Genomic DNA, 141,979 nt, shown 5'->3' with positions numbered 1-141,979 from the left:
TCATATCTTAGTCAGGAAACGTGTCACCCGTAAATGCATGTGTCCGCTGATATTGCTTTCAAGATCATTCCAAAGTATAATTTGAGAATTGATTGTATTTATCAATGTTATTAATTGCTTCACTCTGCAATTTTCATATCTATTTTTGTTATCCAATTTGTCTGCAGAACAACATACATGTTATACAGCATTCCTTGAGGTGTATGCATGCTTGTGTCTTAAGGGATCAGTAGAGAAGGATTATTTAGTATCACTGTGTAGAGAATTTGAGTATTTAGAGAAATGGTGTAGCAGTTATTAGAAAGGAGTTTTTCCATGTTTCGTGATGATATACATGGAAATGTGGTATTAGAAATCTGAAATTATGTATTAGTTACAGCAACCCTAGGTATTAGTTACAGCAACCCTAGGTATTAGTTACAGCAACCCTAGGTATTAGTTACAGCAACCCTAGGTATTAGTTACAGCAACCCTAGGTATTAGTTACAGCAACCCTAGGTATTAGTTACAGCAACCCTAGGTATTAGTTACAGCAACCCTAGGTATTAGTTACAGCAACCCTAGGTATTAGTTACAGCAACCCTAGGTATTAGTTACAGCAACCCTAGGTATTAGTTACAGCAACCCTAGGTATTAGTTACAGCAACCCTAGGTATTAGTTACAGCAACCCTAGGTATTAGTTACAGCATTTGGCTTATCTCACGGTCATATACTAGAAACCCTGAAACCGGGTTACACAACCCTTCTGGTATTAGTTTGCTGGAATATTGCTAAAAGCGGTAAAACCAAACTCAGTCAGTCAGTCAGTTCAGGGATGGCAGCTACAGCTAATGAGAAAAACTGAAATTCTGTGACCCCACCCCCAAAACACCCCCAGCCTCCCCTTTCGATGACACAATAGTAAGTTTTAAGTCAGTTGAAAATAGATTTTTCTGTTGCCATCCCTGTACTTAGCACATACATACACATGCTTCAAGTTGAAGTGGTGTACAGTAACTACGATTATAACAATCTTGAAGGCACCACTAATTCTGTTATGTTAGAACTGTAGTTTGTGATACAGATACTGACTAAAATATGCAGCGAGTGGCTTGGACCAAAACAGCAGTTCAATATGTCTGTCAGTTCGTCATGCGGTCGTTAGTTATGTACCGTATATCAACACAGATAAGCCGATCTCTGTCACATTGTGGTCTACAACATGACCAAGCTTGGAATTTCTCTTTGACATCATTTTACATTTTAGAATACTAGTAGATTGTCTTTAGTTGAGCCAAAATATATTTTATTTGACAATGGCTTTGAACTAGGATGGTATGCCCTGCTGATTATGTAGCTGTGCGTTGAAAGTAAGAAACATTTAACTGACTGTTTATGAACTATTGAAGGCTTGGTCAGCCGAGTGTTTTGGCGTTGGATGGAATGCCGTCATGAGTTAAAATCCAGCAAGACCTTGGCTGATTTCAGAAGAGTATTATAACAACTAGATCCAAATTGTCTCAAGTTTTTCGCTCGTCTCGGTCGTTTAACAGCGGTGTCCTAATGCCTAGAATTTAGGTAGGGGAATTGATATTACTCATTTCCTTATCCCAGGTGGTAAAAACGTGAGACAATAAGTGTTGATGTCTCCTTATGTGTAAGTGTAAGGACATTTATGTTTTCAAATTACAGATTTGTCTCAGTTGTGGTTCATACTGTTGATAAATGCTTTCACTAAAAAAGTATGTTTACAATCTCCCACATAAAATGTCACTCTCTGTGATAAATGGTAGGACTTGTCCAGGACGCTATCCCACCTGCAGGATAGGGAGAAGCTGTGTGTAGGATGCTTTGTGGTTGTGTCATCTTATTGTGCTGGGGGACAGTGGGGTAGCCTAGTGGTTAAAGCATTTGTTTGTCACACCGAATACCTGAGTTCGATTCCTCACATGGGTACAATGTGTGAAGCCCATTTCTGGTGTCCACCTAAGTGATATTGCTGGAATATTACTAAAAGTGGCGTAAAACCAAACTCACTCACTCACTCACTCATTGTGCTGGCTGCTGTGCTTTGTTCTGCTGTCAGTCCCAAGACCTCCCTAACATTCCTGCATCAGGGATTTCGGTCAATGCTGGATCTGGAATTCCGTGGATGCTCCACAAGTTTGGTCATATCTAGGGGGAGTGTGGAAATTGTTAAGTTTTGATAGCCCAGCTGTTGTAATGAAACACTTTTAAAGGTATTATCCTACCTGTATGAATGATATCTTGCCACGTGTTGTGTTGTCTGAAATATGAAATTCCACTGTCATTTTATTATATTCGTTAAGGAGCTATTGCCAATTATTACCTTTTCTTGTTGTTGAATGTTTCAGAGTCATTTTGATTTGTTTTAATAATATGAACACTTCATTAATTTTGTCATAAATTTTGTGTGTTCGTGTGTTGAATTTCCTCTGTCCTAGAGGGTGATGGTAGCTTAGTGGTTAGTGTTGGCTCATCACGCCGAAGGCCTGGGTTCGATTCCCAACATGGGTACTATGTGTGAAGCCCATTTCAAGTGTACCCTGCCATGATATTGCTGGAATATTGCTAAAAGCGGTATAAAATCATACTCACTCGTTTACATGCATTTTGGGTTCAGTTGTACTAGTGAGTGAGTGAGTGTCACAGGAAACACCAGAAATGGACTTCACATATTGTACCCACATGGGGAATCAAACCCAAGTCTTTGTTGTGATGGCTACCCACCGCCTCTTCTATGTACTGACCCATGAAGATCCGTGTTAGAATTGGTCTTCAGCAACCTGTGACTCTAGAAATCTGGGAATTTAGGTTGAGACTGCCAAATAATTCTGTTTGTTTTCACAGGAGGTCCAGCATGTCCAGCAAAATTGTATTTTGGGTGAGAGTATGTTTAGGACAAAATATTTTCCACAATATCTTGTTCTTGTAAAGCATAGACCCTGTTGATATCAAATGATCTGTCTCTTAAGATGATATATCTCATATGTAAGACATTTTGGTATCCAAGTGAATCAACAAGACCCAATAAGATGTTAAATATGTCAACTCTTGTTATAACCGGAACAGGTTCATTTTTAAAACTGGCTTCAGGCCCTTAGGGGGGGGTACTAGGAATAATTGAGGCACTAAGGGGCAGCCTAGTGGTTAAAGGGGATGCTCACAACACCGAAAACCCGGGTTCGATTCCCCACATGGGTACAATTGTGAAGCCCATTTCTGGTGTCCCCTCCATGGTATTGCTGGAATAGGGCTAAAAGTGTCGTTAAACCTTACCCACTCACTGACCAGAAAACAATACCGCAGCATCACACCTTTGTGTGTTTCACCAGCATGGTGAAGACAGGCATCACTTCAGATGTTCTCTCTCATCAAGCCGACGCAGGGTCATGGAAATGAAATATTGTTCACAGCTGTCTAGGACCAACCACTGTTATGGAGGAGTTTGTTTTTGAACAGTATCACTCCTCTGTACAAACATGTTTTTGTAATCAGCTAAATTGCGAAATGCTTTCTGACATCAGAACTTCAGTTTATATTTTGATCATCATGCTGAGAATCCAGTACTTTTGTTTTTGCCTGAATGGAGAAGAGTTCAGATTTAGATTACTTTAAAATGAAATATTTTTCAGAACTGTCATTGCTTTTACAATTGACATATATAAGTGTAAACTATATATGATAATATGTCACTAAATGAATGAAGTGGTTTCTGTTTTATTGCCAAGTAGAGTGATATCGTTACTGTTTTATTGCTATCTATTTCTTATATTTGTATATTTTCACTTAAGTTATTTTATGTTCTTATTGTTAATAGTTTCCAGTTGGAACACAATTTTGTAAACATTGCTTAGAATTGAATGCAGTGAAACATGACTGAATAAAATAAAATCGAAGCACATGTCTGTCTTTACTTGTATGCATCAACCTTAATCCTGAAGAGATGTTCCATGCAACCTTAAATTGGTGTTAATGGACACATGCTGTGGATCTGGAGCGGTCAATTGATCTGCAGTTGTCCATGGATCTGCAGTTGTCCACTGATCTGCAACATTCCACTGATCTGCAGGGGTAGACTGGTCTGCAATGTTCTCTGGTTCTGCAGAATTCTGTGAATTTTTGGCAGCGTTCTCATAAAGTATCCTCAAGAATCGCATATCTGCATTTTTTTTTGTGGTCTTGGGTCATTCTATTGGTCAGCAGTATTCTTGCCATGGTTCTGCAAACTTTTGCAGATCGAAATTTCGTTGATCTTCATCCTCAGTGTTTCATTAGCATCCTTAAGAACTAAAGGGCTCCACTGATTGGCACCATTTTGTGTATGTGTAACAGTTAATGGATCTGCAGATCACACATATCTTTATCCGTTTTCCTCCTTGGTCAGGCTTGATCTTTTAACTGGCACAATGGTCTACCAGAGTTGTAAAGAGGCAACTGTTGAATTCACTCACCTCTGTTGCTAAAGACCTATGCTCGTCATTTTAGGTAACTAAATGGATCTCGTAATTCGATGTGCTGCTAGATTGCTTGTATCAAAGTTGTGTGCTCATGATGTCAATCACTGGATTCTGTGAACAGTATTCATCCACATCCACAACAGTATTCATCCACATCCGCAACAATATTCATCCACATCCACAACAGTTTCATCCACATCCACAACAGTTTCATCCACATCAATAACAGTATTCATCCATATCCGCAACAATATTCATCCACATCCACAACAGTATTCATCCACATCCACAACAGTATTCATCCACATCCACAACAGTATTCATCCACATCCACAACAGTATTCATCCACACCATAACAGTATTCATCCACATCCATAACAGTATTCATCCACATCCACAACAGTATTCATCCACATCCACAAAAGTATTCATCCACACGATAACATTATTCACCCACATCCATAACAGTATTCATCCACATCCACAACAGTATTCATCCACACCATAACAGTATTCATCCACATCCACAACAGTATTCATCTACACCATAACAGTATTCATCCACATCCACAACAGTATTCATCCACATCCACAACAGTATTCATCCACATCCACAACAGTATTCATCCACATCCACAACAGTATTCATCCACACCATAACAGTATTCATCCACATCCACAACAGTATTCATCCACACCATAACAGTATTCATCCACATCCACAACAGTATTCATCCACATGCACAAAAGTATTCATCCACATCCACACCATAACAGTATTCATCCACATCCGCAGGTGACATATAAGTCTGTAACAAACCAGTTGTTGAAAGCATGAGCAATGCCGCCATGTCATCAGAAAGTGAGAATAGACACTAATGCTGCCTTCTTTTCCGTGGTCTAGTGGGTAACTAAGGTGTATGGGAAGCGGAGGTGGGTGATTCATAGAAGAAGACGTTGAAAGAAGGTATTTGATATTACCCTGCCTGGGAATCGGCATTAAAGGTATACAACAACGACTGGAAAGCTTGGAGTCTTTCTGTGTTGTGTGTCTGAGGTAGGGAATCCAAGATGAACTGCGGCATTGTATGTTTAACTTTACGGTCTTGGACCCGTGAAGATCCGGGATAGAATTGGTCTTCAGCAAACCATACTTGCCGTACGAGGCGACGAACGGGATCGAGTGGTCAGGCTCGCTGACTTGGTTGACACATTGCGTAGATTGATGCTCATGCTGTTGATCACTGGATTGTCGGGCCCAGACTTGATTATATACAGACCCCCGCCATATAGCTGGAATCATAATCAATGAATGATGGGATACGCTTTGAAAGCGGCACTTGTCAGGACTAATAAATGCACGCACACGCACCTACACGTGGCTCTACATGTGCAATAATCTTCAAAGGGATGTTGTTCTTCATGTTTGTGTGACAAGCATGTTTCTGAGAACCTATTCCGCACAAGACCTTACTGAGGATTCCAATTCATTCTCAGTGGCACTGTTCTGTTGCAAAAACGCTACCAGGAGCGACCATAAATAAGATAACCTCTATGTGAAATGGTATTGAAGATAGTAAACAAAAAGGTGCAATCTTGAGCTGGAGCTTTCATATATTTCTATGTTGTAGATACATTACAAACAAGTGTCAGACATTATAATTACTTCATATTGAACAGTCACAACATCAAGTAGGATGTCCGTTGTTTCCCGTGTTTCCCATCTCCCGCTCTCCTTGCCTTATCAGTCCGAAAGGATATAATAAAGTAATATAATAAACAGCGAGTGAGTGAGTGAGTATGGTTTTACGCCGCTTTTAGCAATATTCTAGCAATATCACGGCGAGGGACACCAGAAATGGGCTTCACACATTGTACCCATGTGGGGAATCGGGTCTTCAGTGTGACGAGCGGACGCTTTAACCATTAGGCTACCCCACCGCGCCCATCGTTATGGAATTGTATGATGTGATACAAAATATTCTTACCCTTGCACACTTATTAATAAGATCCAAGGCAGATTGGTCTTTCTTCATCTACAACTCAGAGCAACTCGATGTACAGCATGAATTACGTTCATCGCTGTTACTATCTAAATTTTATAATTTCATAAAATAAATTACATAAATTGTGATTTTTTTTTGTATATTTGTAAAAATATTTTGATGAGAAACACCTAAATACGGATTACCTTTGATCGAGTTGCCAAGTGACCACTCCCCTCTTGAAAGCTTACTGCTGTAAGAGCTAACCCATGGCGAAGGTCTCCTTCTAAATGTATACTATCACAAAAAAAGTATCGCATAGGCGTTTTGTGTTTGAAAAAATCTATTAATTACTAATTGTGTTCAAACAGTCGTCATAATATGTAACAAAAGTGTCGATAACATGATTTTACACTATTGCACAAGTGACAAATCGACTTTACCTGAAAATGTTGATTTTGATAAGATTTCTTACAAGAATTAAAAAGGCATCACCACAACGCAACAGAAATCACCTTCTAGTTAAAATTGTGCAGCAAAGAGCATGCACTTTCTGGCTATAAAAATCCAGATTACTTTCGGAAATCGGCATCAGTTTTGAAGGAGTTTCAAGGTCACTACGCCACGTCTTGACGCCGCGACACGGAACATCGCTTTGGAAGAATCCACACTGGAGATTACTAATTTTCTGTTGCCAATTCAATTCAATTCAAACAAACCATCATCGGTGGTACAGGAACAGTACAAATAATGTAATGACATAAATGATGAGTTGTTATGATCACTTGGTAACAGTGAATATATCAGTGTTTATCTTTTTATAGTGTTATTGATAGTTCTTATAAATCTTGAAATATTATTAACAAGTGAATAATCATCTGTTAAATAATAGTTTAAATTTTACAAGATTCGGCCATTTACTATAATAAGTCGGGATATTCAGGCGTCTGAATGTTAGTCTGAGCACGATATCTCGGCATGCAGCTCGTTACAACCAAACAGGTATAACAAATGACCGTCCCCGTACAGGCAGACCTCGAGTCACCACTGCAGCCCAAGATCGGTACATCCGGGTACTACATTTGCGTAATCGTACTGTCACTGGTGAGAGCTAGCAGCCAGGGTGCCTGGACTTCGGAGGATATCCGGTCAAACTGCACGGAACAGGTTTAGAGAGATTGGACTGAGAGCCAGGAGACCCAACGTTGGGACAATGCTACGTGGTCACCATCGCGCTTAATGACTCCGTTATCTAAAATTATCCACTTGGTTGTATAGACATTTCCTTTTTCTAAACTGATGTAAACATTCATGTGCTAAGGTCTATTTGTGGACGAGTTAAACCTGTTTGAAAACACAACATTTTCGCAACAGATTACTGGGTTATGCGTTTCTTTTTTGGAATAGTATATTACATGTCTTTACACATTGCAATAAGCACTGACGTCTGAAAAAAGAGGCGGTGTATATATGAACACTCTTGGAATACTTTTCGTCAGGGTTCACTATGATATATGTCCATATAAGGTGTGAATGAGTATAGTGTTACGCCGCAATATCAGCACTATCGCGACGCTTTAACCACTTGGCTACCCAACCCCCTACTATATATAGAACCATATTCAACTGTCTACCAATTGTTTGTAGAATGACACATTACAAAGCAACTTTCTCATATATATATATTGTAGAAAATGATAATGTCATGACATGTTGTTGCAGTAGCATTTACAGTAGCTGTTTGACTTAACTGTCAAACATTGCGTTTTTCATTTTTAGCGTCAAACGATATAACCTCCCAAGAATGGAACACATATCTGTCTGTCCGTGAACACAGCGATCATATTTTCCGGCATGTGATCCAAAAGCATTCAGGCATATCGGGGAAGTACACATATGTAAAGGAACTTTCACTACCATGAAATAGCTCCAGCATTCCACACAAGCATTGACATGCCAGCCCACAGACAAACAGCCCACAGACGCAGCGGACCGTGAGGAAGACCCAGCTTTAATTAAGCTTCAGGTGTCGTCCATGTCGCCGGGTAATTGTGTCTGAGAATGCCAATCCTACTTCTAAAGCCTGCAGCTCACGGCGGGATTTTGAAGAATAATTCGATCTGTCGCAGATAGGTTTTGATTCGATGGTGGGTAACCTCGTCCATTGATCCAGTGATTAACACAATGAATGCCACAGAGGGAGGACTCCTATGTAGTGTTTGTTGAAGAGGTTCCTTGTCACCTTAGAAGTACTGTGTTATTTTCTTATCCTTGACGACTGCGGACAGATGTGCCCATTAATATAATACACATACTCAGCTTGTAAACCGTAAATCAACAATTACAAGTAACATATTCAAAATGCAACACCCAACTGTTGCGCGTGTATATCTTGGGCCGCCTCTCCAATTGTGTACATCTTCACGAACACGGAAAAAATGTTTTTAAATTCGCTTTTAGTAATCGTATGAATTTGATGGCAAAAGAACACTTTCCACATGTTTGCCACTCTGCGTGTACACTAAACTGTATAGAGCCATTCGCTATCCTTCAAAAGCACGTTTTAGTAATCGCATGAGTCAATTTGTTGACAAAACAGCAAAGTCCTTAATGTGGATACTTTCCACATGTTTGCCACTTTGCTTGTATGAATGCACCCAGTTGACCTACCAAACTGTATAGAGGCATTCTCTGCACTGTGATGCGTGACTGTGTTGGTCATGTGTTTGGTATTGTTACTACACTTGGGTGCTCACTACATTCTCATCTGAGCACATGACTGACTCAATATCCCGGGGCTACCACAATACTCCCTTCAGTGTGCAGTGACAAAGCACATGGAAACCCGTAAATGTTGGTTAGGTGAGAAAGGCAGTTCCGTATATAGGTCAGGTACACTCTGGCCATCCCTTAGCACGTCGACATCTTCAGAATTATAGTAAGCTATGTAAACATCGCCATTATGGACGAGTAGGTCTGATGGTTCTTTGCCTGTTATGTGGGCAACTCGGAAGGGCTTCTGGCGTCGCTTCGTAACATCCTTCGCCATAAGTGACGTGAAGTTATTGAAGTATAAAATCTTTGTATTTGGGTTCACGCCAAGACCGTGGATAAAACTTCTTTCAATTTCAACCAGACTTCTAGTTTTTCCGTTGTCGTAATTAATCTGGACGATCTTTGTGTAGCTAACAACAACGTATATCTTCTTGGAGGGAAAATCTAAGGCAAGTCTCATTGGATTACCCCCGTTGATCTTTGTAATCCTTTTGATTGAGCGAGACGAGTCTCTACCAGTATCTGTATCGATTGTGAAAACTTCACGTGACCAGTAATTTGAGCAGACGACAACTCGTCTTGCTGCATCCACTTCTAGCCCATATGATAACGTGTTTGACTTGAGAAGTACGGGTTCCAGTTTCTTTGTACTGTAGAAATATATGGCGTCTATTCTCCAATCTGACCAGTAAATTGTCTTTCCGACTGGGTCATATGAAACATCGCCCACGTACTTTCCCAAAGAAAGGCTGAAGGTGCTGAAAGAACCAGACGCCAAGTCCACATTCATCGCATTACTGTGGTTTTGCTTGACAACCAACAGACTATCTTTTCCTGAAAGATTAGGTCTTGATCTTATCTTTGGGAATGGTCTGAGTCTAGTTGAGATCGGAGTCTTTTCGTCAACACCAGGGTCTTGCTCTACATTGCCCAAAATATTTAAGCTGGGTATAAAAGTTGGAATCGGTCTTTCAAATTTCACGTCATAAGTACCTTCTGAACGGGGATTAGTAGGAAAACTGTTTGTTTTATCCTGAGTTGCCTTCTGATTCATTTTCATTTGTTTCTGGAGACCATTGAGTTTCCTTTCTAGCTGACGAACCTTTCTTGTTAGCGTTTGATAGCTTTTTCTATGTGATTCAAAATCCTTCTTCAACATGTCTGAATCTTCCTGAACCTTATCAGTCATCATGGTCACATATTCTCTCATTTCTCTATCGTTTCTTGTTGTGTCTGGACTTTTCGAAGTCTTCCCCCAATTCTTCAATTCCATTTCAGTCAGCCTCATCTTTTGATTTAATATTTCTATATCGTTCTCTACTTCTTGTAACATCTCAACGTTCTGTATATCTCCCTTTCTTTGAAATTTAGTCATCTCTTGTTTGACATCTTTCATTATTTCATCTCTGATACCATCATGCATACCATCTTTCTGGTGAACTTTCTCCACTTCATTCCTCACTTCCCTCATCATGTCCTCTTTATGCACAGGTGATATACCTGTCCGATTAGATTTACCAAGTTCACGTTTTACTTCTTTGATTACTTCCTGTTTTAGAATCCTTCTCCGATAGGGAGTTAGTTTCGTCTGTACCTTAATCACTCCTGATTGCACTTTTTTCATAACTTCCTTTGATAACGAATCCTGCAAATAACCAACCATTCTTGACTGCATTTCATTTTTAATCTCTTGTCTCAGTTCTTTGGACAACTCCTCCTTCAAAGACCCTCTGAGGAAACTAGCCAAACCTTTATTAATTTCATTCTGGATTTGGTCCTGGACTGTTACCAGCAGGTCTTTCTGAATTGAGTTTTTCAACGAACCATCAGCCAATTTCCTGACTTCTCGCTGTATTTCTTGCTTAATGTCTCTCTTAAACTCAGCTCTTATTGGCTGACTACTTTGTGACTGAAGAGCAGTCTGGATTTGTTTCTGAACTTCTAGCATAATGTCCTCACGAATGTTGTTCCTCATTGGGCCGTCCAGCCTTTGCTGAACTTCTCTCTGTATTTCTTGCCTTATATTTCTGTTTACATCAACTGCTACCGGTTGTCTCGGTCGAGACAGAAGACTTTTCTGTAATTGTTCTCTGACTTCTAACAATATGTCCTCACGAAGTTTGTTCCTTAAGGAACCATCCACTCTATTCTGGACCTCTCGTTGTATCTCTTGTTTTACTTCTCTGTTGATATCAACCGTGATTGGTTGTCTAGGCCGAGATTGATACGTGTTCTGAATTTGAGTTCTCATTTCTCCCAGCAGATCTTGACGAAGGTCGTTCCTAAAAGAACCATCCATTCTCTTCTGGACTTCTCGTTGTATTTCTTGCTTTACTTCTCTATTGATGTCAACCCTGATTGGTTGTCTTGGCCGAGATTGATACGTGTTCTGAATTTGAGTTCTCATTTCTCCCAGCAGATCTTGACGAAGGTCGTTCCTAAAAGAATCATCCATTCTTTTCTGGACTTCTCGTTGTATTTCTTGCTTTACTTCGCTATTGATGTCAACCCTGATTGGTTGTCTAGGCCGAGATTGATAAGTATTCTGGATTTGAGTTCTCATTTCTCCCAGCAGATCTTGACGAAGGTCGTTCCTAAAAGAATCATCCATTCTTTTCTGGACTTCTCGTTGTATTTCTTGTCTTACTTCTCTATTGATGTCAACCGATATTGGTTGTCTAGGCCGAGATTGATACGTGTTCTGGATTTGAGTTCTCATTTCTCCCAACAGATCTTGACGAAGGTCGTTCCTAAAAGAACTATCCATTCTTTTCTGGACTTCTCGTTGTATTTCTTGTCTTACTTCTCTATTGATGTCAACCGATATTGGTTGTCTAGGCCGAGATTGATACGTGTTCTGGATTTGAGCTCTTACTTCCCCCAGCAGGTCTTGACGAAGGTCGTTTCTCAAAGAACCATCCATTCTTTTCTGGACCTCCCGCTCTATTGCCTGTTGTACATCTCTGAAGTCAACTGCTGATGGTTGTCTGGGTCTAGACAGAAGAGTATTCTGTATTTCCCGTCTTACGTCTGTCAGTAGTTCCTGTTTTAAAGAGATCTGTGCGTTAGGGAGAAGCCTAGATTGTACCTCGGCAAGGATGTCACCCCTGAGAGTCTCCTGCTCTTTCTGAAGGTTATCCACAGATGTAGTCAGAATACTTCTCAGAAGCTGGAACTGCTTGGAATGAGGATACACTGAGGGTAGAATGAACATCGCCACCAACAGTACTCGCCAGGCGGAATTCATTGTTCTGGAATGACAATAGAAATTATAGTAATAATAGAGATCTTAGACAATAGAGAGCATTTATTCATAATAAACACTTAGTCATAGATCTTCAGTGCAACCCGTGAAGGTCCGGGTTAGAATTGATCTTCAGTAACCCATGCTTGTCGTGAGAGGCGACTAACGGGATCGGGAAGTCAGGCTCGCTGACTTGGTTCATACATGTCATCGGTTCCCAATTGTACAGATCGATGCTCATGTTGTTGATCACTGGATTGTCTGGTCCAGACTCGATTATTTACAGACCGCCTCCATATAGCTGGAATATTGCTGAGTGCGGCGTTAAGCTAAACTCACTCACTCTTCAGTGCAATTTACGAAAAGGTTATGTTCTGGTTCAGTATGAATAAGCACAGTATGTGTTCCAGGCAATATGTTTCGGTAAATTAGATGAAAAACCATTTTCAGAATCCCTTGTCCACTGCACTGCTCCGATAATGTCATGACTTACTGTCAAATAGTGATGACGGTGTTTGCGATTTTTGCCCCACGGGTGTTTTGCAAGGGTAAGTCAATTATTTACCATGTTATGGTGATAATGTTCCGTCAAATAGACCAGCATATAAGAAACTGATTGTTCAGCCTATGTATGATGTGAGAATTAATGATTGTAACGAGAGGTTGCCTTGATATTCGGTTATGAAGGAAGAGTGAGTGAGTAAAAGAGTGAGTGAGTGAGTAAGTAAAAGAGTGAATGGGTGAGTGAGGGTTTACGCCACGTTGAACAATATTCGAGCAATATCACAGAGGGTAACCTCACAAATGGGCGTCACACATGTATCCACGTGGGGAATCGAACCCGGGTCTTCAGCGTGACGAGCGAACGCTTTAACCACTAGGCTACCCAACCGCCCCTCAGACCCGAGTTCACGGTAAGATAACCTTTACTGGGAATAACACTGCACCCCTTATGGAGTCAGAAGTGAGACCTCCGGACGCACTATCTCACCCACTTTATACCGGAGACAGTGATAGGTCGGGACTGCGTGATATCCGTGCCGACATATTATCTGACGTTAAAATATTCCAACAATCCAGCGTCAAATAAACAGAGGACACCGCCTGTACCTTCCAGCATTGTGTGAGCGCTTTACGACCCTGACAGGTTCAATGTAGACTAACGCTTAGTCTCTGACTATATGTAATTTTGATAGTAACAAATATACCCATTTAATTGAAAAGGAGCTGCCGCGAGACGGGAAATTCAGAACCTGAGGGAATCTTGACCTGCTTTATGTAGGGCTTTAGGATTGCATGGAGGGCTAGGCAGTAGGGAAAATAATGTGGTTCAGGGACTGTGAGACAGCGTAGGTTCAAGGCTGAGTGTAATTATGCACGCTGGGGATAGCTATAGAGGGATGGTGGCCCTGTCCTTCTGTGGGGTATCTCACCAGACTTATGAATACAATACGTATTATATTTCCCGTCACCCTGGTCATCGAGTGAAACAGAGCACGTTCCAGCTGGCGTCCTTGGCGTATTAGAAGCTATCATTGAATACGGCTGGAGAGTGAGTAGGTGGGGTTTTGACACGTTACCCAAGTTTATTGATCCACCTGGGCTTCACATGATTACTGTACTGACTGTTGGGAATCGAGACCAGGTATTCAGCAGGAGTATTGACGATTAGCCACCCGTCCACTCTGAATGAGTAAGTGAATGAGTTTAGTTTTACGCCGCCTTTAGCAATATTCCAGCAATTCGAGTCCTTGACGTGACGAGCGAACGCTTTAAGTACTAGGCTATACCCCCCTCCACCCCACCCCGCCCTCCTCCATTCATACAATGTGAATGCAATACTTCATAATAGTACAAGATAGTTCAAAACAATATGAGTCTGTTTGGAGTTTGGGGACATATTACAACATAACCAGGGCGGATGGGTACGGCTGTTCAAACACTGAACACAATTTTAACATCGACACGAGTTAAGAGCCACAGTTACTCAACCAGGAAAGCCGTGTACAGCGTCCTCACCGAAAACTATCGTGTAAAGAGCCTTAACAATGAAACATAGTTAGATTTTGAATTTTTTATTTTATTTTTAGAACCAGAGACTCATCCACTTGTTGTTGGAATACTTTACATCGAAATACAGTTATCTGAACCTCACTAAAACAACCTCTAATTCTTACATTTCAGGAAACGGCAATACCGATGAACAAAATGTCTTTTGTTTTATGCATTGATGGAATGTTTAGTAAGGTGACAGATGCGTCAACGACCTGTCAAGAGTAATGCAACAAGTAAAACCTGTGTGTAGGAACATCTACTATATACTATTCACACTTTGCTAAGGATGAACTCATTGCTTCAACAGAAAACTATGATGTGGGGTCACATTTGGTTTAAATATCTAAGCCTAGTGTAAGCATGGATCCAAATTTTCAGTATGTCACTGCATCTTGTGGATCCCGTACCTGCTAATATGCTATTGACAGGTGTTGTGTACTTGTCAATGACCAGTGCCATGATTTGCAAAATGGTTGATTGGTGCCATGAAAACCATTTTTATGGTTACACATTATCAAGTGCATACGCTTAGCTTAAAGTGGCTTTTTTCCTAAAGACGTGTAACCATATCATCATTTATCCAGTTTTAAATGGATACAATTTCAAATTATAAATCTACGTTTAAGAAAAGTTGCTAATTTTTGTGATCCTTAGCAAAGTGTGAATGGTATATTAATACCATGCGATATGTTAACATTAAAAACACACGGTAATATTCATTATCTGAACACCATTTACATAAAAACATGAGGCAAATTAGTTCCCGTTCCTTCATGAAAAATATACAAAAACGATCGTATGACAGAGTATTGAAATAGCGTAGTGTATGACATTACAATCAGTCGCTGTATACACTTAATATACGCTGATGTTGATACCCAATAGCATAGTATCACAATATGCCTTACCTTAAACGAACAGATGGTTCACACCGATATGACACTGTACAGAACCTTGGCTGAAGCTGGTGCAAGGACAGTTAAACCTAGTTCATATTAAACGCAATGCTTCGGATCCCTCGAGCGTTCAGATTCTACCTGAGTTTCAAACTTTATGCAGCAACACGCGACTATCTTCAGATCCAATCTTCACCAGTTGCACTGAATTGGTAGATAAAATCTACATCACCAGCCTACATCCTTTGAAGAGTGATTTGTGACCTGAATCCAATACAGGGGGACGGACATACGTTAGAATTCATCCGCACAGCTGCCTTTAAGGAATGCTCAGGGAACCGAACTGAACTTAAAGAGGCGATAAAACACTCCACCTACGTAATGAAACAACGTACAGGAGAAACGCTCTGCCTTACCCCACAAAGACGCTACCCCCAGAATAAAAGAACCACTATCCTTATACCAAATGTATATTTATGCCCTAGTGGGACGTCATAATCATATACCCCGGGCCTCTTTGAGGCGTCTCTCTATTCAAGTGGCAATAAGAAGGCTCGCCCTGGGCCCGGGGTATTATCTATGGCGGACCAGCCGTGGACGATAGTGTGTAGGCTGGTTATTCAGTATGTGGCGTTGTTGTCGAGGCATGACCTGCTTGTGACCTGAAGAAATTAGCTTGGATATGATAGAGTACACGGACAACGGGTGATTTAAAGTGACAGCTTGTCAACAAACACGGCATAACGCTTACGGTTATCGTGTGGGGGGTTGTTTATGTGGGTTTAAAGTGGATTTTGTGATAATTTTGTGTTATGTGTATGTGTCAACAGTTATGTGTAATGATGTTTTATGTTTGAGAAACTTCATCCCAACCACTACCAGTACGACCATAATGATAATCATCATCATCATCATCATCATCACCATCATCATCACTACCTCCACCACCAGCACTTTTATCGTCATCTCCATTTTCGTCGTCGTCGTCTTCATCATCATCATCATCATCACTACCTCCACCACCAGCACTTTTATCGTCATCTCCATTTTCGTCGTCGTCTTCTTCTGTCATCATCATCATCATCATCATCATCATCATCATCATCATCATCATCATCATCGCCGTCGTCGTCGGCCACGTCTCATCGTATTTTTTCCTTTTTGTTCACCCAAACGATAACACAAACTGCTACAGAGTCAATGTTTTTCCACACAGTACATTAATGAAACGTCTATCCCTGTAGGGGCGGTGGGGTAGCCTAGTGGTTAATGCGTTTGCTCGTCACGCCGATGACCCGGGTTCGATTCCCCATATGGGTACAATGTGTGAAGCCCATTTCTGGTGTTACCCGTCGTGATATTGCTGGTATATTGCTAAAAGCGGTGTAAAACTAAACTCACTCACTCATTCACTATCCCTGGACTGGCCATGAGCACCTGAACGTAGGCTTAATGTAGTCTTAGCGTTAGGGTTGTTTTGTTAAACGGGACACGGGCTACGGTATTCGCAATCCTATGATAAACTATAGAGTTACGACAGGTCGTAGCGTTACGAACGCTTTGTGGATCGGACCCAGGTCGGACAGGTGTGATATCGGTCATTATACCTGGCAACATCCGGTAGCTTGTTCATTTTAATTAAATGAATGGGAGCAAAACCAGTTTTCCCAATTACCCAGTCGCAATCCTATGATAAACTATAGAGTTACGACAGGTCGTAGCGTTACGAACGCTTTGTGGATCGGACCCAGGTCGGACAGGTGTGATATCGGTCATTATACCTGGCAACATCCGGTAGCTTGTTCATTTTAATTAAATGAATGGGAGCAAAACCAGTTTTCCCAATTACCCAGTCGCAATCCTATGATAAACTATAGAGTTACGACAGGTCGTAGCGTTACGAACGCTTTGTGGATCGGACCCAGGTCGGACAGGTGTGATATCAATCATTATACCTGGCAACATCCGGTAGCTTGTTCATTTTAATTAAATGAATGGGAGCAAAACCAGTTTTCCCAATTACCCAGCCGCTTATTACACAAATATATATGAAGAGGGCTATTAAATTGAAGAATATTTTGCCTCTTGAACCTTAATACTGTAGGTTTGGTGTGATTTAGTCCTGTATCATTGATCGTCGTATTTCAAGCAAGAGCTTAGAGGTTTCGTTATGATATGTAAACGGAAGAACTTTCAGACTTTTTAAATACATTAACAGAAATTACACACTTACTATATGTTTTAGGTCGCTGTAATGTTATATACTTTCAAAATAACCACATATGATTTAAATTTCCCAATTTTTAGAATCTAGTTAATTGGGATGGGTGGTGGTGACGTCCGCTTATCTAGACTTGACTCTTTATAGGACAGAACTACTATACATCCATGGGTTAAGCATTCAGTACAGCTTTGGAACAAGGCTAGGAGGTGGATGCAATAATGTTTATGTACCTTTTTACATGCAATTGTGATATGGCTTATTACCACAATACATCTTAATACCAAGCGAAATTAGTTAAATAGTGTGTGGCAAGATATTGTTTAAATATATTCTAATGTGAGCCTTACATGAATACATGTAACACCGATTCTTTTGAACATTCACAGAATGAACATTCACTAATTTCAACAACATGCATTTTTAATCATTCCTTTTTGGTAGACACGGTTCTTTGTAGATATCTATTCTGGACAGGTTCATCATCATCATCACCATCATCACAATCATCATCATCATCACCACCATCATCACCATCATCATCATCATCATCACCACCATCATCACCATCATCATCATCATCACCACCATCATCACCATCATCATCATCATCATCACCACCATCATCATCATCATCATCATCATCATCACCATCATCATCATGACCACCATCATCACCATCATCACCATCATCATCATCATCATCACCACCACCATCATCACCATCATCATCATCATCATCATCATCATCTTTATTTCAGTGTATTTCCTGTGTACAAATATCATTTGTAGATCTGAGACGTCACGTAGTGCCAACGCGCCGTAGTTGATGTATCTGGACGGGTGGTCGAACATGAGTGGCAGATACATTTCAGCAAAACAGATGCTCTGTTCACACAAGCTATTTACCATGTTCCCGTGATACCGTCTTTTGTCATCTGCTCCTATACCTCATACGGAGGGGAACATTGTCCGTTCGTCCACAGCTCAACATGCCTGACTGACCACGAATGGACACAACTCTGTTGACTCAGGTGTCCAGGCGGACCGGCGTATGAGGAAAACAAGAACTATTAAAGTCAATATTTTGTATGCTCACGTTGGTAATGCTATATGCTTCTACTTGACGTGGGAGGCAACAAGTCGCCGGTGTTAGCCGAGATGAATGGATGAGGCTATGGTTCTTTGACTGACTATATCTATAGAGAGTGAGGATAACTGACCGACTGTTTTGAAAGTGAAAGGGTTTTGTTTAACGCTGCTTTGCGCGAGTTTTAATTTTACACCTCTTTTGGCAATATTCCACCAATATCAGAGCCGGGGATACGAGAAATGGGCTTCAAACATTACCCATGTGGGATATATAACCCGTGTCTTCGGCGTGACGAGCGAACAGTATACCATAATATGCCGAAGGTTCTTACAGTATGGGTCTGAGACTCCCAATTCTCGCCATTCCGATTGTTCTCTCTCGCTCTTTCAATGATAACGTGGTATTTCACGTGCTTTTTGTGACAAATGGTTCTCTGGAAATATTTATTTCAACGGTTTCCACGTGCTTTTATGTTGGATCCGAAAAACATGTTGTACCATATTAGGAAGTGATATGAATGCATGGCAGTACAGCGTTGTAGTATTTGGGCGAGTGTTTTTAGACTGGAGGCATTTTAAAAACTCATTAGAACCAATTAATATATTTAAAGTGGGAAATGTATTTTGTTGAAGGTACAAGCAACTGGATAAGATACTGAGCTCCTCAACTGGTGTGAAAGTGAGTAGCTGGATATTGGCCGAATATTCTTCCCTTGACACGTACAGTGGCATGTTTCTTGTCCAATGTCCTCTGAGCAGTTTTCCAGTCATATCACGACTGTCTGTAATATCAAATTTGGACCAGACAATCCACTGATTTATGTCATGTAGCATCTGTCTATCAATGGGATACGATGGCTTCCTTCAACCAAACCAGCGAGCCTGGGCCTAGATTTTCGAAGTTCTCTTAGCGCTAAGATAGTCTTAAGGTAAGTGATATCTTAGCGCTAAGAGAGCTTCGAAAATCCAGGCCCTGATCACCCCGATTCCGTCAGTATCATCTTACGACCAGCATGGGTTGCTGAACACCAGTTTTAACCCGGATAGGGCAGTGGGGTAGAGCCTAGTGGTTAAAGTGTTCTCCCGGGTTCGATTTCCCACATGGGTACAATGTGTGACACATGGGTACATTTTTGGAGTCCCCCGCCGTGATGTTGCTGGATTTTTGCTAAAAGTGGCCTAAAATCACACGCACTCAGTCACTCTAACCCGGATCTTCAGTGCTGACACAAGCTACCTGAAGGTTACAATGGACACATCAGATAGCTTAATTCGAATGAGGATACACACTGAAATCGATATCGTGCTGCTAGTGGTTGTTTCTCTTGTGTATCGGTTAATGGTTTGATCTATCTTCAGGAATGCTAAGGACAAAATTATGGCCATTGAGAAACTTGGAATAGGGTGATGTCATTTTCAGTTATAGATGAACCTATAATGGTATCATAGTTGAGGTATGTAGATCTGCTCTCTATTGGAACTATCCGGAGCTGATGCTACTGCACTCAAGTTCTACTTGATAGATTAACGATTACTGGATATATGAGTGAGTGAGTGAGTGAGTGAGTGAGCGAGCGAGGTAGGTTTCACGCCACTTCCAGCAAAATTCCAGCAATATCACTGCGGGGGATACCGGGGCTTTACACTTTGTACCCTTGTGGGTAATTGAACCTGGGTCTTCAGCATGACGAGCGAACGCTTTAACCACTAGTGTACTACACCGCCCTTATTTTCTGTAGAAAACGCTGAATTCAATGTTTGATGTTTCATGGGAGAATCCACGCTCTCCAACTCATCACACATGTTGAAAAGGTATTGGTCTCACAAAAGACAATGAAATCAATGGCTTTTGTAGAATTAGAGGTGAGGTGAGGTGAAATTGGGTTTAACGCCGTGCTTGAGAATATCTCGCTCATATGACAACGTGCATGCGTGTGTATGTGTATGTGCGGCTGCTTGTACTAGCCCAGACTGAAGCTGGTTTTATAGTGCTAGCTCACTGAGATACCATGCCGCAGTAAAGCATGAATACCTCACTCAGACACAGTATACTGACTCCGAGCCGACCAGTCCTTTTTGTACCCATTAATGCCGAGCGCCAGGCAGGGACCAACAAGTTCCATATTTTAACGTCTTTTGGTATGACGCGGTCGGGGATTGAACCCGCGACCTTCCGCTCTCCGGGCGGACGCTCTAACCTCTACACCACGGAGGCGGTCTGTAGAATTAGAAGTAACCATTTACTGTACAATACGAATCAATATAAACAGATTTCTAAAATGTGATTGTCGAAAAATAAACACTCACATCGTAATTCAGCGAGCATAGTAGGTACGCCAAAAGTCATGTTTGCAAAATTAATTTAATTCCCGAGTTTATAAGAGCCGGAGTTGATTGATTGAAGTCCACAATTTTGTATTTGTTTCATTTTGTCGATGTGTGGTACATGTGAATGCATTATGTTAGAATAGTGTAATATGACCAGGCAGATTGGAAACAAACGTGACGTCTCATAAACTGGGGTCAACATGAAAACTGACGATTTCTCCACGGGAAGACATGATGATTGCAGCGGAAGACTATTTATGACATATATTTTGTGCTTTAAAAAAACACTTTTGGAAACCATGACCTTTACACGTATGGGAGTTAAGCCATTGTTAAGCCAAACAAGATTAATTTCAAACTAAACTACCACAGTCACTGTCTGGCCAATCAGGGGCGGTGGGGTAGCCTAGTGGTTAAAGCGTTGGCTCGTCACGTCGAGGACCCGGGTTCGATCCCCACATGGGTACAATGTGTGAAGCCCATTTCTGGTGTCCCCCACCGTGATGTTGCTGGAATATTGCTAAAAGCGGCGTAAAACCAAACTCAGTCAGACAGTCTGTCTTGCCAATCAAGCTTGTGACGTCATACAGCATGGCGCGCATTTCAGGAGAAGGGTCAATGTTTGAGATTTTACATCCGCTTTTTCGTCCCTCTTCCCGATAACAGCCTCAGCGATGTTTGTGGTGTCACCCCGCAATATTCCTGTTATTTAATCATTGTGTGATTTATATGACTAGATCCTAAGTACCAGGGCAGTAACAAAGGGATTTATCATCTTGGACATATACATAGACATAATAATGAAAATCGGGTTGTGGTGATGGTGGTGTGTGGTCTCTGTATGTAGAGCTCAGGGTCCCGTTTCACAAAACTCTCGTAGCGCTACCACTATCGTAAGTCAATGTTACAGTTTAGGAGGTAGGAATGTTACGAGGAAAGTTACGAGATCTTAGCCTTACGAGAGCTTTGTGAAACGGGGCCCAGGTCTCAAATCAGTTGAAGTTAAGCAACGTCGGGCGTGGAGAGTCTTTGGATGGGTGACGGCGTTTGGCAGCCTGACTCTCTGAGTTTCTGTCCTGATCTACAACGAAGTACACCTGAAACATGTGGTCTCCCCTCGAGCAAGTCAGTTTGTTCATGAATTCCTCTGTTAACCCAGCAGTGAATGGGTACCCGGTGGAATAAGTCATATGACTGTTAACCTTCTAGCGCCTCAGCTTGGGTTATCAGGGGAAATAATGTGTTAACGCCTTGAGCATGCACAAGTGCGTGGAAACAGGCGCTTTATAAATAACCATTATTACTTTTTTATGTTGCTTACTAATATTGTCGAAGTGAACATCTAACGTATGATATTATTAATGCTGATCAATGAGATCACCTGGATTTTGTTTCTTTCGTAATAAATTAACGAGATAAGTTTAGAACCGACAACATCCAAACATAACACCACCTCATTCCACTCCACCTCCCCGCCTTTTGATCATTTAAATTTATTGATTACAGATCAATATAATTGTGATGATATCAATGTTTACATTTACTGAAATTCTACCTACGTATACAAGCCACTTGTGTACTGACATGAGAGTATTTTTTCTTCATTCTTTGTCCAGTCAGGCCTTACAGTAACTTTCCATTTCTGTGTCAACATATTCAGTCTGAAATATAATTTAGAACTGTTTTCTTGACATATTCAAATAATAAAACGCTCAGGACCAGTCACTTCCCACTCGTAATCGCCTAAATGTGATTCTTAAAGAAAATATCAATATGAAATGTGGACCATATAATGAATTTACAGAGACTGTCCAACATCTTGTCAGTGGATGCCCTTCCTTGGCACAAACAGTATATCTTAAACGACATGATGGCATGGCTCATTGCTTTTACTACCGTCTCCGCAATGTCTGTGGCTTTGACTCCGAGGTCCATCCATGGTACGACCCTGAACATGTCCAGGGCGTCATGGAAAACGATGATTTCAAACTTCTGTGGAATAGGCCCATATACAGCCTGAGAAGAATTCCAGGCAACAAACCTGATCTTGTCCTTTTTGATAAAGCCAATGAATTTATATATATCATTGAATTTTCTGTCCCTTTTGACACCAATGTGATTGGCAAGATTCAGGAAAAGCATACTAAGTATGCGGATCTCGCCTTTGAAATGTCTCGCTTGCATCCCAAGTACACTGTCGTCAGGCTCCCCATTGTTCTCGGTGCCCTTGGTTTGGTACCTCCTGAACTCTTGGCGCAGATCAGGAGAGTGCCCGGGTTCTCCACTGGGAGCGCAGCCCTTCTGACACTCTAGGTAATTCAGAAGGCTGCAGTGTTGGGGAGTCTACATATTCTCCGGAAAGTTCTTGGTGGGTTCGACTAGGCAGTATTTCCTGGGGGAAGTCCACTTCGCTGTCTGGGCTGCGTGTAGAGGGGGCGAGGGCCCTGAGCTGATGATGATCCTTACCAGCCTGACTGTGCCAGGACCACCCGAACCCTCTCTGCTGCATACTATCTTTAATCTGTAAAACATAACAATAATAATGAAAAAAACTTGCAAGAAGGCTTGACATCATTTATCCATTGAGATTCCTTCTATTGCAAACGTTGACGCACGTGTTTTAGAACACATACAATATGATGAAAGGAAACACTTCAGTATGTCTGTTGGTTGCTTGGACGGTGGGGTAGCCTTGTCGTTAAAGCGTTCGCTCGTCACACCGAAGAACCAGGTTCGATTCCATACATGGGTAGAATAGGTGGTGAAGCCTGGTGTCTCCTGCTGTGATATTGCTGGAATATTGTTTTAGAGGCGTAAAACTAATTCATTCACACATTTGTTGCCGAACTCTGTATTCCTCAGTATCTTAAAGACGTGCATATGACGGCGGTCTGTAAATAATGGTTTCTGGACCAGACAACCCAGTGACAGATATCATGAACATCGATACACACTATTGGGGTACGGGGACTTGCAGTCAACATGTCATTGGGCCTAACCACCCAATTCATTAAGTCTCCCCTTACAATGAATATTCGGGACCCAGAAATGTCTATATAAATTAGACGGCGTCTTTACAGTGTCACTGATTTGATATAATAATTATAATCTATCTCATATCAAGTACTTATAATTACAATTTAACACATCTCAAACAACTGTCGGTCAGTTTTCACCCCGCACGAAATCGACACACATGTATCAATTTCAAACATGAAACGACATTGCCTAATATGTTGAAATAGATTGTGACCACGAAACAACCCGACAGTCAGAGTTACAAATGAATCCCGCCCTAATCGGGTGTATCTGTTAAATTAAAGGTCGCTATATATTAGGTGTCGTCGACAGATAGGATGCAATGGACAAGTGTCACATTTTACAAGCCCAACATCAAGACTGGGGGGTGGTCACACGGGTGTAGCGGTTTAAGATAACGGTACAGCAAGGCGGAACCTCCTGCCAGGTCACCAATCAATATTCGCTGTTGACAACATCCTTCTTTTCTTATCACATATCAACAGGATAGAAAATTTTATCTGTTAATACGACACAAGCTATTCTCCTGGATACTTTGCGAATAGGAATTTGAAGAAATCGTTCCAACCAAGGGCAAGGTGAGTATGGATTTTCTTAATCATTTTATTAACTCAGTAAATTACGATTATAACGAATTTAAGGACACCACTAATTTTAGTTCGTTATAACTGTAGTTTTGTTGAACGCATTTTGAATAACATAGACAGCAACTGGCCGGGCAAAGAGTATCATTTCGATATATCCGTCGTTAAAGTGTTCTTTAATAACGTAGTATAGAAGTATATTATTTCGTTTTTGTAGTTTTCTTTTAATGTTCAGGCAAATAACTCGCCATTCAACCAAGATCGATTTAGTAAGTTGGTGTTTTATTTATGGCTATAAATGGCGTCGTATTATACCGTATGCGTCCATGAGAGAGTTTGCAATTTGGCCAAAAACTCTACAAACGTTACCCAATTATTACTAGGCAGAAACATACGCTCTACAAACCGTTCAGGGACGGTTGGGCAGCCTAGTGGTTAAAGCGTTAGCTCGTCACGAAGAAAACCCGGATTCGATTCCGCACATAGTTACAATTTGTGAAGCTCATTTCTGAAGCTCCCCCGCCGTGAAATATTCTGGAATAGTCCTCGAAACGGCTTAAAACCAAACTCACTCATAAACAGCACTAACACCCGCACCAAAACGTCACAACGGAGTAATCAAATGGTGGCTGATTCATTTTCAAACATGAATGTATACTTCCTTTTGATATAAAGTGTATGGACGATATGTAAGAACGTCATAGCAGTCAAGCATTCCCGTATGGTAAATCTAAAGGTGTACTGCACTTCTTGCCATGTATATCATCAGCCTTTGAGGTGAGGTGAGGTGAAATTGGGTTTAACGTCGTGCTTGAGAATATTTCGCTCATATGACGACGTGCATGCGTGTGTATGTGTATGTGGGGCTGCTTGTACTAGCCCAGACTGAAGCTGGTTTTATAGTGCTAGCCCACTGAGATACCATGACGCAGTGAAGCACGAATACCCCACTCAGACACATTATACTGACTCCGAGCCGACCATTCCTTGATGTACCCATTAATGCCGAGCGCCAGGCAGGGACCAACAAGTACCATATTTTAACGTCTTTTGCTATGACGTTAATCGAACCCACGACCTTCCGCTCTCCGGGCGGACGCTCTAACCAGTACACCACGGAGGCGGCCCCAGCCTTTAAGAATAATATATTTTCATTTATTCAGCCACGATTCAATAAAGCTGGATTAGTTCTGCATATGATGTCAAGGTTGTCTTGATATACCCGTACCTAGGCCCAGCGTCTTGATATACCCGTACCTAGGCCCAGCATCATATTCCTTAAGATATCCGTTTCGTAGACAGTGAGCGAGTTTGGTTTTACACCGCACTCAGTAATATTCCAACTATATGGCGGCGGTCTGTATATAATCGAGTCTGGACCAGGCAACCCAGTGATGAACACCATGAACATCGATCTACGCAGTTGGGAACCGATGACATGTGTGAACCAAGTCAGCGAGCCTGACCACCCGATCCCGTTAGTCGCCTCTTACGACAAGCATGGGTAGCTGAAGACCAATTCTAACCTGGATCTTTACGGGTTACAGAAATATTATATACGTTTTGAGATCTTACAGAATCAGTATATCTTGTGTCATAAGATATCAAAACTTACATCGTATGATTATCCTCGACATTATCTTAACATCATGTGGCTGACAAAATGACGCGGTTTTTTTTCTAAGGGGGAGTCGGGGTAGCCTAGTGGTTAAAGCGTTCGCTCGTCACGCCCACCCGGGTTCGATTCCCCACATGGTACAATGTGTGAAGTGCATTTTTAGTGTCGCCCGCCGTGATATTGCTGGAATAAGCGGCGTAAAACTTAACCCACTCACTCACTCATTCTTCTCTAAGGTACGTTGATAGTGATGGTGTAAGGTAACACGTTATCATCGATAGTTTTAGCCAACAGGACACTCCTACCCGTATATGAATTCCTAACACCACGTGAATAACAGTATTATATTACCGATATGTTGTTCACTTAAGTCAAGTCTCTGTCCGTGAGGGAACGCCTCTGACTCCGCTATTTGACAGTCCGTGCATTTCGTGACAAAGCCTCGCCCAGATTAAAAGGCTATTTGATATGGTATTAAGACATCCTATGCATGGGCATGACTTTACGACATATTGTAATGTGCGATAACGGCAGAGTGAACGGAAGTACGCTACTTCGTTACACAGAGTTCCACGAGAAGGTAATTGTGTTAAAACACGTGTGTACTTCATAGCTTTCCTGTCTGGATGTTGGTCGGTCGTTTGTTTCTAGCTTTGTCTGTATGTTGGTTTGTATGTCTGTTTGCTGTCCAAGTCTTTGTTTGTATCGTTGTCTGTGTGTATGTCCGTAAGACTGTTTGTGTTGTCTGTTTGTTGATCGTTCGTTTCTATCCTTGTGTCTGTTTGTTGATCGTTCGTTTCTATCCTTGTTTGTCTGTTTGTTGATCGTTCGTTTCTATCCTTGTTTGTCTGTTTGTTGATCGTTCGTTTCTATCCTTGTGTCTGTTTGTTGATCGTTCGTTTCTATCCTTGTTTGTCTGTTTGTTGATCGTTCGTTTCTATCCTTGTTTGTCTGTTTGTTGATCGTTCGTTTCTATCCTTGTGTCTGTTGATCGTTCGTTTCTATCCTTGTTTGTCTGTTTGTTGATCGTTCGTTTCTATCCTTGTGTCTGTTTGTTGATCGTTCGTTTCTATCCTTGTTTGTCTGTTTGTTGATCGTTCGCTTCTATCCTTGTGTCTGTTTGTTGATCGTTCGTTTCTATCCCTGTTTGTCTGTTTGTTGATCGTTCGTTTCTATCTTTGTTTGTTGATCGTTCGTTTCTATCTTTGTTTGTTGATCGTTCGTTTCTATCTTTGTTTGTTGATCGTTTGTTTCCATCTTTGTTGATCGTTCGTTTCTATCCTTGTTTGTATGTTGGTGAGTGTTCGTCTGTCTGTGTGAGCGTTCGTCGACTAACTGTATCGGTTTCTGCTTGTCTACCCCCTATTTGTGTTATTGAATGTCTGTATATCATTGTCTGTCTGTTTGACGCCTATTCCTTTGTATCTTTGTATGCCTACTGGTCAATGGTCCCATTCAATCCATGCCTGCACGTATGTCTGTCGACTTTTCGTTTCAGTCCACGTGTGCATGTCTGTTAACCGGTAATTAGTCTGTATCTTGTCTGAATGTATGTAAGTCTGCTGGGTAACCTGCTGGCTAGCCTGGTGGTTAAAGCGTTCGCTCGTCGCGTCAAAGACGAGGGTTCGATTCATCACACGGGCACAATGTGTAAGAACTTATGAGGCCCACGAGTGAGTGAGTGAGTATGGATTTACGCCGCTTTTAGCAATATTCCAGCAATATCACGGCGGGGGACACCAGAAATGGGCTTAACACATTGTGCCCATGTTAGGATTCGAACCCGGGTCTTCGGCGTGACGAGCCAACGCTTTAACCACTAGGTTACCTCACCGCCCCCTGAGGCCCACGATATTGCCGAGACATTGCTTAAAGCGGCATAAAATCACACTCCCTCACTCGCTAAGAAAGACTCAATACATTACACAATCACTACAGGTCCACAGTTTGCCCGCTTTCGTATGATTCATGCGTGTAATGTGATCATATCAAATGTCGATAAACTGTCTTGTCAGACCCATCTGGAAATATGTAAAGATACGTAAAGAGTGTTATTGATCTGTTAACTTAATCATACAGTGATTGTATGAAATATATCTACCTATTTAACTAGGCCAGCCCACATGCCCACACACCATACTTAAAGCAGTGTAAAACTTCTTCACTCACTCACTCACTGGCCTGGAGGAGATCGATTATATGCTACCTTCATATATGTACGTCGTTTATATACATGACGAAAATTCTCGATATACTCATACATATAGTGATGGATACTATTTTGGTCTGAGCGTTTGATGCAATCGTTATATGATGACTGGAATGACTGAGTTTTTAACTCTATCGATTTTCAGGTTATTTGGACAAATGGATATATTTCGTATTTGTGTGGTTGCTATGACAGTGTGGCTCAGTGGAGTGGTTCTTTCTCAGGACACCACGGGTAAGTATTTACAGATGTTTTAATCTCCTTCAGTCTTATGTTTGCATCATCATCATCATGATCATCATCATCATCATCATCATCATCATATCATTTTCAGCACCATCAGTAGCGGAACCAAACACTATACGGCCCGTGAAGATCCGAGTTAGAATGGGTCCTCAGTAACCCATGCTTGTCGTAAGAGTTGACCAACGGGATCGGGTGGTCAGGCTCGCTGACTTGGTTCACATGGGTTGACATTGGGTGGCTTAAGACCAATTTTACCACGAATCATGAATCTAAGATGTAATGATAACGCGTCTGTCCAAGAGCCCTAACATTATTCGTTCTCTTGAGCTGAGTAAAATGTTTGAAGTCCTCACAGTCAAAACCTGGGATCGATTCCATTTGTAAATGTGTGAAGCCAATTCATAGTCATATTTCTGAACTATGCCATTCACAACCAAACCCCGTCGAAAAAAGCCAGTAGAAACTACGAACTGGATGAGGAAAATGGATGCAAAATATTTTAAGAAATATAATTAATTAAATTGGGTTCAAATACATACAGCTGACTTTTCAAACCATTTCAGTGACGCTTTTCCGCCCGTTCCTCAACGCGATCGTAACGCTAAGGTGATTGAATTATAATACACAAACGTACGACTCTTATAGCGCTACGATTGAGGGGAACAAGACCCAGATATGCCCAAACTACGACTGTTATAGCGCTACGATTGAGGGGAACAAGACCCAGATATGCCCAAACTACGACTGTTGTAGCGCTACGATTGAGGGGAACAAGGCCCAGATATGCCCAAACTACGACTGTTATAGCGCTACGATTGAGGGGAACAAGACCCAGATATGCCCAAACTACGACTGTTATAGCGCTACGATTGAGGGAACAAGGCCCAGATATGCCCAAACTACGACTGTTATAGCGCTACGATTGAGGGAACAAGACCCAGATATGCCCAAACTACGACTGTTATAGCGCTACGATTGAGGGAACAAGACCCAGATATGCCCAAACTACGACTGTTATAGCGCTACCATTGAGGGGAACAAGACCCAGATATGCCCAAACTACGACTGTTATAGCGCTACCATTGAGGGGAACAAGACCCAGATATGCCCAAACTACGACTGTTATAGCGCTACGATTGAGGGGAACAAGACCCAGATATGCCCAAACTACGACTGTTATAGCGCTACGATTGAGGGGAACAAGGCCCAGATATGCCCAAACTACGACTGTTATAGCGCTACGATTGAGGGAACAAGACCCAGATATGCCCAAACTACGACTGTTATAGCGCTACCATTGAGGGGAACAAGACCCAGATATGCCCAAACTACGACTGTTATAGCGCTACCATTGGGGAACAAGACCCAGATATGCCCAAACTACGACTGTTATAGCGCTACGATTGAGGGAACAAGACCCAGATATGCCCAAACTACGACTGTTATAGCGCTACGATTGAGGGAACAAGACCCAGATATGCCCAAACTACGACTGTTATAGCGCTACGATTGAGGGAACAAGACCCAGATATGCCCAAACTACGACTGTTATAGCGCTACGATTGAGGGAACAAGACCCAGATATGCCCAAACTACGACTGTTATAGCGCTACGATTGAGGGAACAAGGCCCAGATATGCCCAAACTACGACTGTTATAGCGCTACGATTGAGGGGAACAAGGCCCAGATATGCCCAAACTACGACTGTTATAGCGCTACGATTGAGGGAACAAGGCCCAGATATGCCCAAACTACGACTGTTATAGCGCTACGATTGAGGGGAACAAGGCCCAGATATGCCCAAACTACGACTGTTATAGCGCTACGATTGAGGGGAACAAGGCCCAGATATGCCCAAACTACGACTGTTATAGCGCTACGATTGAGGGGAACAAGACCCAGATATGCCCAAACTACGACTGTTATAGCGCTACGATTGAGGGGAACAAGGCCCAGATATGCCCAAACTACGACTGTTATAGCGCTACGATTGAGGGGAACAAGACCAAGATATGCCCAAACTACGACTGTTATAGCGCTACGATTGAGGGGAACAAGACCCAGATATGCCCAAACTACGACTGTTATAGCGCTACGATTGAGGGGAACAAGACCCAGATATGCCCAAACTCCCGTTCCTTTGAAATCCTGTTATCTAACCCTCCTACAGGATTACTGTTTGGGTACACGGTGGGTTAGGGGTATAGCTATATTATTATATATATGCTGCTTAATTATCTGCATATTTGCTTAGCTGAACAATTTCACTGCGAGCTGTATCATCCTGATTAACGGTGTTCCATGCTGTTTAATGCTCAAAGATATCCGATTATGTAATCTCACAGCTTCGTCTATCAAATCAAATGCAGGAGCTATTCGTTGGCATACCGGTATAGCGTTAACAGCTTCACTCTATATCAAGCATTAACATCCGCTGACTATTTCAGACAATTTCGACCTCGAGCTGCGAGATTTCTCGAAAGAGAGTTTCTTGCAGGTTGACGAAGCTTTGCTCCGCCGACGGCGAGACACTGGCGAAACCGTCGGCAGCGGAGGCATGTTGTTTTCAAACTGCACATTTTGAGAATAACCAACTAATACTGCTCACGCCTGTCATGTATTCACCTCCTTAACGTATATATAAGCGTAACAGATCCCATATCTTCACCAGTTCACTTAGATCTAAATATATATTCTATAATGCTTTTCACCGTCAGACACAAATCCTAAAGCCTTTACCGTCACATATAGACCCTTACGCCTTCACTGATGCACGTATGACGACAGACCCTAGAGTCTTCACTGTAAGCTAAAGACGCTAAACCATTTTCAATAATTCACCGACATCGATAGACGTCAACGCATTACCATTTCACGTACCACATTTGCGCAAACAACGCAAGTGAAAATGCATCTTCCTGAGGCAAAGGAGATAGTAGGCTATTGAATCGGATTCCTAATTTCCACATTTCCAGATCTAGGCACATATATTATACTTCCTGTTCATGGTGTGGATATTTGGGGGCAATTTCTGCATCCTACTAGTAAGTTGGGCGCCGAAAGATATTTAAAATATTAACAGATCGTGTTATGATTTTAACCAAGGTGCTAAATTGACATAATACATTTCAGGTAAGGCCTGTTTTATTGAGATTTAACTGTCTTGATTTTGGATGAGATCGCCTCCATTTTATTTGAAGCAATTGCAAGTCATATGAATGTAGAATCTGATTGGTCAGTTTGAAGACACAGAAGGGACATAAGTCATGATGGAAATTACCTTGCCTCCAGAGATTGTGGGTGAACCTTTCTGATTTTGGAAAAGGTCAAGACACGAAATTCAGTAGTATACATTTACCTCGATGTAATCCTTAAAATTTACCTCTTACAAGGCAAGGCCAAGGACCATTACTCCACTGAACAATATAAAGAATGAGCGAGTGAACGATGCAAAACTGTACGAAAGATAGCAAATAAATAATCTAGTGCATACCCGCTGTTCAAGAGCCCCATTCACCTAACTTGAGATGGGTTCTAGGGTGATGAGTTCTAAACACTTGGCGCCAAAGGCACGGGTTTACACTCATTCTCAATAACTGGGTGCAAATGCTGTCGCCGCCATGATTCTCTTAAATTTAATTAGCAAATGTTATTATCAGTATGGCTGAATAATGGTACTACCCTGGCCTACATACATCATGCATAAACAGTCCAATATACTTAAACGTATACTTGTTATAGCCTCGATAATCGGTCAATTTGAAATGTTCGTTACTGTCGCCGGTAACTATACCCCATCTTGCAGTTTAATTCACTGCAATTTGGTGTACAAATACCCGGATATTAGTACATTACCATATTAACATCGGTCCAAAGTATCCTTTCTGAAAACTGTTAAGCCACTGAGTTCTTCATAGATAAATAATTTCAGTTTAATGCCATGTCGCCAGTTTTGAAGAAATGTCCGTGATCGATTTTCAGCTTGACATGTACATGTGTAAAACAAATCATAATCTTACTCATTCACTTCAAAAGAATACAGTTTATGTTTAAATTAATGGTGCTTGTCATTATTTTGGGCTCAGAACATCCCCCTGCATGACATAGCTCAACACATGAAAAATATCCCATGCGTAAAATTAAGAGTGAAATCTCCGTTACCACCCAAAAGTTAGGGAATTTAGACATTTATCACATATTTTAAGTTACATTTAGACCATGAAGTATGTCAGGTGGGAAAAGGGAAAGAACATCCAAAGCTGGTGTGTGGTAATGGTAATTTCCTGATGTATTTGCCATATAATGTAATATCCGTTACTGAAATGTTCGTTACCAGGTTATTCGAAACTATGGCTTGAGAACTTTTGATACCATTTTTTCAAATACCACGTGACTTTATGATGTCATGTTGATCTGAGAGAACCGCCATTTTATGAAATCGAGCTTCACGGTGAAAAGTTTGGAAGAAGTTTCTTGATGTTGGTGAGTACCTTTTTCACCTGTCCTAACACTATGCATGTATATGGTACATTCAACGTGATTTCATCTAGTATTTTTTCATTTGAAGATCGTTAAAGCCTATGTTGATATAAAACCTGTTTCATTACCTTTTTAGTTGTCTAATTTTAGAATGAAAGGGGTTGAAATGTTCGTTACCAGAGGTAACGAACATTTCATAAAAGTTCGCACTGTTTTTTCCTCAATCAACACACTTTTCATAAAAGAATTAAAGCAAAATTTGTTCATTTATAAATAAACATTGGCATAATGTACAAATAAGACAGACTTTGATTCAGGTAATAGTTATTATATAGACAGTTCTAAGCGTATTGTTAAAAACAATAATGGTTGTCTTTTTAGAATTTCATCCAGTACATGTTTTGAGTAGTGGTATGACAAATATTTGAATCAGATAAAGATAACTTTATTGAAAAAAGGTTGAGTAACAATTAAACAACTGAATTATGGAAACATATAACTTTTTAAGAAAGGTAATTACGCGCTGTCATCATTTATTCTAGGATAACGAACATTTCACAAAGTGGTAACGAACATTTCAGACGTTGGATTTAATTAATTTCAGGTATTGCAATGGGGAAAACAAGGGCGGAGATCCAAAAAGCTTACCGGGAGAGACTGAAGGCGAAAAACAACGAAGCATACTTGGCTAAAGAAAGAAAAAGGAGAAGTGATAGCTATGTACCATCAGCCCAACTATCAAGGAAAGATCGTTTACGCCGGAACCTAAGAAACAAGGAAACCTTAAAGAGGCATAGACAGAGAAAGAGAGCTATTGCACAAGCTGATGATGACAGAGCTCCAGCTCATGATATTGACACAAGTGGGTATGACAGTCTACCAGATGGATCGCAGGCTCCACTTCTGGTACAGATGAGGTTCCCAAATCGAAGAAATGGACCCCGGAAACGGATAAGTCATGCTCTGGCTGCCAAAACTAGCCAAGTCAGCAAACTGAAAGATGACTTACAGAACCTCAAGAGGAAGTACAAGACTGTCCTATTGAAGCTGCAGAGGAAAGGTAACCGTGGTCCATCACCACCATCTCCACAAACACCTCGACGACAGACAGCAGCACAGATTAGAAGAATGGGACTAACAAAAGATCAAGGGAGGCGTGTAAAGAGACAACTGTTGCTTGGTAATGTTCTTATGAAGGAGCTGGCGACTGCGAGATCAAGTATCAGATCATCAAAGAGGCGGGTAGTTCACAATATCGTTGCTGGCAAGATTGTAAAGCGCTACCGATGTATTAACATGTTGAGTCAGAAGACAGGTTTGAGTAGGAACAAGTTGGGCAAAGTCAAGTCAAAGACCATAGATCCTGTGCGACAGAGGCGATTTCGAGAAGTGATGAGGTTTCGAGAAGATGTCCTTCAATTCATGAATAGAGATGATAACAGCAGAAACCTCCCCGGGAAAGGCGACAAAATTAGCACAGGCACAGGAGAATACGTGCAAAAAAGAATACTAACAGATTACCTGACAAATCTCCATCAAAAATTCCTTGCAGAACATCCTGTAAAACTTTCTTTGGCTTCTTTCTGTAGAATTAGACCCAAACAAATACTTACCACAGCCTTCATAACACGTGACTGTTGTTTATGCACACGGCATCAGAACATGGCACTCATTCTGAAGTCTCTCAAGCCTTTGTATCCGGAGATCCCCCTGAATCCTGAAAAGTATTCTGAAAATCCTCGAATCGATGACATGAAAGCAAACTTACTACATCCAGAGTTCACATATGGGCAATGGAAGAGAGTGCCTGTGGAGATAAAAGGCAAAACAAAAGTGGTCATGAAAATAGTCCAAGTCACCGAATCAAAGTCAGTATTCTTTGAAACACTGAAACTTCAAACACTTGAATTTATCGATCATGTATCTCGGTTGAAAACCCAGTACTCACAAATACGTGAATTGAAGCAAAATCTTCCCCGGCATGAAGCTATTATTCATATGGACTTTGCTGAAAATTACAACTGTAAATCTGTCGAGGAAATACAATCCGCCTACTGGAACCAGACCTCTGTAACTCTTCACCCAGTGGTAGTATATACTCTACCTGTCGATGGATCTGACCTGCAACATCAGAGTTTCGTCCTGGTGCCCGACGAGATGAACCACAACTCCACCACAGTACTTACCTTTCTCAAATACATCATCCAGGAGGTGAAGCAGCTGGATCCCGAGTTGAAGCATGTGCACTACTGGACAGACAGTCCCACCAGCCAATACAGGAATAAGTCCATATTCAATTTAGTGGCAAACCACGAGGACGTGTTCAACATCACAGCTACCTGGAATTACTTTGAGGCCGGCCACGGCAAAGGGCCGTGTGACGGTCTCGGGGGAACAGTGAAACGCATGGCTGATCAAGCCGTGAACGCTGGGAAAGTTGTCATTCAGGATTCGAAAGATTTCTTTGCCTGGTCCCAATCACAACACTGTTCCATGCCAAATGTGAATTTCCTCTTTGTGTCTACAGAAGAATGTGAAGCCACTGCAGCATCACAGGCAAACCGGAAGCTGAAGCCAGTGAAGGGAACCATGAAGATCCATGCTGTCAAAGGTCGGGGCAGTGGGCACATACACGTGCGTGACACAAGCTGTTACTGTAACAGGTGTTTGGGAGGTACTGTGTGTGACACCTGGCAGGAGGAGACCACAGTCAACCAGGACCAAGAAGACCACAGTGTTCTGACAGAGACAGACATGTCAGGTGTCACCTCTGCTGTTGTAAATATGTCAGATGACACTGGAGTCGCCGCAAGGCCTAACTACAATGTAGGAGAATTTGTAGCAGCGCTGTATTCCGGAAGATGGTATATTGGAAAGGTCGAGACTGTGGATCCGGAGGACTCTGAGTATGAGATCAATTTCATGGAATCAAAGAAGTCTAACTTCCAATGGCCTGCTCATGAGGATGTCATCTGGTGCAAAGAAAGTGATGTCATATGTCACATCAACACTCCTGTTCCATCTGGGAAGTCAAAGAGGATGTACACGATCACCAAAAGTGACAGACTTACAATTGAAAGCCATATGAAATAGAAAGTAACAACGTAACGAACATTTCACTCCTAAACCAAAAATTCACAACATTATATGCTGTTAAGTTTTGTTTCACGTTTCGGAGTTTATCAAGTATTTGCACTTTGTATTTAATAAGACAGACTGAAAACTGAGCAAAATAAATATTATCGTAACATCAGTGACCATCACAACGAACGTTTCATTCAAGTAACCGATATTTCTGACATTTCGATTTGGATTAAATCAAACAACTGTCCTATAATTTCAATAATGTTTGTTTTAGCCTCAAGTTGAATAATCACAGTATTATTATTTCAAATTCATGTCCCCAAAAATGAATGATAATACAATAAAATAAACAATAGTTCACTTTCCTGCAATTAAACATTTAAAAATGTCTGAAAATAATGTCAACTTTGGCTTGATTAAAAGAAACAAACGTGCTTATTAATGCTTTATGCTATTGTTTGCAGTTATTTACAGCTTTCAATATCTGGAAGTGTGTTCAGTTTATGTCTGTCTGAGGACAAGATAGTTTTTCTGAAAACATGGCTTTGGCTAAAATATTCGTTACTTTTATAGTGGTTTGTATTTAGTGGTTAGAAAATTAGTAAATTTTGTTTCCTCCTCAAATAAACAACACATGTGTTAAAAGATTGAACTCTCAGAGTAGTTGCAAGTATTTGTCAATTCATGGCATTTTACTTCATGTGTTTACTTCGTTCCTAAAGTTTGCCTTGATAAAGTTTGTTCAATATTTGCATATTCAGTATGTTGTATTCTACACTGTATTTGCTGGGAGCGACAGAGTCCACCTCGTAAGATCACAGTTACGATGTTACGGAAACATATGCTTCTTAGCTCTGTAGTAAGGACCATGATTGTATCGTATGTGGTGTTTTTATTGACATAGGGGGTTATCCATTGTTATAACGAACATTTCGGCTTCAATATTTTCTTAGTGTTCACCTACTTTGTAACCTTGTGAAAATTTCAAAAGTTTTCTATTCTTGTTGAATTCACGTTGGTTTTAGGCAGCCCAGTATGCTACCTTTGCAAAATAAATGAGTTCACTCAAATACAACTTGGTTTATTTTTCAATATTTTTGTGAGCTATTTGCACCCCGTTATTGAGAATGAGCGTTTAATTCCCTACCTGGTTAAAATATATAAGGGAATATTCCGGATTCCTTTCACCTTGGTATATTGCATAAATCCGAGGAAACTCATACACATTTTCACAAAGTAGTTCTGTCAAATTCGTCACCTAACGATCTTTTCACTTGTATTACATCTAAACACCGAGTGTTTGGCACTATGAACACGTGTTGGCCCGGCAATACATATGCTCCACAGGATCCTGAATATTAGCGAATTGATTGACTGTTGTTTTATGCCACCGTTGGCACTATTACGAGATTGTCGGTCTGATAATCGCGTCTAGTACAGCCAAACCATTGTTTGAAAGCGAGAGCAGCGTCTAACAGACCGTCGAGGTAGACACACAACCAGTCACGTTGACATCTTCTCCAGCAGCAGTAGTGTCCCTATGAATCCAGAATAACAACAGGACCCGTGAAGACACATGATATCGTTTCTAAGTTGCGTAGATCGATACTCATGCTGTTGATCACTGGATTGTGTGGCCCAGGCTCGATTATTTACAGACTGCTGTCATATAGCTGGACTATTGCTGAGTGTGGCGTTAAGAAATAAACAAAAGTAAAATACCAAAACGAATAACAATATCGTGTTCAGGTGTGAAGCATGCTTATAAACAACATCCTCAATACTTTGGCGAAGGAATGACGTATGCCAACGGTTAGATCTTGCAGATGGACACATGGTTGGCTTATGTTTGTGTCCGTGGTCTAGGTGCTATAGTCATTGACACCAGGAAGAAACAGCACATTCGTCCTCCAGATCCGACCACGACACCGTCAGACAGTACTACCGTGGACTTCACACCGCTTACAGGTACGGTGATAGTTGTAGTCTTACAGACAACTGGTGCAACTCTCGGTACGTCCGTAACACCAATGTCAGCACCGACAACGGCTGTAACTTCACGCAAGACTACCATCCCCTGAACGGATAAGTGGTGCATCATTGGTGGATACAATCCGCCGATACAGAGTTAAAGGAAATGATCAGCTTCTTACACTGAAGTAGTTAACACATCCACATAATTACATCGTTCATGTTAGTCAACGCATCATAGATAGCCAATCCAATCTGTAGGCCACCCTTGCAGTGATGGCCTACATGCACACACTTTCTTTCTTCAGCACACAAGGTAAATTCTACCCTATACACAACAAGAACCTATGAAGATCCGGGATATAATCTTCATTTACCCATCCTTGTCGTTAGAGGCGACTAACGGGATCAGGTGGTCAGGCTCGCTGACTTGGTTGACACATGCCATCGTATCTCAGTTGCGTAGATCGATGTTCATGCTGTTGATCACTGGATTGTCTGGTCCAGATTCGATTATTTACAGACCACAGCCAGGAATATTGTGCGGCGTTAAACTGAACTCACTCACAACAAGAGTTATACACTGCACTCTCCCAGCAACATTTTCCCAACAATTGTGCAGATCACTCTCCCAGCAACATTTTCCCAACAATTGTGCAGATCACTCTTCCAGCAATATTTCCACACAAATTGTACTCTCCACACTCCCTGCAACACTTCCCAGCACAGCTGTCTAAGTAACAGTTCCCATACCACATGCTTCTAAAAAACATATCCAATTCTTTGTAATGAATATTATCCAGTGGTACTGTTCCTTTAACGCATCCGACATTATTAACAAATGATTTTTTTATGTTTATTCAAGAAATTAGGGTTACAGTTGTTGAGTAACTATTTTAGGTGGTGATATAGACACATCGACTTCTGGGGAAACACCGTCCAATACATCGACAGATCCTGGTAAGTATACCATCCTATGCAGAAAAAAGGTACCAATTTAAGGGACAACCAATCACCCTTTGGTGTAGTATTACAAATTAGGGTAAAAATTGTTTGGAGACTTAATTTGTCTGCTAAGAAACATAGTTTTAATAACGCAACCTACATACATTAGTTGCGTTCGGTCTCAAACTATTAACTCAAGTTAATTAAGAACGCTTTATGTAATTTGAATTGTTAAGACTTTTTATATTCGCCCTCTTGTCACTTAGGTATAAAAAGGGCGGTGTGATAGCTTCGTGTTTAATGCGTTCGTTCTTGACGCCGAAGACCCGGGCTCGATTGCCCACATACGTACAATGTGTGATGCCTATTTCTGGTGTCCCCTCCATGATATTGTTAAAAAATATTGCTAATAGCGGCGTAAAACCCAATTCACTCACTATGTAGAAAAAGCCAGCTTACGGGCAACGCTGCCATCGAAAACACTCGACATTTTACTGGCGTTTCAATCACTTGCTGCCACTGACAAAATACAAGTAATTTACAACCATCTCGATAACCACAAAAGAACAGACAAACAGATGAACCATAGTTACTGAACGTAGATTAGCATTTACCATTTACCGCTTTTATACAGCTGACATATAGTTATGTACCGTTTCCTATAATGCGCACTTGCAATAGCGTAACTGTTTCATGGTAAAATCTATTTGACAACTCTTTCAACTGCCCTTCTGTTTCATTGCGGCTTGTAATATAACGCAGTGCTTGTCCTCTTGAAAACCCCCACATAGTATTTCGTGTGCCAATGTGTCTGCAAGTGTTTGTTGCCTGTGCGACATGTATCAAAGTGACATTCAGATATTTCCAAAAGATATTGGACTTTATGAGTGTATATATGTATCCTTGACGTGTATATCTCTACGCTACAAGTCATCATGTTTGGATGTTTGTTGAACGTACTATTCCGTATCGTACTATTAATTAAACTACTAAAACGGAACGCTTTAATCTTATGAATGTTCCTATTCAACAGGGGTTTCCACACCCTCGTCAGCAAGTACGGAATATGGTGTTTCATATTCCTCAACCTCGACAGCAAATACAGGAACGGAAACTACTTCAACGACAGCAACTACAACAACAGTCGTTGCTCCTGGTGAGAACCTATTCAAATGACTGCAATGTTTAGCTCGGAATCGCAATAACAAGAACATTAACAATAAGCAAGAGTACCAAACCAAGGGACAGCAAATCACCCTCTTGGTGCAGTATTACAAATTAGGGTAACAACTGCTTTCCGACTTATTGAATGCTGTAAAACATGTTATCATCACGCAACCTGCGCATTTTTTGTCAGTTTTGATTGTCTGCTCAACAAAATGACATCATGATTAAATACTGTCGCCAATACTGAAGAGAGACCAGCAGTTGTTCGCTGCATAGATGTCGTTACGACAATAGAGTGTCTAAGCATTAAGTATATTGTTGCCGTCAACATTAAAACAGACTTCCAGTTCCCATAAAAGGAGAGATCTGAATGGACTACCAACAACCCATCCATATTTTTATACCATGAGTCTCTCAATCTTAAAATAATGTTGCAGAATAAATTTATCCCGGATACGGTTACAACACGATTTTCAAATCGAATAGCAAATATTTAATGTTTACAGAATTTAATTGTGAAGTCAGTAAACGATCGCCAGAAATGACTAACAAATTATGTTGAATTGCAAGGTATTAGGTTTACAATAAGAAAGGCAATTTGAATGGATGGTTATGTGTTAACAGCAGTAAGTAAGAGGACCTGGAGTTAATGTAATTCCTTTCAGGAATGTTTTAGGTCACGATCAAACTTTTCCAACAGGCCTGTCTCTGTTATTGCATCCAGAATAGTGTTGGATGCTAAAACAATTTCGGTGTTTCGAGATCCAATCCACACTGGTCAAGTTAATATGTTGAAAGGCAGGTCCAAACACTCTATTCGCCCTCTGGTCACTTATGTACAAAAGACCGCCTCCATGGTGTAGTGGTTAGCGCGTCCGCCCGGAGAGCGGAAGGTCGCGGGTTCGATCCCCGGCCTCGTCATACCAAAAGACGTTAAAATATGGTACTTGTTGGTCCCTCCCTGGCGCTCGTCATTTACACGCTTGCACGTCGTCATATGAGCGAAATATTCTCAATCACGACGTTAAAAACCCAATTTCACCTCACCTCACCTATGTAGAAAAAGTTATCTTATTGGAAACGCAACCATCGACAACGCTCGACATTTAACAGGCACTTCAATCAATTGCTGTCACTGACTACCTACCAGTAATGTACAACCATCTCAATAGCCACATAAGAACAGATAAACTGTAGTTACAGCATTTACCTCTTTATGTATTTTCATATGTTATGAAGGTTCCTATTCAACAGGGGTTTCCACACCCTCGACAGCAAGTACGGAATATGGTGTTTCATATTCCACAACGTCGACAGCAACTACTGGAACTGCAGCTGCTTCAACGACAGAAAGGGCAACTACAACAACAGTCGTTACGCCTGGTGAGAACCTTTTTCAATATTTAACTCTGAATAGCAATAACAAGAGTACTGACAATAAACAAAAGTGCTAATTCAATCACCCACTTGGTGTAACCATTAGCAGAGACTTATTTTCTGCAGTTGATAACTTACATATATCAGTAAGTTGTGTTTGTCTACAAGGTAGCCCATAAAGTGACATCTTGTCAAGTATTGCCATCCACTTGGTGTAATGTTACCAATTAAGACTTACTGTGGCCTGAGAAACATGTTTTTCATCATGCAGTCTGCACAAGCATGGTTTGCTGAAGACGAATTCTAACCCGGATCTTCACGGCAAGCAATGTAAATTCTCACGTATTTTGTAATGGTTTAACTGATCCATACTATTTGCATGCCGCTGTGACACAATTAGACAATTGCCCACTTTATTTAGTTTCAGTGAACATCACAGGAAAGTGCAACCAGACGGATGAGACGAACATCGGTGGCGAAACAACAGTTGGGATCGGCTGTGTCTTCCGCAGTGTGCCTGCCAGAAATCTCACTGTTACCTGTCAGAAAGGAAATTCCTTGATCTCATCATCTGGTAGAATATTCTACAGAACTGGAACTGAAGCCGGGTCGTTTTTTGTTCAGCTAAACTTTACTCCAATCTTGCGCCGTGATAGAGGTAGGCATGACAGACGTCTTGGAGTTAATAAATAATTTTATCTTACCTCACACATAAATGTCGCTTTCTGATTGGCTGAGCGCTCTTCTATTATGTTCAATGTACCCCGCATACAAGCGAGTAACATTTCAATGTACCCCGCTGTCAATGGCAACTCATTTGGTACTTCACGGTAGTAATTCTTTATCTCGAATAACATTGAAACACGTATGATATACGGAAATTACCGATTTTTTTGCAATTGCAAATCGATGGAAGGGAGATAACTCTAAATAATTTTCGTACCAATCGTGAAACCACAGCCATGGTTATGGTTACCTAAGACCAAGTTGAACGACATAACGTAAATGAGAGGATTTATGTTTTCAAATCTTCTTAGACTCCCATTCTAGAAGTTGAGGGAATGAAGGATGAGGACAATTTTTATGGATATAAATTTTCTTTATTCTGTATAGGTGACGTTTCGACGTAGATTCTTGCTTGTTTCACTTGCTTGACAACGTCATTAGAATATATGTCGAAACGTCGCCTATACAGAATAAAGACGGACATCCATAAAAATTGTCCTCATCCTTGGTTCAAATCTCCTCAGATCCTCGATGAAACGTATCTTGGAAAGATGACAAAATCTTTTTCTGTGAAAAGCCATACATCTTCGGTTACCAAACTTGATTGTTGTCTACACTTGATTAAGAAGAAGTGCTTAATCATAGAAAAAGCTACATATTCCCCACAACCCTCTTTGTTTAGATGGCTACTCATGCAAGTCAATAGTGGGTGGGTCATACGTCTAGATACCCTTCAATATTTTGCTGTTCGAACCTCCGCCTGTGACACAGTAGTACAATCCTGGTAGAAAAATAATACACATTTCCGACAACCTTCGTTATTCAAGGTAACTACACCTGCAAGGCTACAGTAGATGAGTCATCTATGGAGATAATCATCTCCATCCAGGTGTTTGAAAATCCGACAGTGACGTTGTTCCCGTCTACGCTGTCCCTGCAGGAAGGTGGTCAGAGGAACCTCACCTGCAAGGTTACCAACACAGGTGCTGTGAAGACGATCCCTGCAAGTCTGGTCTGGTGCCGTCCAGGTGGATCCATCATAGGTCAGTGTTGAATGTGTGATCATGTGGAAATGAAAGTGAAATGTCACTGAAACTGTATACTGCCCCAACCAGCTTTCGACAGGTCAAGGCGCATAATGCGTTATCTGCGCAGTACCTCTCGCAGCAAAGGAGTAGTGCCTTTCATAATTTCTGAGGACTGGACCAAGAAGACTGGGTCACCCGTGATACTTGATAGAATTGTGAGAAAGGAGTGGACATCAACACTTCAACCACTTATGGAGGGAGGAACATCATTCATCATTGAAATATTGTTCCATGTTAAACAGTCACATGTATTTTAATAATAATAGACCATTTATCCTGCGCATTGCTCCATGCACAATGCATGCTCGAAGCGCTATGTGCTTCATTCTGGGGCAGGACTGAAGTCCTAGAAACTCTCAGGAGCCAAGCTGCTGACGGTCACTTACCCAAGGGCTTTCCGCGCCCAAACTTAATCTCATTTGTGACCTGAGTTTTATGCACAGGAACACGTACCACCATATTAGTAACAGTATCTTGAGCGATAGTACATGAACGAAGCAGTATGTGATTGTTAAAACGTTTTCAGCAGCAGAAACCAGGCACTTCTAGAGAAAGGCGTTTCTCCTCTTCATATGTTCACTCCCCGGCTTAGAATGGAGTTGAAATTCACACTGATCTGTAGCAATGATATGAGAATATATGGATCTATTGCACTTTTGAACTGTTTTTTGTATCCACGTGCCCTTTCAATACAGATCGATCGAAGATCGTGAGAGTCGTAGATGGAGTGGAAATTCTGATGCTGAACTCGACTGATGCAGCTGGCGTCTACGGGTGTGGAGCCACCAACTGCACAGAAACAGCCACCCTTGCTAAAATAAGGGAGGGAGGTAACACTCTTTCAATGGACATAAGAAATCTATGCGAAAAGCGGAGTCGACCGTACAACTCCCACTGCACCATCGTGTTCAAGGATCACTGCCAACCAGTGACAGTCACACGTTGTTGGAATACCGACACAGACTGACTGAGTTTAGTCTTATGCCGCTTTTAGTAAATTTTCCAGCAACATCACGGCTGGGGACACCAGAAATGGGCTTAACACATTGTACCCCTGTGGGGATTCGAACCCGGGTCTTCGGCGTGACGAGCCAACACTTTAACCACTAGGCTACCCCACCGCCCCACCAACACAGATGCTCTATATAGTAAACATAGTAAATGTCAACAACGCCTCCAACTAATGCGCAAACTGAGATCTTTTAATGTTTCCCAATCTGTTTTGATGTTGTTTTATACCACTTTCTATGAGTACTTTTAACGTCTGAAAAAAATCATTAAAGACCCAAAACATTTATAAAATCTGGAGTATAAGCTTTTATCTTTTTGCCGCCCATACACAGTGCCCATCACCAAGACTAAAGGAGCTCGAACGTCTTTTATACCTCAAAGTATTGCAACTTTAAAGAAATGTTGAATGTCCACTTATGATTTTATTCATTTAATTACATTTGAGCACATATTTATCTATTTTTGTCCTTTCAGTAATGTCATATTTTATGTTGTAATTCATTTGTATTTCTGTCAAGCTTTGTGATCCAAAACGAATTCCTTTTAAAGTAATAAAGTATTGTCTTTTTCTTCCAGACAAAGTGTGTCCACAAACCACAGACTCCAGAGGAACAGAGTGGCCTCAGACTGTCGGAAATACGACCATGGTGCTGCCCTGCCCTGTTGGATTTCAAGGTGGGTTCTGGTTTAATGATTAGAACATTTGGAATTATTTGATACATTGTAGCATATTTAAGTGTCTGCATCCTTATGGTAACCGTGTATGTTAACATTTAAAGGAAAATTGATTATATTATCTTCCAAGTAAGTATTTTGAAATCGATGGACATCTGTGTTCGTTATACATTATCTCCTTGAATCGCATTGTGAAAGACAACTGCGGCTACTGCCTAGTTTCTGAAAACACTTTAGATATAAGACATCTACCTCATTATAGCCTTTATACGTTGGGTATGGGATTTCATATGATTTCGTATATTTCATTGTAAACAACACAATACTCAGCATCTAATTGTGAGAGCCTCGCCATTGCGATATTTGGTTTCAGAGGAGGTATTATGTTCATTTATACATGCGGTATGAGTAGAACACCTCCTTCACAACGTATTTAATCTTTAAGGTGACGTTGGACGTGTCTGTGACGTCACTGGTGAGTGGAAAGAATCAAACTACATAACGTGCGTGAGAGAAGAGATAGCTCAGATAGAGGAAGAGGTGAGTCAAGTTACCATGCGATGCTTGAAAAGCAGTGAACATATTTATCTATTGTTTATTATTTATTCTTGTCGTAAGAGGCGACTAACGGGATCGGATGGTCAGGCTCGCGTTCTTGGTTGACACATGTCATCGGTTCCGAATTGCGCAGATCGATGCTCATGCTGTTGATAAATGGATTGTCTGGTCCAGACTCGATTATTTACAGACCGCCGCCATGTAGCTGGAATATTGCTGAGTTCGGCGTACAACTAGACTCACTCACTCACTCTTTGCGTATGTATTTCTACTCCACAGGTAACTGCAATCACCGAGGGAGGTGCGTCTAGTGATGCTGTGAAGGATGTACTGGACAGCCTCCAGAAGGCTACCAAGAACAACGACTCTTCTTCGGGAGATCTGGACACATCCATTGACCTTGTGGACAAGCTTGTGACTGCAGTGAGCAAGTCAGCCGCAATTGCTATTGACAGTGCCACTACACAGGTGACTTGAATCGAAAAGGGATGTTTGCATAAGAATGAAATCGTAATATTCGATATAAACTTCGCTTAATTAATACCCGTGAGGATCTAGGTTAGTAGTGGTCTTCAGCATCCAATGCTTGCAACTAACGAGATCAGGTGGTCAGGCTCGTTGACTTGACACATCCACATAATTACTTCGTCCATGCTAGTCAACGCATCACAGCCAATACTAAAGTACTGTCGGAAATAGGAAAAAAATGTATTTTCTCATTTATCTCTGCAATTTATGTAGTTGATATGTGAAAGTGTGAAATATCTGTTAAACTAAGTTCGGCCTAACTACAGTCGCGGTGGTAGAGAGATAGGAAACGGAGAAAAGGGACTTTACTGAGGGGAAATTAGTGCAGAAATGAGCAATGCGTTTTTTTGTAAGTCTAAAACGACTTATTTGGAACAGACCATGGCTTTATGCAAATTAGAATGCAACGATATTGTATTACAAAGGGCACTTTTTAAATGCCCTATTTGAAATTAGACGTAGCTTCATTATAAACGATAGCTGACGTAAAAATAATAACTTTCATGCTGAAACTATTAAGGATGTAGCTACCATGGAGTTTCACTGTCACTATAAAAAGAAACAGATAGGAGGGGTCGTCTCAAAAGTAAAACCTGGATGGTGTCGCAGACGATCGTTGGGGGATAGAGATATCAGCTAAGATAACATAATCCTTTAGGGCAATTATACTGGGGAAGTCACGCATGTCATAACAATTTACAAATAATATCCATCTTCGGGTGGTCATGCCACCTATATATTTTGAGACATTTAATACGATGCGTTTCTATGGTTATCGGGTATCATACTCTGTTACATATCTCAACATAAAATTTATGAATGAAAGACACGTAAGATGTTAATCAATAGAAATTATTTTCAGCAGCTATTCGTATTTCTTCTAAGTTTTGCCCGATTTTACGAGTAAATATGCTTTTCTGGATATCCTATTACGCATCCCACATAATGCCAAGTTAGGCAGAAGTTGGTTATTTCGACACACTAGTATGCTATTTGCAGTTGTGTAAGTTTAGGGATACAGAGTAACAGCCTAAAAACAGTTTTTTCTATTTCTGACAGTGCTTTATACTTGCACACACACACACACACACACACACACACACACACACACACACACACACACACACACACACACACACACACACACACACACACACACACACACACACACACACACACACACACACACACACACACACACACACACACACACACACACACACACACACACACACACACACACACACACACACACAGAGAGAGAGATATAGCGCCGATATCCAGTACAACTGCTCAAAGGCGCTTTGTTTTCCCTCGATCATTGATTATCCATCACAACGGCACATCGTATTTTTCAATCTCTGTATTAAACAACAAACCAACCACTAAATTAATATGTAAGTATTTCTGTAGAATTTGTAGAGCTGCTGATATCATTGATATCATATATATTTCTACCAGTGACATTAAGTAGCCAACGGGAAGGGTTTAATGTTTTACTTAAAACATATTTTATTCAAAGATGAATTGGATTAGGCACAAGTTATCCAACTTAGGAACGTCCTCTCTCAGATATTACATATTTACAATATAAAAACATTGACAACAGGGATTAGTTGAATGAAATCTTTTAAAGGGGATGTGTATAATATATACAAGAATAGAATTACTAAAATCTTCCTGTGATCTTTATATATAACTATGTACATGTTCAAATTATAACTCATTTTCATATAGTGATACTGTAACATGACCAAATAACAATAAATCTAGATTAGTAGGTATATGATGCTTAACGACAGCATTTACATTTACACACAAATCTTTACGCTGCGTTGTATACAAAGAACATTCTAAAAGATCAATTCATGAATTTTCACAAGGATAACCACAAGTACAAGAAGCATCTGATCTAATTCTAAATAAATCGTAATTATGCGGACTTGTATAGTACCTCAGTTTTGTGTGAATAATGTTTTCTTGTACCAGACCAAAAGAATGTGGCTGCATTTAGTTTTCTTTGAGTTTTCAATTTAAAACCTGCTAAAGAATCTATGTTTCTTATTTCTATTATGAGGAAAGTTTCAATCGAGTGAATTGAAGGGAGAAGTTTAAAGAATTGCGAAGGTTATAAGATGATTTTTGGCCAACATATGTAGGCAGTAATTCCAGATGTATGATGGTGCAATATTGTGAAGAATCGTATAAAATACGCAGTTTTCTTTTTTCTTCTACGTTCACTTACCAACTTCTAAACACAAATGATCATGAGAAGTATATTGTGGAAGTCCTGTCACTATACGGGCTGCTTCTAACTGTAACTGTTCCTGGATATAATTCACACGCATATTTAAAATGAGGCCGAATAAAAGCAGAGTAGATCTTATTTATTGTTGTTCTTTTTAACAAAAACCTTAACTTTCTCATGGAATTTATCATTTTGGAGGTTTTCTTTAAAATATCATTTATGTGGTGGGACCAGCCTCTATTTGAAGAGAATGTTACACCAAAATGTTTATTAAAATGAACAGCTTTATTGTTACAGCCATACAGACATAATTTGGTCGAGAACAATACAGACTGTCTTACCTGGATTGTATTTGAGTAACCAGACTGGAATCACTCAACGAGCTTAAATGTTCATTCATAGTTACTTGCAATGATTGCATGTTATTGGAAGATGCACCGAGTGATGTGACATCAGCGAACAATCTTGTTAAGCAATTTAATACAACGGCTATGTCGTTCACATACATAATGAAAAGAAAAGGACCCAAAACTGAACCCTGTGAGACTCCGGCTTAGTGATATCGGCCTATAATTTGATACAATTAAATTGTCACCTTTCTTAAAGGTCACATGCAACCAAAAAATCAAACATAATTTAAACACAATTATCACTTCTTCATAACATATAATATGCATTGCTGATTATGAAAAAACAAATAAACAAAATTATAAGCGTATAATCGCAAATCAAAAGTGCAATATTTTGTACTTGGGTTTAGCTCCCTCGAAACGAAGCAGCCAGGATACCGAACCCAGTCAGAGCGGGTGGTTGTGCACTCAAGTGTAACGGCTGGTTCATTAGCAGATGCCGCCTTCATTGTGTGTGTATATATAGAGACGTTGGGTTTTGTAAATACATGCTCATTTTTTGCGTATAACATCAACAGACATCATAACATGTCATGTGTTCAAGTATCACACCTACCTGTCTGTGTAATTACATAATGTGACAGAGACCGAACTCGGGCCATAAATCAATGCCTTTTGTTTATGGTGTATAGCCTGATTGGTGTTAAGTTCGAATTGCATGTGGTCAGTGATAGCAGCTGTGTATTGAATATTGTCATTAGCAGACAGGCAGGCAGACACACAGGTGTCAATAAAACAAGACATTGAGTTTTGTCTGTGACAACGACATATCTATATCACAGTTAGAAATTGTGTCAACGCTAAATAATGACATTGCTTTTAAGTATCGAATGAGAAAGTGACTCGGTAAGAAGAACGTGTGGTGAATTAGACAAATGAAATTATATAAACAGTTAATTTACTGTCATAACATATAAAAAGCTCGCGCCTGTGAGATATCAACAAAACATTAGAAAAATAGCTCACACCAAAGCCTTCACCGAGTATTCACCCGACAACCCGCTTCCAAGCTTCGCGAACCTATTTACTTGCGCACGTGCTATGAGCGCAGCCCAGCTGTTGAAACCCGTTTTCCCCGGAAAAGTCTGGGGAAAATTAGTGAAACGTTTGAACTCCGATTTCGCGCGTTTTTTTTCATCGCGTTATTTTTCAACTTTATAAGTTGAATTTGCATTTTTGACTAATTGTTTCGGTATGTCCATACCGAAAGGTATCAGAATCTGCAAAGTTGTGTTTTACGTTGCATGTGACCTTTAAATAGCGGCAAAACAAGGGCCTTTTTCCGAACATTTAGGAAAGTACTCGATCTAAGAGAAAGATTAAATAATGAACAAAAACACTGCTTATAGAGTTAACAGTTTTCTTCAACATTGGATGACTAATTTTATCTGGTCCAGTTGCTTTCTTGGTAGGAATTGAATTAATGATATCAGAAATGTCTTTCACTGTTAAAGTTATCATATAAATTGATGCATCAGTTCTTTGTCAAAACTAGGAAGTTGTATGTATTCATCATTAAGGTTTGAAACTGATTGAAAATATTCATTGAGCCTGTCAGCTTTAACCAATTCAGAGAAAATAGATGGGTGCTCATCGCTGCTGTTCTCTTTTCAACCTGGAATAGTTGAGCTGGAACCGGAAGATTTTACAATGTAGCGTGGAGTTTCCAATAAGAAGATTTGTTTTCTGTATACATTTCAAATAATAGTTCATTTAAGTTTGAGTAAAACATTTCTTTGGCATAAGCTTTCATATTATTTACTTTGTTGCGTTGCTTTCTATATTTTTTAAGTCCTGAATCGATCTCTTTTCCTGCTTTCTCTTCTTAGTTTTAAATCATACCAGATCTTGTCATTGGGTCTGATGGTGACAACTCTTGTTGGGACGCACTGCTTTAGATAAAACTAAAATGTTCATAAAATAACTGACAAGCTTCATTGATATCCTTGCAATTATGAAACATGGAAAACCAGTCTTGTAAATCGATCAGTTGATTCAATTTTTCAAAATACCTTTCTTATAATACCATACGTCTCTAGTATAAGCCACTTGTATAGATATATAAGCATTGATATAAGTGTAGGTATCTTTATAATCACTGATATTTCTACCAGAGTCTATGACTTCGACATCATCGCTGGCAATATCTAATAAAGTACAGACATGTTCTGTAACTCTAGTCGGTTCACTAATAATATTTGTTTTGATTGATTCAAGGGCAAGATGGCTGTGTGTACCGTCATATCAACAATAAATATTCTTTACATAAGAAAGTTTATATTTTCATGCTTAACCTTCTTCCAGACCAATCAATTCGATGTGCGTCGTATTCAGATGTTAAAACTTATATCTATATTTTTGGAGTGCATAAATTCGAACACCCTCTTACAACGATTTATGTATGTTCATGTCAAATAGTTACCCTCAGATGAAAATGGGATGACACATCTGCATGTCACAGAGGAACATTAACGTCATAATGTCACATGTTATAAATATTCATTTAAAATCCCTTTGCTCACAACTTTAGAGTAGCACAAGTCACAAGGCATCTGCAACAAACACAAAGGCATACGTGTATGTGTATGTTTTTAGCTCAAGTGGTTGACTTTTATTTTTAGACTTTCATCAACGTGATTGACAACATTCTGTCTGTGAACACGAGCCAACAAACCTGGAAACAGGTTCAGAATACGGTGAGTTTAACGGTGCTTCCGAGCCTGTGGTAAGTCGAACACATTTCAAAAGGGATATCAATCGATTCCTTTAAGAATTCAAATGGTGACCAATAACACATGTACTGCGTGTACTGCCAACCACATGATGTCTCTACTATCTCCGTTCTGTTGAATTCAACACTGTCAGGTGCAATTCAGTCAGTACTGATTCCTATTGAATTATCTACAAACATTGACAAGTTCTTCCTTTTTGCATAGATTAATCTATTCTTAAATTTTCATGAATCATCTTTTTAAGCATTTCCAGAAAAAAGCGCATGTTACAGATGATGTTATAATTTTGTTTAAAGAATATGTATTTTTCATTAAGGATGAGACAAAAGCTGCGTCTTTGATGAGATCAGTCACATCCTTCGGTTTGTCTGCTGCTAAATCACAGGCAGTCAACACACCTTTGAGAGTTAACAGTTCAACTTTAGGTAAGACTGGTGATCCGACTTGACCACAAAAGTATAGTTGTTTAAAACGAAGTGTTAAACGGTATCAAACTATATTAGTATTAATATGGGACGCACGTGTTTGTATTTCATTCTCATGACATATGAACAAGAAACAAATGTGTATATCAAATTATACACACCTAAATGTATGATATCTTAGGCATGCCAATGGCCAACACTAAGCATTCTTGACAAAGTATGAAGTCTTTGGTAAGATGGAGCTTCTGGTAAAAGCATGGAGATTTGAACAATTCAAGGCTACTAGTTTAGACAGAACTATCCGCATTATAGGTAAATGGTTTGAAATAACTGAAATCTTTCTAAAATGTATGATAACCGTAAAATATCTACCTAACTGATTTGTTTTATCAAGATGTAAATATTTTCTTACTGTTGTGTGATTCGTTTCAGTGATGGAAGTTGCGAATATTACAAGGAAAGATATTATGTTCTCCTCACTGGGACTGGAGGAAATTGGGGACTATTTGACACTTCCAAAGGAGAACTTCCGTGATTCTGGTAAAATACATAAACTGACATACGAAAGAATATATACAGTTAAACTTTTATGAAGATTTTTTAAAGATTAAATGTAAATATTTTGGAAAGTGTTTTGCCTGTGACAAGCCACGATCCTTGTGTACTTGTAGCCAATATCTTGTCAGCAAATTGTTATTGAGTGCATTTGGTTTTACACCGCTTTTAGCAATATTCAAGTAATATCACGGCAAAGGACTCCAGAAATGGACTTCACACATTGTACCCTTGTCGTGAATCGAACCCGGGTCTTCGGCGAACTAAATTGTGTGGTCCGTCTGAGTTCGTTATAACAGTATTTTACTGTATTTATACCGTGTGTACAGTGTCGTAAAGTATTGATGATCTTCTTACTTGACATTTATAGTGAGTAGCCTGTGTTGCACTAAACGATTGCCAAAAATCACTATATATTTGATATATACTGAGGGAAAAAAATAAGGGATCAAAAGAAAGCTCAAGTGTTCCTTTATTTGTTTCCAGGTTTCCTCACAAGCTATGCGATACAACACTTGTGGAGAAACCTGGAAACAAAAAAGGAACACTTGTGCTTTCATGTGATCCCTTATTTTTTTCCCTCATTATATTTGACTTTATTGATGGAATTTGGTTTTATTTGACTTTTTCAGAACAAATTACATACGTTGCAGCGTTTTACAAAACAATGGCAGATTTCCTACCGACAACCATGTCCAGGTTAGAAAGGATGGTACTTCGAGTGTAAACATTGTAGAACACAAACACCATTAATCATAATAAAAGGAGTGTCTCGACCTTGAATAAAAACTTGACCGTTAAAATTGAAGTGTTCCTTAACATCATAAATGTCTATTTAAAGAAACAATCTCTGAATAAAAAAAATATTATTGTTGGAGAGAGAAAATAATCACATACCCACAATAGTGGTCTTCGTTTTGTGAAAGGACTCACGCCGATGGTGTGTATGTATTTTCAGTGGGAACGTAGCCATGGACAAAGAGGTCAATTCTCAAATTCTTGCACTTGCTGTCCAAATCGAAGGAAAGGAGTTCTCAAGTCTCAATATGAACGTATCACTTAACTTTCACAATATACAGGTACTTGTCGTACTACTGCTTAGTAAAGCAGCGGTGTTCTTGAGTGAGCCTGTTAGTGAGTGAGTGAATGAATGTGGTTTTTAGCAATATTCTTTTTCTAGCAACATTCAAGCAATATCAAGGCGGGGAACACCAGACATGTGCTTCACACATGGTACCCATGTGGGGAATCGAACACTGGTATTCGGTGTGACGAGCGAGCGCTTTAATCACTAGGCTTCTTCAAACCTCTTGTTAACAGCCTCCGTGGTGTAGTGGTTAGAGCGTCCGCCCGGAGTGCGGAAGGTCGCGGCTTTGATCCTCGACCGCGTCATATCAGAATACGTTAAAATATGGTACTTATTATTCCCTGCCTGGCTCTCGGCATTAATGGGTACAACAAGGTCGGCTCGGAGTCTGTATAATGTGTCTGAGTGGGGTATCTCAGTGAGCAAGCACTATAAAACCAGCTTAAGTCTGGGCTAGTACAAGCCACACATACACACGCATGCATGTCGTCATATGAGCGAAATATTTTTACGTACGACGTTAAACCATATTTCACCTCACCTCACTTCAACTCACCTCAAACCTCTTGTTGTTTGAGTAGTGATCCTGTTTCCAAAATAAAACACGTCATACACGTTTACTGCTTCAATGAATCAAACGATCAGGAGTAGGGTGTTTGTTATAAAACATCATCATTGTAACAGATGGACGTTTCTTAAGGAAACTGCTTCAAGGCATGTAACCTACGTTTATAACGAAGATTCATATAAGAACTGACGGGTGTAACGAACTGCGCTTTCTTGCATTGTTGTTCACACGATATATCCTTAATATGTAATACCATTTCAGACGAACTACTCAGAACCAGCCTGTGGATATTGGGATTTCGATAAAAGGTAATTATTTTTGTAACATCTCGAAACCTCCATTCATAGGTTTGGAACCATGTCCTCAGACCCCTTTGGTCATCGTGGGAGCCAAATGAAGATGTTTGGGGGCTTACTGTGCCATATGTGATGTTACACACACGCTGATTGTCAACCTTGTGAACCTTGACCTTGACCTACATGACCTTCCTGTCCGGTTTAGTATAGGCCAGGGCTACGTTATATCACTGCTCTCATATACTATTTACTCTTGCTATTGATTATAGTTACATGTTCAGAATGATTTGCCATCCGAACCATCTGATTTCAAGACATACCTGTAATTTTTTGTTCCAGTTCCTGGTTCACGGATGGCTGCACAAGCTACGAAGTGAACAACTCCTTCACAAGATGTGAATGTGACCACCTCACTAACTTCGCCATCCTCATGAGTCCAGGAAGGACAGTGGTATAAGCTTTAAATTGATTCGTAATCTAAATTTCTCGACATGGTTTAAGGTTCATTTACTGAATGATTTTTTGTCTCTGGACATGAAATACATTAATCATCAAGATTTAGATATAAAACTTAAAGCCAGAGGGTGAGTGATGGTTTTACGCCGCATTTAGCAATAATCCAGCAATATCTCTACCCCAGAAATATGTTTCATACATTGGACATGTGGGGAATCGAACACTGGTCTTTGGCGTGATGAGTGAACGCTTGAAGCACAAGGCTACTTCATCACCCTTCAAAGTCAGAAAATAATCAGCGCTTAAATTTATATGACTGGTCACTCAAATCAAGTAACCGTATAGCATTATACGGACCTAACCGTATAAAAATGATTCTTCAGGGCAGTCAGTCTCACATGGAAGGGTAGGTTTGCTGCATTTCAGCATTTAATGTGGTAACCGTTCGCCCATAGCAACTTACTTTACACTTAGTGAAACCATTAACAACTTACTTTACACTAAGTGAAACCATTAACAACGTACTTTACACTTAGTGAAACCATTCACAACTTACTTTACACTAAGTGAAACAATTAACAACTTACTTTACACTTAGTGAAACCATTAACAACTTACTTTACACATAGTGAAACAATTAACAGCTTACTTTACACTAAGTGAAACAATTAACAACTTACTTTACACTTAGTGAAACCATTAACAACTTACATTACACTAAGTGAAACAATTAACAACTTACTTTACACTTAGTGAAACAATTAACAACTTACTTTACACTAAGTGAAACCATTAACAACTTACTTTACACTAAGTGAAACAATCAACAACTTACTTTACACTTAGTGAAACCATTAACAACTTACTTTACACATAGTGAAACCATTAACACTTACTTTACACTTAGTGAAACAATTAACAACTTGCTTGACACTTAGTGAAACCATAAACAACTTACTTTACACTTAGTTAAACCATAAACAACTTACTTTACACTAAGTGAAACCATTAACAACTTACTTTACACTGAGTGAAACCATTAACAACTTACTTTACACTAAGTGAAACCATTAACAACTTACTTTACACTTAGTGAAACAATTAACAACTTACTTTACACTAAGTGAAACCATTAACAACTTACTTTACACTTAGTTAAACCATTAACAACTTACTTTACACTAAGTGAAACTATTAACAACTTACTTTACACTTACTGAAACAATTAACAACTTACTTTACACTAGTGAAACCATTAACAACTTACTTTACACTAAGTGAAACAATTATCAACTTACTTTACACTTAGTGAAACCATTAACAACTTACTTTACACTTAGTGAAACAATTAACAACTTGCTTTACACTTAGTGAAACCATTAACAACTTACTTTACACTTAGTTAAACCATTAACAACTTACTTTACACTTAGTTAAACCATAAACAACTTACTTTACACTAAGTGAAACCATTAACAACTTACCTTACACTTAGTGAAACCATTAACAACTTACTTTACACTAAGGGAAACCATTAACAACTTACTTTACACTAAGTGAAACAATTAACAACTTACTTTACACTTAGTGGCCTCTTTAACCTCTTACGTTACACTTAGTGTAACCGTTTACTGTTTACTGTGCAGTTAGCGATGCAGTCATGAATTCTGTTTACACTTAATGACACCATTGCAATGTGGACAACGTTAATTTACATCTGGTGACGTTACCCATCTACTTTCACTTAGTGATTTTATTACACATTGAGGCGGCGTTAAGAATTTCACATTGAAACGTTAGTTTCGATGTATTTCTGTATTTGTTTTGTTGACTGTTGGCCCATAATAACTTACTTTACACTTAGTGACACCGTTAACAACCTACTTTACATCTAGTGACGTTAACCATTTATTTACATGTCGTGATGCCGTTAAGAATGTAATTTACATTGTGAGGCACCGTTAAGAATTCACTTTACACTTGTGTTAATTAGCAAGGGACAAGGCAAAGTTACGTAGGACCATCAATATTGTTAGGAGAAACATGACCTTTATGTTTGCTCTTCCAGCCGGAGGAGGACCTGAATGCACTGAAGATCATTTCCATAGTAGGCTGTTCCTTGTCTATCCTGGGCTGCGTGGTGACAGTACTGGCACACGCGTGTTTGTGGAGGTAGGGGGCGCTGGGTACTTTACTGCCAGTATATGGATACCATGCTCGCTGCTGCTGAAACTACTCAGATGATACGTTAAGACACATGCAATACTGTACTTGTAATGATTGCAAACCAGGATATTTTTAGTTTATAATAGACTATTGCCGAAGAATAACACACTATTGAAATCTCATATATATTCTATTTGTTTATGTTGATAAAAATGGTCATTCAGTCAAATGCTAACTTTGAGGTCGAAATATGGATGTTATATTGGTAAAAGAGAAATACACCACAATCTTCCGTTCACTAACTTAATGGAGAGCACCTATTCAGTTTTCACTCGATCTTCTGAGTGAGGTAATTCAGTTGTCCCTTCGCTCATCTAATGACAGTGTGTCGATATTCCGGATGTGTTCCGCACATACACTGTACGGGTCATATCCCGCCAGTTGTTAATATTGTTACACCAACTACATACCACCTGCTCAGACACTTATCACCTCTTCCTGTATATAGATACGTTCGCTCTTCCAAGTCCGTCATCCTGGTGAACCTATGTATCGCATTGACCTTGGCCTACATCGTCTTCCTGACTGGCGTGGAGAGAACGGAAAACAAGGTAAGGTTATAACACAAGTAGCGGTTTGTTATACAGGAATGTTTGGTCCTCCAAGTCTGCCATCCTTATGAACCTTGACCTTGGCCTACATTGTCTTCCTGGCCGGTTTAGTACAGGCCAAGGTCTCTTTTGTTTATCCATCTCATTTACAGGCTACCTTCTCGGTGAAAATATTCCAACGTGGTGCATCTAAATGCTACTGACAGAGGCCGTACAGATGGTCTCTTGCTATTGATTATAGCTCCATGTTCATCATTCGCCCTCGTCCATGTTTTCCAGGCTGCTATTGATTATAGTTACATGTTAATCATTCGCCCCCGTGCATTTTTCCAGGCCGTGTGTACAGCCGTCTCCGCCATGCTGCACTACTTTTTCCTGGCTGCTTTCTCCCTCATGTTTGCCCAAGGAGTCGACATCGCCATTCAAGTGGTGCATGTCTTCAGGGATAGTTCCAAGCAGAAGATCTTGCTGACTCTAGCATGGGGTAATCCTGACACTTTAAGCTTGCCGCGATTTCTTGTTCATCAATTTTCTTACAGCATTCGACCTAACTCAGTCGGGGTTAGAAGTGATTTTCAGTAAACCATGTCTGACGTGATTAAGGCGACTAATGGGATCGGGTGGTTAGACACATTGACTTGGTTTACACATGTCATCGTATCCCAAATGCGTAGATCATGTTGTTGAACACAGGATTGTACAGACCGCCTACATATAGCTGGTATACTGCCGCGTACGACATTAACAACAAACAAAACATTCGCAAACGCGTCGTAATTTTGGCTTATCCTAATGCTGATATACATATAGTATCAAAATAATATATATATATAATTACAAAACTCACAATGTATTTCTGTAGGCTATTCAGTTTATCAAATGGAAAAATAACAATTTCTGTTGTTAATTCTGAAACATATGTCTTTAGTTATAAAAGTATTGATAATATAAGTTTTTTTTGTAAAACCTTGTTTCACCTGTCCCAACAGGTGTGCCGGCAGTTATAGTTGGTATTACCCTGGGGGTCACCAAATTGGAGGGGTACGGAAATGACCAGTTGTAAGTTGGACTACCTTATAATTAACTGTTATTGCTGAAATCCGTTAAAGATAACAGAATATTCTCATTCATGCACGAGTTTTGTGTAGTCATTAATTCTTAGAATAAGGGTATGTTATTTACTCTTTTTCTGAGGAAAGGAACATATATGTGAAAATATATTTCGGACGGTGTTACGGATGACAATTGATGTAAATGGAATGACTTAATTACAGGAACAGTTGTTAATTATCGGAATTTCTGTTTCAGTTGCTGGCTTACGATCACCGATGGTGTGCTTTATGCGTTCGTTGGACCAGTTCTCTTTGTAATACTTGTAAGGCAAAGTTCTAACAGACCAAACAATGAAATAAACATAACGTTTTGGGTTATTGATAAAACTGAATAATTTTAGAAATATTGAAATATCTTCAGAATGATATGAAGTTGCCATTTTCCACTCAGGATGACATCTTGCAAAAAGCAAACCAGCCCCGTGCAACTGTTACATCCTCCTTCTCCTCCTCGCCATCTTCTTAATTACATCTTATTGCCATTGTCATTGTTATTTCATACAGGCCAACTCTGTAATAATCATCATCATCATGCGGGTACTGTGTTCAACAAAGCTGATGGTCACTAAGAGAAAGAGAGAGAGGGCTGTGTGAGTAACCATGTTTGAAATATTGTCCCGTTTCCAATACTATGCTGAACATATTTTATATGATATTATCTGAGGGCATGCCATTCTCCAAGAGGTACCAAATGACAGATCGTTTTTCAATTTTTGCATTTTTTAAAAGTAATACTATACCCCAATGTGTTGTGATATGTGAAATTATTAAAACCCTAATATCAACAGCACAATCTTATTCCCTTCTCACCTGTATACTCTGTGCATCTTAATCTCACACTGTGTACTCCACTCTGTAATCTCTCCTTTGGGTCAGTTCATTATGCCAGACAGGTAAATGCCGCGTGTTGTGTTAACTAATAGTAGGGGTGAGGTGAGGTGAAATTGGGTTTTACGTCGTGCTCGAGAATATTTCGCTCATATGACGACGTTGATGCGTGTGTATGTGTATGTGCGGCTGCTTGTACTAGCCCAGACTGAAGCTGGTTTTATAGTGCTAGCCCACTGAGATACCATGCAGCAGTGAAGCATGAATTCCCCATTCAGACACATTATACTGACTCCGAGCAGACCAGTCCTTGTTGTACCCATTAATGCCGAGCGCCAGGCAGGGACCAACAAGTACCATATTTTAACGTCTTTTGGTATGGCGCGGTCGGGGATCGAACCCGTGACCTTCCGCTCTCCGGGCGGACGCTCTAACCATTACACCACGGAGGCGATCAATAGTAGGGGTACTGGGATGTAGGGGTTATTGGATGTAGGGGTTTTGGGAGACAACATTTAGAATTTTATGCTCGAAGACGTATTCCAGAGTTGTACCTGTTCTGGTTAACTCCAGGTTTGTCCCATACTCATGATGCAAATAGTCGCTATATACATGAATGGTCAGACCATTTTCAAAAGGAGGTGGTGCGACATCACAAGCATTCAAGAAAATATTATGAACAAATCCCCCCGAAGATCAAGTAAGTAACCTCTTTAGCAACCCATGAATCACGGGATCCCTTGGCCAGGTATGGGTGTCATCGTATCACTGTTGTCCAGATCGATGGTTGTGATGTTGCTAATCACTGAATTGTCTGATCCATACTCGGTTATTTCCGGAAAAGCGGTCATACAGGGGTATTAATGTTTTAAAAATAAATACGTTATTCTCAACGAGTTACGATATGTTCCCATGACAATTCCCGACGACTCTAGTCTCCGATGAAATCTCGGGCTTATATGTGCCTAGGGGAAAGGGGTTTGGACCAGTGAACCGAAGAAGTCGCTGAAGGTACTGCAAATGTAGCAGGGCGTGGAATCCTCCCATACATGACATCCTTACCTTGTTAAACTCTTTGGTCATGTAGTAGTAGCACAATTTGCTTTACTGAATGGAAAATTCACTTGCACGATCAATGGACTGTTTTGACTCCTGTGAACAGTCAGAGACAACATGGCTACCCATATCACGTGACAGTCTCCCACGTTTCCTCTTTCAGAACAACCGTTCGAAGCCTTTGTGTTCTCATGCCAGTTCTCGGTGTCACATGGGTGTTTGGTGTTCTGGCAATCAACGACTACACAGTAATCTTCCAGTATCTCTTTGCAAGCTTCAATTCCCTGCAGGTAATGTTCAGTGGCTCATATTTTTACAATTTATGATCAATTAAATAATTGATTGTTGTTCAACTCCGCACTCATCAATATTCCAGCTGTATGGCAGCTGTATAATCGACTCTGGACCAGACAATCTAATGATCAACACTATGAGCATCAATTAACGCGTCAATTAACGCAATTGGGAAACGATGACATGTGTCAACAAAGCTAGTAAGACTGACCATCCGTTCCCCTTAGTCGCTTCTAACGACAAGAATGATTTGCTGAAGACCAATTCTAACTTGGATTCTTATGTTAAGAACACGTGCATTTGAAATGGACACATTTCGTAAGAGAGTCTTTGCTATCAATAAAGCTAAATAAACTCAATGAAACGCCAGTACACATTAAAATCTGTTAAAAGGGGATACTTCTTACTTTTCTTGGGGCGGTGGGGGTAACCTAGATTTTACACGTCACGTAGAAGACCCGGGTTGAGTACATGAGTACAATGTTTGAAGCCCATTTCTGGTGTCCCACGCCGTGATAACGCTCATATTGCTAAAAGCGCCGGAAAATCACACACACTAACTCACAGTTTTCTGTATCTAAAAGGTCATTTATGATAAATACGAAAGCGGTTATCATTAATTTCACATAGGAGTGTAGGTATTCATGAAATGTCTTTGCAAGTGAATGTATCTGAGTATTGAGCTGTCATTCCGGAGACAATTTGGTTGATATTGGTGTGGCGGTTTCTGTCACCATTTCTTCTGCTTTGCAAATATATATACTAATGATGGTTTAAATGCTTATATGAAAAGAAAACATGTATATGTCTTTCAGGGGTTCCTGATATTTATGATGCACTGCCTTTTCAACAGAGCTGTAAGTATGACGTATTTCAGCCAGGAACATATATCATACAGACCTTGAAACAAATATTCCAGAGATCTTGAATATGTAGCAAGTTCTGAAAAACAAGAAAGTCTCGGCCGCTTTATATTTTTTATGGAAATAATTTTATAGCCCTTTTTTCTGTTATATATGTTCATTTCAGAGACACTATGAAAGCATTGTTTTTGACGCATACATATCATGAAAGACATATGTATAGTATGAATGTATCACATATGATAAAAAAATTATGAAATATGACATATTTTTGTAATGTATCATATATGATGGATGTATGAAAAGTATCATTTGTGATATATGCATGCAAGTAACATGTATGATGCATGTATGTACGTGTGTATGTATGTATGTATGTATGTATGTATGTATGTATGTATGTATGTATGTATGTATGTATGTATGTATGTATGTATGTATGTATGTATGTATGTATGTACGTACGTACGTACGTACGTACGTATGTATGTATGATGTATGTGTGTAAGTATCACATATGATGCATGTACGTAAGTATCACATATGATGCATGTAAGTTAGTATCACATATGATGTATGTACGTAAGTATCACATATGATGTATGTACGTAAGTATCATATATGATGTATGTACGTAAGTATCATATATGATGTATGTAAATATATCAGTATGATATATGTATGTATGTATATGATGTAAAATATCATATATGATGATGTATGTACGTAAGTATCATATATGATGTATGTATGTAAAATATTATATATGATGTATGTACGTAAGTATCATATATGATGTATGTATGTAAAATATTATATATGATGTATGTACGTAAGTATCATATATGATGTATGTATGTACAATATTATATATGATGTATGTACGTAAGTATCATATATGATGTATGTGTGTAAAATATTATATATGATGTATGTACGTAAGTATCATATATGATGTATGTATGTAAAATATTATATATGATGAATGTACGTAAGTATCATATATGATGTATGTATGTAAAATATTATAAATGATGTATGTATGTAAGTATCATTTATACTGTAAGTATGTAAAGTATCATATATGATTTATGTATGTAAAGTATCATATACGATGTATGTATGTAAGTATTATATATAATGTATGTGTGTAAAAATATCAGGTATGATGTAGTTATGCTGTTCTTCAGATAATCGAAGGCATACGAAAGGCCAAAGCCCGCTATGACTCAAATAAAACAACATCCAAATCGCTTCCTGATTCGCGGAATAATTGGAAGGTAGGTCATGCATTTATTACATAAATCAGATTCTGAATATTTTCAATCGTTTACTGATTCACGCGATAAGTTGGCAGATGGGTCAAGTATTTATACATTAAGTTATTTTCTCAATATTTTAAATAAACATTTGTTGCGCAATCTATTGCTGTCATATTTTGATCATTTTTTAAGCATGAAGAAAAAAAGAAGCCTCAAGAAGATATGACAGGTAATTGGATTCTTATATTTTTCACGTTTATGAGAATAGAATCTGTTTCTCTATAGTGAGTGGGTGAATGAGTTTTACGCCGCTTTTAGCAACATCCCAGCAATATCATGGCGGTGGACACCAGAAATGGGCTTGACACGTTGTACCCATGTGGGGAATCGAACCCGGGTCTTCGGCACTCACTCACTCACACTCACATATCCAGTTATCGTTAATCTAGAACTTGAATAGACTAGCATGAGCTCCTAATCACATCAAAACTGCCAAAACGAGACGGATGGATCGGCAATGATTTTTTTCAGCTTCATATTGACATCTCAATAAGTTGGTGGGATAATCAAATATTTATTTTGTAATCCATAGTTGGAGAATAGCGGAGTGCAGGTGTTACATATAGCGTCTATTATGTTTATTCTGGAGCAGTAAGGTTTATCCGCGTTAAAGAATTTTTTTTATATGTTGTTCGACTTAACAGCGTTTCATTGTAATTATGTTGCCTTATTATTTGTGTTCAGTATAGCTGTTCAAGTTTTTAATGTTTGGTAGAGATTCCTACCGACTACGACTCCGACGACCAGTCTGATAAGGCATCGTCATCAAGGTTGGAGATGATGTTGCAAGACAATGAAGCGTGGCAGAAAGCTGCCTACAACAACGGCGCGTACCTGCCCCGCCCCAAGGTGCGACGAGAGTTAAAGAGGGTGCCAAGTCAGGTTTGTATAATTGCTGTTTTTTTAGTATAACGCCGCACTTACCAATATAAGGTTAAATGATGGCAGCCTGCGTCTGAGAGAGTGAATTTAATTTTACGCAGCTTTTATATATATCCCGGCAAGGCCACGGCGGGGAACACCATAAATGGACTTCACACGTTGTTCCCATGTGGGGATTCGAACCGAGGGATTGGCTTGGCAAGCAAACGATTTAACCCCCAGGCTACTTAACTGCCCCTAATCTAGTCTGACAAAACAATGCATTAATAGACGATAATAGATATTGTTAACAATGTCAACGCCATCGGGTTACCATGACAGAGTTGCGTCCCTTGATGTGATACCGTTACCAACCAGTGACTAGACCTGACCCTCATTGTGACACCGTTGCCCACCAATGACTAGACCGGACCCTCATTGTGACACCGTTCCCCCTTAATGACTAGACCTGACTCTCATTGTGACCCCGTTCCCCACCAATGACTAGACCTGACTCTCATTGTGACCCCGTTTCCCACCAGTGACTAGACCTGACTCTCATTGTGACACCATCCCCCACCAATGACTAGACCTGACTCTCATTGTGACCCCGTTCCCAACCAATATCTGGACCTGACTCTCATTGTGACACCGTCCCCCACCAATGACTAGACCTGACCCTCATTGTGACACCGTGCCCACCAGTGACTAGACCTGACCCTCATTGTGACACCGTCCCCCACCAATGACTAGACCGGACCCTCATTGTGACCCTGTTCCCCACCAATGACTAGACCTGACCCTCATTGTGACCCCGTTGCCCACCAGTGACTAGACCTGACTCTCATTGTGACACCATCCCCCACCAATGACTAGACCTGACTCTCATTGTGACCCCGTTCCCAACCAATGACAAGACCTGACCCTCATTGTGATACCATCCCCCACCAATGACAAAACTGGACCCTCATTATGACCCTGTTGCCCACCAATGACTAGATTTGACCCTCATTGTGTGACCGTTCCCCACCAATGACTAGACCTGACCCTCATTGTGACACCGTCCCCAACCAATGACTAGACCGGACCCTCATTGTGACACCGTTCCCCACCAATGACTAGACCTGACCCTCATTGTGACCCCGTTCCCAACCAATGACTAGACCTGACCCTCATTGTGACCCCGTTGCCCACCAGTGACTAGACCTGACTCTCATTGTGACACCATCCCCCACCAATGACTAGACCTGACCCTCATTGTGACCCTGTTCCCAACCAATGACTAGACCTGACCCTCATTGTGACCCCGTCCCCACCAGTGACTAGACCTGACTCTCATTGTGACACCATCCCCCACCAATGACTAGACCTGACTCTCATTGTGACCCTGTTCCCAACCAATGACAAGACCTGACCCTCATTGTGACACCATCCCCCACCAATGACTAGACCAGACCCTCATTGTGACACCGTTGCCCACCAATGACTAGACCGGACCCTCATTGGACCCTCATTGTGACCCCATTCCCCCAACCAATGACTAGACCTGACCCTCATTGTGACCCCATTGCCCACCAGTGACTAGACCTGACCCTCATTGACCCTGTTGTTCCCAACCAATGACTGGACCTGACTCTCATTGTGATACCATCCCCCACCAATGACAAAACTGGACCCTCATTATGACCCTGTTGCCCACCAATGACTAGACCTGACCCTCATTGTGACACCGTCCCCACCAATGACTAGACCGGACCCTCATTGTGACCCCATTCCCAACCAATGACTAGACCTGACCCTCATTGTGACCCCGTTGCCCACCAATGACTAGACCTGACTCTCATTGTGACACCATCCCCCACCAATGACTAGACCTGACTCTCATTGTGACCCCGTTCCCAACCAATGACAAGACCTGACCCTCATTGTGACACCGTCCCCCACCAATGACTAGACCAGACCCTCATTGTGACCCCGTTCCCCACCAATGACTAGACCTGACCCTCATTGTGACACCGTCCCCACCAATGACTAGACCGGACCCTCATTGTGACACCGTTCCCCACCAATGACTAGACCAAGACCCTCCTGACCCTCATTGTGACACCTCATTGTTCTCCCCACCAATGACTAGACCTGACCCTCATTGTGACACCTTCCCCACCAATGACTAGACCGGACCCTCATTGTGACACCGTTCCCCACCAATGACTATACCTGACCCTCATTGTGACCCCGTTCCCAACCAATGACTTGACCTGACCCTCATTGTGACCCCGTTGCCCACCAGTGACTAGACCTGACTCTCATTGTGACACCATCCCCCACCAATGACTAGACCTGACTCTCATTGTGACCCTGTTCCCAACCAATGACAAGACCTGACCCTCATTGTGAACCCGTCCCCCACCAATGACTAGACCAGACCCTCATTGTGACACCGTTGCCCACCAATGACTAGACCTGACCCTCATTGTGACACCGTCCCCACCAATGACTAGACCGGACCCTCATTGTGACCCCATTCCCAACCAATGACTAGACCTGACCCTCATTGTGACACCGTTGCCCACCAGTGACTAGACCTGACTCTCATTGTGACACCATCCCCCACCAATGACTAGACCTGACTCTCATTGTGACCCCGTTCCCAACCAATGACAAGACCTGACCCTCATTGTGACACCGTCCCCCACCAATGACTAGACCAGACCCTCATTGTGACCCCGTTCCCCAATGACTAGATCTGACCCTCATTGTGACACCGTCCCCCACCAATGACTAGACCGGACCCTCATTGTGACACCGTTCCCCACCAATGGCAAGACCTGATCCTCATTGTGACACCGTTCTCCACCAATCACTACACCTGACTCTCATCGTGACACCATTCTCAATTCTCTAATGATTCATATCTTTCCAGGATTATTCAGAGAGTTCCGGCGACATGGATCACTGTGTACCAGACTACCCCACAGGTCCATTGTACATGAATCCTGTTTACGTAAACTCTGACGATGAAGACGAACCATCCGTTTTGAAGATTGCCAGACCTTCATTCAAAACTCACCTATAGACAGAGGTCCCTCACAACGCTCTATGCACAACACTAAGTTGGGAGAATAACCCGATCATCATCCTTTAACATCCCTTATTTGATCGCAGACTATGGCGCATATCAAGGTTGAATATCAGTTCAGTGGTGCTCAAAGGTCAAACTTTGTGATATTTATTGTGAGCTTATTGGCCAACCTATAAACACATAGTCTCTTGTGTATAATGATGTTCACAGCCGTAGTCAATACTCAATATCCTGATGTGTTGTAAGTGATCCATAGGCAACTAGGCCATGGAGTGTTGTGCATCCCAGACCCAGACCGAGACCACCTCATCAGGAGCAAAATCGGCTCATGTATACTGAAGGACAAAAAAAGGTAACCGGCCTCTTTGATGGTGGCTAAAATGACTGACTGACTGACTGAGTTTGGTTTTACGCCGCCTTTAGCAATATTCCAGCTACATCACGGCGGGGGACACCAGAAATGGGCTTCACACATTGTACCCATGTGGGGATTCGAACCCGGGTCTTCGGCGTGACGAGTCAACGCTTTAACCACTAGGCTACCCCACAGCCCCTGGCTAAAATGAAACAAGCAAACAAATGTCGCAGGTTTAAAACACGACCATTGGGCTGGTGTTCTCACTTTTATTTTGCCATTGGGGTACGAGACGTCCCATTAACCTGTAATTAGGGAAACTACATGTGGACGACTACTACCCCTATCAGCATGGGGTGTCATACATTATAAATTAATATGACAAAGTAAAACTATCATTGTGACATTTACATGGCTATTAAATAGAAATAATCATTAAAATTCATGGTTACTAAACCATTAAACATATCTACTAGAATACAGGATTACACCTCACTTATCAGTGTGAGAAATTGTTTTAATATGAACAAGCCAGCTCATCAGTATGGCAAGCTGTTAGGGACACAATTGTCACTTCAACCTGTGACATAAAGAAGCAGTCATTTGCTGGCGATGTGTTTGATACGGAGTACACAGGCGATTACGGGCATTAGGTTTTCAATGTTTCAAGTAGTTGACGTACTTATAAGTAAATGTATTCAACTAATGGCTCTGCTTCTAACTTTTTGGCCAAATCCATTTTTCATGTGTACACTTCTTTCGCCAGCAGATTACATAAATGAGTTTTCATTGATTAACATTTCCGTGTACGGACCGTCTGAAGACAATGTAAATGTTCTTACATAAAACACCTTTGTCAATAACATTTTGTATTTAATCACATTAATAATGGGAGCAACTACTTTCAATCAAGTTCAAACTGTTCATGACTTGAGTTTCGTTGGTATTACATGAAATACAATACGATTATCTTGTGTTTTGTGCAATAACATGATATCACAATAAAGGTTTATTTTTTCCATTGTCTATTTGGAAACTCAACAACTGCATATTTTATATAATCAAATGTACAGCTTTAAACCTTGCATAAATATTTTTTTCCAGCTATTTGTTTGTGACGTATAGTAAATGAATCATTGTTCATGGTACTAATGTTATCATTTAAATAACACTTAATATATACGCACTCAGTCTAAGCTACACTGGACCCCTTTCTGAGAACGGGGCGGTGGGTTAGCCTAGTGGTTAAAGCGTTGGCACGTCATGCCGAAGTCCCGGGTTCGATTACCCGCATGGGTACAATGTGTGAAGCCCGTATTGCTGGAATATTGCTAAAAGCGGCGTAACCCATACTCACTCACTCACTTTGTAAGACCGGCCTTCACGAACTTCACGATCCATATTGACATGTATTTGTGAAGCTGTTGCCACTGAAACAGGTTATATCTGGTTGCAGACGTGTCAAGATGCAATGGATAATAGTCATAATAATATGCTGTTTCTTATTTTGAATTGTCGTGATTTATTGCAGTATAACTATTTACCTGTCAGGTGTGGAAATAGTACACTGACAAGTGTAGCATCTACAGATAATGCGTTCTGGGACGTAACATCACAAACGAAGATGATTGGGACAAGAATGTCAATATGACGCTGAGCTAACTGGTTCTGTTGCGTAATATTGTAGGTTTATATTGGTTAGGGCAAGGGTTCTGTGGCGTAGGGTTCTGTGGCATAACATCATTGCCATCATTGAGCCAAGGATGACAGCATGGCCTACAGTGAACAGGCTCTATGGTATAACATCATTGCCATCATTGAGCCAAGGATGACAGAATGGCCTACAGTGAACAGGCTCTATGGTATAACATCATTGCCATCATTGAGCCAAGGATGACATGATGGCCTACAGTGAACAGGCTCTATGGTATAACATTATTGCCATCATTGAGCCAAGGATGACAGGATGGCCTACAGTGAACAGGCTCTATGGTATAACATCATTGCCATCATTGAGCCAAGGATGACAGTATGGGCTACAGTGAACAGGCTCTATGGTATAACATCATTGTCATGGCTTAGACAAGAATATAAATGGTACCGACAACGATCGCAAGATGTCAAATCGTCACCAATATTGTTAACATGCGACAGGGTTAAGTTAAGGTATGCTGTCTTTATGTATTTTTATGTCAGTATCAATAGGACCAATATGCCAACACACAACGAGACACTGTTATCGAAAATATGTAATGTTTTATAATGTAAATATATCTATCTGAAAACAAAATAACATGGCTGTGCCTTTCATGGAAATATCTGTCGTATCAGGTCATACGATGAGATTGTTAGATGAGGAAGAAAACGTTTTCCGCCATGATGAAATCTGTTGTCTGTATATTAGATCCGGGTTGAAATCCCCACTTGGTCTGTGTACACGCTGTTATATTGCTGTTTATATTGCAGTGTAAGCCTTTACTCATTTAGGTCAGGTCGTGTGATATGTTGCGTTATTAACTAATATAAATAAAGAGGTTCCGAGTACTCAACCGCTTGAATATAGACTAACATCTAGACTCTGAAATGAACATATGTGCAGAAAATATAAATTCAGTTCCTAAATTGTATTTGTAAAATGTGATGAAAGCAATCCGGATGTTTTCTTCTTTCCCTGAAACTCAGATTAGGTGAGTGTGTCAGCCCCTCTGAATTTCATTCTGGAGTGAGTCTGTCCTGTGATACCTGCTCTTAGGACTGACATGGTCGAGAGTGAATCAAATCACTCCATTCTCAGAATCATCAACCCCTTCACAGGATCAAACACCCCCTTCTCAGGATCAAATCGTCCCCTTCTCAGGATCAAATCACTCCCTTCTCAGGATCAAATCGTCCCCTTCTCAGGATCAAATCACCCCTTCTCAGGATCAAATCACTCCCTTTTCAGGATCAAATCACTCCCTTTTCAGGATCAAATCACTCCCTTCTCAGGATCAAATCACTCCCTTTTCAGGATCAAATCATCCCCTTCTCAGGATCAAATCGTACCCTTCTCAGGATCAAATCGTACCCTTCTCAGGATCAAATCACCCCCTTCTCAGGACCAAATCACTCCCTTCTCAGGATCAAACACCCCTTCTCAGGATCAAACAGCCCCTTCTCAGAGTCAAATAACTCCCTACTGAGGCTCAAATCACACCATTTCTCAGGATCCTCACCCTCTTCTCAGCATCAAATCACCCCTTCTCAGTATCACCAGTCCTTCTCAGGATCAAACTCCCCCTTCTCAGGATCAAATCATCAAATTCTCAGGATCAAACCCCCTCCTCGGGATCAAACCACACCGTTCTCAGGATCAAATCACACCCTTTGTCGGGATATCACCCACTTCTCAGGAAGAAATCACCTCTGCTTAGGAACAAATAACTATATTCTCAGGATCAAATCAATTAGTCAGGACTTATAGAAGTAGACACACACAGACGCACACACACACGCGTACGCTCGAATACACACGTGCACGCGACATAATCCCCTTTAACCTCAAATACATTCAACAACACGGTACCAAACAAAGAACAAAGACTTGAAACACCGGTGACAGAAGGATGGTCAACCGAGAGTGTCTGAAGCCAATGAAAATAGCTTACCCTTTAAACTAGATAAAATGAGACGAAACATATTGGTGTGAAAACGAACGCTGTGCTCGAAAGACTGCGCTGGTTCGAAATGTAAACAAACCTATTTTACACTGTGTAGCATTTTCTGAAATTTTCCAACATTCATCCGTCTATTCATTGCTTGCAATGGCTCAATACCTTTGAATATGCATGGAAAGACTATCGTAGCAAGAAATAGGAAATTATAAATAGATACAATGCAATGATTTGATAATTCATAAAAAATTGTCAAAGTTTCCGTGCAGCGTGACGCCATGACTGACGCAAAATCACGCAGAACGACAACGGTAATTATCTGCATTTCTGGCTTTTTCTCTTACTTATAGTGAAAACGATAAAAACATATAACAATACACAGATAGTCAGAATCATTCTGATTACTTACATGTCATATTTATGGACAAACGATCCCTGAATCAATAGAAGGGTCCTTGCAAAATCCTGTGTACCCTTGTCAGCAAAGCCGCCATTTTGTAAGAAATCGGTCAGCGGTAGTGATGTCATACGTCAACATTGTTGTACATATTAGGCAATTTCTTTGAGGTGAAGGTCGGTTGAACAAGAGTAAACACAATCGCCCAATCCTTCCGATTACACTGTCAGTATTATGGTGTATTTTTGCGTATAGTTCAGATACTTTTTCATGAAACTGACTTCAGTATCCACATTTAGCCTTGTTCAATATCATATCATACGCGCGTATAGGGTTTACGGTGTTTTATTTCTTTGAAAGTTTTGATTGTTTGCATCATATTTACATAAGAAATTGACATATTTAGTGCAATACACCATATTCTAAACCTTTACACAAGTGTTAGACGATCAAACGTAGCCATAATTGCAACTACTTTAGTTCCTATTCAATTTATTTGGACTAATATTGCAATTTCATATGAACTGGTTAATGAACGGTGATTTAATTCAACCTTATATGTAAAACTGATAATATTAATGAAAATGATTTATATATGGTATGAAATGTATATGCACACATATTTAAAGGAATTGTCTTGTTCATTGCATAAATTTGTGTCGTTTTATAGACAAAAGAATAATGCATATTGATTGGCCAGGTGCGCGTTTGTTGGAAACGTTTTATGATTCTCTATCATTGTTTTCGATAATATAATCAATTCATATTCGATTAAATAATATTGCGATGACAGGATATCAAACTCTAACTACATTTATAGGAAAATTGTTGAATATATATATACCATCTCATATACCATCTGTGTTAATTCGGACAAATCTTACATCCATATTCTAATATATAGTTCCATATATAAAAGCTATCTTTTGCATCTTCATTGCATACGTATGAAGAGAAATAGCTACATAATCATAAACAAACAAATTTCTCATCCCAAACAAAATATTCGGGTGTTGAGAAATATTATTTTTATTTATGTTAAGTTGATGCCAAACAGGTGCGCGTAAGTTGTTCACAATAAGATACACTGTCAAACCGTCTAATTGATGATATATTCAGGACACTATTTAAATGGAAAAATCAGTCATTTTATGTTTTGTTTATAGAGTGTTAAATTCTGACGTAGAAGCCGAGACCTTTTATACAATTAATGGAAATTAGGTGAGATATATATGCTAATCAGCATACCAATGTCGTCCTTTTCCGACGTCGCAAAATGCATAAAACAAGCAATGACGTCAACTAAAAATGTTGTGATATTTTCAGCAATTTCCTTACATTTGAAGATATGGCTCGTAATCTGGTAATAACAATGCAAAATTAGTCAAATTACATCTACACAAACAGGAGAATATGGGAATCTAAGAACTAACTTATATATCGGATAGGGCCTTCCAAATCGCTATTACGTGCTTTCACATGTAAGACGTTGTCATTTTTCTTGTAAATTGTGAAACTACCAAACTGCATCCGCTCACATTGGGGAACTTTGAACTGTAATAGTTTGGTTCACCATAAACATAAAATAACGAAAATATAGCGTCCGTATCCACAACAAATTCTCTCAATTGACCTGAGTTACATTGACCTAGTGTTACGAATAACGGAGTTATGCCCCCTTATCATTATATCGTGTATGACCTCTCTCGTCGTCGTTTGACGTCATAGAAGAAAATCCATTTTGACACTTATTGTGAGTCATTTTTAATGTTGAGCGTATAACGTTATGCACAAGCAAATAAACCCAATTCATATACACTTATGTCGTTCAGATATCAGGCTGTATTTTCTTCGCTCACACTTTCCGTAAAGATGCCACATTAATAAATTCGTAGCACAGTGCTTTTATCGGTGCGCGATAAAAGCGGATAAATTTACTGTTTTTAACGCATAACAAACATTTGGACAACATTTAGCAGTGTCTATTTCTCAAACTGCCAAGGTAGTTGCACTTATATTTATACCAACGGATAGGAAATTTAATATTCTACATTTCTGTGTAATTTCATAGCCGTACGTAGATCCAGGACCACGCGAGCGCAATTCTCGCACAACGTGTGTTCTAGCTAGCCGTGATGATGTATAAGATTACAACTCTAAATCATTTCCCTGCTGCATCTAGCGTGTGACAGAGGGCTTGACTGACACTCTGAGTTTCACTAAACACGCTATGCAGTTTATGGATGGCAGATTTGAATTACAACGTCCATTTTGAACAGATTACACCAGAAAAGTACCAAACTCGCACACACGGTAAGAAAAAATTCCTTAAAGAATGAGGCACTTTTTATTGATATACAACCTCTTTATTCTATATAGGCGACGTTTCGACTTAGATTCTAATGTCGTCCCGGAAGTGGTCTCCTAAACACAATAAAGAAGTTATATATCCATAAAAGTTGTCCTCATTCTTCATCTACTCAACTTCTAGAATGTCATGTACCAACTAGGATGTTCCAAAAGCGTTTGGTGTAGGGTTTGCCTGCTTGTTTGTTGTTGAACGCCTCACTCAGCAATATTACAGCTACATGGCGGCGGTCTGTAAATAATCGAGTCTGGTCCAGACAGTCCAGTGATCAACAACATCTACGCAGTTGGCATACGTTGACGTTTTAGCGAGCCTGACCACCCGAAGTTTGCTACCCGTTAGTCGCCTCGTACGACAAGCATTGGTTGCTGTGGACAAATTCTAACCCAGATCTTCACGGGTCTGGGGGCAAAGGAAAATCGTAGGGTACAGTAACTTTGAGACAGACCAGTTGTGAAGACGTATCTTCGGAGGTCGGGAACTGTCATCTTGTGTTTGGTCTGGCGACCTGTTCCAACATGTATAGCTGTTTGCATGTTCCTTGCTGGTCTGTCTGCAGGTTTACCTGGCATAAATCCTTCGCAAAACACCACATATATTTTGTAGGCTTAATGTTTTGGGGAATAGTGGAACTAATACGTAGGATGATTATCACCAATCTTTATTTATTTTCTTATTGTAATTGTAATGTAGGCCATAGGCCCATAATTACAACAAAGGTTACAGTTTTTCCCTTGGGGAATGTACAACAGATAACCAGAGATGACATGTACAATCAGGAGGGTGCGGAACGTTTTACATTTGCATAGTAATCATACATAGCAGTATTTCTTATAACTTCAGTATTTGCTGATAACATATTAAATTTATGTAAAGATGGATACTTGTAAAACATTTCTGCAATATATCTAATCCTTAAGTCAGTATAATAATCACACACTAATAAAAAATGGTATTCATTTTCAACACATTGTCTGTTACAATATTCACAAATTCTCTTATCAGGCTGCCCTTTATTGTATCTACCAATTTCAATCCTTAGGTTATGAGATCCACATCTAAGTCAAATTGCCATAGTTATCCCAAACTTGTTTATTTGTACACAACTTAGATACAATGCTCGCCCGAAACTAGGCTTAAAAAGAGTATATAAGTTTGTTTTATGACTTTCACATATAAAAGAGTGCCAATTTTGCTCATAGCAAAATTTTAATCTAGAATCAAACTCTGAAAAGAACTTTTGTCTGTTACTAATAGAATACTGTTCCCAAATGTATCCAAATTCTAAAGAATAAATCAGATGTTTAACATTAGATGCTGAATTTACTTTACCAGCATCTGCTAATTTTAATTATAACATGTCATATGCGAACTTTACATATCTATTTTTGTTGCAGAGATATGATTCGTACCCAGAATTTAATGATTCTTTTATGAATAAGGATGTTTAAGGGGTAACGTCCACATTCCCCATATACAACATGATTTGGGGAATTCCTTTTTATACCTAATAAACGTTTACTTACTTCTAGATGAACAGCTTCAATCTCCTTTATGTTACCAAAGCCCCACACTGCCGACCCATGCAGCAATCCGTCCACCACATTTGTATTATGTAACGGATGCTCGTGCATCCTGAGCTGCATGTATAGCCGAGATAAAGTGCTTGCCGTAAGAGGCGACTGACGGGATCGGGTTGTCAGGCTTGCTGACTCGGTTGACACATGTCATCGGTTCCCAATTGCGCAGATCGATGCTCGTGCTGTTGTTCACTGGATTGTCTGGTCCAGACTCGATTATTTACAGACCGCCGCTATATAGCTGGAATATTGCTGAGTGCGGCGTAAAACTAAACTCACTCACTAAAGATGAAGTTGACATTCTTCAGGCAGAGTTCGGAACCTACGACATCATATGTCTTACTGAGACATGGTTACATGATGGTATAAGTAGTAATGATATTTTAATTCCGGGTTTCCATTCACCTCTCAGAAATGATAGATAGAGCAGGGGCGGGGATGTCGCGGTGTATGTAAAAAGTAAAATGAGTTCTGAATATATGGAGAATTTAACTATAGCCGGGCTTAAGGCGATGTGGATAAAAAAAGTGTAAAAAACGGAATTATCTTATAGGAACGTTCTACCTGGCAGACAAAACAGAAGCGCGCTTACTGGCATTTAATAGAAGATTCTATCAATAACGCTGCTGATCTTAATATGGACACAATTGTAGTTGGTGACTTTAATATTGATCTTCTCACGGACACAAGTTATAAAATTAATCAATTACAACTGTTATTTGGACTAACACAACTTAAACCTGAACCTACAAGGATTACACCTAGTTCTAGTACATTAATTGATCTTATTTGTGTTTCAAGCGTTAGCGCCGTACTAGAGTCGGGGTTGTCTAGATCCAGTGTATAGTGATCATTGCCCTGTATATGCCATTATCAAAGAGTCGATTGCAAACTCGATTAATTACAAGAGAAAAATATATAATTATACTCTAGCTGATTTTGACGGAATTAAAATTGTCTTGTGTACTCTGGATTGGCATGATATCTTTGCCTCTGAAAATATTAACCGTATCACAAGCGACTTGACTGGTGCAATTCTTGAATTATGCGATAGATATATTCCCAATAAAGTCGTTACGATAAGGCCCCGAGATGCCCCTTGGATGAATAGTGAAGTACGTAAACTGATTCGTAAACGGAATCGCCATCATAAAATCGCAAAAAGGCGTAATTTATCATCTGACTGGGCACTTTTTAAATTGAGTAGAAATAGAGTTATATCCTCGGTAAGAAATGCAAAGAAAATGTGCATGGATATAATTGATGAACAAATAAACAATGAACATGGTACCAAAACATGGTGGCCTTTACTTAAGAAATATATAAAAAGTAAACATATACCACCACCATTAACAGTTTTCCTTCGATAATCCATAACGGTGAACTATATGATGATAGTGCAGAAACAGCAAATAATATGAATGATTTCTTTGCAGATCAGGCTAGAGTAGCTGCTCCTAATAGAGATATTTCTGGAATTCGTTGAGAGGTAGATAATCCATTATGTGACGTAACACTTAGTCCGCAGGAAATCCATGATACTCTCTCCTCTGTTGATATCACTAAAGCAACTTGCCCAGATGGTATTGGTAATAAATGTCTGAGAATGAATGCAAGACAATTAGCACTTCCCTTATCTGAAGTTTTTAATTTATCATTAAAGAATAAAGTGTTTCTTGATATCTGGAAGGAGGCATCAGTTGTTATTATACACAAAAAAGGCAGTATAAATGAATGCTCTAATTATCGACCAGTCGCACTAACAAGCTGTGCAGCAAAGATATTCGAAAAATGCATCTTTAAACATGTATTTTATCATTTTAGGGATGATGTTATGCCAGGCGATTCAACAGCAAATGAATTAACGTACCTGTATGACTTTATATCGGGTGCATTAGATAGCGGTTAGGAAATTAGGGCTGTATTTTGTGACGTAAGTAAGGCTTTTGACAAGGTCTGGCATAAAGGTATTATACATAAGCTAAGACGTTATGGTATCGGGGGTAACTTGTTGAAATGGTTTGAGAGTTATCTAGACAATAGAGTTCAGCGAGTCGTTAGAACCCTTTACACGTCTGATCAAAGATCGATCTTAGCCGGGGTTCCCCATGGCTCTATCTTAGGACTTCTATTGTTTATAGTTTATATCAACGACATCGTTAAAGGAATTAACAGCAATATCCGTCTCTTCGCAGATGACACATCACTTTATGCTATAACAGATGATCCTGATGAAACTGCTCTGTATCTTAATAATGATCTAGGTAAAATTTCTGATTGGGCTGACAAATGGCAAGTTACATTTAATCCTAATAAAACAGATACTATACAATTTTATCGTAAAGTACAGCCCAGCCCAAAACGAAATTTAACAATGAAGGATGGTAATATTAATGACGTTAATAGCCATAAACATTTGGGACTTACTTTACAGCACGATTGTTCCTGGACATGCCATGTTAACTGTATCCCTAAAAAAGGCTGCACCCATGGTAAATTGTCTTAGAGGTTTTAAATATCGTCTCTCACGTCAAACTTTACAAACAATGTACAAACAATTCATTTTGCCTATTTTTGACTATTGTTGTCACATTTGGGACAATTGTACCAAACAGCAAGCACTAACACTTGAAACACTGTTCGCGGTACGAGTCTTAATAAATTTATGATGAGACAAATTTCCAAGCACTTTGTACTCGAAGACACATCCCAAAACTAACATTTTGTTATAAAATCGTTAATAATTTAACTCCAAAACATCTGAGCAATCTCGCACCTCCTAAGGTATCTGACACTACAAACTACAATTTCCGAGACCGTTTGAAAGTTGTAAAAGTGCAAATTATGCCAAGTCATTTCTCCTAGATACAGTAAAATTGCGGAATTTTTTGGCTACAGATCACAGAGAATCGTCTACCTTGGGTAGTGTTAAGAAACAGATTAATATGTCAAATAATGATAGTCACAACTACTTAGAAACGCACATAATTATGAAGGATTTATATCTTCAAATCCCACTTGTTCTTGTGGCTACATTTACGAGGATCCAATTCACGATTTCTTTTCGTGCGTTAATTACACCGACATAAGAAATATAATGCACTTCTACGCTAAAGGATATCAAACTTCAAATCAATACTATACGGCCACTCTAACGGATCTACTAAAGACAATCTTGAAATATTAGAGTCTATCCATTCTTTCATTCTATTGCCAGGTAGATTTGTGTTGTAAGTATCAAAGACGATATTGCACTAACTATTACTTTCCGACACTAATTGTTCTAATGTTATAATCAGCCATATTTACAGTTATCGGTTGTTAGATTTCCAGAAAGCTGTTGTTTGTTTGTTAATAGCATGCTTTTCTCATCATGATTGTTATATTTATAATTTATTTGTATTCCGGAGCAGTATTCTTTTGGGAATAAGTATGTTTAAGGCATATAGCAATATAGGCATTACCTTAGAATCTTCATGATGTTGATCACAGGATTGTCTGGTTCAGACTCGATTATTCAAAGACCGCCGCCATATAGCTGGAATATTGCTGAGTGCGGCGTAAAACTAAACTCACTCACTCACTCACCTTAGAATCGAAAATCTTGAAAAATACATGAAATAGTAACGGCTTTAAATTCTGCATAGATTTAAATATACCATAAACAACCTTTTTCGCTTGTAATATAGCATTATGAACATGATTATTCCAAGGTAATGTCTTAGAAAAAACTACACCAAGATAAGTATACGACGACACACATCGTAATCTATGTAATCCCAAATACCACTTATCCGTCTTAGATATAATTCCTCCTTTTCTTAAAAACGACTATCTTCGTTTTATCTAAATTTACCGTTAAATGATATTGAATGCAATAATTATCTAAAGCATTTATTCTTCTCTTGAACCCAACAACAGTATCAGCTATTGATATTACATCATCTGCAAACATCAAGAGGAACAACTGTACCAAATGTGGGTGAAACTGCAAGCCTGGAGAACATGAATCTCCAATATCCTTAGAAAGCTCATTAATAAAAAAAAAAACGAAACAAAAATGACTTAATATGCATCCTTGGCGGACACGTGTACTACAATCAAACTCTTCTGATAAATGGTAACCTGTTTTAACGCAAGCTTTAACGCAATTATAATTATGATATAGAGAACCAATGATTATGATAGTGTCGATCGATAAGAAAACTAAATACTTTAATATCTGCCTTTATTCTCATTTTTGTTCTGTTTGAATATATTTTGATCGATAAAGATTTACTATGTAATGAATTTGAATAAACAGAAAGATTACGGGCTCGTACAACACATAGTACAAAAACTGACGAGATTGATTCCTTTAAGCACAGATATTATTTTCTGACTTCCCAACAGAAACAGTCACGATAGAACATGTGCTAATCCAATATGAACACTTTCTACATTAAAAATATTCAGATTGTCAAGAACTGGTAAAGTGTAAGCCAACGTTCATCATTTCTTGTTACGCGTCATGTATGTCACTCACATGTGTCTGATTGTCAAGGGGCAGGGCTTTAGTGCCACGAAGTAGACATATCTTAATACTGGGAAACATACATAACCCTAAAATCTCATACATACATACATACGTACGTACGTACGTACGTACGTACGTACCTACATACATACATACATACATACATACATACATACATACATACATACATACATACATACATACATACATACATACATACATACATACATACATACATACATACATACATACATACATACATACATACGTACATACGTACCTACATACACACACACACACACACATATATTTATTCATATACGTATATTCGTATGACGTTGACATAACCCTTTAACTCCATGACGTGGACATAACCCTTTAACTCTATGACGTGGACATAACACATTTACCTCACGACACGGACATAACACTTTAACTCCATGTCGTCGACATAACACTTTAACCACTTGATGTGAACACAGTACTTTAACTCCATGACGTGGACATAACACTTTTACCCCACGACATGGACATAACACCTCTACCCCAAGATGTAGACATAAGGCTTTAATCCCATTACATGGACATAACGCTTTAAATTCATGACATGGACAAAACACTTTTACCCATGATGTGGAAATAACTCTTTAACCCCTTGACGTGGACACAACACTTGGACTCTATGGTGTGGACAGAAGACTTTAACCCCATGGCGTGGACATTACACTTTAACTCCATGCTGTTGAAATACCCCTTTAACCCCATGATGTAGACATAATATTTGAACTTCATGATGTGGACCTAACACTTTTACCCCATGGTGTGGACATATCACTTCAACCGCATGAAGTGGACATAACACTTGAAGTCCATGACATGGACATAACAATTTTTTCCTATGACGTGAACCGAACACTCTAACCCCTTGACATAAGGCTTATGCCCCATGATATGGACATAACATTTGAACTCCATGACGTGGACATAACACTTTTCCCTATGATGTAGAAACAGCACTTGAGCCACTTGACGTGGACATAGCACATTAACTCCATGACGTGGACATAACATTTTAACCCCATGATATGGACATAACACTTTAACCCTATGATATGGACATAACACTTTAACCCCATGATGTGGACATAACACTTTAACTCCATGATGTGGTCATAACACTATGACCGGATGATGTGGACATAACACTTTAACCCCATGCCATGGACATAACACTATAACCCCATGACGTCGACATAAAACTTTAACCCCATGATGTAGACATAACACTTTAACTCCATGCCGTGGACATAACACTTTAACACCCATGACGTCGACATAACACTACAACCTCATGATGTGGACATAACCCTTTAACTCCATGACGTGGACATGACACTTTAACTCCATGATGTGAACTTGACACTTTAACCCCATGATGTGGACATGCCACTTTTAAAAAACTGACGTGGACATAACACTACAACCCCATGATGTAAACATAACCCTTTAACCCCATGACGTGGACATAACCCTTTAACTCCATGACGTGCATATGACACTATAACTTCATGATGTGGACATAACACTTTTACCCCACGACATGGACATAACACCTCTACCCCAAAATGTGGACATAAGGCTTTAATCCCATTACATGGAGATACCGCTTTAACTTAATGACATGGACACAACACTTTTAACTCACGATGTGGAAACAATACTTTAACCCCTTGACGTGGACATAACACTTTTAACTCCATGACGTGGATATAACTCTTTAACCTCATGACATGGATAAATCACTTTAACCAGATGACATAGACATAACACTTTAACCCTATGACGTGGACATAATACTTTCACCATATGACATAGACATAACACATTTACCTCACGACACGGACATAACACTTTAACTCCATGTCGTCGACATAACACTTTTACCCCACGACATGGACATAACCCTTTAACTCCATGACGTGCATATGACACTATAACTTCATGATGTGGACATAACACTTTTACCCCACGACATGGACATAACACCTCTACCCCAAAATGTGGACATAAGGCTTTAATCCCATTACATGGAGATAACGCTTTAAATTCATGACATGGACAAAACACTTTTACCCATGATGTGGAAATAACTCTTTAACCCCTTGACGTGGACACAACACTTTGACTCTATGGTGTAGACAGAAGACTTTAACCCCATGGCGTGAATATAACACTTTTACCTAATGAAATGGACATAACACTTTTACCCTATGGTGTTGAAATACCCCTTTAACCCCATGATGTAGACATAACACTTGAAGTCCATGACATGGACATAACAATCTTTTTCCTATGACGTGAACAGAATTCTTTAACCCCTTGACATGAACATAACCCTTTTACCCTATGATGAGTACATAAGGCTTTAACCCCCTGAGATGGAGATAACACTTTAACTCCATGACATGGACATAACACTATAACCCCATGATGTGGACATAACCCTTTAACTCCATGATGTGGACATAACACTTTAACTCCATGTCATGGACATGACACTTTATTCCCTTGACGTTGTCACAACACTTTAACCCTATTAACCATAACATCTTTACCCCATGATGTGGACATAAAACTTTTTACACCACGACATAGACATAACACCTTTACCCTATGATGTGGACATAAGGCTTTAATCCCATTACATGGAGATACCGCTTTAACTTAATGACATGGACACAACACTTTTAACCCACGATGTGGAAACAATACTTTAACCCCTTGACGTGGACATAACACTTTTAACTCCATGACGTGGATATAACTCTTTAACCTCATGACATGGATAAATCACTTTAACCAGATGACATAGACATAACACTTTAACCCTATGACGTGGACATAATACTTTCACCATATGACATAGACATAACACATTTACCTCACGACACGGACATAACACTTTAACTCCATGTCGTCGACATAACACTTTAACCCCATGACATGGACATAACCCTTTAACTCCATGACGTGGACATGACACTTTAACTTCATGACATGGACATAACACTTTTACCCCACGACATGGACATAACACCTCTACCCCAAGATGTGGACATAAGGCTTTAATCCCATTACATGGAGATAACGCTTTAAATTCATGACATGGACAAAACACTTTTACCCATGATGTGGAAATAACTCTTTAACCCCTTGACGTGGACACAACACTTTGACTCTATGGTGTGGACAGAAGACTTTAACCCCATGGCGTGAATATAACACTTTTACCTAATGAAATGGACATAACACTTTTACCCTATGGTGTTGAAATACCCCTTTAACCCCATGATGTAGACATAACACTTGAAGTCCATGACATGGACATAACAATCTTTTTCCTATGACGTGAACAGAATTCTTTAACCCCTTGACATGAACATAACCCTTTTACCCTATGATGAGTACATAAGGCTTTAACCCCCTGAGATGGAGATAACACTTTAACTCCATGACATGGACATAACACTATAACCCCATGATGTGGACATAACCCTTTAACTCCGTGATGTGGACATAACACTTTAACTCCATGTCATGGACATGACACTTTATTCCCTTGACGTTGTCACAACACTTTAACCCTATTAACCATAACATCTTTACCCCATGATGTGGACATAAAACTTTACACCACGACATAGACATAACACCTTTACCCTATGATGTGGACATAAGGCTTTAATCCCATTACATGGAGATACCGCTTTAACTTAATGACATGGACACAACACTTTTAACTCACGATGTGGAAACAATACTTTAACCCCTTGACGTGGACATAACACTTTTAACTCCATGACGTGGATATAACTCTTTAACCTCATGACATGGATAAATCACTTTAACCAGATGACATAGACATAACACTTTAACCCTATGACGTGGACATAATACTTTCACCATATGACATAGACATACATAACACATTTACCTCAACTCCACGGACATAACAACTTTAACTCCATGTCGTCGACATAACACTTTTACCCCACGACATGGACATAACACCTCTACCCCAAGATGTGGGCTTTAATCCCATTACATGGACATAACGCTTTAAATTCATGACATGGACAAAACACTTTTACCCATGATGTGGAAATAACTCTTTAACCCCTTGACGTGGACACAACACTTGGACTCTATGGTGTGGACAGAAGACTTTAACCCCATGGCGTGGATATTACACTTTAACTCCATGATGTGGACATAACACTTTTACCTAATGAAGTGGACATAACACTTTTACCCTATGATGTTGAAATACCCTTTAACCCCATGATGTAGACATAATACTTGAACTTCATGACGTGGACCTAACACTTTTACCCCAAGGTGTGGACATATCACTTCAACCGAATGACGTGGACATAACACTTGAAGTCCATGACATGGACATAACCCTTTTACCCTATGATGAGTACATAAGGCTTTAACCCCATGAGATGGACATAACACTTTAACTCCATGACATGGACATAACACGTTTACCCCATGATGTGGACATAACACTTTAACTCCATGACGTTGACATAACACTTTTTCCCTATGATGTGGAAACAGCACTCAAGCCCCTTGACGTGGACATTGCACATTAACTGAATGAATTTTAACCCCATGATGTGGACATAGCACTTTAACCCAGTGACATGGACATAACACTATAACCCCATGACATGGACATAACACTATAACCCCATGACGTGGACATAGCACTTTAACTCCATGATGTGGACATAACACTTTAACCCCATGATATGAACATAACAATTTAACCCCATGATGTGGACATAGCACTTTAATTCCATGATGTGGACATAACACTTTTACCTAATGAAATGGACATAACACTTTTACCCTTTGATGTTGAAATACCCCTTTAACCCCATGATGTACACATTATACTTGAACTTCATGACGTGGACCTAACACTTTTACCCCATAGTGTGGACATATCACTTCAACCGCATGACCTGGACATAATACTTTAACCCCTTGACATGGACATAAACCTTTTACCCTATGATGAGTACATAAGGCTTTAACCTCATGACATGGACATAACCCATTTACCCTATGATGAGTACATAAGGTTTTAACCCCATGACTTGGACATAACGCTTTTATCCTATGATGAGTCCATAAGGCTTTAACTCCATGACATAGACATAACCCATTTACCCTATGATGAGTACATAAGGCTTTAACCCCATGACTTGGACATAACGCTTTTATCCTATGATGAGTACATAAGGCTTTAACTCCATGACATGGACATAACCCTTTATCCTATGATGAGTACATACTTTAACTCCATGACATGGACATAACCATGATGAGTACATAAGGAACTCCATGACATGGACATAACCCTTTTATCCTATGATGAGTACATAAGGCCTTAACTCCATGACATAGACATAACCCTTTTACCCTATGATGAGTACAGAAGGCTTTAACTCCATGACCTGGACATAACCCTTTTACCCTATGATGAGTACATAAGGCTTTAACTCCATGACCTGAACATAACCCTTTTACCCTATGATGAGTACATAAGGCTTTAACTCCATGACATAGACATAACCCTTTTCCCTATGATGAGTACAGAAGGCTTTAACTCCATGACATAGACATAACCCTTTTACCCTATGATGAGTACATAAGGCTTTAACCCATGACATGGACATAACCCTTTTACCCTATGATGAGTACATAAGGCTTTAACTCCATGACATAGACATAACCCTTTTGCCCTATGATGAGTACATAAGGCTTTAACTCCATGACATAGACATAACCCTTTTACCCTATGATGAGTACATAAGGCTTTAACTCCATGACATAGACATAACCATTTTACCCTATGATGAGTACATAAGGCTTTAACTCCATGACCTGAACATAACTCTTTTACCCTATGATGAGTACATAAGGCTTTAACTCCATCACATGGACATAACCCTTTTACCCTATGATGAGTACATAAGGCTTTAACTCCATGACATAGACATAACCCTTTTACCCTATGATGAGTACATAAGGCTTTAACTCCATGACATAGACATAACCCTTTTACCCTATGATGAGTACATAAGGCTTTAACTCCATGACATGGACATAACCATTTTACCCTATGATGAGTACATAAGGCTTTAACTCCATGACCTGAACATAACTCTTTTACCCTATGATGAGTACATTAGGCTTTAACTCCATGACATAGAGATAACCCTTTTACCCTATGAAGAGTACACAAGGCTAAAACTCCATGACATAGACATAACCCTTTTACCCTATGATGAGTACATAAGGCTTTAACTCCATGACATAGACATAACCCTTTTACCCTATGATGAGTACATAAGGCTTTAACTCCATGACCTGGACATAACCCTTTTACCCTATGATGAGTACATAAGGCTTTAACTCCATGACCTGAACATAACTCTTTTACCCTATGATGAGTACATAAGGCTTTAACTCCATGACATAGAGATAACCCTTTTACCCTATGAAGAGTACACAAGGCTAAAACTCCATGACATAGACATAACCCTTTTACCCTATGATGAGTACATAAGGCTTTAACTCCATGACATAGACATAACCCTTTTACCCTATGATGAGTACATAAGGCTTTAACTCCATGACCTGGACATAACCCTTTTACCCTATGATGAGTACATAAGGCTTTAACTCCATGACCTGAACATAACTCTTTTACCCTATGATGAGTACATTAGGCTTTAACTCCATGACCTGAACATAACCCTTTTTCCCTATGATGAGTACATAAGGCTTTAACCCCATGACATGGACATAACCCTTTTACCCTATGATGAGTACATAAGGCTTTAACTCCATGACCTGAACATAACCCTTTTACCCTATGATGAGTACATTTGGCTTTAACTCAATGACATAGACATAACCCTTTTGCCCTATGAAGAGTACACAAGGCTTTAACTTCATGACATAGACATAATCCTTTTACCCTATGATGAGTACATAAGGCTTTAACTCCATGACCTGAACATAACCCTTTTACCCTATGATGAGTACATTAGGCTTTAACTCCATGACATAGACATAACCCTTTTACCCTATGAAGTGTACACAAGGCTTTAACCCCATGACATGGACATAACCCTTTTACCGTACGATGAGTACATAAGGCTTTAACTCCATGACATGGACATAACCCTTTTACCCTATGATGAGTACATAAGGCTTTAACTCCATGACATAGACATAACCCTTTTACCCTATGATGAGTACATAAGGCTTTAACTCCATGACTTGGACAGAACCCTTTTACCCCATGATGAGTACATAAGGCCTTAACTCCATGACATAGACATAACCCTTTTACCCTATGATGAGTACATAAGGCTTTAACTCCATGACATGGACATAACCCTTTTACCCTATGATGAGTACATAAGGCTTTAACTCAATGACATGGACATAACGCTTTTACCCTATGATGAGTACATAAGGCTTTAACTCCATGACATGGACATAACCCTTTTACCCTATGATGAGTACATAAGGCTTTAACTCCATGACATAGACATAACGCTTTTACCCCATGGTGAGTACATAAGGCTTTAACTCCATGACATGGACATAACGCGTTTACCCCATGACGAGTACATAAGGCTTTGACTCCATGACCTGGACATAACGCTTTTAGCCTATGATGAGTACATAAGGCTTTAACTCCATGACATGGGCATAACACGTTTACCTCATGATGTGGACATAACACTTGAAGTCCATAACGTGGACATAACACATTTTCCCTATGATGTGGAAACAGCACTTGAGCCCCTTGACGTGGACATAGCACTTTAACTCCATGATGTGGACATAACACCTTAACCCCATGATGTGGACATAACACTTTAACTCCATGATGTGGTCATAACAATTTAACCCCATGATGTGGACATAGCACTTTAACTCCATGATGTGGACAAAACACTATAACCCCATGATGTGGACATAACACTTTAACCCCAGGACATGGACATAACACTTTAACCCATTGACGATGACATAACTCTTTAAACCCATGACGTGGATATAACAGATTAGCTCCATGAAATGGACATCATCCCATAACTCCATGAGGTGGTCATAACACTTCAACTGCATAACATCGACATAACACTTTAACCCCATGAGGAGGCCATAAGACTTTATGTCCGAGACATGAACACAACACTTTTACCCTGTCAGGAGGACATAAGGCTTCAACCCCATGACATGGACATAACACTTTTAGCCCATGACGTGGACATAATACTTAATTCCATGATGTGGACATAACAATTTCACTACATGCCATGTACATAACGCTTTGACTCCTTGACATGGACTAAACACTTTCACCCCATGATGTGCACATTACACTTTCACCCCGTGACGTGGACATGACACTTTACCTCCATTATATGGACATAACACTTTATCCCATGACATGGACATAACTCTTTAAACCCATGAAGCAGACACAATACTTTAATTCCATGATGTGGAATTAAAACTTTAACGTCATGGCATGGACATAACACTAAAAAGATGACATGGATGTAACAAGTTAACCCCATGACGTAGACATAACGCTTTAACTCTATGACGTGGATATAACACTTTTACCACATGACGTGGATATAACACTTTTACCACATGACATGGACATAACACTTTAACTCCATGACATGGACATAACACTTTAACTACATTACGTGCAATGAGAATTCAATTAAATTTATGATTGAACAATAGGCATATTTGGACATGGCAAAACCTATTTTGTTGCAAATTATGATTCAGAAAAAACACAACATTTTGTTTAAGGATTGAATATAAGACTAGAAAAAGTAACAAGTTTATCCTGTATCCTGGTTTTATGTTTTGAATGAAAGCAAGTCTGTAATATATATATATATATATATATATATATATATATATATATATATATATATACATACACACACATATATATATGTACATATGTATGTGTATATATATATATATATATATATATATGGTGTCGAGTGTTTAACCTTGACCTTGGCATCAAGTACAGACATTTTTTCCCTTCACAAATGCCTAATTCGAGGATCTAATGTTGATTAATTAGGCAAACATAATTGATGTACAATGTTAATAAGTGCTATGCATCTTGAAGGGAGATTATAATTCCATGCAAAAAAATAATTATGAAAAGTGAACATAGATGGATGCAGTCTATTTATAGTAACATCATGAAAAAAGATCTAGAAGTCTTTGGTATGGCTATAATGTGTGTTACAAATAGCTCAGAATTTACTTGCCAGTTCATTTGTATTGCATGTTACTTTATAACTATAAACATTGATAGTTTTACACTGTCATCATGCCTCTGCTTAGTGATTGCAAAGTCACCATCTTCTAGTTTTATTAAATATATTTCCATGCTTAACATCTGGAGGACATTTATATGTATTTGGTAAATTTCTGTGTTCAAATTTATTCATACATACCCAGATTTGGTCCACTTTGACAGAAGCTTGACAGCTGACAGCTGTTTGCTTACATAGCCACGGTACTATCTTCTTACAACTGCTTTTGTGAAGTAAGCCGAAAACAAAACTTGGGTCCCTTTTTTTGGACACCCTCAAAAACTTATTTCCCCATGCTTGATTTTTCTTGGGTTTTGTACACAACCAGGAGACACAAGACCTGGATTCTGTGCAATAATTGGGTTGTTATCACAAATGCCCGGGTTAAATAAATGTGACCATGTAGTTTCTACTGGACTAATTCACCACTGAACATATTTTCTTTCAGGCTAGCCTGACATGTGTCCCAACTACTCGTGCCTGGTGGTCATCGCTATGTGTTTCGTTGGGTCAGTTCAGTCTTTGAGTAAGTTTGAATTGACATGTTCCCTCTCACACACGTTCATTCATTCATTCATTCATTCATTCATTCATTCATTCATTTATTTAAGAAGCGGTGAATGTAACCTTACCTGTCATCGGGACACGATGACATAGCTCGTTGCTTGTAGCACCAGTCTTATTGTTATCATTAAACAGCCCCCGCCGTGATATTACTAGTATTTTGCTAAAGGCGGCGTAAAACCAAACTCACTCAATCAAACTCTCCCTGAGGTGTCTATATGAATGGAACTGTTTAAAACTGTTGTTCATTTAAGACCATGACCTGTTTTTTTCCTACTTTAAGTAATGATTACGTTGGTAATAGTTTGTGTCGCTGTTAATTTTGTTGGCAATAAAAATCACAGTAGGTGTAAGCTAGAGAAAGTTTCATCGACTTACCTTCAAATATTGCGGAGCAGTGGCGAAACAAATGGTTGTGCATGCAAATTGCCATGGAAACGATTCTTGCCTTAAAACAGAAATGGTTCGGGAAACATTTGGAGAGGGTATTGAATTAATCGTAGAGCTTAAGGTCTACATTTTGTGGTTAAAGGAAAATGGCAAAACAAGCCCTAACAGCACGTGCAGGATGTAGGCATTTGCCTATTATCACACCTGTGCCATTTACCTGATCAAACAAGTAATGCTTCGACTACAGTGTCAGCAGCCAGGCTAAAAACATTTCAGTGGAAGAACTTGGCACTTTCAATTAAATAAATATAAATGTGTTCATTGATAAATCTTGATTATTGTAGCCAGCATGTTTTACTAAAATGAAGGTATTGCACTTTGTTCACATGGGGATTTTAATAAATATTTTCGCCCATAAAATATTTACTCCATCACGTGTCCTCAAATGTGAGGAAAGTTGTTTCTTTTCTTTTATTTTAGTAAGTTTGATTATTTTGCGGTAAGGCTTAATACATTTACTGAGTACTTATGTTTTAGATATTTCGCCATTTCGTCTATTTCGCCACTTATTTGATCTTTTCATTTGTGCCATGCCACCTTTGGAACTTTTAGAATAGTTGCAGAAACTACTCAACCAATGCAACTACTATCCCAACGTCGCTGCAGTATTGAAATCGAATTCGAACCTTTCATAATCTTGGACCTAAATTTCAGATTGCTATAGAAATATGACAGGACGCACGGATGTTTCGTGGCGCGTGGTTTTAATACCATTTTGTTAGTAGTTTGATTGTATTTAGGTCGTTTAATCGATGCAAAATAAGTAAATATTTTATAATTTTAATTTAACGGCAGCTTGCTCCCTCATTCCGAATTTGGCTCAACGTGTATTAAATATCTCCAGTGCTCGAACATAACGTTAATTTATATATCTCCAGATCTCCGGTGCTCGAACATAACATGTATTTATATATCTCCAGAGCTCCAGTGCTCGGACACAACGTGTATTTATATATCTCCAGAGCTCCGGTGCTCGAACATAACATGTATTTATATATATCCAGAGCTCCAGTGCTCGAACATAATGTTAATTTATATATCTCCAGAGTTCCAATGCTCGAACATAACGTTAATTTATACATCTCCAGAGCTCCAGTGCTCGGACACAACGTGTATTTATATATCTCCAGAGCTCCAGTGCTCGAACATAACGTTAATTTATATATCTCCAGAGATCCAATGCTCGAACATAACGTTAATGTATATATCTCCAGAGCTCAGGTGCTCGAACATAACGTTAATTTATATATCTCCAGAGTTCCAGTGCTCGAACATAACGTTAATTTATATATCTCCAGAGCTCAGGTGCTCGAACAAAACATGTATGTATATATCTCCAGAGCTCCAGTGCTCGGACAAAACGTGTATTTATATATCTGCAGAGCTCCAGTGCTCGAACATAACGTTAATTTATATATCTCCAGAGTTCCAATGCTCGAACATAACGTTAATTTATATATCTCCAGAGCTCAGGTGCTCGAACATAACGTTAATTTATATATCTCCAGAGTTCCAGTGCTCGAACATAACGTTAATTTATATATCTCCAGAGCTCCGGTGCTCGAACATAACATGTATTTATATATATCCAGAGCTCCAGTGCTCGAACATAATGTTAATTTATATATCTCCAGAGTTCCAGTGCTCGAACACAACGTGTATTTATATATCTCCAGAGTTCCAGTGCTCGAACACAACGTGTATAGAGAATTTACAAGTGTGTGACGGTAAACAAGACTGTGCTGATGGGAGAGATGAGGAAAGTTGTTGTAAGTATTCTACACATGGAGTACACTCTTCCAAAAAGGAGGGGCAGTGTGGTAGCATTGTGGTTAAAGCGGTCGGTGGTCACGAACTGTTACCGTGGCTATTATGTATGAAGCCCACTTCTAATGTCCCGTCGTGATATTGCTGAAATACTGCCAAAACCACGCTCACCCACTAGTGCAGGGGCTTGTGTAGCAAATGTATTTCCCAAGGAAGTGTATGTTGATTTTTGGAACCATTGATAATTGTAACCAGTATTTTCTGATGATTATAAGTGTCATTCTGGGGCAACTGAACATCGGTACCCATAGTCCAGCTGCAATGCCAATGTGAGAAAAAAATATTTTTATATACCTACGACAATATAGGCATGTAGTATATCAAAATGTACTTTGTGATGGGTGTTTTACAACTACCATTACATATCATGCCTCTGAATACTATATGTATGCATAATAATCACTATAATCATAACTGCCCCTGCCAAAACCGTAGATTTTGCAGAGGGTATGTATCCAATCCTCTCTCTCTCTCTCATTTCGTGATGTAATGATCCTATTCTTCGTAAACATGTATGGAGAAATGATGTTGATATTGAGCAGCCAGTCAATTTGGGACGAGATCATTGCCCATTGGTTATCGTCTGTATGGATGAGATTGTACAAGGTGTTTTTTGAGACCCCCCGTCCTCGACATAGTTCAAATCGCCTAGACCACCATCAAATGCTGCGACCATCACTCATTTATCATTATCGTTACAGACGAAATTGTATTGAGTGGTGTTTACAAGTCCCCTGGTTTCAACATCCTTTAAATCTCTAAGTTACCAACACCGTCACCGGAGGCTGTCACTTCTTTCCGCGTGTACACGTTGTTTTGTAAGTGCAAGGCATACGACTTGCCTCTCACACTGGGTTTGTCAAATCCCGGTATGTCCCCTAGATCAGAGAGTGCGATCGTGGCACATTTTCTAAGGTGGTGCATTCCGGGACCTTGAGTGTTCATTGTTGATATGCAGGATCATGCTCAAATAGCCTATATGCATTGGTTTATGTTTTATATGTAAAACGGATATTTTGAGTTTCATGATCGTACCCTGTGCTAACTTTGGTTCAATTCTGCCGCTGTTGTACGTTTCGTCTTTCACCTCAACGGTTCTCAACAGACTCGAAGCACATTCGCCTTGAATGTTATCCATCATGCTAATCTGATCGAGATGAATTCACAGCTCTTGATATGGTACAAGATCCAGTACTTTCAATCTGGTCATGGACGAGAGAGAGGGTAGTTCGTTTCCCGTCAACCAAATTGTTCTCGCCAAGTTTTTACCGAGTCTCTGGGGATCTTTTCCGCTGGTTAATGTGAGTGTTCCACTCGACTGAGACTGGCTCGGATGGGTTTGAAAATTTCGTCGTTCAGCAAACAAACACTGTAATAACCATCGGAAATGATGTGATTGTCTCTGTTTAAAAATAGCTTGCTGTTGTTTCTCAAATTGTTTATGTTGGTCCATCACAGGTAATACATGATATCGCAGAGTGTGGCATCAAGTCAACACGATGTGTTATTTTTTTTTGATTGCGTGAAGCAGTTGTGCTTAATAAACATGTTAAATATAAAATGACAATAATATGTTAAATATATATTGACAATAATATAAATTCAACATGAGTGATGTTCGTGCGCTTTCCCAGTCTGGGTGCAAATGACATCATCGTCGCTGGCATTGCACACCTGTTTTTTTTACATCGTTTTGATTTGCGAGACAGAGAACGACTCTTGCGAAACATTGGCCGGAAGATTGTCACGCAAACAACGATCAAAATCAGCTGGAATGAGGTGGTGGGCATCGACGACAGCAATGTGTCTTTCGATTACATGGACATCTGGAGAACTGAGGGCAAATGGTAAAACATGGTATATCAAGGCATCTGCCCGGACAGCTGTAATGCAACTAGGTTGCACACAGGGTTTGCTTTCACGCAAGACAATCTCAAACATGTAACACCGTTCGAAACTGGTTTTGCATTCCGCTCGACTCCTTGAGGGAGACATGGCATTTTACCAGGCCATGCTGGGCGACTGGCTGGAATACAAACTCACTTTCAATGACTTCGGAAATGTCATCTGCACCGGTGATGACAACAGCATCCACACCATCTACACCATTTTGTTTGAGTTCGATGTGGTCTCGGATACAGGACCTTGCAGATTCGCAACCAGTACGTGGGAGAGATATTCATCTTGTATGATCGTATCCTCTCGCACCAGAAGATCATCAAGGAACATCAATCTGAACGTGCCGGCTCGATTGATGAAGGGTATTTTTTATCATCCCGGTGAGGGAACACTATTCGTATTTGAACCCCCGAGATCATGGAAGTGTAAGTGACCGTCGAGAGCGGTCAGCCATGGCATGAGGGCCCACCAACAGTGGGATGAGATCCGAAAACTGCTAGTGATCAAGTGTGCACCGTAAATCAACGTTGTCGTCAAGAGTCTGGGTCTCCACTACATGCCAACTTGGGATTACCTGTTCAACAGGTATGCATTGTGGCTGAACATCCAAGGAGGACGATCGGCTTTACAGCAGTGGACGTCACATCAAAAACGGATGCCAGGGTATCACGATCCAAATCACCAAGGTTGCCCATCAACAAAACGTACACGGAGAGAGCCTTGGTGATGAACAATGTGGAGGTGCATATGATTGATCCTGGAACGCGTCTGCAGGACTGCTTGCAAGTGTTTCATGTCAAGTTCAAGTGCAAGTCGATGCTGTTCATTGTAGACTGCAGTGTGAACAAAGAGATCGTCAAAAAGAGAGACATGCTGTCGTACCTGGCCTTCTCGGGCAGCCACATGAACCACAGCATTTGAGTGCTGACATAAAAATTCAACTCGGTGCTGAAAGACTTCTGGGAACAGACATGATGGGTGGCCCTGGTCCATTGCAAGGACAGGGATTTGTTCGAAGAATGTCTGCGGAAAAACGACGTGATTTCTACCAAACCTGTGCGAGACCACATGAAAAACTGCTGGCCAAAACGAAACGCACATAACACTTACTGAAAACAGACCAACCCTTGGCATATACAGTGTGCTAACTAAGCTGAGTTCAAGACTCGGTGCCAAAATGATAAAAAAACATACGGTCGGTCATGATGTAACACTACCTGGACATGGCTTCGTATCTCCTTCCCATCCTGCTGGAACATCGGCTGTACCTGTGCAAAGCCATTGACGTGGATCTGTTCATCAGCCACGCCTTGAGTGCTGTCAGTTGCGAGCTGTGCCACCAGTAAGGCATGTCCTTGGCTCCCATGACCGTGGCTATCATCACAGTGAAACATTGTCGATTTAAAGAAAAAAATGTTTGCCAAACAATATACGAGATGCTGTCTACAAACAACAAACGATCACGAACCTGGATGTTGCAACAACGACAAACCCAGATATTGGGACATCGACGGAAATGACGGTGGTTAGGGTAACAAAGAACCCCCTAAAGAACAAAAGTAGCCGCCGGTAGAAAAGGCAGTTTGGCTCGAAAGGCAAAAACCCAGCACAAACATGAATCCTGTATATTGCAGCAGTGATGATACTGCATGGCTATACTCGAAACAAAACTCACCCAGCCCACTGACAGCTGATCCACCGCTGAAACAATTAGAGGTAAATCCACCTATATTTTGATATATATACATGTCTACTCCCACTGATCGAAAAACATTCTTCAACGACCCGTATCACTCCGCAGTGGTGAGCAGTCTAGACATCAACTATTGAGCGTAACTGAGCAAAATGATCACCAAACTACAAACTCCCAAACGCGATTTCAACACATACGACATGAGCATGCTCGTCATAGATCTGGGACTGGCGGAATGAAAACGGCATGATTTCGCCCTCGAGAGACTGCAGGCTGCGCAAACAGACTACGCGAGAAAATGCATGCAGAGAATTGATTTTATCAATGATCATCTCAAATGGGAAGGTCACACCTTGTGAACCTTCAAGGACGTGGACGAGACCATGAACGAGTATTATCTCGTCACGGGAAAACAATTGAAATGGGTCGGCCACACGCCGACGATCTCACAGTATTACACACCCTCCCAGGGTAGGAAAAACGCGAACTGACCTTTCGTGGCGTTTGGTCTGGGCGTGTCTGTACTTCTCACCAAGCAATTAGATTAAAATATTTTTATATGTGTATAACGATGAGGCCCACTCTGTATCATTGCAAATTCGTCCTCCTGGGAAAAGCTGAGACTTGTGGCAAAAAATGCTTGACCGAGTACTGTGGCATCCACTTCATGTTGATAACAGAAGGTAACATGAACTACATGTGTTCGGTGTGCAGAGTGGGGGTGAAATGTCATTATCGCCTGAGTGAGTGAGTGAGTTAGAATTTAACGTCATCTCGGCAATATTTCATCCATATAGTGACTTCAGAGTCAAACAGGTCATTACCCAACCCAACTCGATTGATTCAACCACTGATGTGTCTTTGCAAAAAATACAGGAATCCTTAGAACGATGGACGCACGGGGGTTCTGGAATGGTGGTGTGAAGTATCGACACCATCAAGTTGGACATAGCGAACTACATGCCGCTCAAAGGGGGATTTTACATTGACAAGAATAAACAAGCCATCCTCAACATCAAAACTAAACTAAAGAATAGGCCCGAAGACAACGGGCTTAAAGGGCATGGCATAGACGAACCCACACCCATCTCCCAAATCTCCCAAATCGAAAAGAACACATTTCCAGGATTAACACATTCCTGGTCGAAAAAGAGGGTCAGTTTCACTATACAAAAATTGAAAGTCTGTGCAGGCTCTTAAACAATCAGTCGAGGCATAAAGAGAAACCCCACATCTGTGAGTGGTGTCTGAACGGTTACAGTCGAGCGGAGGTGCGGGGCAGATCGCGATCAGGATCATCATGCCGAAAGAAAATGACAACATTCTCGAATTTGTCAACCATAAGAAACAAATGCCTGTGCCCTATGTCATTAATGCTGACTTCGAAGCCCCCATTATAATATTGAACACAACAGGCCAGACAGCACCGAACAAAGATTCACTTACAAAATGCAGGAACACCAGGTTTGTGGGTTTGGTTACTTGGTGCTCCGATACGACTGGAAAACGAAGGCTCCTATGATCTACAGGGGCCACAACGCAGCTGAGCGATTTCTCACCTGTTTACAAAACATGGATTAAACGATCAAAAATGGTTTATACAAAATCGCACCCATACGTATGCCCAGGGGTTGCTTGCACACGTGACAACTCTTGGGCTTCTTGTGATTGGGATCTCTCTGGGATCTCTCTGGGGAGATCCCAATCACAAGAATCCCAAGAGTTGTCACGTGTGCAAGCAACCCCTGAACGGTGATTCGGTGAGAGATCACTGTCACATCACGGGTAAATACAGAGGTACCGCCCACAACGAGTGCAACTTGAAGCTTAGAATAAACCCCAAAACATTAAAAAAAACCGTGCTGTTTCACCACCTGCGCGGGTATGACTTGTACTCAATCATGCAGGCCATCTTGAAGATCGATGGCAACTTGACTTGCATTCCAAACAACATTGAAAAATACATCTCGTTCTCGTGGGCGGACTGAGATTCATAGACAGCGTTCAATTTCTGCTGTCATTGGTGGACACTTTGGAGAATGTTAACAACACGGATGCCCTCGCCATAACGAATCCATACACCGACGCAGCGACTCGACCTCTGTTGCTGAGGAAGGGTGTCTACCCGTACGAGAACATGGACAATTGGTCAAGATTCGCCGAAACGAAATTGCCTTCCATCGAATCATTTTACGGTCAATTAACTCAATCAAAAATATCCCATGATGATTACTGGCATGCCCTTGAGCTGTGGGACAAATTCAGCTGTGAGAATTTAGGCAACTACCACGACCTGTACTGGAAAACTGACGTTCTGTTGCTTGCCGGTGTGTTCGAGATAGTCAGAAAAAAATGAATAAAAAAGACCGATGTAAAATTGAAACTCTTGATGGAGTACGATATGCACATGTTTATGACAAAAGCCTGTAAGGTGGAATTTCGATGGCTGCCAAACAGTATGCGAAGGCCAACAATAAACACGTGGAAGGTCACGACCCAAGCCAGCTGTTGAAACTTAATCTCAATGCCAACAACCTGTACAGCTGGGCTATGAGTCAACCTTTACCAACAGGGGGATTTGGGTGGGTGAATCCTGATATCGATGTCATGAGAATCCCTAAAGATTCAGACGAGGAGTACACACTTGAAGTGGACTTAGACTATCCCTTAGAATAACATCCATCCCACAACACTTATCCGAACGATTGATAGTGAATCAAGACTGGATGTCCGGCTACCAACGAAAATTGTTGGGAACAACTAAAAAAGGTAAACAAAAGAAAGTCGATCCGATAGAAAAACTTGTATCCAACTTGATGGATAAGAAAATATACATCATACATTATCGTAATCTGCAGTTGTATCTGTCGTTGGGAATGAAGCTGAAAAACAGATCATAGGGTGCTCGTGTTTGGTCAAAATCCCTGGATGGAAGCTTACATAAGGATGAACACGGATTAAAGAAAACAAGCCAATAGCGATTTCGAAAATATTCTATTCAAGCTCATGAACAACTCGGAATTCAGCAAAACAATGTAGAACTTAAGGAAGTGCATGAACGTGAAGTTAGCCAGATCTCATGAGGAAGAATGACTCAGGTAACTGATAGCGAGCCCAGCCTTCAAAAGAAGCAAGATATTCGATGACGACCTGGTGGCGTCGCACATGGCCGAGAGTCACATCAAGTTCAACCGACCCCTCTACGTTCGCATGAGCATTCTTGACTTATCCAAACACTTGATGTACGACTTCTACTACAATGAACTCAAGTTGCAGTACTGCAATAGATGCGAGGTGTACACTGACACCGATCAGTTGTTGATGGAAATTCGTACCAAAGACGTATACGCAGACGATTCGAGCGACTACACAAAAGACCACACCCTACACAGCCAAATGAACAAAAAAGTGCTCCAGAAAATAGAGGACGAATGTGCCGGAACCCCAATTGCGAGTACTTCAGATTGAGGCCTAAGAAAGTTGACTGCAGAGAATCAGAAAGGTCAAGGGCGTGAAGAAATATGTGGCGAAAAAAACAAATCAAACACGAACCATTCAAAGAGGCCCTGTTCGATAGACGAACCTTCAAGCACGAAATGAACACTCTGAGAAGTGACAAGCACAGGATATACGGCTTGGGAATGAACAAAACATCGTTGTCGCTGATGGATATGAAAAGATGGATCACCGACGATGGTGTTACTACTTACGTGTACGGGCACAGTTGTATTAAAGAAAAAATATAAATAAAAGAATATAATGGATAAGATTTACTACAGCCCACGAGGATACTGGAAAGGCGAGGGTGCCACCCACAAGCTTGCCGAAGCCGCGAAGGTCTCCGAAGACGCTGCTAAGGTTTGCTTGAAGAAACAAGCCCTGTGGCAAATCTACCTGTCGGCTCTGCGATACGTCCCAAGAAGAAATTTTGATATTTCAATACCCAGTGTAGTGCATCAAACTGACATCTTGTTTCTCCCACATGATGAGGTGAGACGCAAAACGTACAAGTATGCCCTGACCAACGTGGATGCAGGCCACGTCAAAGGGCTTCATTTATAGATACGCTCCAAAGCCTTGGCAACTTGAGTGGAATCTTTAGCTGTTAACGGCTCAGCCGACAAGAGATGGTAACACTGGAAAAACAATCAACGGAATGAGTCTGACGTTTGCCTGGAGTTGTGTCAGTGATCAGTAACGAAGTGACAAGATTAATCGATATAAAAACCATGAGATGCCTTTAAAATGCAATCAGTGACTGTCGAATAGTCTGCACTGTGCAGGGGTAAAGAGCAGAAACTTTCAGGCAGGGTCAGCATGAGCCCGACAAACACGAGGGTGTTAGTCAGCCACATACCACTTACCCCGTATGGTCTATCAAAACGTGCAGTATCGATTGAGTGGATATCAAAGAAGGCCAACCCCATTTGTACTTTCTAAAGAACAGACCACACAGAGGATTCGTGGGAGAGGAACTACTTATACGGTATTACCTCCCTCACTATTAACAAAATAAATATAGCGGACGTCGAACAATGGGCGACGCCGTTTCCGACCATGTTTCAGTTCTGTACCTTCCCTAGCTCTGGCCACCCTGTTACAGCTGGGTACCTTCCCTCAGTTGCACCCTCTCCCAGTCCTGAACATCCAATAGCTCTGGCCACTCTATTACAGCTGTAAACGCTCCCTCAGTTTCACCCTCTCACGGCCGTATACTTTCCCTATCTAGGTCCACACTTTCCCAGTTCTGAACCTTCCCTAGCTCTAAACACACTGTAGGGCCCCATCCCTCTCCCGATTGCAGGACTCTCCTCTTCATGTAGAGTCCCACCCCTCTACCCTGCTCCCCAACTGCAGGCCCTACCTACCCATGTAGAGCCTTTTTTGTCCATGTATGTATGTATGTATGTATGTATGTATGTATGTATGTATGTATGTATGTATGTATGTATGTATGTATGTATGTATGTATGTATGTATGTATGTATGTATGTATGTATGTGTGTGTGTGTGTGTGTGTGTGTGTGTGTGTGTGTGTGCATGCATGCATGCATGCATGTATGTATGTAAGCATGAACCTATATAAACAGAACCTCTTCACTACCCTGAAGAGCCGTTGATCATGTTGATCATCTATCTATTACCTATCTGTCTATATTAAAGAATGAATCTCTAGTATATATATATATATATATATATATATATGGCGTTTGAGGTTGCTCATGATATCAATCACTGGCATTAAAGCGTTCTCTTGTCACGTCGAAAACCCTATTTCGATTCCTCAAGTGGGTACTGTATGTAAAGTCCCTTTCTGGTGTCCCCAGTCTGGATATTGCTGACATATTACTAAAGGTGGTGTAAAACAATATCCAATCACTCATGAACACGATATAACGCGTTTCTTTGTTGCAAGTACTTGGAAGTAGGAATTATAAACATTACCTCTTCCCTAAACCTGCAGCGCCGTTGATCTGTCTGTCTGTCTAAAGATTATCTCTTCATTACGAATGAAGGGCCTTTGATCTATCTATTCATCCATATAAAAATGACCGCTACATTACACCTGAAGAGCCTTTGATCTATCTATCTATCAATATAAAGATTACCTCATCATTACACCTGAAGACTCTTTGATCTATCTGTCTATTCACATGAAATATTTGAATATATTATATATATATATATATATATATATATTCTTTATATAGCATTTGGGATTTCTCATAGTATCAATCACATAGTATTAATCACTGGTTAGTATGTATAAAATATATATTCTTTGGGATGAAATCACTTTCAAGTGCACATAATAGTTTCAGACAGAAAAATGATATTTAAGTGCCAGAATTCCCTCACTATCTTTACGACGTGGGTGTGTGATGGAGAGGACGACTGCGGGGACGGGAGCGATAAGAGACAATGTTGTAAGCCTGTTTAACAATAGAGCAGACGAATAGAAAAAACTGTCACATTCCGAACATAAATAGATCTATGGTTATTAAAGCGTTCTCTTGTCACGTCGAAAACCCTAGTTCGATTCCTCAAGTGGGTATTGTATGTAAAGTTCCCTTTCTGGTGTCCCCAGTCTGGATATTGCTGACATATTACTAAAGGTGGTGTAAAACAATATCCAATCACTCATGAACACGATATAACGTGTTCCTTTGTTCCAAGTACTTGGAAGTAGAAATTATAAACATTACCTCTTCCCTAAACCTGCAGCGCCGTTGATCTGTCTGTCTGTCTAAAGATTATCTCTTCATTACGAATGAAGGGCCTTTGATCTATCTACCTATCCATATAAAAATGACCTCTACATTACACATGAAGAGCATTTGATCTATCTATCTATCCATATAAAGATTACCTCATCAGTACACCTGAATACCCTTTGATCTATCTGTCTATTCATATACAGAATTATATATATATATATATATATATCATTTGGGATTTCTCATAGTATCAATCAAATAGTATCAATCACTGGTTAGTATTTATAAAATATATATTCTATGGGAAGAAATCACTATCATGCATACATAATTGTTTCAGACACATATCCCAGATTCAGGTGCCAGAATTCCCGCACTATCTTAACGACGTGGGTGTGTGATGGATACGACGACTGCAGGGACGGGAGCGATGAGAGCCAGTGTGGTAAGCCTGTTTAACAATAGAGCAGACAAATAAGAAAAACTGTCACATTCCGAACATGAATAGATCTATGGTTATTAAAGCGTTCTCTTGTCACGTCGAAAACCCTAGTTTGATTCCTCAAGTGGGTACTGCATGTAAAGTTCCCTTTCTGGTGTCCCCAGTCTGGATATTGCTGACATATTACTAAAGGTGGTGTAAAACAATATCCAATCACTCATGAACACGATAGAACGTGTTCCTTTGTTCCAAGTACTTGGAAGTAGAAATTATAAACATTACCTCTTCCCTAAACCTGCAGCGCCGTTGATCTGTCTGTCTGTCTAAAGATTATCTCTTCATTACACATGAAGGGCCTTTGATCTATCTACATATCCATATAAAAATGACCTCTACATTACACATGAAGAGCATTTGATCTATCTATCTATCCATATAAAGAATACCTCATCATGACACCTGAATACCCTTTGATCTATCTGTCTATTCATATAAAGAATTATATATATATATATATATATATATATATATATATATATATATATATATATATATTATATAGCATTTGGGATTTCTCATAGTATCAATCACATAGTATCAATCACTGGTTAGTATTTATAAAATATATATTCTATGGGAAGAAATCACTATCATGCATACATAATTGTTTCAGACACATATCACAGATTCAGGTGCCAGAATTCCCTCACTATCTTTCCGACGTGGGTGTGTAATGGACACGACGACTGCGGGGACCGGAGCGATGAGAGCCAGTGTGGTAAGCCTGTTTAACAATAGAGCAGAGAAATAGGAAAAACTGTCACATTCCGAACATGAATAGATCTATGGTTATTAAAGCGTTCTCTTGTCACGTCGAAAACCCTAGTTCGATTCCTCAAGTGGGTATTGTATGTAAAGTTCCCTTTCTGGTGTCCCCAGTCTGGATATTGCTGACATATTACTAAAGGTGGTGTAAAACAATATCCAATCACTCATGAACACGATATAACGTGTTCCTTTGTTCCAAGTACTTGGAAGTAGAAATTATAAATATGACCTCTTTCCTAAACCTGCAGCGCCGTTGATCTGTCTGTCTGTCTAAAGATTACCTCTTCATTACACATGAAGGGACTTTGATCTATCTACCTATCCATATAAAAATGACCTCTACATTACACATGAAGAGCATTTGATCTATCTATCTATCTATATAAAGATTACCTCATCAGTACACCTGAATACCCTTTGATCAATCTGTCTATTCATATACAGAATTATATATATATATATATATATATATATATCATTTGGGATTTCTCATAGTATCAATCACATAGTATCAATCACTGGTTAGTATTTATAAAATATATATTCTATGGGAAGAAATCACTATCATGCATACATAATTGTTTCAGACACATATCACAGATTCAGGTGCCAGAATTCCCGCACTATCAATACGACGTCGGTGTGTGATGGATACGACGACTGCGGGGACGGGAGCGATGAGAGCCAGTGTGGTAAGCCTGTTTAACAATAGAGCAGAGAAATAGGAAAAACTGTCACATTCCGAACATGAATAGATCTATGGTTATTAAAGCGTTCTCTTGTCACGTCGAAAACCCTATTTCGATTCCTCAAGTGGGTACTGTATGTAAAGTCCCTTTCTGGTGTCCCCAGTCTGGATATTGCTGACATATTACTAAAGGTGGTGTAAAACAATATCCAATCACTCATGAACACGATAGAACGCGTTTCTTTGTTGCAAGTACTTGGAAGTAGAAATTATAAACATTACCTCTTCCCTAAACCTGCAGCGCCGTTGATCTGTCTGTCTGTCTAAAGATTATCTCTTCATTACGAATGAAGGGCCTTTGATCTATCTATTCATCCATATAAAAATGACCTCTACATTACACCTGAAGAGCCTTTGATCTATCTATCTATCAATATAAAGATTACCTCATCATTACACCTGAAGACTCTTTGATCTATCTGTCTATTCACATGAAGAATTATATATATATATATATATATATATATATATATATATATATATATATCATTTGGGATTTCTCATAGTATCAATCACATAGTATTAATCACTGGTTAGTATGTATAAAATATATATTCTTTGGGATGAAATCACTTTCAAGTGCACATAATTGTTTCAGACAGAAAAATGATATTTAAGTGCCAGAATTCCCTCACTATCTTTACGACGTGGGTGTGTGATGGAGAGGACGACTGCGGGGACGGGAGCGATGAGAGCCAGTGTGGTAAGCCTGTTTAACAATAGAGCAGAGAAATAGGAAAAACTGTCACATTCCGAACATGAATAGATCTATGGTTATTAAAGCGTTCTCTTGTCACGTCGAAAACCCTAGTTCGATTCCTCAAGTGGGTATTGTATGTAAAGTTCCCTTTCTGGTGTCCCCAGTCTGGATATTGCTGACATATTACTAAAGGTGGTGTAAAACAATATCCAATCACTCATGAACACGATATAACGTGTTCCTTTGTTCCAAGTACTTGGAAGTAGAAATTATAAATATGACCTCTTTCCTAAACCTGCAGCGCCGTTGATCTGTCTGTCTGTCTAAAGATTATCTCTTCATTACACATGAAGGGACTTTGATCTATCTACCTATCCATATAAAAATGACCTCTACATTACACATGAAGAGCATTTGATCTATCTATCTATCTATATAAAGATTACCTCATCAGTACACCTGAATACCCTTTGATCTATCTGTCTATTCATATACAGAATTATATATATATATATATATATATCATTTGGGATTTCTCATAGTATCAATCACATAGTATCAATCACTGGTTAGTATTTATAAAATATATATTCTATGGGAAGAAATCACTATCATGCATACATAATAGTTTCAGACACATATCACAGATTCAGGTGCCAGAATTCCCGCACTATCTTAACGACGTTGGTTTGTGATGGATACGACGACTGCGGGGACGGGAGCGATGAGAGACAATGTTGTAAGCCTGTTTAACAATAGAGCAGAGAAATAGGAAAAACTGTCACATTCCGAACATGAATAGATCTATGGTTATTAAAGCGTTCTCTTGTCACGTCGAAAACCCTATTTCGATTCCTCAAGTGGGTATTGTATGTAAAGTTCCCTTTCTGGTGTCCCCAGTCTGGATATTGCTGACATATTACTGAAGGTGGTGTAAAACAATATCCAATCACTCACGAACACGATAGAACGTGTTCCTTTGTTCCAAGTACTTGGAAGTAGAAATTATAAATATGACCTCTTTCCTAAACCTGCAGCGCCGTTGATCTGTCTGTCTGTCTGAAGATTACCTCTTCATTACACATAAAGGCCCTTTGATCTATCTACCTATCCATATAAAAATGACCTCTACATTACACATGAAGAGCATTTGATCTATCTATCTATCCATATAAAGATTACCTCATCAGTACACCTGAATACCCTTTGATCTATCTGTCTATTTATATAAAGAATTTGGGATTTCTCATAGTATCAATCAAATAGTATCGATCACTGGTTAGTATTTATAAAATATATATTCTATGGGAAGAAATCACTATCATGCATACATAATTGTTTCAGACACATATCTCGAATTCAGGTGCCAGAATTCCAACGGTATCCTTACGCTGTTGGTGTGTAATGGACACGACGACTGCAGGGACGGGAGCGATGAGAGCCAGTGTGGTACGCCTGTTTAACAATAGAGCAGACACATAGGAAAAACTGTCACATTCCGAACATGAATAGATCTATGGTTATTAAAGCGTTCTCTTGTCACGTCGAAAACCCTAGTTCGATTCCTCAAGTGGGTATTGTATGTAAAGACCCTTTCTGGTGTCCCCAGTCTGGATATTGCTGAAATATCTGGGAGTAGAATAGTGGTTGGTGTCTTTGGCAGGATGAAAACCAAATAGAAGCAATGTTCAATGGTCTCGGTCTTCTGTCCATAAGAGGATGATCTGGGATTTTCCATTTCTCACTCTCTCGCTGTTTTGATCACAACTGAGAGAACACGTCCTGTGAAACTTCAATTCGCCTGGCCCTCAGTCTCCTCAGAAGTTACATAAGAACGTAAGGGCTTTTTGTCACCATCCTGTTGTGAGGCACACTGAACTATATATATATACATTCATGTATATTTACTCATTTATTGGGTCTTTTTGTCCCTTTGTTGTTTAACGCCGCACACAACAATATTCCGTATGGCGGGAGTCTGATTATATTGGGGCGGTGGGTAGCCTAGTGGTTAAAGCGTTGGCTCGTCACGTCGAAGACCCGGGTTCGAATCCCCACATGGGCCCATTGTGTGACGTAATTTCTGGTGACCCGGCCGTGATATTGCTGGAATATTGCTAAAAACGATGTAAAACCATACTCAATGTATCCACCAAGTCAGCAAGTCTGACCACCCGATCCTGTTTGTCGCCTGTAACGAAAAGCATGGATTGCTGAAGTTGAACTCTAATCCGGATCTTCACGGGTGGCTCTCTGGAGACAAGCCATGAATACGGCGGAACCACTCTGACCGTATATCAACCGACCAATACGTACACGTTATGTTGTAATATTTTTGAAAGCCCATACCCTTTCACGGCGGGGAGTAGCCTCGTGGTTAAAGCGTCACGCTAAAGACCCAGGTTCGATTCTTCACGTGGGTCATGTCCACACTACCCGATCCTGTTCGTCGCCTCTTACGAAAAGCAGGGATTGCTTCTAACCCCAATCCTTACGGGTATTGATTTATGACATTTGAGACATCTATCATCAAAGTGACATTTCTTGATTATGTTTGGGACTTAGACATTTCAGGTGTATATGTTTCAGTGTTAATAGTCATGATTCGCATAAGTCTACGGAACAAATCTTCATGTACAGATATGTTTCCTGAACCTGTTGTAGAATTTCGTCCTGTTAATTGTAGTTGAAACAGAAGGTTTAACTAGATGCATAACGGTATAATGATACGTTGGAAAGGGTCTTTGTGCGCGATTAGTAAACTTACATGTAATATACTAGAACATAAGGCTATGCGTTCCACATACATGATTAAATTGACGTGTTATGATTCTGCATATTTAACAGGGGATTGCACAACCCCAGCAAGTACGAGGGCGACATCTCCTTCAACAACAACGAAGCCAACTACAACAGTCGTTATTCCGGGTGAGAACCTTTTCAAAAATCTTTTTCGGAATAGTAAACGGAACAAACGGTTAACAACAGGGAAACACACAGACACCGACACAGACACAGACACCCTGCTCATTTTACATCATCACTTGAGTATTTGTGAGGATTATTGGACAAGAAAAACATAAACTACTGTATGTCCTGAAGCAGTGTCCGAGTCGGTTATGAACTGGTCGGTACCTAATAAATGAGAGGTCTGATTTGGTGGTCATTTTCAATACTGACGACATGCGTGTAATGTCTCTCTTGTTTGTCTGACCTAATGAGTACAACATCCCAATCCTTCAAAAATACTTTCCGAAGAAGTAATTTCTTTGCAGTGTTAAATTATATATTTCCCTAGTTTGTATGGTCTCAGTGTGTTACATTCAATATAACTGCTTGTAGAAAAGCTGTGTCCTGAAATCACAGACTCCAGAGGAACAGAGTGGCCTCAGACTGTTGGAAATACGACCATGGTGCGGCCCTGTCCTGGGGGATTTCAAGGTATGTTTGTTGAGGTGTTTTGGAAAGGGCTGATGACGCCTGTGTCTTTATACATACATGGTTGAACTTACTCTTGCTTTGTGAATGAGAGGTATAACGCTTTGAATGGTAACCCATGTGAGTGCTGGGTAATGTAAATTACGGATAAAACGAACTCACAGGAACCACTTAATTTAGTTCGCTATAACAGTAGTACGTTATCCACTCTAAAATGTACAGCAAATGGTATTTCAGGGTATTTCGCCATTGTGGCAGGACTGTCGATACGGTACAGAGGAACTAAGGATAATACTAAGGGCGATAATGGGATTCAAACCCAAGTCAGTTTATCCTGGCATGGCTGATACTAGTCAACAATATTTTTGTATTGTCCGAATATCTGTTCATGCCTAAACAGTAAGAGAAAAGAGTCTGAGACCTACATTACTCGCCTGTGTCAAGTTTGCCTAATGCACGCCGAAAATATTCTCTGCTGCTGCCAGTACAGCCAGCCCAGTCGCAGACTGATCGGTACAGTGTAAGGTATACGGTGCAATATATTGTAGAGTTTATCAGCTTTACAGTGTAAGGTATACGGTACAATAGGGCCCGTAAGTCTCGCGAGGCGCTACTTCCGCTACTAGATTTCCGGTGACAAGCGAATACGCAAGAAACAGTTGTGGTGCCAATTTTTTTTATAAATATATGAACTTTCCCATTTATGGTGACGTTTTTATTCACACAAGAAGTCATAGTGTCACAAATCAATCAACAGCTCGACAAAATAACCTTGATGGCATGGTAACAATTATTTCGGTTACTACTGTCAGATATTCAAAACAAAAATGTGAAAACCCTCATGAATATTCATCATGAAACAATTATTTATCAAATTATGTTAACATTATTTTAGAGGTGATATATATAACCTGGTTGTTGGACAATATTTATTACACTTTGTACTAGATGTCTTGGAGTGAGTGAACTATGTACTATGATCTAAAGGACATGAGTGTTACTTAGTTCTTGGTTATGCAGGGGTGAGGTTCTGCTATGCTGTAAGCAAATTATGAAGCAGCACACAGCACCTTCAAGTCACATGTGTCAAAAATGCAAGACTAAATACACTCAAAATATGGAGTAATCACTCAAGACACTTCCTGTATTGTAAAATATACTGATCAGTACATGGGGAAACTAAATGTGCATATATACTATGTCATGACTGTAGATTCTGCAGACACTGGCTGATAGCAGCATGAGTATGATTACTTGTCATGTTTATAGTGTTTTTCACCCATTTTTAGTAACTTATATATTCCAAATATTCTTCCAATGAGGCCAAGGTTGGTAACTGGCATTCCATATTTTCCACTATACAGTTAGACCAATATGTTTTAAAATAATGGAAAAGAATAATGTGTACTGGTTATTGTGCTATGAACCAGTGTTGTAATCTTACAGCAAATAAAAACTAAGAATTTCATATTTCAACAAAATTGCATGTCATGTAGAATCACGTGCCTATGCCATTGATTAAGTTTAACTTTTCATTGGTAAGCATGTTTTTTCATGGAAACTGTAGTAGTAGGGTAACCTAGTGGTTAAACTGTTGACACTTGCCACACTGGTTTGATTCCCCACATGTGTGCAAAGTGTGAAGCCCATTGCTGCTCTCCCCAGCATGATGTTGCTGGAATATTGCTAAAAGCGATGTAAAACCCAACTCTCTCACTTGGTAACCTTTGCTACATACACTGAAAATCTAATCTCCTACATCCATCATTGTATATGTACTGTCAAATCAATATCATGGCTAAAAGCAGAAATCTTCCAAACCATTCAATTTGTGCTTGCTTTATCCACACTTAAAAACAATAAACAAGTTTTAGAACTTTTCTGCAATTTTATTCCAAAGACATAATTACTCATAACATATCAAACATTCTTTGCATTTCCCAGATGCTAAACCTGAAAAAATACTGTAACAGTATCATCTGGAATACAAATGTTCTTTCATGGTCACTCATCTAAATTCTCACTGAATTATCTGAGAGTCCCAAGATGTCAAGACTTTCCACAACACCTTGCTGGTTACAAGCATTTCCTGTTCAAGCAAGTGTCCAAAGGATGATGTGTAGGGCTTTAATGTTTCATAACAGTACATACAACACTTCAATGACTTGCTGTTTCTTCATTTGCAATGTATATTGCTTGACCACCAGATGTTAAAAGAAATCTGAAGATCTGTTTCAGTTTGTGTTGCTCTTGATGTCAATGGTAATTGTGGTGATAAAGAAATCTATTCCTCCTTCTTTCTCCTCTTAAAGATGTGCATCTGTTCCAACTGAAAAAAATACATAACACACGTGAGACCAAGTATGATATACTTAATAAAATGTAAACAGTTCCTTACAATGTTGACATCAAGATATTATTGATAAATCAAGCATGTGGATGTTATGTTTAACTGAACATGCTGCACCATAACCAAATGCTAAATAGGGTTGTAATAATATATTAATCAAGCTCATATTACAGAATACATTTGTGAAAGACACCTATTCAGAGCTATTGGTATCAATAAAAGTTTGGATATATTCATCATTGTTTACATGCTATTAAATTATTATTTAATTCATTACATTTATTTTTAGAACTACACCTGGATTTTCATTGCACATTAAGTTATCTTCTGGATAATTCCAACTGCAAGATACTTTATTTATAAACACTGTTTTTTTGGTACACATGCATTATAACGGATACCTGCCTGCCTGAAGTACGTACATATGTTGTGTGCTCTTTACTTTATCTCATTACAGGTTTAATTAATTGCCTGCATAAATATAAGTAACAGCACATTACACCAAAAGTGTTTATGAATTATACATATATTATATTTAATTGTTAATTTCGCACCGATTCACGAGGTTACCGGGGTCGATTTTAGCCCGTCATTAGATGAGCTTTTGAGACCACCTCACAAGCACATTTTGAAAAGATTTTCAATGGAGTATAAAAATGTTTGCACCTTTATAAAATAAAATGATGCCAATTATTTCTAGGAAAATCCATTGAGGTTTCGTTTATAACATGACTTAAGTTAAGATCAAAATCAAGATGGTTTCTTAAATCGGCATAGGCGTCACATATTAATAACAGATGAATTTCGTCCTTGATATCCGCCATACAGACAGGGCAAAATCTTAGATGTTTGGAGAGTGACTGTTATTGATCACTACATCTGTCAAACCCAGTCTAAATCTAATAACTGTATTTCTAATTTTCTTGCTTGTAATGTTTGATAGATATCTCTCAGGTTCGATCATTGTTTTAAAGGATTTATGTATACTAGAACTTAAATTAAGGGTATTCATCCAATTCTGACGAAACGTATCAACGGCTCTTTGACGAAATTCGTTCACAAACAGACACTCGTTACCAACACCTTGGAAAATCCACACATATCCAAATCCATATGAAAATAACAGATATCTTATATTTGATGGCCATGTTACATAGCCAAGATTATCTAAATTTAGCAGCATGTTATAAGATTTTCTGGGTAGACGCTGTTCATGCATTCTCAGTATTTTGAACCAATATTTTATGCAACGAAGGTGTGAGTTTATATAAAGTGGGTATCTTCCTCATTCTCCATATACCATATAGTTTGGTGCTGTAATGTTAACATTGAGGAACTTCTTACATGCCAATAGATGTATTTTTCCATCGGTTCAAAAGCCTGAAAACACCATAGTTCTGCCCCATACAAAAGCATTGGTCGAATCTGGGCAACGGAAAGTTAAAAAAAATATCTTTGGTGTTATTGGCGCTTATGGATAAAGTGATGAAAGTAAATAACCTAGAGCTTTTGATACTTTTGCTGATAAAGCAACAGCAGTTTTACCCATATTCAATGTATAATTAGAAAGAACTCCAAGATATTCATATTCAGAAACTATTTGCATTGTAATGCTGTTGTAAAACCATTTTTCGCTATCAGCGAGTTGTCCACCCCTTCTAAATACAACAATATTTGACTTATCAAGTTTAACATCTATTCTCCATTCTTTCAAGTAGTTCCCCAAAATGTCAAATTGGTTCTGTAAACCTACCACTGAGTCCAATACTAATATCACGTCGTCAGCAAACAGTAACATTAAAATCTCCAAAATATCAGGATATAGTTGTACACCATGTTTGCCGTTATGAACTATTTCATCTTGTAATTTACTAATGAAGAAGGAAAAAAGAATGGGACTTAACAACATCCTTGCTTCACACCCAATGGGCATTAGAATAGTCAGTGAATCCTCCATTGTTACGTGCACAAGCCTTTACGCTGGCATAAACACCTTGTAACATAGATAACATGTTCCCATCTAGTACCGCCCGGGCGGGACTAGAATGACCTAATTTGGCAATAAACAAAGAACAATGAATAGTTAGGAAATTTATGAATTGTTTTCAAAAGCTTATATGATCAAAGTCTAAAAACTAAACTGACGTAGGATTATGCTATAATGTCTATACAAAGTTCCTACATTTTAGACGACACTTTGGCCAGGAAACCGAGTGGTTGAGAGTGTGAACGACTATCCTCCGGGTCACGGTGACCCACAAACAGCAGGCCACAAACTAACCATCTGTTATAGGTGAATCCACACAATTAGACAAAATTGTTTGTGCAGTGACCTATTTAACCTTGAAGGTAACGTTCGACGTGTCTGTGACGTGACTGGAGAGTGGGAAGATCTGAACTACATAACCTGCGTGAGAGACGAGATAGCCAAAATAGAGGAAGAGGTTAGTAACGATCACACACTACGAGGTGGTGGGTGTGTGCGCACGTGTGTGGGGGGTGGGGTGGGGTGGGGTTGGGGGTTGGGGTTGGGGGTTGGGGTTGGGGTAAAAGTTTTTTGAGAACTTGATATACAGTTAACAGTCCAAGCAGGTTTCGAACTTTTATATTTCACCATAGTCTCCCTTCTGTTCAATACACTTTATCCATTTGTGCTGCAAGTTGACAATGACCTGAAAATAGAAGTCTTTTGACTCAGACTGGTCCCTAATCCAAGCTTCTCCTGTAGCCTTGAGTTCTTCATTGGCAAATCGTCTTCCACGCAAGTGAGACTTCATATTTCGAAACAGGTTATAATCACTGGGTGCCAGGTCAGGACTGTACCCGTGGATTCTGCTTGCGTTGGTGCCCTCTAGTGTGAAGACATGAACTACGGCTCTGTACTCAGTTATACAATTCTCCATGACACCAGTAGGTTATCTCTCTTCCAGTTATCACAATATTAATACTGTTCGTTGTGAGGTGTTGAAACTTTCACAGGTATCTCATGAAGGACCAATGTTTGCGGGTAGATCCGGGTTACAAGTGGCCTTCAGCAACCCATGCTTGTCGAACAGGTGACTAACAGGATCAGGTGGACACATGTTACGTATCCCATTTGCGTCGATCGATGCTCATGATGTTCATCAGCGGATTGTCTGGTCAAGACCCCGTTACAGACTGCCGCCATATAGCTTGAATATTGCTAAGTGTGGCGTTTAACAACAGACAAATAAAACACAAACATTCTCAGACAGCTGATAACGGTTGAGGTTAGTGAAGCACCTCACCTTTGTAATAATACACATCGATCGATTACTTTTTTCAACGGGATCGTAAAACAATATGAACAAGAACATACCAATAGCCATTATGTGTAACGTTCGAATTTAGATATCTGCGGTCACTGATACAGGAAGAGGTTAACTAAACAGCGAACCTCCCTGATGAAACACAATTTCCATTCGTCGATATATACTAAATCCGTTCAAGAATACTAACACACCAGTGGTCAGTTGTTGTACCTCTTGTCTTTAGGTAGCTTCGATCACCGAAGGAGTTGTGTCCAGTGAAGCTATCAAGAATGTGCTGGAGAAGCTGCAGGAGGTTACCAAGGTCAACGACTCCACTGCAGGGGATCTAGACAAATCTATTGACCTTGTGGACACGCTGGCCACTGCAGTGAGCAAGTCTGCTTCACCAATTGTAGTGGACACTGCTACAGCACAGGTATACATACTAATATTTACACAGCGCTTTATTTTCCCTCGATCATTGGATGTAAATCTCAACGGCGCATCATATTTTTCAACCTCACCTCCCTGGGGTTCACACAACTCTGGCAACTACTAGGCGTACCAAAGTTAATGTGGCTTTCCCATCCTTACAAGGTACCCATTCACAGCTTTGTGGCCTGGGACACATAGTCACAGTACTTTGTCCAAGTTTACTGCACGTTGCTGTACCCGCAACTAGATGTTTGCCCATGTTCATGTGGCCACCATCTGGTCATTTACCAACGGATTCAGGAGGTGCATAGGATTGTGTACAGTAAACTAGGGGCTATGACAATACTGAAAGAGGCTGCACACAAAGTTGACTCCAAGGGTTTTTACCTGTATTTATACATACGTGTACACAAACGTACCTCTATCCACATATGATTATGGGTAACTGGCCAGGAAATTCAAAACGGTAACCCCAGAGAACAACACTTCTCGATTATGTGCAGTAAAAAGGACGCATAAGGCAAAATAGCGGTGAAAACGCTACGAATATGATCAGTGTCAGAATTCCTTAATGAAGGTGAAAGTTGTCAGAATTGTGGTAACTTGTTTGTTAGGATGAAGAATATTGCATCAGTTAGTAAGTAAACCCTAAAATATTAAAGTAAGAGGAACCTTTGTAGCAAGACGTAGGATAGCTTACCAGTAAATGTTTATGATACTGGTAAACTGTACGTCGACTTGTTGCTACTTAGTAAAACTGTAAGGTACTTTATCAACAAAGGATAGGACGTTATTTAACACCGTGTAAGTGAAAGTGTTTGTCTTGTTGCTAAAAGTGTAAGGCACCTCATTGATAAGTAGATGTGCGTTGTCTTGGTTGTGATATGTTGGGTACTTAAGTTGTAAGATATTTGAATACCTGCTTGTAAAATGCTGGGTATTTAAGTTGTAAGAATTCGGGTACCTAGATTAGGCAAACTTGCTAGTAAGGTGTAGGGTACCTTGCTAGTAAGGTGCAGAGTAAGGTAGTAAGGTGTAGAGAGCTTTGGTAATAAGATGTGAGGTACCCTGTTAGTAAGCTGTAGGGTACCTTGATAATAAGCTGTAGGGTACCTAGAAAGAAACGTCTAGGTACCGTGATATTAAGATGTATGGTACCTTGGTAGTAATCTGTAGGGTACCCTGAAAGTAAGGTGTAGGTACCTAATAGTACGGTGTCGGGTACCTTGGTAGTAAGGTGTAAGGGTACCTTGATAGGAAGGTGTAGGGTACCTTAATAGTAAAGTGTTTGGTACCTTGAAAGTAAGGTGTATGGTACCTTGGTAGATATGTGGAGGGTTAATATCCTTGTAACACAATTTAGGGTACCTTAGTAGGCACGAGGTGTATACACTAGTAGAGGTGTAAGCTATTTTATTCATAGGTGTTAGAGGACCCTTGTAAATGTAGGTGTAGCTAAGAAGAAAATCAGACAATTTGTGGGTGGGCGTACTCTGTTGAGGATCAGGGGTTTTTCACACATCAACAGGAGGTGGGTTGATCCTATTGCAAGCCCGTGTTAAACATATCCTTGCTCTCTGTATCGACATGTTGTTCCACCTATGTGCTTCGGTGTGTCAACACTTCCTCGTGTGTTTCAGGTATCTACATATTCCATCTAAGCTGGCTCGCCAAACATCGAGTAGGACAGAAACACTTAACAATGTTCAGTCTGACACACATCGGAAGTGGGCACTGTCGCAAATAGATAGAAATGATTCCATCTTGTGACAGGAATATGTTAACCAAAGAAAGGTCTCCAACAGACACACTTAGTGTCTTTCTGTTTCTGATAAACCTGAAAAGATGTTGTCATCTTTTGGGACATTAACAAAATATTTTAACTTATCAACTTTTCTCATAGAATAAAAAGACAGCGGATCAGAAAATGTATGCCGTCATTCCATTTGGTTTACAACTCACAAAACCTTCATAAGCATTTGATAACAAGGTCAAGCTTGTTAAACTCGTTTTGGAAAGTCTTTTCAGTGACATCACCAGCTTTCTTTTGGTTAAACCCACAAGCAAGGAGTTTGGTGCTGACAAACCAAGAATAAAAACCAGGGTATAACAGGGATTCGAACTTACAGGGTATATGTTTACAGCCCGGCTAAGGGAGTCGGTTATACGACACCATTGTCCAAGCTTTAAACCCAGTTAACAGCAGAATGATTTTATCGTAGTAACAGAATACAAGTAAACTTGCATAGTAGAGCAGTTTACCTAACTCTGCCTACTTCAAATACTTTGAATACTCTTCTCACACATCGTTACGCTGAACTCATTTCACACTTCCTGTACTGCACAATTCCACATTAGGAGGGAAAATTGCTTAGAACATCAGTGCTTCTGGGAATTAACAGCTGACAACTGTATTGTGCATACAGAGAAACTGAACATTTATAACTTATGTCAATGATTTCTACTTTCAGTCCTTTGTTAATGTGGTTGACAACATCCTGTCTGTTGACACCAGTAAAGAGGACTGGCAGCAAGTTCAGAAAAGAGTGAGTTTGTAATTTATATTGTGATAAGTAATTATGTGATTATGAATACAAAAAAGCTTGCAATCGTCAACCATAAGTAGTAATAGTAATGGCTAACAGGACAGGGCGCCATACTTGGGTCTTGTACTTTTCCTTTTGCGGTAACCTGCTTTGTTTCTTTTAACGCCTGGTCCTTAGTGTGTATAATAGTTTATATCTTAGTATCATGTACATTAACATCTACTCTTTCTGCTAGTCATCAGTGACTGATTTGCATATGTATTTTTGTTTCTCATTTATAATATTTGTTCTTTTGTATTAGTCGTCGGAAAGTGATATTGATATACAATGTTTATTCATAATGCAGGAATTTAACCATCCCAAAACTTTATAATTTAATAAAATGCAATTTCAATTGCCACAAATCATAAAGACTAAACTTCATGGAATGTGCACAGATATATATGACGTCACAAATATGTGCATACATCACAAGCTTCGTGACACAATTTTCTACTGATCACTCAATTGATGGCGTTAGATAATCTAGTTCAGAATAAGTTTATATGCTAGAACACATATTGTTGTCAACTAATCTCAGCTTACTTTTGAAAAATAACAACAAATAAGTATCTCGCATGGTTTTACGTCCGCTCTTTCAGTTAGTCATCAGAAACTGATATTGCCCACTGTCAAGAGATAGTACATCTGCACTCTAAAATAATAGATGTAGAAACAACTATTCTACCATGGCTACGTGAAATGCTCGATTCTGATTTGTCAATCAATGAAATTAGATGCTATCAATTTTGGATTGAAAATTCGTCTGATTTCATTACCACTTCACTGCGCACGTTAACAACACTGCCGCATTACTTCAGCTTGACCACCAACATTACTAATGTCAACACACCAGACGTGATGGAAATGATGATAAAACATTTATTAAAACTCGAAAAATACAATTAGTATATGATTTTTCCTCCACAATTATTAGGGTACTCACTATCATATTACCTCCTATGACAAAAATATTCAAACTCAATTACAATACACAGCCCCAAATATAAACAAACAATATCTAACATATAAATCAGAAAGCCTTGTAAAAATTCATCCTTATCTATACAAAATGTGCAGCAAATCGTTAGTAAACATTTACCTACCTGGTAAGTGGTATTATTGTTTCCGTTTAGAATCATAAGAATGGGAAATTCGCAAGATGACGGTCAGGCGAAACACCAAATTTATGCCACTCATACTCCATCATCACTGTACCTAAGGTGATGCTGGTAACGCATGTTACCAGCATCCGATCATGGCGGCAGGTAAGGTCGCTTGGCGATTATTCCCACGAATTAGCAGCCATCCACGTGTATACAATCAACATTATTTAGCACACTGATAAACTTTGATGGTGGAAATACATTGAATGCACTGAATTTGCTTATTAATGCCTATGTGTTGAAGAATAAGCATTTTTAAAATCGCGCAAGGATGTCGGTAACTCAAAGTCTGGATGTCGGTAACATGCAATGAATGATGCTGGTAACGCATACTGTCTTGCTTTAGCCGGCAAACAGAAATTGTCGAGTTATGTTTAAACACAAAGGAGACACAAATATCAGTTCTTATGTTTTACACAGATGTGTACTGCTGCTACATGTACATTAACAGTATGAGTGACTTTCTCTGTGCGCCGATCTTACCTGCCGCCATGTTGGGACACAGTGATCATGTCCCGTTGCATCGTTAAATAAATACATGTCAAAAATTGAACCACCAGAATTCTGCTCTCTGCCAGCTTCCCCACAAGACTGTCACTGCTGGTGATCTATGTTCGTACACTTTGAAAAAAGTTGGCCACAATCGAGTCCCAAATGATGAAAAGAATGTTCCAAGGAATCCAAAGTTTGTTGCATGTACACAAAACATCACTGTCACACTCTTCGTCGCATGCCGGGGTGGAGGCACCTTAGTGAAATCATGATCCACACTCGCTGGTCGTGCAACTCTTTGAATAGTTACAGAAAAGGATCTATTCTTCGATTCTGCAGGGTTCAGATTCGACAGCCAGTGAAGTATTTTCCACTGTCACTTCAAATTTCAACCTTTCGCAAAATGTAAACACTGGCTCGTCCGCCATTTCACACTGTTGCGTAACTGTCAACAACTACAGACTACACTTCCAAGAATAAATAAGTAGGTCAGCCGATTCCATTATAGTGTCGCCCGCGGGGTAGAGTAACACGGCACACAAAACAACAGGCTGGTTTCGGTCGTGTGGAGTTGGGATTATATAAACCCAGCTCTTAGGTATTACATTATTGCTTTGAATAAACAGTAGTTTGTTTTCTTTGGACAGAATACTTTAAATGTTGCAATGTTTACTTGTTCAGGACCTGTTGACCGTTAACTCCATGACACATCGGAAAGCGACAGAGTATTGGATTGAATCACTGTTACCTGTATAACTACAGCACTTGTACACTTGACGTATAAACACATTTGGAATAAATTAGACCCCCCCCCCGAACATTTATGATATCTCACCTCATTTGTACATTTTTGAAAATGCATAGAAGATAAAAATGTTGATTGTGACTCATTCGAAACATTAACACAAATACAACATATTTAATTGAACAATAGTCAAGTGCTCGTTAATAGAGATTATAAATCGAGCAAGTGTTTCATACGACTTATACGAATCGAGTGTGAAATTTTGTATTTCCCGAGCGAGAGCGAGGGTAAGACATAATTTTGCACGAATTTCGGATAAGTCACACTTGCTCGAGAGTAATACTTTCTTTATTATGAATTTTATTCATGTACATTTGTGCAGTAAAACACGGTAAGCAAGTATGACGGCCCTGTTCATTGACGTCACGTTCAATTGTTTTATGACGTCACAGACGACGAAATACAGGAACAATGATTGCTAGGCAAACGTGATATAGTTATTATCCATATGGTGAAATATAGCCGGTGTCATATATATCATATGACACCGGCTATGTTTCACCATATGGATAATAAACTGCTGTAGTGCACAAACGCAAAAGTTTTTTTTTTTTTTATGTTTGTAGCTTTACACAGCCATTTTGATAAGGTTGCACGAAAAAGTAATGGAAAGGAATTTAAGAGCAGATTGCAAGGGTGCGTTGTGACAACCATGTTTAATGTCAGTGACTATAAAAGGTTAAAAGTCAACAACTTTGGGCAAACGTTCGGGATTTATTGGAGCGCACCTTTTGTTGACATACTTGTCTTCCGATTGGAACGTACTCTCTGTGTACGTACATGTACGGACGTGTCTTTTGACGGAACAATCAGTATTGCGAATATAACTACAGAACATGTGACTCGCATGCTAGGTGTCATCCTTGTCGACCAAATTAAGCGAAATGCGCACATTTAATTGAAGACATTTTAGTGTGAATGTTGTGTAATGTAAACGAGTGAAACTAGTGACTGAAGTTTCGCTATCGATCCAACCCATGCTGGCGGATGTGACCTGTAGGAATAAAATGCGGGCTGTAGTTACATGGTGAACTTTTGTCGCTGTTGTAGTTCATTAACATCAAACATCCATTTGAATTCAGAAGCATAACCTAAAACGTAATATTGGTACACGCATCTGATCCATGCGTATTCTTTCATTAGTTTACTGGACATATTCCCAAAATTAGAAACAAATGCTATTTTGGCCTAATATTAACAGAGCATACAAATTTATCTTTCTTGAAGAACGCAACAAAGGCGTCGTCTTTGATGAGAGCAGTGACGTCCTTTGGTTTGGCTGCTGCAGCATCACAGACGGTGAACAAACCTCTTACTATCAACAGTTCAACCATGGGTAGGTACTTTCTTGATGAATTCGGTTTGCATCCATTAATACAACGAGACTGAAAACCGAAGGCTGAGAATGGCTGTAATGACTTTATATCAATGCTATAGTTTTGTGTTGATTGTTGGACATTAAGAATACATCGTCATACAATTATTCTCAGATGAGCATGCATATTCTGTGTTTTGTATTTGAACAGTTGTCTGGTTTTCCCACTAAGCCAGCTGATAAATACATTGTATTTCGATTTTGAAAGATTTATGTGATGTTCTGCTGAAACGATGTACGGAATTTCATTCGAACACAATGCCTTTGTGCTATATAAATACATTTGAACACTGTTGTGAGGTCATTTTCATATATAACTTGAATTCCCGGCTTTGTCGAAATTATTTCTGTGTCTCTTTGAATTACTTGATTATTAACTGTTATATAACCTCTGATAAGTCGGATCATTTGTGTCGGAACTCTTGTTGTCTCGAATGTATGTTGTCCTAAATGCCAAATGCAAGTTCTAGTTTCCCTGATAAGTAATCACAATATCTACACTAGTATTGAGGCACCTAATCGCCAGCACAGAAGGTCAGCCGTATAACCCACTCAGCCACTGCAGCATCCACATGGGTTAGACGGCTGTCTTTGTGTGCTTGCGATCAAGTGCGTGACTCCGAGTGTGTGGTTTGAATTCCGGATGGGACTCCAAACATCAAAAGTTCTAGAATCTGTACTTTTCTCAGACAATGTAATCCTAAATATAACATGTATTACATTTGACAACTTTCTAAATGTCATTGTGTATTCTTTGTAAACGTTTTCCATGTATTTTTTTCATTTCTTTTAAGTGATGGAAGTTGCAAAGGTTAAGAAGCAAGACATCAACTTTCCTACAGAAAACCTGGTTGGGGTGAAGAGTTCTTTAAGACTTTCTCAGGAAAACTATGACGCCGAAGGTAAGTAAATATTTTATGAATTGACCACGTTTCGAGGACATCAGAGCTTGAGTGATATAAAGAGACTACTGCAAGATACCATTTTATCTCAGGCTGTCCGCAGTTTGCACTAAGAAAATCCCCAGGCTAGTTTGATCCTTCTTCATCGACATTTATTAAAAAAAAATGTTTCTGAAGCAAACATTTTGATCTACATCATACATTAATGGCTTCTACCGGTGATATTCAGTTCACAATTTGTATAAAAAAAGTGACACAGTGAGTGAAAAACGTATTCTTACTTTTTCAAATTTACTTTGTTTTCGTTCGCCCGCCGACGAGTTGTATCAAAACTCACAAACTAGCTAAAGCAACACCCGGTCTTGACATTAAAGAATAACGAAACCATTATGAACCTGTATCACAGAGGTAGTACAGAGGAGAATACCATCGTTTCCATATATTTTCCATAATGTACAATTGATCCGCTATAATTCGTAAACAATCCTTTGGATGTATGAGTACATTGTTGAAACCTTGCAAAAGGACAATGTTCAAATCCAAAACTGCAAATCGTCTAATGGCTGTGTCTAATACTAAAACCCCATATTGTTTACAATGTTATTTCAGACAGCACCATAATGAGGCGCGTGACATAGAATATATCTATTTGTATATGTTTCTCAAAATCTAAACATTTAAACGCGGAGCTAATTCTGAAGAAAGTTCGAACTGGACATTTTAAATGACTGATGTCTATTTCAGGGCACTAGATATTTACAATGTGACTTTGTGTGCATTTTGTTTCCCTGTTATATGTACAGGATTTGCTCCTATCTACAGCATGCAGACATTATGCAGGATCTTACATCTGGCCAAACGGAAACATATTTCCCAGGACGATGAAAATGTGCATTGGATTACTATGGCTACGTGACCAAAAGTGACACAAAGGATACAAGTGATACAAACCACAGATGTGTCGAAATTGATGTGATGTAGTAAATACTTCGAGGAAACCAATGATCGACACAACCGTAGACATTACTTAATAGTGAATATGCATTGATTAAGCTTTTACTTTGAGAAAACAATAAGTTCGCAACATTTTGCCCTTTTGTGACTAGTTAACAAAATACATGTCGGTTAAAAATCACTTCAAAATTATGTTTACATCATATGCATGTACATAATAATGATATAGATATAAATAAGTTCATGTGTCTTTAAAAAAATCCTGTCACAGAAGTACAATTTAAAAATACAGAATGCACCTCGTTCAAATACGTACCCTTGTCCTAACTGATAGACGTCTTATCCCATTTACTTTCTTTGATAAAGTTTGCATAAAGAGCTATAGACTTAGGGTTGGCATTTTGAAGAAGACTTATTTGACAATCAGTATTTACATATTCAATATCTATCATATATATTAGTCGCAACCTATTATAGATTGGACATTTTAGCATAAAAAGCAACTCATCTTCTAAGATATTTTTACAAAATGGACAAAATCTTGATTTTCGAGGAATACCTTCTTTTCTACCAGCATGCTTCATGATGTTTACTTCACCTGACTTTAAAAATGACACATATCTTCTTCAGTCTTTATTACGTAATGTCAATAGGTATGATTCCGGCCATTTCGTCCATGTGTGTGTGCTGTTTGCTACCAGTCGGGCAGAATATCTCATCTTTTCTCCAAACCCTGGTAGTCATCTCTTATCTCATGCCCAGGATAAAGTCGGAATCGTTAAACTGTGCTTTTGACAAATATTACTTTTGCATGTGAAAAATATTTCGGTATTCGCGTTTGTTTCAAAGTTGTAAAATCTGGCTTTTGGCCTATAAAAAAATATCCCGTTACCTTCATATGAGCTTTTTGGGTTCATTTTCAGAAAATGTCACTTACGTTGCAGCCTATTACAACACTATGGCAGAGTTTCTACAGAGAAGTAACTCCGGGTAACCTAGATCTCATATTAAATGTGTGCATGTACATTCTACATTCTGTTTCCAATTTCATGACCGATGATAGACAAGATACACCACTTAAGTCTGACAAGTACTTGACATAGCTCTATCTTCACATAGAAATCTACACGCAAAAGACAACGAAGTGCTGCACAGTTAACAGTTTTACTATGAAAGATGAGATGATAGAGGCCAAGGCTGGATATTCAGGGTGAAACCATGATCTTCGCAGACCGCTGATGTCATGTGAGCTGATAGAGGCCTAGGCTTAATATCCCGGGTAAAGCTATCATCTTCACAGATCGATGATGTCATGTGAGATGATAGAGGTATTGGCTGGATATCCAGGGTGAAACTATGATCTTCACAGACCGCGGATGTAATGTGAGCTGATAGAGGCCTAGGTTAGATATCCAGGGTGAAACTACGATCTTCACATATCGCTGACGTGAAGTGAGATAATAGAGGCCTTTGCTGGATATCAAGGGTGAAACTATGATCTTCACATACCGCTGATGTAATGTGAGATGATAGAGGCCTAGGCTTAATATCCAGGGTGAAACTATGATCTTCGCAGACCACTGATGTAATGTGAGATGATAGAGGCCTAGGCTGGATATCCAGTGTGAAAACATGATCTTCACAGACCGATAATGTAATGTGAAGTGATAGAGGCATTGGCTTCACAGACCGCTGATGTATACGAGGTGATAGAGTCATAGGCTAGATATCCAGGGTGAAACTATGATCTTCACAGATCGACGATGTAATGTGAGATGATAGAGGCCTAGGCTGGATATCCAGAGTAAAAATATCTTTACAGGCCCGTAATGTAATGTGAGGTGATGGAGGCATTGGCTTCCCCACTTACATGGTCTAAAAACCCTCCCATACTACTCTGGATTCTTCAATAGATAGTAATACTTCTTGGAGTATTAATTATTGTGAAAAAACAGTTACAGAATGGTGTAGCAATACATTACACTACCATGTAACAGTCATCTCACCAAAACATGTTTTGTTCACATTAGAGATGACAAGACAACACAAACAGAAACACGATCTCCGATTCTATCACTTGCTGTCCACGCTGGCGGTAAAAGACTTGCAGAGCTTAACATGGATGTAACGCTTAATTTCTATCATGGACAGGTGAGTGATATATTTTACATTGTGTACAAGGATGGCCTGCTTCATTCTGACCTTGGCTAGTCTCTGCTAGGCATAGTATCAGTGTTCTGTGCCACCCGTCTTGGCCGTGATGAACGAACTCATTAACAGCTTAACCCCATCGTGTAAGAATTGCTATCGGTCGTGTCTTAATGAGCAAGGGATGGGGGTGGCTAGAGCGTTCGATCGTCACACCGAAAATCCGGGTTCGATTGCCCACATTGGTATAATGGGTGAAGGCCATTTCTGGGGTCCCCCGCCCTGATATTGCTGGAATATTGCTAAAACGGAGTAAAAGCATATCCGCTCACTCTCTTAATGGTTGAGCTTATCGTCCCTCCAGAGTTTAGACTAGACGGATGGTTAGACTAGATAAAGATCATTTCGACGGTGTCTCGCCATCATAATCTTTGATACTGTAAAAATCGTCATGAACCCAGTTTTGAAGGGTTTTATTCCCGGGAAAAATATAACGTTTACTCATAACGTCAAAATCGATGTTCCATTATGGTACAAGGCGGTTCCCTACGTTGTCTAATATCGAAACATCTTTTAGCTGGAACAACTGGTTTGTTGCCAAGGTTGATTAAAATTCAGTGTATTTGTATTTGGTTGACCAATGTATTGGTTGTGTATGTTTTCTTTAATATTATTTTCAGGTCGACAATGGAGAACTAGAATGCGGATATTGGAACTTTAATAAAGGGTAAAACATTCATTTGTTTTTTTTAAAGTCGCCAGTATCCTCCTCATGATTCCAAATACACTGAAGACGAAAAGACGCAGTGCTGTTCCTTCACCTTTCAGTTCGTATAGTCAAATGTTGGATTTACAGTGCCAGATATTAAATTAAAGATGTGTATCCAGGCGAGTCACCCCTCAAAAACTACGGCAACAGATATAATTCCAAAAATATTAATTGAAATAATTGTTATATATATATATATATATATATATATATATATATATATATATATATAAAATGGTATGATACACAAGTGCTGTTGAGTATTTTAAACATTTTATCTTTGCACTTGCTTTTTCCGGTGCAAATGGAGAACACTTTCAAACATGATAAGGGTCATATGGCTGAAAACGTCTTCATTGAATAAATTTAAATAAAATTACTCAGACACAGATTACATGTTACAAACCGTTTCAGGAATGAGTAATGGTAAAGAGAGGCAAATCAAAGTCCAATATTCAGTTACAATGTGACCGTTTTAAGGAAGGTACAAAACATAAAACTGGCAATACTCTTCTCGTCAAAACAATGATGTCCAAAACATTTTATAACGAACAAAAACTATTTACCATCGTAAAACAATACTTGTATCCAAATGTTAAGATTATGGTGTAAAATAACTATCCAACATATAGTACACATTGAAGTGTGTAGAGGCAACGATTTTTGCGATGTTCTACTTCTGACTCACAAACATGTTTGTGACTAAGGCAGATTTCACTAAATGCCGAACGCCATAGTGTGTCTCCACATGACCTCCGATTCTCAGATAAAGTCTTGAAGTCAACATATTGCGAGAGTGCATCGTCAGACTGTAGCCATTTAGAGCGGACGTTAACAGGGCGTTGGTTTGATAGTAGGACGATGGTGTTTAGGAAAGATAAGTGTATCATCCAGTCTATCAGTATGCATGTGTTAGGAATAACAGTGGAATCAACAGCCTTGAAAGACAGAAACGACAAAGCTCAGAGCTTTGAGCAAACATTATAATTGAGGCTATATCGCGTATATGGTCTAAACCAGAAAAATCTGTCTTCGTTTCGTTATCTTTTGCGCTATATGATGGTGGTTTGTAAAAGCCAGTGATTGACATTATGAGCATCGATCTACACAATTGGGTTATAATGACATGTGACAACCAAGTCAGACAGCCTGACCACCCAATTCCTCTTACGACAAGCATGGGTTGCCGAAGAACAATTCTAAGTTGGATCTTCACGGATACAAATGAAATCAACTGTAATGGGGCGGGGGCGGTCAGGTAGTCTAGTGGTTAAAGCGTTGGCTCGTCACGCCGAAGACCCGGGTTCGAATCCCCACATGGGTGCAACGTGTGAAGCCCATTTCTGGTGTCCCCCGCAGTGATGTTGCAGGAATATTGCTAAAAGCGTCGAAAGCCAAACTCAGTCAGTCAGTGTAATGGGGCACCGTCTGCCCGGAGAGGCGAATGCGAGTGTTTCGATTCTATTTCTGGCTGATACTTGTTATTACCGAGCCTGACACTCTGCATTACTGGGATAGAACGATGGCTGGTCTACTCGGACTTTACTGTCTTTGAGTTAGGTATCCATGTTTAACTGCCAAATGGTATGTGAATGGGCTAGCATTAAGGAACCGGGGACAGTTCTGAATAGGACACAAACACACACACACGACTATGGCAAGCTGTTTCCGAAATTGTTTACCTTTAATTATATTGAAGCTATTTTTAACTGAATTAAAGAATTCTTCAACAAAATTGTCATATCTGTAATGCGTATGTGGGTATGTATAAACATGCCTTTGTGCCATGAAACAAGTAAACAAATAGATCCCCCTATGTCCACATATGATTGGAGTGACTTTTGTGTTTCAGTTCCTGGAGGACGGATGGGTGCAAGAGAAGTCACATAAACAGTTCCTTCTCAAGATGTGATTGTGATCACTTGACCAACTTCGCTATTCTGATGAGTCCAACAAGAGTCGTGGTAAAACGATAACTCTTACTTATAACTCACTGGTGTTAATTATCAGAATAATAATTTATGACGCCCGAAATCATGACTTCAAAACATTCCCCCTTAGTTCATATTGCCACAGTGGCTAAAGTGGCACTTTCGAATCAATGGTGAAATGCCGTTCGATTCCCAGCAATGGGATTTCTCTTAAGAACAGATATGACAAAAGCCATGTGATATTCACTATCATGTGACTTGTCCTCACTCTGAAAGCATTGTGTAACGTCACGGTAGCCTTATAAAACTCATAATAGAACGAAGGTGACTTCCATTCTCAAAGAGTTGAACAAAGCACAGCTAGAAACATCAACCAGGGGTCTAACACTGCCAGAAGACCAGCCTTGAAGGCATTATATACTAGCCACATAAAGAAACTGTGCATTGTCAAAATGTTATCCCAGTTGATAAGTACGATAACAATGTCAAAGGTACATATAAACTTTAATGGAGGGATCATGAGACCATAACAAGTCGGGAGAATTTCAGTTGAAAAGTCAATCACAATGACGTCACGAGTTCACAAGCAGGACAGGGATCAAACGACCATGTGACAAGCTCAATAACGGGTATGTTCACCATTGGCATTGAGAACAGCAGTCCATCGACGACGCATAGAGCCTATCAAACGTGCAAGGAAGGCTTGTGGGATGTCACGCTAGATTCTCTCAAGTTCTGTTGCAAGGTCAAGGACGTTATCTGGCGGATGAGGAAGACGGCGTAGACGTCGATCCATCTCGTCCCAATCATGCTCAATCGGGGAGAGATCCGGTGAATTTGCAGGCCAAGGCAGTAAGTCAACGTTGTGGTGTTGCAAGAAATCCATAGCAACCCTTGCCGTATGAGGGCGGGCATTCCTATAGGAATGTTAACCAAGGGCCATGACGTTGCAGAAAACGAATTGCCACAGGTCGAAGAATCTGATCCCTGTAGTCCACACCAGTTAAGCTGCCCTGAACAATCACCAAAGGAGTTCTTTGGCGTGCTGTTATTTCCACCCCATCATCACGGAACCACCACCAAAGCGATTCCTCTCCAAGACACAGGCCTATGCATAACGTTCTCCCAAGCGTCTATAGGCACGTTGACGTCCATCACTATGAGAAATGTTAAACCTGGACTCATCTGTAAAAACAACATTTCTCCACCAAAACAAGGGTCTGCAAGCTGATTTCGGCACAACATTCGGCGAGCTCGTCGATGACGTTGTCAGGATAGGCCGTATGGCGGGACGTCGTGGTCTGATCCCGTGATGACGTAAACGTTGTCGAACTGTGTTGGGGTGGATACGGCGAAGTCCTGGGATGGTTCGGGCTGTCATCACTGCATTCTGAAACCTGTGGCGAAGATAGGTCACCCTTATCCATATGTCCTGTGTTGTCGTTGTTACACGTGGACGTCCAGAACGTGGCCGATCGATGACGTCATTTGTGTTCTGGTAGCGTTTCACCAGTGCAGAAATGGTGTTCCGGTGGCAGTGGAAATGTGCAGCCACTTGTCGTTGAGACATTCCACCACGGACCATCCCAATGGACTCATGACGTTGTGCAGACGTGAGCCTTGGCATGCTATGAGTTTCAATAGCCGTTTAATTTTTTTAACGATCGCAAGGGCAGGGGTTGAGCTTTCCAATGTGACAGTATTGTGTGGCGTTCATTTTCTCTGTTTCTCTTTCCCGGAATGCACGTGCAACAACGTATTGCCTGTCTCAAGGACGAACCCACTGACGTCACGGAACGTGCCACGTGCACGCATGCTGGATACATGTCACTAATCTATGAGTTTAAATCCTTATGTGTCTACACAGGTTTGATTAATTTAGATTTTAAATTTTTGTATGCAGAGTTTCTTTATGTGCCTTGTATAGATATGATTATTTGCATTTCCCAGTCTGAAGAAAACCTGAGACTCCTGAAGATCATCTCCATAGTTGGCTGTTCCTTTTCTATCCTGGGCTGCTTGGTGACAGTACTGACACACATGTGTTTGTGGAGGTAGGGAGCGCTGTGTTCCAGTTAATACTAGGTAGCAAAAGAAAGTATATAAAGTAAAAGAATATTCAGAAACTGTTGTTAGGTGTGATTATGCGTATTCAACCATCGCCGGTGGGGTTATTTTTAAATAAAAAGTATACTGGTTCAGTGTAGACTGTAGCTCGAAATGCATTTTGTTCCGAAATTCGCAATGTTATTGATTTTCAAGCATCAATTATGTTAAAAAAATAGAACCATGCAGAAGTGTTCATTGCGAAAGTACAGTAAATTCTTCTGACATAACACGCTAACATGGCCACTGACAGAGATGAGAGCTATTTCTTTAACACAAACCTACGTCAATATACCGTTATTACAAGGCACCATGTTCTGGCAGACCTTGATCTACCACTGACAGATATGGCAGCTACTTCCTTAACACGACATTACAACAACATCCTGTTACTACAAGACACAACTTTCTGACAGACAATGATCTACCACTGACAGAGATGACAGCAACTTCCTTAACACGACCCTACGTCAACATTCTGTTACTGCAAGACCATAGTCCTGTCAGTGATGAAGACTACAGTTCTTATGTTTCTAGTATACCTTGAAGTGCCTAATACATTCAAATATGTTACCATTAGAGTAAGTTAGTCTTATGCACGTATGTCTCATCGCGGAAATGAATACCGGCATGTAGAGGTACATAAGTTCATTACCCCATCCTCTCAATCACTTCATTATACAGGAGTGTTCGCTCTAGTAAGTCCGTCATCCTGGTGAACCTTTGTATGGCGTTGACCTTGGCCTACAGCGTCTTCCTGGCTGGCGTGGAGAGAACGGAAAACAAGGTAACGTTGTAACACAAATAGCGGGCATACCGGTATTGATGTTATGTAGTCTTTGTCATGGAAAGAGACACAGGTTATATTTGCACTCACGTGTACCTGACTAAACCCGAACTAAAATATATCATCCTTAGTATAATCATTATTTTAAATTTGTGAAATTTTCAGTAGGTTTTCACAAGTGTTATCATTAAATATTGTCTCGTCTTTCTTCCCCTCTGCTTCTAGGCCGTGTGTACTGCAGTGGCGGCCATTTTGCACTACTTGTTCCTGGCCATCTTCTGTCTGATGTTTGCCCAGGGGATCGACATGGCCAGACAGGTAGTAACTGTGTCAAGGAGGAGTTCAAGACTGGAGGTTGTCCTCGCTCTATCCTGGGGTAATAAAACCTTGATTACCAAGTGTATTATTAAATCTTTGTTGTATCATGATAAAACACGCGAACCCACTCGCTACAAAGGGTTCATTTAATATGGGAGTGACGTCATGAGTTGAATCTGATTCGAGTATCAACTTACTCGCATGTGCAGAGAATTTGTAAGGGAAGGAATTCCACAGTTTGGTGGGTGTACGTCAGGTTTTTATGAGGATTTTGTAATGAGTGTCTTTCGCGTTTAATTAAGTAGACTTATAAAACAAAGTATGGTCACCTGGTTCTTTCACAAAAACATGAATCACAAAAACTGTGAAAAACACAACAGTGTTTGACATTTCTGAATGTTCTTTTCTTTATATATAAAACTTATTTCAGTGTTTCGTGTTAATATTTCTTTCGCTGCCAAATATCATGACATTGTTTGTATTGTCGAAACATTATTTTCCGTTAAAAAAAACTATACGGTATGCATAACTGTAAAAGTCTTCAAACAGACTGAGAGTGCCATGATAGAACATTAGTGGAGCTGGGGTAGTAATCCTGATGGCGTGGAGACGTTTTTTCTGTTTAACAGAAAATGGGTATAATCGTGTCTTCAAAGCAACATCATGTTAAAAACGAATCTCAAGCAGTTCATCCGTAATAGCTTTGAGGAATAAAACCCCTTTGTAGACATTGTGACAATAGTTTCTTTGAGTGATAGACTCAACTTCATGGCACACAAATAGAAACATGTGACTTTACTAGATGGTTCATCAGCCCCGGCGTAAAGTCAAACCGGATTATTGACAGCCACCACCATGTAGCTGGATTATTGCGGTGTTAAATAACAAGCAAACAACAACCCGATGTTAATCAATGGATTGCTTGTTGTTCTAAGCCACACTCAACAATATCACAGTTATATATCGGCAGTCGAAAAATAAATAATCGAATAAATCGAAATAATCGAATCTGGGTCAGACAATCCAGAGATTAACAACATGAACATGGTTCTACGCAATTAGGATACGATGACATGTGTCAACCACGTCTGCAAGCCTGACCACCCGATCCCAGCAGTCGACTCTTACAAGCATGGTTTGCTCAACAGTTCTATTCCGAATCTTCACTGGTACCATCCGGTTTGACTTTACTCTGGGGCTGATGAACTATCCAGTTAAGTGACCTTGAAAGTATTCTCTTATGAGAAGCATGGGTTGCTGAAGACCATTTCTAACCCGGATCTTCACGGGTCAAGACAGGTCAGCAGCATCTCAGCCTTTCCATCCACGTAGTACTGTCTTCCCATCATTGGTTGAAACGCGCTTCAATCAGTGTACAAAACAAGTCTTTTAATCACTAATTGTTTTGTCTGTCGTCCCAACAGGTGTGCCGGCAGTTATAGTCGGTATTACCCTGGGGGTCACCAAGCTGGAGGGATACGGAAATGACCAGTTGTAAGTAGGACTAGTTCACATCAATATATTTCACTCTTTCAAACGTACGTCTTAACTGATACATGGCACTGTGAAATGAGTGAAACGTCATGTTGTTAGTAAGAATACTTCAAGAGGATGTTTTCTTTAAAACTGTGTGACAGAAGAAATTGATTTGTATGTAACAATACTGCAGTCTCAGTGCAAATGTAAAGCATTCTTTCAATGTTATTTGCATCTACAATTTAATTTGAAAATGATTGTGGTATAAAGTTGTTGTGACACGTTGTAAGTGTTAAATATGTGGTTGTGTTGTTTCAGCTGCTGGTTGACGGTGGTGGATGGGGTTCTGTACGCCCTTGTTGGACCAGCCCTCTTCGTCATACTTGTAATGTCATCAAAATGCGAAATATATCAAACACAAATGAAACTGTGCAAATGTTGTCACTTGTCATGATGTTTTTGACAAACAGAATAACTCGCATTACTGAATTACTTAAACCCTTTATTGTTCTAGAATTCAAATCTGATTTTCAACATGGCCTTTACAGTAGCCATATTGAATTCATGCACACACACATATTTTTTCAAATAGGAAAGGAACATTGAACTTGTGTGGTTAATAGTGAGTTCAACACATTTGTTGAGGGATTTTTCCGTTTAATTGTCCGATATTTTTTATTTTGACCTGTATAAAACAATTGTCGCGATAATTAGTACCTGACGTGTATTTGATCTTTACGACCTGACTTGGTAACTGTAGTAGTTCACAGTGCTGGTGGTAGGTAATATATCGTGGAGATGAGGCTATTTCGACCACTAATTTCTGTCCACTAACTGTCCGAACATTGTCCCTTCACACAGGCTAACACCGTGATCATCGTCGTCATCATGCGGGTGCTGTTTTCCACCAAAATGATGATCAGAAAAGGAAATAGAGAGAGGTTCATGTGAGTGTATTTGCTGCATGATGTCACCAATACAGCCATTCTAATGTCTTTTACCATCAAAGGCATGTCCCGATGTTATCAATGTTAGGTACACTCCGGCGAGTTAGAGTTACCAAATCCTCCTCCGGATTGTTTGGACGGGTATTACATGACGTCATATGGCTCACATTCATGTCACAGCAAGTTGAGACGATTATATATAGAAGCACAGTAAACTAGTTATAACGAACTCAAAGGGACCACAAAGTATATTTCGTGTTATCTTTTTCGATTGTAATATACAGGATGTGGTCAGTTCGTTATATCCGTCAGTTCGTTACAAATATGTTCGTTATAAATGCAGAATTTTGTAAAAAAAATCATTTTATAAGAAAAAACAACTTTTATGTTTTCAATTTCTCGTCACAGTTCTCATACTATCTTAGCGCGAAACCCTGCGGCTTATTTACGGGTGTGACGGCTTCGACGTTGTACAACCAGAAATTATTGAGAATTTAAAGATTGTAATTTTTTTTCTCACTCATTACTCACGTAAATGTGAATATTAGCAGAACATAACTCCAGATTCAAAGACAGGTGAACAGTTAGTATTTTGTCAAGTCACATGGGCAGCAATGCAGGCTTCAATGCAGCGGGGCATACTACTGATCAAAGAAGTTAGAAAGTCGGGTTCCATGCTGTTCCAATATCGGACCACCTCTTCTTTCCTTTCAGCAATATTTGTCAGATTTTCTTATTGACACTTTCCTTCATAAGTCCCCAAACATTTTCTATTGATTTAGGTCAGGGCTATAGCTTGGCCAATCTAATAATGTCATATTTTGGGTCCGAAACCAGGCCTTTTAATGCTTTGAACGATATTTTGGGTCCTTGTCCTGCTGGAAAATCCAAACATTTCCACAGAACACGTGAGCAGATATCTGTGTACCGCTCACTGTTCATATTCCCTTCAAATACACAGAGGGGCATTGCCCCTAACACAGATATGCCACCCCACACGTTAAATTTCGGACTGTACTTTGGGCGCTGATACAAAGGTTTTGTTTGGTCCAGAATTTCAGTGAATTAGGAAACAGCCACACAAAACTTTCATCTGAGAAAATCACATTGTCCCAGTTAAAATTTCTATGCTGTAAGCACCAGTTCAACCTTCTCTCCTTTTGTTCAGGTTTCATGATCGGTGATGGAATTTCTCGACTTTTCTGCCAACCCCTTGCATGCAGCTCAGTTCTAATTTTCTCCTTACAGACAGCCACAGTTCCTCTATCAATCATATCCAGCCTTAAGTTTTCTAAACTCCTTCGTTTGTTTTTAGAAACAAGAATACCAAGCCGCCTCCTGTCACAGACAGTCAATTGTCTGGGCCTACCTGCACCTCCCCTGGTGCTCAATGCCATAACCATTTGCAATATTGTTCAAAACCACGATAAACAGTGAACAAAGGGATGCCTGTTCTACTTGAAATCACTTTAGCTGATCTGATGTCCTTGTTATAATACTCTAAAATCAACTTCCTCTTCTCTAAATCATCCATACTGAGGATCACTGAAAATGTCGTCTGCTAGCAAGTAAACAAAGGGATAACTCTTCACAAACTAATGATAAAGGAATAACGGAGCTGTCTCTCTTGAATGAAACCAAGCACTTGATAGCTGGTCAAGGTTGTTTATACTAGAAATCCAATTAAACATATTCCTAAATTTCTCAATAATTTCTGGTCATACTATACGTCGCATCTCTGCACAGGAATTTAAAACCACTTCCTCCCAAGCCTCCTCCTCTCTTTTCTCTATATCTTAGTATGGTTCTTTTGGCGTGGGCTTCCCCACCTTTGTAGCCTATTTGTTATATACCTCTAATTATTACGGTAATTATAATTTCATTAACGGTTAATAAACGTTGTCTGCCTTGTGTGGGCCTATACAACAACAATCCATGTTGTTATGATTCGCCACAAATTAAACTTGACGTTCTCGGTTGATACTGGTTTTGAGTATAAATGTAGTTATAACGTTATTATGCCTGTGTGCGTGCGTGAGTGCGTAAGTGCGCTGACGGTTTGGAGGCACCTCTATTTGAAAGATAGCAAATAACAAGAGTAATACGGTTCCCCCAAGTTACGCTAAAATATATTATTGAAATTGATTTACTTTATATATATTCTGCGAGTAGATAAACCTGTATTGATCATAAAATTGCCCTCAAGATATAATACTCTTCAAATAATTTGGCTGTAGTTTATTTTCCCAAAGTAAGGACAGTGCTTTTTATCTTACCTTAGACATCAATGTCGTTTTCTGATTGGCTGCTCGCCCTCCTATTATTTTCGATGAACCCCCGCTTACAAGCGAATGACATTTTCTATGTTATCCGCTCTGAATGCCGAGCCGTGGTACCTACGCATTATGTGTGTAATGGAAATTATCGATGCTTTGCGAATGCAAATGGGTGGAAGGGAGATAACTCTAAATTTGTTTTTCTTGTCTGCTTGATTCCATGCCATCTTAAAATCTAGTAATTGGCTAATTGCCTAACTATTATGATCCGATACTCGTGCTTCCAAACAGTTCAAAAGCAACATTGAGGTGTTCGGTAAGATAAATACGTTATTACGTTGGGTATGTTGAACCCATTGGTACCCTCTATGTTTGGTTATGTTTGAAGCGGTAGAGGGTACATCGGGCTCAGGGAACATAAACAAACATTGGGGATACATCAATCCATGTCCCCTCGTGACCAGTGAACAACTTATAATGTACAAGGGTATACCCATTATGGAATCGAGAAAAGAGTAAAAGAATTAAGGAACCAAACAAGTACTTTTAAACTAACGACACATCAATTTTCAGATCATTCAACACGCCCAGGGATACAGTTCACTTTGACACAATTGTACAAATTATGTATTAATAGGAACAGATTATTACAAGTTATTAAGAACATCTTAAACATCTTTGCTTCAACAATGTACTATTGCTGCTTCCCAAGGAGAGGATTATGACGACGTTGTTTTTGTATTTTTTTGTCTTTTGCTTTTAGCAAACAACAGTACTGTTAAAGATTTCTCTTTCGGGAACATTGTCTACTAGTAGAACAGTACTCCCGTGGCTGATGGGAAACATTGCTCACTGTCACATACACATGGACAAATCTCGTGAAGTCTCTGTTCTTGTTTTTCAGGAACATTGACCATTCGTACAACAGTACAGCAGTGGCTGATGGGAAACATACCATTGCTTTATGTCACATACCGTACACATGGACAAATCTCGTGAAGTCTCGTTCATTTCTTTCAGGATAAGTTTTCGGAGCCTTTGTGTTCTGATGCCTGTTCTCGGAGTCACGTGGGTGTTTGGTATTCTGGCATTTAACGAAGACACAGTCGTCTTTCAATACCTCTTTTGCCATCTTCAATTCGTTGCAGGTAACGACTCTTAAGTCAATAGGTATGAAAACATGCGAAAAAATATAATTCATTCATGGCATGCATATTCAGAAAAAGAAACCCCTGCTGAAATATGAATTTGACCACTACTAAATAACCTACAGGCCGCGGCGTTTGGACAAATGAATGTATCATATTAAAAGTCAAGTTAAATGATTACATTATACGTGAAAAATGTGAGTGTCAATGTCACTCGTTGATATGCAAGCTCTAAACCTTGGCCAGGGTAAGACGTATTCGAGAATATTCGTTTCCAGTTTACAAGAAAGAGCAAAGCATGTGCAATCGTAAATCATAAACTACAAACACCAGGTTCTGTGGCATGTACTACTACCACGGGTAGGGTTTGGAAACCGGAAACGGTTATTACAACACCGGAAGTACCGGAAATGAATCAACTTGATCGAAACATACCTCTTTCAAAAGTTAAGGTTTTACAAACGTTGTGTTTGATCCGTTGCATTGCTTTGCTTCTTTGTGTTAAGCGATACACTGACTAGTTTCCAACTATATGACGTCGGTTTGCCAGACAGTCCAGTGAACATCGATCTACGTAATGGGATACGATGACGTGCATTGATCAACGAAGTTAGAAGTCTGACCACCTGATCCCGCTATAACTTCGTTGCAAGCATGGGATGCTGAAGACTAATTCAAACCCGGATCTTCACGATTGTGTAAATGGGTCACATTTGAATATGAATACAAACTGTGATTAATTGAATAATGTTAAACTGATTAATGCTCTATTTATCAAACATACATTATTTCGTTTTCTCATTTGACAGTGCATAACCTGAAACAATATAAAATATGTCTACTCAATTAAATAAAAATTCTTGTGTTCCAGGGCTTCCTGATTTTCGTGATGCACTGCACTTTTAACACTAAGGTGGGTCACTTCACCTTTAGGGCGGTGGGTAACTTTAGTGGTGAAAGCGTTCACTCATCACGCTGAAGATTCCCCTCCTCTATACAATGTGTGAGGCTCATTCCTTGTGTCTCCCCAGGAATGTGCTGGAAGTTTGCTAAAAGCGATGGAAACCTTACCCAAGAGCGGCACTGGTAGCACATGACACTGTGATGAGTGGCTTCCTTAGTTCAATTATTGGATAGTTACATGTTTGAATCCAAGGTTGGCCCCGATAGTAACTATCAGTTGTATTACAGTGTGGGAAATAGTATCCACATTTTGATAGATATGCCTGAAAGTTACTTGCCCACAAAATTATTCACCAGCTAGCCCGAAACGTGAATGTAGAAACTAAGCAAACGATTACAAAAATAGATGAAAATAAGACATCCTCAGCATGACATGGGTTTCCATCATTGCCGCTAATATGATGAACGTTTTATCAGGCGATAATCTTTCATGATTTAAAAGTGTATTATGACTTAACAAGTCGGAGAGAGTGATATATTTACAAAACATGACACAATGAAAATTCAATGAGCCAGTCGGCCAGTGAATGTGGAGGTTTACTCGCCCGACTAGATTTTTTACTAGCGACGGGCTAGCGGTCCAGTGGCTATTTTGCACACTGCAATTGTGCATCGTAATCTGCAGTACACTTAACAGTAAAGCAGTGTACCCAAGTTATCCTGGCATCCTTTCCAAGACGGCAACACTTCCGGTTTGGGGAAGACCGTGACCGGCTGGTGTAGCCATCTTGGAAAAGACGCTAGGGTAAAGAGGTACACCTCTGCAGAAGTTCAGCTGCCCTAGGACCCTGCATCACCGTGGGTTTCCTCCTTACGTACCCTGATGTAACGAAAACACTTTTGAGGCGACTTTTCACTCTTCTCACCAACTCAAAACATGGTAAATGTGAAGCTTCCGACCACACGCTTCCCACCAGTTACAGCTCCATTGGTGATCGGGTGGTGATATGTTTCACTTGTGTATTGATGATGCAGATGGCTGCCAGTCGTCGTGAACATTGTTTTACATTATATGCTATTATTCACAATGGCAGCAGCAACCAACCTCCACTCAACCTTGTGCAGCGTTGACCCAGAGGCCACCTAAATCTATCATATTCCTAGCATATTTATAGCAACAGCTCTGTGTTGAAGACTCCCACCAAACTCTTTAATCACTCTCACTGATTCTTGGTAAATGCTTTCTCCTGATGTAATAAAATTATGATTTTTAATGAATTTCCACATATGAAATTTTAAGCTTAATGTTTCCAGATTCTTGATGGATTGAGAACGGTTATGCGACGCTACTTATCCCAGATGTATGAATCCTTTGAGGTGGGCAGAAAATGGTTTGACAGTACTCTCAGTAATGTAATACGGTATTGTAATGGTAAAGGTTTAAACTCGTTAATCTGCATTATGGCAAAGTAAGTCGCCCTTCACTGCTACATATCAGTTTCAAGCCTAGTGGTTAAAGCTCTTGTTTGCCACGCCGAATTGACCAGGGTTCGATTCCCTGGGTATAATGTGTAAATCCGATATTTGGTGTCCCCTGACATGATATTGCTAGAATATTGCTAAAAGCAGCATAAACCTTACCCATTCACTCACTCCAAAGTCTTTCCATGTCAGAGATATCTCTGATATAATTATTTCTCGTCAGTAAATATATTTCTTTGCGAGAATTATCATGCCTGTGATCTAGAGGATAGACAATTTGCCTCGAGTCGAGTGGAGGAGACGGAGAAGGGCTGCTATCAGTGAGTTAAAGAGGAGTTTAGTTTAACGCACGATTCCAGTATTCCAGTAATAACCTGGTGGGGACAATTGCACAAAAGGCTTCACACATTGCACCCACGTGGGTAATAGAACCGGGGGCTTCGGCGTGACGTACGAACGCTTTAACCACTAGGCTACCCCACCGCCCTGTTATGAGATCGCTCGGTACTTGCTATTACCCCGCCTGTCGCTCATTGTATTAAAATAAGGACTGGCGGACTCGAATCTGGTATTATGTGTCCGAGTGGCAGATTCATGTTGAACCACGGCATGCCCAGTTGCTCTAGCAGTACAAAGAAATGAGGGAATCAGTCACGACAAGGCTTGTTAAAGCAGTCACACACGCGCGAAAATCCGGAAGAAGTTTTAATTCCCTTTACCTTTACCTTCAGAGCAAGGGACAAGAGTAAACAAACAAGGTCCGATAAAACGTCAGGGTGAGATTGTTTATAAGGTGCATGTTGAAGTGAGCGCACCCCTTCTGTTCAAAATGCAGTGCATCGCGGAGTTTTGATTTAATTGTGCAGAAATATTTGACGTTGCCTCGGATTTCATGCATTGGCAATAGAAGAACTAATATATATAGTGATAGATAGAACAAGATCCTCAATAGTGTAAAGACCATGAGTTTGATTTAACCCCTCTCTACCACCTCGGTTTTAGGTCTGAGCCTCGTTTCTGTGATAGCCGATAGTCCCTAGGGATACAATCGGTCGAGCGAACATTTAACATGGCCACTGTAAGCTAATGACAAACCCCCGACACTGCCAATCCGCCTTGGCGGGTATGGGATTCAAACCTCTAATCAAAGGCATCTAATTCCTAAGGGAGGCTACCTAGATCGTGGCTATAAGGGATATTGCGAGTCGACCTATAAATTCGATAATGCAGGGCATCATTAGGTTTCAAGATCATGCTGCCCATCAATATTTGTCGAATGCTGTTGTAGACTCTTTACGAGCAGCCGTGGAAACCCTCACTGAAGGCACACATCGACGATGGGTGTGGAACTGACATCACATAAGCAGTAATTACCAGTCCGGCCAGCCCCGGAATCCAGATGAGTGGCCCCAGCCGTGGGTACCAACTGATAGGTTGGACGAAGATAGCTCTTGATTATCACCTGTAGGGTCAAGTGTTCCGCATCTCTGTCAATATTCAAAGAATAATATACATGAGCTACAGTCAAAGTCGCAAACGAGACCCTCTCTCACTCAGAAGAAGCATGGTTCGCATCTATTCCGTACGGGGTTTCTGAAGAAGAGAGGGGGAGTACTTTTGGCTCTTGTAAGAATTCTTGCCAGTCACCTTAATGGCACAATATCACACACATTTGAGAAATATTTTGGCCTATATTCTATATATATTGGGGCAAATACACTCACATTAGCTTCCTCTTTGATGTAATAAAGACTTAGTATCACTTATGACTCTTTCCTGAAATCGATAATTGAAACTTCGAGGTGAACAGCTTCCAAACAGATAACAATTGCCATATATGAAAGATAAACTATTAAGTTCGTACATCAAGTGTCGCATCGCCTGTTGTCGATGTTTGTCTAACCATTGCAATCGAAAAGTCATGGTGGATACCTTGTAAAGGGACACATAACTCTATGGTGTGCTCACTAGCCAATGTTCGGCCGGTGAGGCGAGTCGATTTCTGTGCAACGTTGCATTTATTCATCTGAACTTCGTGTTCATATAGTAATCTAGATGCGTAATAATTTTGAGAATACATTATACGGTATTTCTGAGGGGCTGATAATATTCTTTGAGAGAAATGCATATGTATTTTAGAGAAGTGTTGCGTGACATTGGTACCTCTGCTACTTGAGACAAAGGACTACATAAAGCAGTCCTTGTTAATTCAAATATCTTCACAAAATCTAGTTTCCTACTGAGATGATGTAGGATAAGGACTTTAGGTCTCCCCATTTTGGATTAGATAATATAAATCAATCACACTTACTGCTTATTTTCCAGGACTGTTCCCTTTGGATTTCTGAAGCAAATATGAAGGAACCTTTGAACAAGGCCGTACCCAAAATTCAGCCGGGACAAATTGATGACACTTGATTGAAGTCATCACCAACACCACCAAGATATAAACAATTTCCTCTTGGATATATTTGATAATTTGATACGATCCCATGATGCAAGTTTGTTTCGTGGAATGTGGCTTTTCTTTCATGCTTCTATGGCATTTTCACAGGAAAATACTTTGTATTGTGCTTTAAACCTGATGTTCAGAAGATTTGAGAATGATAAATTTTGGGAACAAAATATTGTGGAGGTACCACTATTATAGAGGGTTTTTCTATTACCTATCACCGCTTTCAACGGCTTTTTCCCAGAGACATTTGACAAAGACAACATTGTGCCCAGATCAAAGACAGAAAAGATATCATGATTTCATATAGAAATCAAATTATTATATCCAGTTAATGTAAACAAAGATGTCTTTTGACAGTGACTAAGTACAATGTGTCCCTTTTCACCCAGCACTTATCGGTACCTGTCCCTTGTTAATGGATATTATG

At 39.8% G+C, this 141,979-nt stretch overlaps 3 protein-coding genes and 1 long non-coding RNA gene across 4 annotated transcripts; all 4 read left to right on the top strand.

Annotated features, from left to right (window-relative positions):
• Window positions 1-28,696: 28,696 nt before the first annotated feature.
• On the top strand, window positions 28,697-36,327 carry LOC124258241. Its single transcript, XM_046692309.1, has 3 exons — window positions 28,697-28,742; window positions 31,203-31,310; window positions 33,839-36,327. The coding sequence occupies exons 1-3, from the start codon at window positions 28,697-28,699 to the stop codon at window positions 36,325-36,327; spliced, it is 2,643 nt and encodes an 880-aa protein (XP_046548265.1).
• An 8,858-nt stretch (window positions 36,328-45,185) lies between these two features.
• On the top strand, window positions 45,186-67,715 carry LOC124258266 (adhesion G protein-coupled receptor B1-like). The gene is made up of 22 exons (XM_046692333.1): window positions 45,186-45,278; window positions 45,724-45,818; window positions 46,116-46,304; window positions 51,644-51,718; window positions 52,071-52,179; window positions 52,612-52,719; window positions 53,367-53,433; window positions 53,693-53,813; window positions 54,651-54,697; window positions 55,025-55,136; window positions 57,210-57,313; window positions 57,816-57,918; window positions 58,252-58,402; window positions 58,908-58,977; window positions 59,227-59,293; window positions 59,535-59,620; window positions 61,078-61,204; window positions 62,024-62,065; window positions 63,262-63,351; window positions 63,526-63,562; window positions 64,109-64,275; window positions 67,178-67,715. The coding sequence occupies exons 1-22, from the start codon at window positions 45,248-45,250 to the stop codon at window positions 67,328-67,330; spliced, it is 2,151 nt and encodes a 716-aa protein (XP_046548289.1). The 5' UTR covers window positions 45,186-45,247; the 3' UTR covers window positions 67,331-67,715.
• Window positions 67,716-73,942: 6,227 nt separating this feature from the next.
• On the top strand, window positions 73,943-92,440 carry LOC124258267. The gene is made up of 3 exons (XR_006893552.1): window positions 73,943-74,054; window positions 90,112-90,189; window positions 92,354-92,440. It is a non-coding gene; the product is annotated as an uncharacterized LOC124258267 (long non-coding RNA).
• Window positions 92,441-104,973: 12,533 nt separating this feature from the next.
• Window positions 104,974-139,872, top strand: LOC124258250 (adhesion G protein-coupled receptor B1-like). The gene is made up of 23 exons (XM_046692320.1): window positions 104,974-105,035; window positions 105,667-105,771; window positions 107,880-107,960; window positions 108,375-108,473; window positions 113,170-113,264; window positions 114,337-114,528; window positions 116,999-117,073; window positions 120,803-120,911; window positions 121,745-121,852; window positions 123,730-123,796; window positions 124,837-124,957; window positions 125,635-125,681; window positions 127,576-127,687; window positions 129,605-129,708; window positions 130,445-130,547; window positions 130,773-130,923; window positions 132,290-132,359; window positions 132,660-132,726; window positions 133,203-133,288; window positions 136,585-136,712; window positions 137,584-137,625; window positions 138,930-138,992; window positions 139,829-139,872. Exons 4-21 carry the CDS (start codon window positions 108,443-108,445, stop codon window positions 137,616-137,618), a joined length of 1,701 nt encoding a protein of 566 aa, XP_046548276.1. The 5' UTR covers window positions 104,974-105,035; window positions 105,667-105,771; window positions 107,880-107,960; window positions 108,375-108,442; the 3' UTR covers window positions 137,619-137,625; window positions 138,930-138,992; window positions 139,829-139,872.
• Window positions 139,873-141,979: the final 2,107 nt, after the last annotated feature.

Source organism: Haliotis rubra, unplaced genomic scaffold, assembly GCF_003918875.1.
Source record: "Haliotis rubra isolate DU_JTF1 unplaced genomic scaffold, ASM391887v1 Scf689, whole genome shotgun sequence".
In the NCBI taxonomy this organism is placed as follows: Eukaryota; Metazoa; Mollusca; class Gastropoda; order Lepetellida; family Haliotidae; genus Haliotis; species Haliotis rubra.
Note: the sequence above shows the minus strand (reverse complement) of the source record. Positions and strands in the feature narration are given on the sequence as shown.

Coding starts and splice junctions, on each gene's coding strand:
- LOC124258241 (XM_046692309.1), top strand. CDS start 28,697: ATGACAGTGTGGCTCAGTGGAGTGGTTCTTTCTCAGGACACCACGG. Junction 28,743..31,202: donor TCTTTCTCAGGACACCACGG/GTAAGTATTTAC, acceptor TGACTATTTCAG/ACAATTTCGACCTCGAGCTG. Junction 31,311..33,838: donor CGAAACCGTCGGCAGCGGAG/GCATGTTGTTTT, acceptor AATTAATTTCAG/GTATTGCAATGGGGAAAACA.
- LOC124258266 (XM_046692333.1), top strand. CDS start 45,248: ATGGTGCTGCCCTGCCCTGTTGGATTTCAAG. Junction 51,719..52,070: donor GGAAACAGGTTCAGAATACG/GTGAGTTTAACG, acceptor TTTTTCATTAAG/GATGAGACAAAAGCTGCGTC. Junction 58,978..59,226: donor GGGTACGGAAATGACCAGTT/GTAAGTTGGACT, acceptor TTTCTGTTTCAG/TTGCTGGCTTACGATCACCG.
- LOC124258250 (XM_046692320.1), top strand. CDS start 108,443: ATGGTGCGGCCCTGTCCTGGGGGATTTCAAG. Junction 125,682..127,575: donor TATTGGAACTTTAATAAAGG/GTAAAACATTCA, acceptor TTTGTGTTTCAG/TTCCTGGAGGACGGATGGGT. Junction 130,548..130,772: donor TGGAGAGAACGGAAAACAAG/GTAACGTTGTAA, acceptor CTCTGCTTCTAG/GCCGTGTGTACTGCAGTGGC.